The following is a 144,179-nucleotide window of genomic DNA, read 5'->3' on the forward strand; positions in this document are numbered from 1 at the left end:
ACTGGAAGTGACTGGGACTCGCTGGACAAGGAGATGGGGACTAGGAACTAGGGAGGAAAACTGGGGTGGGGACACTGAGATGCAATGGAGTGAGGGGAAGACTAAGATTGGACAAGGAACCAAGTAGGGAGGAGATGGGTACTGTCTGAGCAAGGAGACAGAGTCGAAGCTGGGGTGAGAAGACAGACATGGAGGGGGTTTTCAGAGGCAACCTTAATTCTGTCATTTCCTAAATCTTGAGTGACTGACTTTCAAAACTTAACATTCTCTTAAAATAGGACCCCACTGTCAGCTATTACAGGATCACAGAATTCTATGATAGCAAAAAGGACAACAGCTATAGGCTATCACAAAAGTGAAATCAGATAAAGCCACATGAGCTAAACAGTACGATGGACACTACTGTACAATAGCCAGTCAAGACATGTAAATAGGTATTTTCTCTGTTGTTTACAATTTACAATCTGATTTATTGTCATTTGTAATTTGATATAGTGTGTAGGGAGTTCTCTTGTTATTTTCTCCCTTCCTATGATCCTGAACTATCCCTACTTGGTGGTAGAAAACAATTGGTACCCTTATTTAAAAAATTGAATGTATGTTTCCTAAATAATGTACAAGTTTACTTTAAAATTTCCATTTCAAAGGATCAGCTAATTAAAGTGTAAGCCATAAAGGCTCCTAAACCTCCAATCTAGTTTTATTAAAAGATGGGGAGGAAAGGGGGGAGCAAAACTTACAAATTAGAAGATCCATTTAATAAGAGAAGCAGGTTCACTTCAGATGAAAGTTTTAATTCTTTCCAGTTTTTATTATCTTTGTCCCTGAGATACAGATAAAAATATGACAAAAATGTAATAGGTTTAACATCAAACTCACAAAATTCAAATTATGGTCACTTATGTGAATTCAGGACTTTGATGATGGATTCAGAAAAAAAATATTGCTAGAAAAAAAGTATCTATTTAAACTCCTTTGAATCAGTGATGGACAAACCTAAAGGGGGGCAGAATTTGGGTTAGGTTTCTCTGTATTATCCAAAGCTTCTCCGTTATTGGCAAACCTTTGAAGGCATTATGACTCTGTGTCACTAGACAATTCCCTGCTACCTACCTGGCCTGTGTCTGCTGGAAAAGGGTATCAGTTCAGGAGTCTGCTATCTCCTTCCAAGAGAGGGAATCAAGGGGAATAGGGTGGGCCTTTCCTTCACTCTGGTTGCGTTGCTACAACAGGCAGCTTAGTCCCCCCCCTGTCTCCCCCCCTCGCCCACATACAATGTACTCAAGTCTCCTCTCATGGGGGAAAACTACAGTGCCATTCTATTGCAGTGGGACCAAGTGACATCAATTCTACTGTGTTATCAGCTGCTCTTTTAAGATATGAAGCAACAAGAAGCTTATTACACAATATGCATTATAGTGTTGTAAAATCTCCTTCCCCCAAAGACACACTTAGTGTTACAGCCATTAATGCTGAGGGAATTGAGGGAGGTAGTGAGAAACTCATCAATTCATTGCCTATCACCGAGGAGCTCGAATTCTGGAGAATGGTAGCAGATTCCAGGGAGTCACTGACAAAAAGATAATGCAGTTTGTATGAACAAGTTGCAGTGGGAAGGTATAAAGTAACAAAGGTGTTTGTTTGAGAGGGGGAGGCTGTGACACTGGCAAACCAGGTGCCAGGTCATGTCAAGGCCCAGGGCCTCACTGAATACTGACAAATGCATAGCTGGACACCAGTCTGACTTACCTGTGGGTTAGTATAGTTAAAATAAATATTAGTGTTATAAGAATGAGTTTAGACTTTATGGAATGCTTGTAGGATGCTGCATGTATTTATCCTTATATCATCTGTATCCCATTGTTTAAAGTTATATTCAAGGTTTGCATCCTAAAACTCTGTAATTGTGTAACTCACCAAATAGGAAAAGTAACATTAATTAAGGTAAAGTTCTCATCCTGCTCACAAGATGACCCATTGAAGGAAAATGAGGCATTGTGTATCATCAAAGGACAAAGACCATGTTGATTATATTCCTCACTCCCTCCAGGAAGTTGAGGCCTGCACATGAACTCAGAGCATCAACTTGGATTCTGGTGATAAAAATCCCTGACAAGGAGAAACAGGGATCTTCATGCTCTCTAGACTCTGGGGGGCAAAGATGCCTATACATAAGCAGGAGATCCCCTTGCTGCTCGGCAGAGGTCAGCCCAAAATATAAAGCTGCTTATTACAGAATCTTATGTTACCTTTTTAAACCTAAGACTAACTCATTTGTGTGTTGGATGTTCCCTGTTTTAACCTTGAAAATAACCAATTGACCTATGGAATCCTGTCAAGGCTACGCCAATTGTCACAATGTCTGGAGTGGATCATAACCATGAGTTCCAACCACAGGACAGATGATCAAAAAAACAGTAAAGAAACCACAACTCATATGTTCTATAATTGGATTTAACCAAACCCGGAAACAAGTATGAATTCCTAAAGCACTATTGCAGTTTTACCATGGCATCACAGACAGCCCCTTTGGCATTCCAGACTAAGGAATCCTGAATGCTGGAGAATGGTGAGTCACTGCCAGAAAGATAATGCAGCAGGTTTAAACAGGTTGAAGTGGTAAAAAGAACAATGACGTTTGTCTGGAACAGGGGAGGCGATGGCCTCAAACCTCAAAAGAGGGTCATGTTTAATCTGGATTACGGGAAGGGAAGAAGGGCTTTAAAAAACATATTAAAGTCACTACTGATATGAGATTCTGCCTCCCATTACTTCCCGTGCAACCCCAGAGACTCTACTCACCTCCACAGGGTTACCTGAGGTGAAGGCAGAATTTGGCCCAGAATGTACAGAAATAGTTACATATAGGGTCATATTGTGACTTAGCCTAAATGTGCCTGCATAGAAAAATAAGAGCACACAAATCACAGATTGCTGCTTTTAGGAGTGGGATGTATGAAGAGAACAGTTTCCTAACCAGTCCTGCTTATAGCCTTGGTTCCTATTAAATGATTTCAGTTTTACCCTAATGTTAAGAAGTAATATACATTTCACACTATATTACACCCTCAATCACAAACCACATTATTCTTAAGAACTAGTGACATATTGTAGATTAAAAATGGGGCTGCCCAAACTTTTACACAAACTCAAACTAAACATTCAGATAAAAATAATAGAAAGGAAAAGTTCAGTTCTATTCACCTTTGCCCTTTCTGGTTCAAGTCAGTGTTGGAACAGAAGTGCCAAAATATAGTGAGAAGGATTTTTCTTGCAAAATTCCAAAATGTGCAGATTCAAAAGGTTCTGAACTCCAGGTAAGGTTTGGATGAGCATCCAAATGGATATTTGATGTTTGACCATCACTAGTTATTAAATTATAAAATATTATTATAAGAGTTGGGCAACATTTTTCACGTCTTTTGTATGTGAAAAAACTGCAGATTGGGTAACACAAACATTTGGGAAATTTGGGAAATAATTCTGCAAATTTGACAATCAAAAAATAAATGTAAAAGGAATTCAAGAAAAAAATCAAAATGTTTCATTTTAACATTTTCAAAACCAAACATTTCAATTTTTTGTTTTGAAACTATGTTTTGTTTCAAAATATCCTTTGATTGTATTTAAAAATGTTCAAAATAAAAAAAAGTTTCAGGTTGAATGTAATATTTTGATCCACCTGCAATGATTTTTTTGAACTGTTCAATTCCCTGCATTTTTTTTTGAAAGTTTTGTTTGACCTGAAACTATTTCTTTTAATATTTTTTTTAATTGGTAGTGAACCAAAATTATTTGTTGTTCATCTGATTCCAATTATTATGAACACTGTTGTATAAATAACTGTTGGGCTATGACGAACCAAGACATTTCAACATTGACTCCAGCTCTGTCTTCTGCTTTCATAATATGATAAGTAATTTTATTTGAGTGAAAACAGCTATTGAGCATAACTGGCAATGATGCAACTTGCAGAAAGTGAGTTTTGTTGAATGTGTCACAGAGTTCTTCTAATAAGGGGTATGAGTACACTTTAACAAAGTTTCCAATCCCAGTTCACAATGGTGTTTACATAAGACTTGTCAACCTCACTGGTCAAGGCTTTAAAAAGTATACATAATGAAATTCAGGCTTTTAAAATTTGACTAATTAACACAGGAAGAGAAACTATTCTATCCCAAAGCCCATATATCAGGGGTGGCAAACCTGTGGCTCCAGAGCCACGTGCAGCTCTTCAGAATTTAATATGTGGCTCCTTGTATAGGCACCGACCCCGGGGCTGGAGCTACAGGCACCAACTTTCCAATGGACCAGGGGGTGCTCACTGCTCAACCCCTGCCTCTGCCACAGGCCCTGCCCCCACTCCAGCAATTTCTGCCCAGGTCTCATGTCATGGTCCATTCCATAAGGGGCGCCTACCAACTCCCCCACAGATACTAGAAGCTTTCTATGTATTTTCTTAATTTGCCCTGGCCCCATCTCAGGTTTAATCTTGTAGACTGGCAGATCTCCCAGGTTTTCCAGGTATGGTATTGCCTTCCATCTGTCAGCAATCTTGTGTTTGCCAGGAACACCCAAATGTTGCACCAAGAAATAGGTGTGTTCCTGTAAATACAATTTTCTCCTGAAGTCTCTCCCCCTCCCCGCTAGCTGTCAGGGGAGAGTTCATTCAGACCCTGCTTACATAACTTTAGTGAGCAAATGAATCTAGGAGAGGAGAACCACAGATTTCTTCTGTTTTGAAGATACCTTTCCCCCCTTCCTTTCTTTCTTAACTTTATCTCTACCCAAATGTGTAACTGTATGCATGATACTGATAAAGTGAAGACCTACCCTCATGGTAGTTAAGTAGAATAGTCAACTTTTAAAGTTGATAGTCACTTTAGTCATCTTCCTTAATATCATTCCAACCAAAGTGTTTATAGAGCAAAAAAAGGAAAATTTCTCTCCTCAATGTCTCAAAATTGAGAGCTCAGATCTCCTAGCCTCTGCTTCCTTAGGGTATGTCTACACTACGGAATAAGGTCGAATTTATAGAAGTCGTTTTTTTAGAAATCGGTTTTATATATTCGAGTGTGTGTGTCCCCACAGAAAATGCTCTAAGTGCATTAAGTGCATTAACTCGGCGGAGTGCTTCCACAGTACCGAGGCTAGAGTCGACTTCCGGAGCATTGCACTGTGGATAGCTATCCCACAGTTCCCGCAGTCTCCGCTGCCCATTGGAATTCTGGGTTGAGATCCCAATGCCTGATGGGGCTAAAACATTGTTGCGGGTGGTTCTGGGTACATATCGTCAGGCCCCCCTTCCCTTCCTCCCTCCGTGAAAGCAAGGGCAGACGATCGTTTCGCGCCTTTTTTTCCTGAGTTACCTGTGCAGACGCCATACCACGGCAAGCATGGAGCCCGCTCAGGTAACCGTCACCCTATGTCTCCTGGGTGCTGGCAGACGCTGTACGGCATTGCTACACAGTAGCAGCAACCCCTTGCCTTGTGGCAGCAGATGGTACAATACGACTGGTAGCCGTCCTCGTCATGTCCGAGGTGCTCCTGGCCATGTCGGCTGGGAGCGCCTGGGCAGACATGGGTGCAGGGACTAAATTTGGAGTGACTTGACCAGGTCATTCTCTTTAGTCCTGCAGTCAGTCCTATTGAACCATCTTATGGTGAGCAGGCAGGCGATACGGATTGCTAGCAGTCGTACTGTACCATCTTCTGCCGGGCAGGCAAGAGATAAGGATGGCTAGCAGTCGTACTGTACCATCTTCTGCCGAGCAGCCATGAGATGTGGATGGCTTGCAGTCCTTCTGCACCATCTGCTGCCAGCCAAAGATGTAAAAGATAGATGGAGTGGATCAAAACAAGAAATAGACCAGATTTGTTTTGTATTCATTTGCTTCCTCCCCTCCCCCGTCTAGGGGATTCATTCCTCTAGGTCACACTGCAGTCACTCACAGAGAAGGTGCAGCGACGTAAATCTAGCCATGTATCAATCAGAGGCCAGGCTAACCTCCTTGTTCCAATAAGAACAATAACTTAGGTGCACCATTTCTTATTGGAACCCTCCGTGAAGTCCTGCCTGAAATACTCCTTGATGTAAAGCCACCCCCTTTGTTGATTTTAGCTCCCTGAAGCCAACCCTGTAAGCCGTGTCGTCAGTCGCCCCTCCCTCCGTCAGAGCAACGGCAGACAATCATTTCGCGCCTTTTTTCTGTGCGGATGCCATACCAAGGCAAACATGGAGGCCGCTCAGCTCACTTTGGCAATTAGGAGCACATTAAACACCACACGCATTATCCAGCAGTATATGCAGCACCAGAACCTGGCAAAGCGATACCGGGCGAGGAGGCGACGTCAGGGCGGTCACGTGAGTGATCAGGACATGTACACAGATTTCTGTGAAAGCATAGGCCCTGCCAATGCATGCATCATGGTGCTAATGGGGCAGGTTCATGCTGTGGAACGCTGATTCTGGACTCGGGAAACAAGCACAGACTGGTGGGACCGCATAGTGTTGCAGGTCTGGGACTATTCCCTGTGGCTGCGAAACTTTCGCATGCGTAAGGGCACTTTTATGGAACTTTGTGACTTGCTTTCCCCTGCCCTGAGGCGCATGAATACCAAGATGAGAGCAGCCCTCACAGTTGACAAGTGAGTGGCGATAGCCCTGTGGAAGCTTGCAACGCCAGACAGCTACCGGTCAGTTGGGAATCAATTTGGAGTGGGCAAATCTACTGTTGGGGCTGCTGTGATGCAAGTAGCCCACTCAATCAAAGATCTGCTGATATCAAGGGTAATGACCCTGGGTAATGTGCAGGTCATAGTGGATGGCTTTGCAGCAATGGGATTCGCTAACTGTGGTGGGGCCATAGACGGAACCCATATCCCTATTTTGGCACCGGAGCACCAAGCCACCGAGTACATAAACCACAAGGGGTACTTTTCAATAGTGCTGCAAGCTCTGGTGGATCACAAGGGACGTTTCACCAACATCAACGTGGGATGGCCGGGAAAGGTACATGACGCTTGCATCTTCAGGAACTCTGGTCTGTTTCAAAAGCTGCAGGAAGGGACTTTATTCCCAGACCAGAAAATAACTGTTGGGGATGTTGAAATGCCTATATGTATCCTTGGGGACCCAGCCTACCCCTTAATGCCATGGCTCATGAAGCTGTACACAGGCAGCCTGGACAGTAGTCAGGAGCTGTTCAACTACAGGCTGAGCAAGTGCAGAATGGTGGTAGAATGTGCATTTGGACGTTTAAAGGTGCGCTGGTGCAGTTTACTGACTCGCTTAGACCTCAGCGAAACCAATATTCCCACTGTTATTACTGCTTGCTGTGTGCTCCACAATATCTGTGAGAGTAAGGGGGAGACATTTATGGCGGGGTGGGAGGTTGAGGCAAATCGCGTGGCTGCTGGTTACGCGCAGCCAGACACCAGGGTGGTTAGAAGAGCACAGGAGGGTGCGGTACACATCAGAGAAGCTTTGAAAACCAGTTTCATGACTGGCCAGGCTACGGTGTGAAAGTTCTGTTTGTTTCTCCTTGATGAAACCCCCCGCCCCTTGGTTCACTCTACTTCCCTGTAAGCTAACCACTCTCCTCTCCTCCCTTCAATCCCCGCTTGCAGAGGCAATAAAGTCATTGTAGCTTCACATTCATGCATTCTTTATTCATTCATCACACAAATAGGGGGATGACTACCAAGGTAGCCCAGGAGGCGTGGTGGAGGAGGGAAGGAAAATGCCACACAGCACTTTAAAAGTTTACAACTTTATAATTTATTGAATGACAGCCTTCTTTTTTTTGGGCAATCCTCCGGAGGCCCCCCCACCGTGTTCTTGGGCATCTGGGTGTGGAGGCTATGGAACTTGGGGAAGAGGGCGGTTGGTTACACAGGGGCTGTAGTGGCAGTCTGTGCTCCAGCTGCCTTTGCTGCAGCTCAACCATACACTGGAGCATACTGGTTTGGTCCTCCAGCAGCCTCAGCATTGAATCCTGCCTCCTCTCATCATGCTGCCGCCACATTTGAGCTTCAGCCCTGTCTTCAGCCCGCCACTTACTCTCTTCAGCCCGCCACCTCTCCTCCCGGTCATTTTGTGCTTTCCTGCACTCTGACATTATTTGCCTCCACACATTCGTCTGTGCTCTGTCAGTGTGGGAGGACAGTATGAGCTCGGAGAACATTTCATCGTGAGTGCATTTTTTTTTCTTTCTAAGCTTCACTAGCCTCTGGGAAGGAGAAGATCCTGTGATCATTGAAACACATGCAGCTGGTGGAGAAAAAAAAAGGGACAGCGGTATTTAAAAAGACACATTTTATAAAACAGTGGCTACACTCTTTCAGGGTAAACCTTGCTGCTAATATTACATACATAGCACATGTGCTTTCATTACAAGATCGCATTTTGCCTCCTCCCACTGCATGGCTACCCCCTCAACCTTCCCCGCTCCCTGTGGCTAACAGCGGGGAACATTTCTGTTTAGCCACAGGCAAACAGCCCAGCAGGAACGGGCTCCTCTGAGTGTCCCCGGAAGAAAAGCACTCTATTTCAACCAGGTGACCATGAATTATATCTTACTCTCCTGAGGATAACACAGAGAGATAAAGAACGGATGTTGTTTGAATGCCAGCAAACATACACTGCAATGCTTTGTTGTACAATGATTCCCGAGTATGTGTTACTGGCCTGGAGTGGTAAAGTGTCCTACCATGAAGGACGCAATAAGGCTGCCCTCCCCAGAAACCTTTTGCAAAGGCTTTGGGAGTACATCCAGGAGAACCGCGAATGCCAGGGCAAAGTAATCCTTTCACATGCTTGCTTTTAAACCATGTATAGTATTTTAAAAGGTACACTCACCGGAGGTCCCTTCTCCGCCTGCTGGGTGCAGGAGGCAGCCTTGGGTGGGCTCAGGGGTATCTGGCTCCAGGTCCAGGGTGAGAAACAGTTCCTGGCTGTCGGGAAAAGCGGTTTCTCTGCTTGCTTGCTGTGAGCTATCTACAACCTCCTCCTCATCATCATCTTCTTCATCCCCAAAACCTGCTTCTGTATTGCCTCCATCTCCATTGAAGGAGTCAAACAACACGGCTGGGGTAGTGGTGGCTGAACCCCCTAAAATGGCATGCAGCTCATCATAGAAGTGGCATGTTTGGGGCTCTGACCCGGAGCGGCCGTTCGCCTCTCTGGTTTTCTGGTAGGCTTGCCTCAGCTCCTTCAGTTTCACGCGGCACTGCTTCGGGTCCCTCTTATGGCCTCTGTCCTTCATGCCCTGGGAGATTTTGACAAAGGTTTTGGCATTTTAAAAGCTGGAACGGAGTTCTGATTGCACGGATTCCTCTCCCCAAACAGTGATCAGATCCCGTACCTCCCGTTCAGTCCATGCTGGAGCTCTTTTGCGATTCTGGGACTCCATCATGGTCACCTCTGCTGATGAGCTCTGCATGGTCACCTGCAGCTTGCCATGCTGGCCAAACAGGAAATGAGATTCAAAAGTTCGCAGTTCTTTTCCTGTCTACCTGGCCTGTGCATCTGAGTTGAGAGTGCTATCCAGAGCAGTCACAATGGAGCACTCTGGGATAGCTCCCAGAGGCCAATACCGTCGAATTGTGTCCACAGTACCCCAAATTCGAGCCGGCAAGGCTGATTTAAGCGCTAATCCACTTGTCAGGGGTGGAGTAAGGAAATTGATTTTAAGAGCCCTTTAAGTCGAAATAAAGGGCATCATCGTGTGGACGGGTGCAGGTTTACATCGATTTAATGCTGCTAAATTCGACCTAAAGTCCTAGTGTAGGCCAGGGCCTAGAGAACAAAATTCCTAAAATGAACATAAAAATGGCCCCGTAGTCTGCTGTTAAGTTTGAAGGGTGTGTGTTAAAATACAGCAGAACTCCAGATGATATTAACAGGAGTTCCATGCAGACTCAGCAGGGCCACTACTGTAGTCATTTAAATCATGTTAGATAAATTGAAACAGGAAGACTAAATATGTCTTTGGAATGAACTGATCTCATAATTTTTCATTTAATTGAACTATTTAGGAATCTTTAGCTAATTTTCTTATATACAGTATACATATATTTCAATATACGGCTGTGTTTTGCTTTTTTTTTTTTGGTTAAAAACAAGATGAAAGAAACGATGCATTTTTATTATGTAGATCATTATCTTGTGTAGCAGTGCAATTAGCTGTCTGCTGATCCAATAACATTGTTTAACCTCCAGCAATGAAGACACACACTGCATTAGAACTTTGAGATCCTGATGGAATATGTATTTTCTATCTAGAGTTATTACCTCTGAACAGCAACTGGCAAACCAATAATCTTTTTCACCAGCATTGAAAATAAATTCAGCCAAGGACGATAACTGGCCAACCATGAAATTGTGCACTTAAGCGAACTTCACACTGAAAACAGAAATGCCAGATGAAATTTATATAGGCCTGCTAGTCTTACATCTGCTGAGTCTTATTCTCCAGAATCTTCTTTACCAAAATCCATTTGTAATGAAAGCAACTGTCTATCTATTTGCTGTATCTATGTCAGTTTTCAGCTGTATATTGATCACATTTTTGTTCCCTAAAGTTTAAACAGCACAAATTATTCCCTTCATTCCAAACTTTTAAAAGAAAGTGGCAGCTTACAAACTTTATGTCTGAATGTCAGGAAAAGAACTGGTATCTTAAGGAAGCTACTGTACGTTTTTGATATTATTATAATGTGGGCTATAATGTGAAAAAGCATGATTTTAAAGGCTGGGAAATTGGAGAAGATGCATTTTATGAAAAACAACAAAAAGTATGTGAGTTAAAAGTGTGTTTTGAATTAAAGCATGTATATGACTTGTTGGGCAGGAAGACAAAGTGATCTCTGGAAAAATATGACTTTTCTGTTTGCTTTTAAAAGACAGAATTTCATAATGTTGAATTTGTTCTTGTATGTTTGTTGTGTTCATTTTGTTATTTGCTTAAAAATAGAGGGAAGTCCTTAATAAACATGTTTTCCCATTGAATATTGATTTTAAGCCTACTTAATTATTTTTAATAAGGTCAAAAAGAGTTTTTTATGACTCAATTTTTTTCTTGAGCTTTCTCTATAGTTTTGAGAATACCCATTACACTGAGACAGAATCTGGACTGCTGCAGCTCATACTACATACAAGGTTGAGAAAATATTTTTCAGTAAATATAAAATACATACAGCAGAGAAATCATGGTCTCTCAGAAGTCCTATTGCCATAGATAGTCTAGAAGTGCCCATCTGAAGTTCTAATTTTCTCCACAACCAGCATTTTCCACACAAATCAAGTAGTTGCACATATAACTACCCAAATTCCATTAATACATTTCAGAGTAGCAGCCATGTTAGGCTGTATCCGCAAAAAGAAAAGGAGTACTTGTGGCACCTTAGAGACTAACCAATTTATTTGAGCATAAGCTTTCGTGAGCTACAGATCACTTCAAATTTGAGGTTTTGGGCATGCCCAAATATGAATCCCGAATACAGTGAGTACAAATTTAGCCTCAAATTCTGTAACTGATAGCATATGGTGAAACTACTGTGACTGCATGGAGCCCTATGGAACTCAAGAGGGCTCTCTGCGGGGAAAGTAATCCACCCACACATTATCAACTTCAGGATCAGGATTATATGAGGTGGGTTAATACCATTCTGAAATTATGATCCACTGTGCCAGATCTTCGGGTGGTATGAATAGGTGTAGCTTCATTAATTTCAGTGGAGCTGCGCTGTTTTATACCACCTGAGCATCTGGCCCAATTATTATGTTTAATGTGTTTTATAAAATTAATTTTCAGTCCTGGCAAGCATGGCACAGCTTCCACTGGCTCACACAAGGGTGTCAGCTGGAATCTCAGCCCCAGCCCACATCCCCTCGCCATAAAACTGACTGTGACTCCTTCTGTGGCGGTGACGGATGTGAAGAAAAACCCCTAGCCTTACACCCACTTCCTCCCTAGAGCACCTAGTAAGGGCCTGCTATGGACCAGAGAGTCCATCCACTGGGTGAAATATAACACTGCCCTTACTCAGTGACAGAAAATCACACCCTTTGGCATGTAACAGTGCTTAGTTGCACTGAGTGCCCCAGAAGCAGATCAGGGACTGCATTGTACCTCAAGAGAGTGATCATTTGTACGCTCATTCCCCCTTGCTCCAAGCAGGAAGTAAGTTGCACCATCGTATACCTGGCATACAGTAATTATTCCCCACGCAGGCTCAGCTCTACTGGCCACTGAGTGGAGTCGGGGAAATAGAGTCCAAGTTTACCCCCTCCCTGCCCCTGCATAACTGCATGAAAGGGGGAGTAGAAGCCGATAGAGGCTATTGTACACCCTGCACTGCAATCTATAGCCTGAACAAGGGAGTAAGGAGTAGCTTAAATGCAGTTTATATCCCCGTGCTGGCAGGCAGAGTGTCATGGTGACCTCATCTCAAGTTAGTAACTACGCAACAATCTATTGTAGTCTGATCATGGTTTTCAATAAACAAATCCAGATAGTGGTTTTCGGTGACAACTTGTAACCACATTATAACCTGTGCACAATGGGGCAAAATTAAACTAGCTGAAACCATTTTTAAGTGGTATCCTAGCCTGGGCTTGTTAGCAATGTAGACAGGAGCTTGTTGGCAGATACAGAGCTAGTACATGAAGAAAGACCAAATAAAGGAGTGTTGTTCTGCTTGCATCATCCATTTCTGCAAATCATGGTGCTGAATTTTATATGGCCTCATTCAGAACATCTATAATAGAAAACCAATTTTCTATGACATCTTACACTAATCCAAGGTTGACTAGGAAAGGGATATATTAGCATCTTATCTGGACCAAGGCCATCAGTTGTTTTAAAAGGTTATTTTTAAGATCCTCCCCTCACACCCATGTAAATCAGGTATTGAAGTCAGTGAAGTGACAACAGTGTAAAACAGGCATATGTGAGAAAAGCATCCAACCCCTAAAAGCCATTAGTGCTACTATTATTACTCACCAATAACATTTTCTTTCTAAAAATGTGAATGACACTTAATTCTTAGCACATTAACAAACACTGTCACCTCCCTAGAAATATCAGCGGATAAACTGTTCATTTCCAATGCTGAGGTGCTGACAGACAGTGCAGCATAATGCTGCTCTAGTTGTGGGAGTTAGTCACCTCGTGTTTTGAAGTGATACAGAAGGAGCTGCCAAATTCCCAGGGGAATGATAATTCATAGGGCAGTTGCCTGTCACTTGGCATGTGTTTGCTTCATCAAAATGTTGCCAGTGAAATTGTTAGAGCCGGATGCAACTACAAAAAGCAAACAATTCACATTTTTGAATGAAAAAAACAATCTTTGGAGATTTAAGTAGGTTATTATGTGCATAAAGTTTTCTATGCCATACCCAGTTACATTTCTGTGACTCTGGATTTCTTTTAAATAGCTGAAATTCCCACAAAAACACAATTAAGTTCAAATAAAGATTATTAAGGTAATAAATCTAATTCTTACTCAAAATATATATCTCTAAAGCATTACCACTTAAAAAAAACCTAGCATCTGTACTAAAATACTGGAAATAACCAGGTACAGTAATTTACATGAATATTCTATTACCATTAGATTTCATACGTTTGGTTAATGGTATTACTGATCTATGAAAATACACCTTGCACATTCCAATATCAATGTTAATTCTTATCTCTAACACATACTCATACACTCTTTCAACACATACATCACTTCTTATAGGCAATGCTGGTAGCTCTGAAAACCAGTGGAATGAGGAGAAGGAGGTGGGGGCTGCTGCTGACCCATGGTATGTCTATTATTCCACACTAGGAAATTTGTTTTTTTTTAGTTTGCTTTTTTTTAAAAGGTAGTAAGTCACAGGAGTTGTGAAACAAAACAAAAACCCTATGTTAAAAGAACATTCAGATTGCAAGTCAGGCACTCAAAAGTTAGGAAGTACTGGAATTAAGGTTGACTGTCCAACTGTAATTCACCTCCCTTTTGTGCATGCATTATGATACAACAGTTAATGACACGATCACAGGCTATTTTTCTGTGGAATACCTGCCTCATATAGTGCTTGGGGATGAATCAGGGCTGAGTAATAAAGGAGACTGTTCTCTATTGGATTCCTTATTTATTTGTTGCAGAAGCTGAAAAGTGTGTAGTGAATGACGAACGGCACTGCAGGAAGAGAAAGGAAGTTCTCACCGTTAAGGCAGTTGAATGCTGCCCTGGAGAACAGGATTCTATCCCTGCCTCTGCCACAGAGTTTCTGTGTGATCTAGGCAAGTCACTTAATCCACATTTTCACAGATGGTCATCAATTCTGTGTTCCTCATTTTCTGAGTAGCTGACTTAAGATCCTGGGGTCTGACATGCAGAAGTGCTAAGCACTCACAGCTGCAGCTGAAGTCAATGTCAGCTGTGCTTTGAATATATACAGCCTGATATATTATGTTATGTACGCTGAAAAACTTGGGTCCTAGGTTTCTCAAAGTGGGCATCCAGAATTAGCGGATGTTTTGACCTTGAGCTCTTTATCCCCATTTTACAGATGGGGAACTGGGGCACAAAAATACTCCCTCATCTCACATGAGTGTTCATCAATATTTAAAATTCATTAATACTTATGAAACAATCAGATATTACAGTGATGAGCACCATTGAACTGTCCATGAGAAAATTAATAATTCTGACTTTAAAGCCGGGTTTGAATAATAGCAGTAAATAAGGCTTGAGGCCACACATTGAACAATGAAGAGAACACAAAATATTGTTTCGTTAATAAGTGCCATCCATCCTGTGCACTGAATGACACAGGGATCCAGTGGAAAAAAATAGTATGTGAGCATGAAATTAAATACTATCATAATTCAAATTTACAAAAGGGGTGAATTAAGGTTTGACAGGTTTAAGTTTGTTTCACCTTAACTTTTTATTTTCTTGGTGTTCAAGGTTTCAATATAGTTGCACTCCACATTCTGGCAGAGTACAAGGCGCTGCTGGTTAACCTTAACTCTGCATTAATGAAGGCAGTGAATTTCCCTTTTCTTTTGAGGAAGTGGTAGTAGTGGGGGTGGGAGCATGACAGCATGGTGGTTGCCAGGGGGCACAAAGGACACAGGTGCCAGCTTTGCTCTTCTCTTGGGCCTGCCATGACCCCAGTAGGATTGCAAGGACCACAGGGAGAAAGGAAGGTGGTAACCAACAGGATGGGGGACAGTGGCTGACAAGGGGAGTGGAATGGATTCCCACGCTATGTACTCCTCTTTCAGGGCTAGTATAGGGGGAAGGAGCACTGCACAAAACTTCTGTATTATAAGAGAACTGCAGTGATGGGAAGTGGCCTATTCCTTCCTCTCTGTGATATTCTCAGTAGAGCCAGTCAGAACATTTGTCAAAATAAAACTCTGAAACTGTGTCAGGACTTGGGAACAGAAACAAACTTAGAAGCCTCAAAAGTTGTTTCAACATGGGACTGTCACCCTCCAGTTAGATCTAGCTCTCAGATGAATCAGAACTAGGGTTGCCAGGTGTCTGTTTTTTGAGTGGAATGCCCAGTTGAAAAGGGACACTGGAGGCTCTGATCAGCATAGCTGACCGAGATGTTTAAAGTCTGGTTATCAGTGCAGTGGGGCTAAGACAGGCTCCCTACCTGCTATGGCTCTGTGTGGCTTCCAGAAGCAGCGGCATGTCCCCCATCTGGCTCCTACATGTAGGGGCAGCCAGGTCCTCTGGACACTGCCCCTGCCCCAAACTGTGGAGGCAGCAGCTGTGGACGGGGCACAGGGCAGAGCCACCTGGCTGCGCCTCCATGTAGGAGCTGGAGTGGGGTCATGCCGCTGCTTCCAGGAGCTGCTTGAGGTAAGCACCAGCTGGAGCCTGCACCCCAACCCTCTCCCGCACCTCAACCCCCTGCCGCTGCCCTGATCCCCCTCCCACCATCCAAACCTCTTGGTCCCAGCCTCGAGCACCCTACTGCACTCCAAATCCCCCAGCCCCATCCCAAAGTCTGCACCCCCAGCCAGATCCCTCACCCCACCCCGCTGCACCCCAACCCCCTGCCACAGCCCATAGCCCCCTCCCACACCCTGAACCCCTCCTTTCTGGCTACATCCTGGAATCTGCATCCCCAGCCCAGAGCCTGTACCCCCTCTCAGACCCCAATCCCCTGCCTCAGCTCAGAGCATGCTCCCATAATCTGAACCCCTCAGCTCCATCCCCCCGGTGGAGCACCCCAAACCCCTCATCTCTGACCCCACCCCAGATCCTGCCCCCCGCCCCCAGCTGGACCTCTCATCCCCTCCTGCATCCCAACCTGCTGCCTCAGCCTCCTGAACCCTGAACCCCTCATTTCTGACCCCACCCTGTAACCTGCACCCCCAGACAGAGTTCTCACCCCCTCCTGTGTCCCAAACCCCTGAGCTAGCCTGGTGAAAATGAACAAGTGAGTGAGGGTGGGGAGAGCAAGTGACAGAGGAAGGGATGATGGAATGAGCAGGGGTGGGGCTTTGGAGGAGGGTGGGGCAAGGGCAGGGCTTTAGAGGAGGGGCAAAGCATGGGTGTTTGGTTTTATGTGAGTAGAAAAAGCTGCCAAGGAAAGGACTCAAAAATCACAGTGCAGGGATGCTGCTCAGGTACAATGACCATACCATTCCACCTTGAGCCAACCACTTACCCTAGTGTCAGGCTGCTTGCAAACATGCTTGCTCCCAAAACTCTTGCTGCACATGCACAAATGACTCAACAGCTTTGCTCGAGCTACACTGGAGATCTAACTTTTACCCTGAACAACATTTGAAATGCCACTTCATCAAAGAGGCAGGGGGTGCCAGACACGAACAGAGATCAAGCAATGAACCTGATCTATCCTGATCCTGCAGAGCTGAATGGGAGGAGAGACTGAAATTAAGATGCCATTATTCTCATTGGCCATCCGTACTGGTGCAATCAGAAATGGGTGTCACAATGCTGATGGCCTTGCCTTTCCAGTAGGTCTTCAGGACCAATATCAGCAGCAAGTGTCATACTGAAGCAGAAGTGGAAGAGCAAATAGCGTGCTTCCCCAGTTTTGCCCAGGATTCACTAGAGATAGGTCTGGTCCAAAGAATTTAGATCCAAACCTAGATTTTGACGCACTTCTTGCAAAGATGGGGATGTTGGTATCCAAACTTTGTTTGTGCCCATCATGTTATACCTCTAATATAGTGATATGATGCAGCAAGGAAGTTGGAACCCTCCACAAGGTGCACAATCTCCCCTTTAGGGAGAGTAAGTCCAATGGTAAATAATGGGTTACTGATTATGTCTGTCCATTCTCTGGCTTGCCCATGGTCACTGCTTCTCTGTGTGTCTCTAAAAGAAGAAGGGGAGCCTGAAAAGTTTCCCTGTGTTTATACTGAGAGTCGTGTCATTATTACCAGTAATTGGTTCCAAGTTGTGAAATTCAGATGCAGATTCCAATCCCCACAAAGTCTGAGTGGGTTTGGTACCAGGATTTTGATTTGATCCATTATATAGTGTGACAAAGCTCTGTCCTTGCCTCCGTGGGTCCCGCATTTCCTGGCAGATTTCACTAGCCTCAGAGGCTCACTGTGACCCTTCATGTAACCCTTCTCTCTCTAGAGACAAGGGTCACAGTCTACTGAGCCATTTTCATCATAAGCCAGTGAGGGAGGTGAGAAGAAGTTATCCTTCCTTGCACAGTCTCTCTTGTCTCCCAGTCTCAGTGATTAATCAGGGGGGAAAGGGGAGGGAGCCCAGGCCCACCCTCTACTCCAGGCTCCAGCCCAGTGACCCTAATAGTATCAGCTATGGTAGCTGACCTTTTAGAAACATGACATGTACAATTCCCTGGGCTACTTCCCCCACAGCAGCCCTCAATTCCTCAAGCTCCACTTCACCCTTACCTCAGGGCCTCCTTCCTTGTGCCTGATATGGTGTGTACTACTCAGTCTCTCCAACAGCACAACTTCCTCCCACAGCTCCTGACATGCACACCCACCTGACTAACTTGGAGGCTTTTAACTAGTTTCAGCCAGCCCCTGATTGACTTCAGGTGTCCTAATCAACCTTGCTTTCTCCCTGCCTTCTGGAAAGTTCTTAATTGGCCCCAGGTGTCTTAATTGACCTGGAGCAACTGCCATTTCACTTATCCTGGTACCAGGGATTTGTTTAGCCTGGAGCTAATATATCTATCTCCCACTACTTTTCTATAGCCATCTGGCCTTGCCCCGTCACAATAGATAGTAGAGACCTCTGAAGTTCAAAGCAAATTCCCAGTTCAGATTCCAAATCTCCCCAAGGTTGGGGGTCTGTAGATTTGGAACCTGGTTTCAGACTACATTTAGCCAATATGGATCTAAAGAGGCTGAAATGAGGTAGCCAGAGAGAAAATAAGAGACCAGGTTGCTATATGTATGAAATGTAGCAAAGACAAGACCGAGGATTTGAACAGCTATGATTAATATTGATAACTACCTAACAGGAAGAAAGAAGGGGAATTATTCACAGCCTTGAAGGGTGATAGAACAGGCAGCACAAGCGTGCATGAAGAGGGAAACATTTAGCTGAGAAATAAGGCAAAATTTATGCACAGTAAGAACAATTGTTTAGTAACAGACTAGCAAGGAGGGTACCATTATTGTAGAGATTGAAAATCAATGACCACAAAAGTTCCTTTCCCATTTGTCTGTCTGTACATCTTCATTCTGCCAAGCCATTTTGCTTCATTGATATTCTCTTCACGATCCATTGGTGCCCTCTTAACACTTGATTTGGAAAAAAAAATTCTATGAAATTAATTCAATATAATGAGACCAGAGCATCTAGATTCAAAAGGGAAGACATGGAAGCTGGATGGGTGAATAGATCCAAAGAGAGTACAGGGGAAAGAGATTAGTTAAGATGTAGAATCTTCATTGCTCAGCTATAATTCCAGGCAGTTGTCACAGCAGGGGTGGCATCACAGGAGATGGCCCCAGCTTTCTGTTACTATCTTCCATGCCTCTGTCACCGAGAGTCAGGTTGGAGGAGGGTGATGCTCATACATAGCCAACACTATGGCCATGTCTAAAATACAGACTTATAAGGGTATAAATATGTTGCTCAGGTGTGTGAAAAATCCACACCTTGGGCAACCTAATCCCCATGTAGACTGCACTATGGCAATGGGATAGCTTCTCCCACCGACATAGGTATTCCGCCTCTCAGCAAGATGGATTAACTATGCTGAGGAGAAGCTCTTCCATCAGTGTAGTAGCATCTTCACTAAAGCGCCACAGCTGGGCAGCTGCACTGGTGCACCTGCACCGCTGCAGCACCGTATGTGAAGACAAGCTCTAGGACAAGAAGAGGTGCATCCGAGAGGAGCAAGGGGATGAGCAGGGGCAGGGCGTAAGTGAAATCATGATTCCACCCTGTTCCTCACTTGTTGCCAAGCGAAGCTGACTGGACATGGGTCACAGAGTATGTTACAGTTTAGGTGACCATAATTTACACAGACCCCCAAGGTTACCGAAATGGCACTGGTATAGCTGCGCTGTACATGAAGGCAATCCCTTAGACTCAGTTCAATACAGTGGCAGTAAGTTGGATTCTCTTTCCTCTCACCTAGACACCAGTTCATCATGGTGAGACATTCTCCCTCCTCCTCTTCCAAGAAAACTCCATTTGTGGCATGTTATGACCTATCACTGCTTAAATTAACTTCTGAAACACCATTCAAAAACTTATGAAATGAAATGGTATGAGTGAAAGTGCCACTAGTAAGCTAACGATCCCGAACTATAGGCTTTATTAAAACCAAGTACAAGTGATAACCATGTTGGAAAGACTTTGCTTCTTGATATAGAATCATAGAAGATTAGGGTTGGAAGAGACCTCAAGAGGTCATCTAGTCCAACCTGATGCTGAAAGCAGGACCCATCCCCAACTAAATCATCCCAGCCAGGGCTTTGTCAAGCTGGGCCTTAGAAACGTCTAAGGAAGGATATTCCACCACCTTCCTAGGTAACCCATGCCAGTGCTTCACCACCCTCATAGTGAAATAGTGTTTCCTAATATCCAACCTAGACCTCCCCCACTGCAACTTGAGACCATTGCTCCTTGTTCTGTCATCTGCCACCTCTGAGAACAGCCAAGCTCCATCCTCTTTGGAGCCCCCCTTCAGGTAGTTGAAGGCTGCTATCAAATCCCCCCTCGCTCTTGTCTTCTGCAGATTAAACAAGCCCAGTTTCCTCAGCCTCTCCTCGTAAGTCATGTGCTCCAGCCCCCTGATCATTTTTGTTGCCCTCTGCTAGACTCTCTCCAATTTGTCCACATCCTTTCTGTAGTGGGAGGCCCAAAAATGGACACAATACTCCAGATGTGGCCTCACCAGGGCCGAATAGAGGGGAATAATCACTTCCCTTGATCTGCTGACAATGCTCCTACTAAAGCATCCCAATATGCTGTTAGCCTTCTTGGCAACAAGGGCACACTGCTGACTCATATCCAGCTTCTCATCCACTGTAATCCCCAGAACTTTTCTGCAGAGCTGCTACTTAGCCAGTATATACAAAGATTATTGTCAGACAACAGAATATATACATGTGTGATCCACTGGTTCCACTTTGGGGAGCAGAGGGGCAAAGAGATCTGAGTGGCTGGCAGTCTGTAACTCAGTCTATGGATAAGCAAGTCTTTTATTCTTGGAGGTCATAAATTCACCTCAAAATGCAACAAACTGTAAATACCCCACACAAAGATTTTATATTTTAGCTGACCCTCACGGGGACACGCAGAGGAAGGATTATCGAGCCTCTCTTTCCTAACTTCCCCAGTAAAGCCTGCATAAGAACTTGCCATAATTGCAGCCCAGGGGGAGCAGTCCAGAGGGAGCATTGGAGGCATTCTGTCTCAGAGGTAGATGCACCTCAGAGCTCACTAGATATGCTAGGGGTGGGAGGTGAAATCTGCAATATTCCTTTAAATTTTGATTAAAATTTAAATTTTCTGTTTCAAATGGATATAGTAGGAACAGAAAGAATCCTAATTATAGTATTCATCCATTACTAGATGGAAATGGTAGAATTATCAATGGTAATGCAGAAAAGGAAGAAGAGTACAATACTTTTTTTCTCTATTTTGGAAAAATAAATGATGTATTCATATCATATGTTAACATTCTTTCTATGGCAAAATTGTGTCAGGCGGATATGAAAGAGCAGCTATTACAGTTAGACATTTTAAGTTAGCAATTCCAGTTAACTTGCATCCCAGAGCATTAAAGGAGCTGGCTGAGGAGCTCACTGAATAGTTAATGTTGATTTTCAGTGTTTCATGGAACACTGAGGATGTTCCAGAAGACTGGAAGAAAGCTAATGCTGTGCCATCAGGATGACTCAGGTAATTAGAGGCTTGTTTGACATAAAGCACTGGTAAGATAATGGTGGGCTGGTATGGGACTTCACTAATAAAACATTAAAGGATGGTAATATAATTAATGCCAATCAACATGGTTTTATGGAAAATAGATCCTGCCAAACTAATTTGGCATTCTTTTTTTTATGAGCTTACATGTTTGTTAAATAAAGGTAATAGTGTTTATGTGATATACTTAGACTTCTGTAAGCATTTGACTTAGTACCACAGGGAACTTTGATTAAAAAACTAGAAAGATTAAAAAAAAACAATCACATGGCCCACATTAAATGGATTGAAAGCTGGCTAGCTTACACGTCTCAAAAATGTAATTATAAATGGAGCGTCATCATCATTAAATGGGTGTGTTTCTGTTGAGGTCCCTCTGGGATCAGCTATTTGTCTTATGCTATTTAATATTTTTATCAATGACTTGGAAGAAAAAAAATCATCACTGATAATATTTGCAAATGATACAAAAATTAGGGAGTGGTAAATAATAAAGAGGACAGGTCACTGTTACAAAGTGCTCTGGATATCTTGGTAAACTGAGCATAATTAAACTATATGTTTTAATACAACTAAACATGAATGTGTACACATAGGGGAAAAAATACATGCCATTCTTAGATGATGAGAGACTCTATCCTGGGAAGGAGAGACTCTGGAAAAGATTTCGGATCCATGGTGGATAGTCAGCTGAACATGAGCTCCCAGTGCAACTCTGTGACCAAAAGGGCTGCTGTCATCACTGGATGCATAAACAGGGAAACAGGCTATTTTACCTCTGTATTTGGCACCGGTGTGGCTGCTTCTGGAATAGTATGTCGAGTTCTGGTGTCTACAGTTCAAGAAGGATATTGATAAATTGTAGAGGGTCCAGAGAAGAGCCAAAAAGCCACAAGAATGATTAAAGGATTAGACACATACCGTATAGAGTCCAGGAGCTCAATCTATTTAGCTAAACAAAGGGAAGGTTGGGATTGAATTGATTACAGTCTATAAGTACTTACACGTGGAACAAATATTTAACAATGAGCTCTTCAATCTAACAGAGAAAGCTAGACCAATAGCGAGAAGCTGAAGCTAGACAAATTCAGACTGGAAATAAAGTGTAAATGTTTAACAGTGAATAATTAACCATTATAACAATTTCTCCATCACTAGCAATGTTTAAATCAAGATTGGATGTTTTTTTCTAAAATATATACTATAGGAATTATTTGGGGAACGTTCTATGGCCTGTGTAATATAGGAGGGGAGACTACATGATGACAATGGTCCTTTGGTACTTAGAATCTATGGATTCTGAAATTATTGTTTTTAAATTTCGAATCAAATGTATCTTTAGCTTTGCTGCAACAGAAAATTGAAAACAAATTGGAAAATATAAACATCTTCAGAGAAAACTTCCATATTATTCAAAAACTATTTTTGGTCAACTCCCAGAAAAAAACCTAAGATGAAAAAAAAGACCAATTCTTCTACCACTATGTTTTTGCATTTGAATGTAGGAGGAAAATAAGCACCCATATTATTCAAGCCAGATGCTGCTCATTTGTATTTTGCCTAGGTTTGATAACTTTATTGTAAGATAGTTGACTTTTAGAGCCACAGTTGATTTTTCTTATCAATGAGATTGTGACACAATGAATAGAACAGATCTTCCCATTGTTTGACATACATGATACTGAAACTATTGGTTCACTAGAGGTCTGATCCAGAGTTCATTTAAATCAAGAGAGAAAGTCCTATTAACTTCAATATTCTTTGGATCAGGTCCTAAAAATAGGGACTTTTCTATGTTTCCTTTGGGACTTATGGCATGATGATATGAATAGTCCTCAAACTGAGCAGCATGGAGGATTTCAAGCTTTTCCATTGTAAAGACTGTACTCCCTATGTATTTTTGCCAGTGGCTTACTTTTATGCAAGACTTTCTCTTCGCTTTTATAAATAGTACCCTCATTGCCTGAATAGTTGTGTAACAAGCATGTGCTTTCTTCACTGTTGTGAATAAATAGAGCATACCAATCCTATGTAACTTTCATGAGGCACCCTATTTCCTCTGGAAAAACTAACTGAAATAACTCTGAAAATTGTATTCAAAAACAAAGATTTAAGCAATTCATTTCAGTTGATTGGGCTGAGCTGCTTGTAACCCCACTGAGGTATTTTACTATTTTGGCATTATTAGAGATTGGCAGAATCTCCAAAAATTGGAAAGAAACACATTGTGTGATATCTAGGAGGGGATACTTTTTAATTCTATAATTGGGTAAGCATTTCTGAGAAAAGACAATAGTCATCATTGTCTTGGATACCCTTCTGGAACGATCAAACTTTTTGACTAAGGGAAGTTAAAGCAGAGAGAGGCTGGCTGGTGTGATTCAAGGGCGGGAAGAACAGTGATATAACACATTGGAGTTCTCCAAAGTGAAGTGTCTGAAAAGGTTGGGAAGCCAGAAGTTGCATAAGCTGAGCTTTCTAGGTCAAAATTAAGTCAGATAAAGTACAGTTGGATTTGGTACAATTGAAAAATAGATACTTATGTAAGTATTCTTATTGCTTCTTAATATAAATTAAACTGGCACCTAATAAGAACATGGCATTCAGATCCTGGGTGTTATTACATGTGATAGAGGAGACTCATATTCAGTTAATATAGTCCTACATATATTGCCTGGTATGTGATAATGAAATAAGATCTTCTTTGATGAGTAGTTTAGTTTTGATTTATTGTTTCTTTTTCTCCATGAAAATAGGACATTAATTTTAATTCAGTTCTGGTGCATGAAGGGTGGATTTTTAATTCTGTACAGAACCTTTTTTACTAAAAGAATGCAGCAGGTGTGTCATATACTCCTTGTACACAGTAGGTTGCAGGGCTGCAACGAGCAGGTCAACCTTCTTTACCAGAGATGAACTGGCTACAGAGTCTCTCTCCCAAAAATATACAGCAGATGTGTTCACTATAAAATCATGTAATGCACTGCCAGGAGTGGCTGTTGTGAGCTTAAATATGGTATGTTACACACTGTGCCACCAAGTGGCTGATGGTATAATACAGTTTAAAGCTCCATTACAACCTGTTCCACTACTTGGACTTTTATGACCCAAAGGGGGAGTAGGAGGAGTGAGTTTGTATCATTCAAAGAAAAGGGGAAAACCCCTTAGTTCTGTATTGTATGCTGTCTGTACTGTGTGCTGTCTACCGAGTGTAACTCTACTGAAATCAGTGGAGTTACATCAGGGCTTAATTTGTCCCACTGTTAATAAATGGTGCCATCATAAAGAGGCAGCATGATCTAGTGGATTAGGCTCTGTACTTGGAGTCAGAAGACCTAGCTCTGCCACTGACCTGCCAGGTGACCTTGGGCAAGTCATTGTCACTCTGTGCCTCTGTTTCCCTTCCCAGCCTTTGTCTTGTATATTTACAGTACACACTCTTGGGAGCAGGGACTCTTTTTTTTCTATATTCAGGTGCAGCTTGGAGAAAAAGGGGCCATTGATTTCATTTGGGGGCTTTAAGCACTACCATACAACAAATAACCAATAATAATAATTCTCTTCAGCTGTAACGTATTCAAAGCTGTTGCCATTCAAAGCATGTTTTGGAGACACTCCAGGTCTTTCTATGCATTGCAGATGAAGCTTCTAGACCTAGTTACCTGAGCAGAGATGGTAACATTTGAAACACTGATTTAAACAAATACATGTGTAAGCCCCAGTGAGGGGAGATTTGGAGAGCTAGAACTCTGTGCTCCCTATATGAAAGGAGGGGAAAATTCAGCTATGGACAGGTTCATTAACATAGATTATAATGTTGCTTACCTACAATTCTACCTACTGAGTGTTGTTGCTTTGGCTGGAATTTGTTTTGAATGTGTATATATATTATATGATATTAGATTATCATCATCACTGTACTCATGAAAAGGGATTAGAAGGCTGCAGGTTGTGCCCTTCAGTGCATAGGTCACTCTGAATTTAGGGTTAATGAACTTTGGCTTGGAAACAAAATCCAAATTTAACAGGATGAGGAAGAAAGAGCTTTGTCTTAGTAATATGAGGAACTTTGTTTTCACCTAGTGAATTCTGTGAGACTTGACAAGTTGTGGCAACATTGCAGAGCTGACGTTGCAGTGAGGCCCGATCAGAACAGCAGCAAAGCAGAGCTGGCTTCACACTCTACATGTACCCTACACATTGCCACTAATGTAGAGAAGGCCTAAGAATTCTAGGTTCAGCTGTCATTTGTCACATGGAGTAGTATCTCATTCTATAAGCAATACTATTTATTCAAATGGTACCTCCTGGGAAGGTTGAGGTTCACCTCAACCTGAGTAAGGTGGCAGAATCTGGTCCCTACAGAGCACCACAAATATAAGACACATGGATAAAGCCTATCTCTGTGCTAACAAAGTGCTGGACTGTGGAGTCTTTCTTCACTCTGGGGAGCATTTATTTATGCTATAGATTTTACCATTGAAGTCAACAGGACTACCTGTGTGAGACACTGCTCTCCAATGGGAGCAAAGGGTTCACACTATGATTCTAAATATAGGGATAAAATCAATCTGGGCTTCTGTACATATGCATGTAAGGCAAGCTCTTTAGAGATCGCATGAGGCTGTTCATTTTTGTCTTGTAGAACACACCACCCTTCCTCTCCCCTTCCTCCCTCTCCCCCGTTAAGGAGTCAGAATGCTTATGCACTCAGACCTATAGAACGAAATAACATTAGAGCAACTGTGTGACCATGGTTCCACAACTGGGTCAGTGTCTAATGAGGGAAAGGTGGGTTGATGGTCTATACTATTGCTATCGCTTTCTGCTTAGTATATTTTCTCAGACTTCAAACAACTATTTCAAATAAAGAAACAGTTACATACTGACAGGTTTCAGAGTAGCAGCCGTGTTAGTCTGTATCCGCAAAAAGAAAAGGAGTACTTGTGGCACCTTAGAGACTAACACATTTATTTGAGCATAAGCTTTCGTGAGCTACAGCTCACTTCATCGTACTGTAACTGTGGTTCTTCGAGATGTGATGCAGATATATTTCAAGTAGGTGTGCATCCTGGATTGGGAAACTTTTGCCCAACAGTACCTGTAGAGGGGCAGCGCTCATGCCTCGTGCCTGTAGCCCCTCCCTAGCTGCCCTGACACCCCACCTCCCTCAGTTCCTTTGCACTGAATGTCAAGAGGAAGACTCCAGTGCAAGGGGGATGGAGGGTGAGTCATAGAATACATGTCTGCATCACATCTCGAAGAACCACAGTTACCATACATGACCATTTCTTCTTCAGGTAGATGCAGATATGTATTCCAAGTAGGTGACTAGCAAGCGGTATCTCCATCCAGAGGTGGGTAGATGCAGATATGTATTCCAAGTAGGTGACTAGCAAGCGGTATCTCCATCCAGAGGTGGGACTTGGAGTTTACCTGAGTAAGGATTGCAAGACTGCTCTTCTGCCATTAGCATCCACTCTGGAAGAAGCAGTGATCATGTAATGGTCCGTAAATATATGCAAGGATGAGCATGTGGCTGCCCTACAACAGTCCAATATGGAAGTGTCATTGAGGAACAGCATCAGTTTGGCTGTGCACTCATTGAATGTGCTCATATCTGCTGAACAGGCATAGCCAACACTATCTTTTATGCAGTCTTGATACATGACGTTATCCGTCTAGAGATGGTTTGCGTAGAGACTGCTTGTCCCTTCATGCAGTCCACATATGATATGAACAGGCGAGGTAAAGCACAAAACTCTTCAGTCCTGTTCAGATAAAAGTCTAGACGACATCTTATGTCTAAAGGCATTCTTCCTCCAGGGAGAAATGTATCTTAGGAAAAAAATACATGCAAATACTCCACCTGGTTCAAGTGAAACTGAAAGACTACCTTGGATACAAATTGTGTGTGTGACCAGACCATAACCTTGTCCTTGGAGAACTGTGCATAAGGAAGCCCAGCCATCAGGGCCTGCAACTCTCACACCCTCTTGACAGAGGTAATGGCTATCAAGAATACAGTTTTCTGAGACTGGAGGGACAGCTGATAGGAAGCAAGGGGCTTGAATAGAAGACTATTCTGTCTTCAGGTCCCACTTGGGGTTCTTGGACTTGAGGATGAAGGTGGAGAAGTCCTTCCAGAAATCTCATCAGCATGGAGAAAACCAATTTCCCTTGTATAGGTGGATGAAATGCCAATATTGCTGCCAAGTGCACTCTCAGAAAACTGGTGCTAAACCCAATTCCTGAAAGTGTAGCAGCTACTCCAAAATTTCCTGGACGGAAATCTCTACTGGATGGGTCCCAAAGGCCAAGGACCACACAGAAAACCTCCTCTCCTTTGCCAAATAGGCTGTTCTACTGTTAAGTAGGACCCATCGGACAGCCTCTGAGCAACACTCTTCCTCCTCATTCAGCCATGAAGCAGCCATGCCATAAGGTGCAGAGAGCAGATCGCTGAACGTAGGGTGTGGTGCAGCTGTGGGCCAGTGTGAGGAGGTCAGGAAGGAGATGAAGTGGCATGGCAATCTGGACTGAGAGCAAGATGGTTCAAGAATCAGCATTGCCTTGGCCACGCTGAGGAGAGAATGCAGGAAAGCACCAGAGAAGGAGCCTAGGCTGAGCTCCTTCAGAAAGCAGAATAGGCAACACTTCCTGTTTTCCCTCATCACAAAAAGATTGATTGCGCAGATACCCCAATTGTGAAAACCATCCGAAGAGACCATTTTTTGTTCGGGGAGAAAAACCTGCTAAAATGATTTTTGTGGCAGTTCTAGACCCCCTGGTAGGTAGACACCTAACAGAGTGATGTCCTCTATAATGCTGAACTGCCATGGGTTGATCACCTACAGGCACAAATGCCTTATCCCACAATCAATTAGATTTTGTCACTGCTGCTTCCATTTGCTGAACTCCTGCTTTATTTATTGTAGGTAATTCATGAGGTCTGTGAGGTGTTGGGCACAGATGCCTGGGGACCAGAGTATGGATAAGAGATTATTGGAATGAAAAAAGCCATCAGTGCTCTGGTATTATCTCCCCAATTAAAGTAAGTGTTTTCAATATTTCATGCTAATTGTGTTAAGTTCTGAGTGATGCAAATATGTTATTGTGCATGATTTATCTGTATTTATTATGTTTGCATGGTCAACTGTTACCTGGAGTACTCACAAAAATATATTGTGCATTAAATCAAATTATATTGGTGAATGAATGTTCATGCCAACTAATGAATTGACTGGAAAAAACAAGATTATGGAGCCTGTTCTCCACTGCCTTGCATCTTGTCTAGTTAATTGCACCCGTGTAAAGTGAGTTCAAAATAGTTGTAAGGTCTTTCTGCCAGTGAGTAGAAAAATTCTGATTTGGTAGCATTTCACACTCACTTTGCACAGGTGCAATTAATTAGACAAGGTGCAAGGTAGTGGGGAACCAGGCCACAGGATCTTCCTAAAATTTGATTTGTTGAGCCTGATTCTGCTTTAAGTTATAATGATTTCATATTGGCTTGAATGAAGTAACTCATAATTCAGTCTGATGTGAAGGCAGAAACAGAAGGCAGTCTGATGTGAAGGACCAGCGTATTTTTTTTAAATGGTAAATTAAACAAAAAAAGTTTTGTTGTTTTTGAAAGTCAGGATGAGCAAACTGAAAAAAAAAAACCAAGCTAAATGTTACAGAGAATATTAAAAATCATATGAATTGTGAATGTGTGCAAAGCAAATATGAAAACCTTTAGACCAGCTGTTAGTTAACATTTGAAAACCAAATGAAGTGAGTTTGGAAAATAATGCACCAGATGGAGGGAATATATACACCCAGGGAATAACAGTGTTTCTTTATCTGTCATTCTAACTTAGTTTTGGACATGTGCTTATCAACATATAAATGCAAGTCTGAAGAAAACTGTTTCATAGAGATGCAACACCTTTCAGCGAAGTACTACTGTTCATTTCCTAGCCATTTTTCTCTCCTATTGTAGGAAATAAAATAAATGAATAGAAGAACAGTATGAACATCTTTATGTCAGTCCTGAAGTGTCTGCTTTTGATTGTCTATTGTAAGCTGGAGTGCTAATAAATGCAAGTAGAAGCTAAAATACATGTATAGTGGTGCTGTTTAAACTAATCATTTCTTGTGTGGGGGATGTCTTGGATGAGCAGACCTAACTATGAACTAAGTAGAAATTGATTTAGTTGGCAAGTATTTTGGCTTTCAGGAAGCTTTGGTGGCACACTGAGATACAAAATGCATATGCTGAAAATGATGCTGTCAAACAGCATATTCAACTGAACAGGAGTATAACAGTTGTGCCAGTATGAAAGTTGTTACTACCAACTGATTGGAAAATTATAGGTAATATTTCAAAATTGTTATTTTTCATCTTAATTTTCCCCCAATACTATGCAATGCCCAAAGCACTGAAAGAGATGCTACTCGATACACAGAGAAAGAAAATGTATGAAAATTAAGGGCACCCACAATCATCATTTTCTGTAAATCAGCCTCTCTCTTATGGCGTCACTGGAACTATGCCCTTTGACAGCAGCTGAGAATCTTGGCCCACCTATTTTTATGTCACACTGCTTTCAGGGCCAGATTTTCTGACGCAAAGATTTGTGTGCACCTAACAAATGCCAAATGTGTATACTCAGATAAGGTATTGTCAGATGCACAAATACCAGATTTGCACATACACATCTTGACATTGTGTACATTAGGTAGGTGCACACAAACATATGACACTTATCCTTGACTAGGTTGCCTGTGGTGCTGTTAATGTGCTCTCAGAGCCATTTGAGTGTGCTAAAAACGGAGGAAGACTACAGTGCATCTATATTACACAAACGACAAATAGTAAGAAAGTTACATACTGTATTTTTTCCTCTTTTGCTATTTGTTAAATTAAGAATATGTGCCTTTGTTTTTGGCATAGATTTTAATGTTACAGGGAAATGAAACGAGCACCCAATGTATAGAGATAAAGTAGTATGATGTTTTCCCTTGTTTGTATTAGGACTCTAATGATTTTGTGTAATCACTGCAGCAAGTGCTGAAAGAGGCAGGAAATGAATAAAATCTGCCAAGTGCACAGTGAGAATAAAGTCATTGCTGTGAATGTGAGTGTGCTGCACTGTGCTATTTAAGGCATGCTACGCACACAATGTTCAGTTCAGATAAAGCCACGGGGGGCGGGGGCGCGGGGGAGCGGGGGAGGGAGGCCTACCAACTCCAGATGTCTTATTAAGAAAGAAAGAAAGAAAGAAAGAAAGAAAGAAAGAAAGAAAGAAAGAAACTGACATTTTTAAAATGTTAGTATTTTATTTTTAAATTTTTTCATTTATTTTTTTTTCCCCTGCAGGCACCATTTCCTCTCTCCCCTCTTCATTCAAACAACCAGATGGCTGGAGCCTTGTGGACGTAGAGTTACTTCCACTTTTAATCTCTTGCTCTCGCAGTTTGAACCAGATTTGGTAGAAAACTTTACATTTCCACTTTTAAAAATATCAATTGCTCATGTGTAATAAAAATGATGATGTTACTAAAACAAAAGGGAGTTGGGAGACAACCTAAAGTTAATACATTTACCTCATCCCTGAAAGGCTGAATCCAAGTCCTGGATTAAAGTGAATTTGCTGGCCTCAGGTCACTATGTGTCAATTTCAGAGGTACCATGGGGATTGACACGATGCAGCACTGTAAGAATTGGCAAAAACAATGAGGAATCCTTGTGGCACCTTAGAGACTAACAAATTTATTTGGTCATAAGCTTTCATGGGCTAGAACCCACTTCATTTTGAGACTGAGTCTTATCCTATCCAAACTAGGGTAAAATCAAATCAGCTCAAGTCAATGGCACTACAATGGTATAAGATTGGTGTAAAGAGAGATCAGAATCTGGCCTTCTGTGCAACAAAGTACAAAAGACTTGTCACCTGGTGGCAGTTGAATCCTGACCCTATCAAATAGAGCTGACTGTAGTTTGTAACCAAGTGACTTTCTCAGGCCTTACGCTCGGTAGGAAAAAAAAGGTGTGTTCTTAACTCATGTAAGCTGAAGTATAGTAACTAATATGAGATAAAATCCTCGTGAAGACAAAGCAGTTGTAGTTTTCACGTGAGTCAGCAGGTAGAGGTAAACACTATGGCGGAGCCAAGAGTTTACTTTGACCTGTAACTCATGTGAAAACTACAAATTATTTTGTCTTCATTAGGATTTTACCAGGCTAGTTACTACGGGCAGCTCTACACTTAAAAAGCTGTGCCACTGTAGTGCTTTAGTGAAGACCTATGCTGACATGAGAGCTTCTGCTGTCAGCAGAGTTAATCCACCACCACGAGAGGTGGTAGCTATGTTGATGGGAGAAGAACTATAAAATTCAATCCACCCTGGATTCTCTTTTTCTGAAGGCCCAATATCTAAAAGCTTCTTTTATGACTTTTTCTGGTCAAAGAGTGGAACTTTTGGAAATCCGTTCCCAATGCAAGACAAAACTAACTTCATGGGCATTCATGGGCTTCATTCCCAGATAACTCACATTGAGGAGAGTTAACAAAAAGGGTTGCTCTAGGATAACTGTGACTGTGTCAACCAAAGAACACCATTCCTCAGGGAAAGATGCACTCAAAGAGGAACAATATATTAGCATCCACAAATACGTATCTCTGTTGAAACCCCTCAATCCTCCTTCTACAGCAGACAACTTATGTCACACTCAGTCTGTTTCTCCAATTGTTATCTTAAGAACTATAGGAATAACATCAACACTTGAAAATGCTTTTGGATTTTCTCTTGACTTTCTGAGGAGCTAAATAAGCCTCCGGGAGCCATCAGTGCTTTAAGGATATTTATGGAAGTGAAGGAAAATGAAATACTCCCCAGTATTTTCTTTTCTTTTGTCAGAACAGAATTAACCTGTCTGTGCACAGCTAGCTGGTGCATTTAGTATGCACAATAATCATGGGTAACAAAGCAATCAATGATTCAGGTAGAAATGCTGAACATAACCAGTCTTATGTTCTTGGTTTGATTTCTTTTAAAAATATGGTTGGTTAAAAACATAGAAAAAATAAAGAAAGACAGCACTGAATTATAATCAATTATTAAATAATGATACTTTGCATTTACATAGTGTCTTTATTCTGAAATTCTCATAGTGCTTTAAAAAATCTCTGATTCAGTTTGTACACACAGGAAATCGGAGATACAGGGCAAGTTAAGTGACTTAACCAAGCTCACAGAGCAAGTCAAAGGCACTGGGAATAGGAATCTGGTTTCCAGACTCAATCCCTAGCTCTAACCACTGTTTTATTGATTTATATGGCCCTCATTAGCATAGCCTTGGAGCACCTTAGGAACATTAATTTGCCCACTGTTACTTTGTGAGGCATTGAACCATTATCTTCTTTACAGATGGACAACTGAGGCAGAGAGCGATCAGGTGACTTGCCCAATCTCACACAGGAAGTCTGTGGCAGAACTGACAACTGAACCTAGACTCCTCAGTCCTAGTCCAATCATATCACCATATTTTCTCTCTAGACCACACTGTCTCTCATGCTGCCTGCTCTGCTTAGGATAAACTAGAGGGTCCCTTATGGAGAATGCTTTACTGGCAACTCTCTCTTTTATATTGAGGGACTCTGGTTCAAGGACTTCTGCTGATCCCAGATGCAGGAATGGCACCTGGGAGGGGTGTCAGTTAAATAGATTACAAGCCTCTTAAAGCTTTATAGATAAAAAAGGTTCCATGTTATTTAAACTTCTTTTGGAAACCTATACATTATCAGGAGGGCACGGGATCTGAAGAGGCTGCCTGAATTACTAAAGCTGCTCCTAAGAAAAGGTGTTCTAAGATTACCAGAAGTATCCCAAGCAGATAGATATTGAACTGTACTGCTCCAGAGAATCTGAGGGATGTTTCAGGGGCTGGGTACAGGCTGCCTATTGTAAATCCTAAAAACACCCATGTAATTCCAAAGCCTAAACCAAGGCCTCCTATTGTGCACAAACTGCACTGATAAATCAATCCCTGATGATTTGCAAATAGATTGGGAACTCCCATAGATGTAAGCCTCCCCCTCACGATCCCTTCCCCACCAATAATTCTTGTATTAAAACCCATAAGCTTACTGAAGACCTTAGAATGTCAGGAAAAAAATACAAACTTTCAAATAAAATCTGGTATCTTGTAATTAAAAATAAATAAATCTATAAATGCAATCCCTTTGACAAGCAATGAAATAGCACTTTTCAGTTTTACCTTCCCAGGATTACAGTCCATGATTCCTCCCCCCCGCCCCGAAATGCCAGCAACATATACATTAAGGAAAGTTTCCCAACTCTCTAACATTTACAGTACATTTGTCATTTTACTTTAAGCAACAGATGTTTGAGGAATCACCTAATGATCTCGCCACATGTATTTAACAATTCACACTGTTAACACAGCATCATAGCCTTGATAATTCAAACAAACTGGCCTAGTAATGATCATTTCAGTAAATTTGTTGAAGACTAGCTAAATGACATATGAAATAGACAATGAACTATTTGACACTATTATCTAGAGTAATTTTTCATAGCTTTTCATGATTAAAGATTACATTGCCACCACTGCCAAAAATATTTAAGATATTCTTATGCTAGATCCTAAACCTGAGACTAATTTTAATACAAAAATTTACCTTCAAAATTCTCCGTCTCAAGCAAGACAATTTAGAGAGACATGCATTATACAAATCAGCAGAACCTTGCCTTTCAAGAATTCATAAGTTAGTTTCTCTACTACAACCCTTAATGAACACTGATTTATAATCACATTTAGTTACACAATCTAGTTATGAAGCTGACTCTTGGTCTTCAGCACAGCTTTTCCAGCCTCCTCTGCTCATTTTCAATACTAATGACAAGCAATTAACATGTGGTGCCCACTGGCAAGAGGCTCAAAAAGCCTAAACAGGACAATTATGACTGCATAAGAGTAATCATACACTGATGGGAACAAGACATTCTTTTAGCAATTGTTCTATTCCCTTGTAATAAGCAATTGTTTTAACACAATCAAATTGGTTTGATAGTCTCTTGCACTAGTAACGGGTAAATTAGCACATGCGTGAGGTGGGCTGAACATGTGATGAGAATGGGAGAAGAACAACTAACAAAGAAAGCATGGGAGGAAGAGGACAGCAAGAAAGATGTGAAAGACTGAGGATACGATGTAAAGAATGCGAAGAGAAGTTCGAAGACAAAGGGACTGGAACTCCAAGACCTAAGAACCTGTGCCATGGACTGGAAGGAACAGCAAAGAATCATGGGCACCTCTGACCCTGTCCAAATGGGAAAAGAAGTCAACAGGTGAAGTGGAGTCTGCAGTCCAAGTTAAAAAACTTAACACCTTCTGTTGTGATAAACGTTATAACTCTCAAAATCAAAATCTGCCAATCACGCCTTTGAATTTAATCACAATGACTTCAAAAGGACCATAATGAAAACAAGAAAAATAAGCAGTAATTAAGTTAGCAAGGTGAAATTTCCTACCGGGACAAATTCAAAATTGAATAATGTGGTGCAAATTAGACACCCCCCCTCTCTTCCTTGCACTCTGTTGTTATTATTCTGACTGCTCCTAAAGGTACCAACCAAGACTGGTGCTCCATTGTACTAAGCATCAACACCCACAGAACAGAAGACTGACCTTACCCAGAAGGCTCCCTTAGAAGTTTTGATTTCAACCCTGCTGTTGTATAAAATAATTTAAGGGCTAGATCCTGTAAGTCGCTCTGCCCATGTGATGCTCCCTGCTGAAATCTCTGGCTCTGTATGGGTGCAGAGGTTCATTATGGTAGATCCATTTGCATTAGCTAGTCATAGGCTTATGTAATGTATGCACCAAGGAGCTGTGCAGCAGAACGTTCCTTTAACATGTTTTGTGGCAACAACCTTGCCTGTGATCAGCAGTGTTTTTAAATGGAAAGTTAGGTGAGAGGTACCCTTCCACTAAAGTTACTTTAGCAATGAACTTGAGTTAAAAACTTATTGTAGAAGCCCAATAGGAAGAAATCTTAGCTTAAATTAATTTAACCTGAAAGCTAAGCAGAGCGACATACTCAGGCCCACAGCCAGACAAGGTAAGTCAGGGAGGCTTTTGGGCAGTGTAGGATGTAAAATTAATTAAATCAGAAAGACGAGCTCCAGAGATCCACTACCCTGAAAAACTGAAATGCCAGATACTAGTGGAAGAACAGACACAAAATGTAACATATTATATTGACTAGCTTTTAGCTATGAAAATGTCATAGGTGTTGGGATTGTGACAAATACGATTCCTATTCTTTTCTTCCTTTTTAACCCCTTTTGCTCCCTGTCATCTGTCCTTTTTCCTTTTCTCTTTTCCTTGTTCCTTTCCTATCCTCCTCTTTGCCTCCCTCCATCCTACCACTTCTATCCCCTTTTCCTCTTCTTCCTTCTCCTCTATTATATTTTCCTCTTTCTGCTGTTTCACTAACTTTTTTCACTAGTTGCCTTCTCCTGGTTCTCCTCACCTCTCTTGTACTAGGATTTATGTCTGCATGGCTTAAGCATACATTATCCATTAGAGTGCTGTGGTACATACAAACATTGTGGGATAGAAAACACACCTGCAAACCTAACCTAGATTTGTACAGATTAATTACTTCTAGTATCTAGATTTCTACCCTTTGCAACGTGGTATGCCCCATATAACTACCACACTGAAACGCGTAACAGGTTTGGCAATTGAAAAGAACACTTTAGTTCACACCACAGGAAGATCTAATTGTAAGCCTCCTTGGGGCATGGACTATCTGTTTTGTGTTTGTACAGCTCCACAACTGTGGCTCCAAGATGCTACCGTAAAACAAATGAACAAAACAACAATTTTTAATTTAACTCTTTCGTGGTTTGAAACCAGGCTGCTTTAGAAGCTACCATCCCACCAGTTGAAACCATTAGTATTAATTATTTATTAATTATTATTTCTATTATCAGTGTGCCTAGCAGCTCTAGTCATGGGGAAGGACCCCATTGTGTTAGGGGCTGTACAAAAGGACGATCCCTGACCAAAAGACCTCTGGAAGACTCCTAGTACCAGTCCTAAATCTGAACTTGTGTAGGAAGCTGACAGCAGAATGTTTTCAATGATGGCGTCTCAACACAGAGATGTTTCCATCTTTGTTTTGGCAAAGATTACATTTCTTGATCTTCAAGACATGCTGCAAAGTTGGCTTATTTACTCAAACTTTCTCCGAGTTTGTCTTCAACCCATTCATAGCACTTTTTGGAGGTTGAAGACTTGTTTTTAAGTTAATTTATTTCAGTCATTTGTATTATGATTTCAGTGTAGTAGGTGTGATTATTATTTTACAAATAATCAATAACTGTCAACAATGAGAAGAATCTTTATTATATGCTGCAGACCAAAAGTCTCTCCCCACTTTATAGATGGGTAAAATATATACCACCATTTTGGTGCTGTTCTTATGAGCTTACAACTTGGAGAAATATTTTGGACATGTACTTTATTTTTTAGATGGGACAGTTACTTAATACTGTACCGTGTAGCAGGAAAGGTTCATAAAAAGCAGAATAAGGAACCTGCTGTCTAAAACCTGACTGCTTTTACCAAGTATGGCTCCACACTTTGAGACCATAAAATAGAGAACATGTAGTTCAAAAAACTACAAATCATTTATCAAGGATATGATGCATAAAGGGTATAGCTTGTAGTGTAATAAAAATTGAGCATTGGAAAGGCACAAGATAAGTCAATGTGATTAAGCCAAGACGTAAAGAGCATGAGAATGAACAAGATCATTAGCGACATAAAGAATTTAGTAAATAGGATGATTGGACAGATTTTCTGAAGAAGCTGAAGCCAGCAAAATCGAATAATTAGATATTATTATTACAAATGAGTGTTAAAACAGTAAGAATCTTAACTAACAATAATTACTTCAAGTATACATTGAATATAGATTGTGAAACAAAAGATTGCTTCTCTTTTGAAATTGAAGAACTCTTGAAGTACATTTCTTATACTCAGATCATTTGGAGTGCATGTCTAACTCAAATATTTATGGATTTATAATTTAGGCAAAGACTGACTTTTCTATAAGATGATCTTCCAACAGTACAAGTTGTTTAATTTTCAGAGGCTATGGTACTCCAAGGTGATGCAGCTAAACCACTGTAGCAAAGCCAAAGTTCAGCATGCTATGTGCGCCAGCTGGTATCCAGAAACATAAGACACAGGGATTTCAATGTTAGCATAAATCGGAGAACCATGTTATCAGCAGAATGGTCAGAATCTGGACTCAATTTGCAAGGTGCTCAGAAGCTCAGCTAAACCCTATTGTACACTTTTCAGGTGTTAACAGTGATACAAAGCATTACAGGTACCTGGAGTGGCAAATGGTGTGGCAGAGTTCCCACTCTCCTTCAATAAGAACACTGCTATACCAACAGTCATTTCCTCTGTACCATCCAAGGGGTTTCCTAGCTCTGGGTATTACCAGTAATCTTTGCCAACAAGGTCTTCAGTGAAATATGAACAGTCAACATGTTTCCATGCTCCTGCTGCCCTATTGAAGATGAGTACATCCTCTGCACAGCTCATTCATGATTTGGGTGAAAGGGTTCAAGCTGAAGAGTTTGCTGCAAGGGAATCTTCTACCCAGTGTGCCTTAAAGGCCAGGCATGGGGGAAGGTCAGTGCAATCACAAGGACATATAAAAAGGAGGGAGTCTTAGGGCTTGTAGGAGGAGGAGTGTAACTGTTGATGGCAGGAGGTCTGCAAATAGGTTCTGGAACCTCAACACAACACAAGCTCTAACCCAGGCTAAATTTGAGTGAGTGCAGTTCAATGCAAAATGTCTCACTCAACTCTGCTGTAGTAATATTGGCGAATGACCTGTGCTTGGAATGACCATTTACACATCTGCCAGGGGGCTACCTTATACTTTCTGCTTTACATCTTTATCGTATCCCAGCAGCAAATAGCTTCACACTGAGGCCATTATGTGACACACCTTTGGCTCTTCTGTGTGTAAGAACCTCCAGCAATCTGGCTTATTGCTGAAGAGGTATTAGGCCTATTACCCAGTGAGAACTGAATGCTCCTTATATAAAATGAGCAGGAAGTTCAAGGTTCTTGTAATCCAGCACCAGTATTAGCCAAGACTCTGCCAACAAATATTTAAACATCACCCTCAGCTTTTCTTTTTTAGCCTCCTTCCTGATAAGAATGAAGAAGGGTCATTTCCTTTCTTATTTAGAAGTTAATCATTTATCCATGATAAAAGATTCCCCAGGAGCAAACACATACTACTAACCTGGTGATAAAGGGCTCATGCTACATCCAATTCCTGATAGGCCTGGTGCCCTGATTGTGGCCTCTGTAGTTTATGTTATTTTTCCCTTATCTTTTGAATGGGACAAACTGTGCAAATAAGACTTCTAGGAGCAAAGGTTGCAGAATCAATCCTAAAGGGAATTTTAATTGCATGAATACCCACAATAAATTAGTAAGAGAAAGGCATAGTCTCCCCTTCTGCTTCTCTTTCAAGTTTCAGAGGGTTATCCAAGTCAGTCTCTGAGATCATTCTTCAATAGATAACTTTAAAGTGGAGATGTAACAAAATCTTAGGCAGCCTGGGGATGTCCATCTCAAACTGGAACTTGGATATGAGAAAAATATTTGCTTCCTTCTATTAGCAGCATAATTTCCCCCTCTCTCTTTAATACTATAATGGTATCAATATCCACAAAGATATAATGACAGGTAAAGAGTTGTCACTTTGGATGGGCTAGCACCAGCAGGAGAGTGAATTTGTGTGGGGGGGTGGAGGGTGAGAAAACCTGGATTTGTGCTGGAAATGGCCCACCTGCTGATCACTTTAGATAAGCTATTACCAGCAGGACAGTGGGGTGGGAGGAGGTATTGTTTCATATTCTCTGTGTGTATATAAAGTCTGCTGTAGTTTCCACGGTACACATCTGATGAAGTGAGCTGTGGCTCACGAAAGCTCATGCTCAAATAAATTGGTTAGTCTCTAAGGTGCCACAAGTACTCCTTTTCTTTTCACAAAGATATAGTTAGTGATGTCCTAGTCCAGTTATAAAGAAGAATAATGGGAAAACTAACAGAGTGTTATGCCTCTTCATGTGATGTAAACTGACACAAAGCATGTGAGAAATAGTGTAGGGTTGAAGATAAAGAGCATGAGGGTAGGGGGAAGAGAGAGATCATGGCCCAGATTCACCCCTGCATACAGATCTACAGGCTGCTCTGATGTCACTAGGGGATTAGCCGGGCATGCAGTCAGCCTATGACTGGAGGAGCACAAAGGGTCTTTAAAGCAATCCACGCACCATTCACTCCTATGTGTGCTTTGGCTTCACTTCAAGATCCAAGCTCATCTCTCTCCTAGCCACAGTCATTCATATTCTAGGCAGAAATAAATCAAAACAGTAGTTTATTATACTAATTATTAAAAGGTGGAAAGTCATGCTACAGGCAGGGATAAAAAATAGAATGCAGGAGTGTTTCCATTAAAGGTGATTTGGTTTGGGGGCTATTGCTATTCTGGCTCTGAGTGTCTTCTCACATGTGTGGCTGTCACTATTCTGAGTATGATCATTTGAAATATATTGATAGACAAATTGAGCCTGATTTGTATTTATGCGAAGACCCTTTTACTCTACAGAGCAATGTAAAGTGGGTGTAAATATAACTTACTCTGACTTTAAGGTCCTTTATATTGCCAAAGTGGTGTAAAGCGACTTTATTGTAGGTGATATCATGCCCATTGCACCTCTTGATTCATATTAGTAACAAAGTTACACATTTCAGCTTTGTGGCAATACTGTAGTTGGAACATATGACTCCTAAAGCAAAAGTAAAGGAGGGCCAGAAAAATCCTTTGAGGAGAAAATAGTCTGAGGGAGCTAAAAATATTTTGTAAGTGAAAGCAGGATGGAACTAAAAAGAAGAGACAGAAACATCCCTAGGGACCAAGGGCTTGTAAAGACCTATGGTATCTCAGCATGACCTATGGTTCATATTATAAATGTGGGATCTATTGATTCTGAGTGTAAATATCCATTCATACATGGGTAGATTGCCTTCAACGGATGCAGACAAGGTCATCATATGTATTATGTGGAATATGCTGTTTATATTTATATGGACTTTAAGTTTGGGCTGCAGTCCAGCAACCCCAGATTGTGGCATAGCCATATAGCTGAAGTATATATGTTGATTCTGCCCCTGAGATCTGTGCATGAAGTACAGACCCACATTCACATCTCAACACGTCCTTACCCAAGTAGGGCTCAGATAACTTCATGGCACCAACCCCTACACCCTGGACCTGGTTGAAGGCTGTTGGTGTGGGTAAGTAGTTTAAATTGGGGTGGGTGAGGCTGGCTGAGGAGGATGTTCATTGGATTGCTTACAGCCAGAACTTGCCTAGTTAATGCACACCCAACCTGTAATAACTTTCCTGTGGATCCTCCCTACCAACCTCTGGGGAAAAGCAGGACTAAGGAACTCCCTGCCTGCAGTTCAGCACTGAAGCCATACTACCAGGATAATGGGGAGGCTGCTGGGTGTCACCTTTTCTGCGGAAAAGGACCTAGGGGTGACAGTGGACGAGAAGCTGGATATGAGTCAGCAGTGTGCCCTTGTTGCCAAGAAGGCCAATGGCATTTTGGGATGTATAAGTAGGGGCATAGCGAGCAGATCGAGGGACGTGATCGTTCCCCTCTATTCGACATTGGTGAGGCCTCATCTGGAGTACTGTGTCCAGTTTTGGGCCCCACACTTCAAGAAGGATGTGGATAAATTGGAGAGAGTCCAGCGAAGGGCAACAAAAATGATTAGGGGTCTGGAACACATGAGTTATGAGGAGAGGCTGAGGGAGCTGGGATTGTTTAGCCTGCAGAAGAGAAGAATGAGGGGCGATTTGATAGCTGCTTTCAACTACCTGAAAGGAGGTTCCAAAGAGGATGGCTCTAGACTGTTCTCAATGGTATCAGATGACAGAACGAGGAGTAATGGTCTCAAGCTGCAGTGGGGGAGGTTTAGATTGGATATTAGGAAAAACTTTTTCACTAAGAGGGTGGTGAAACACTGGAATGCGTTACCTAGGGAGGTGGTAGAATCTCCTTCCTTAGAGGTTTTTAAGGTCAGGCTTGACAAAGCCCTGGCTGGGATGATTTAACTGGGAATTGGTCCTGCTTCGAGCAGGGGGTTGGACTAGATGACCTTCTGGGGTCCCTTCCAACCCTTATATTCTATGATTCTATGATTCTATGATTCTATAACACCACTGCAGAACCTCAAATGGTAGCCTCCAGTAGATCCCCTGGAATATGCCAGATTCCAGGCACCAAACACCACCCCCTTCTATAAGAATCTTCACTAGGAGATTACTGCGGAGTTTCTCTCTTACGTCCCTCTCGAGCTTTAAGCATGGAAGGTTAAAGGTTAAATCTGGATGATTTTGTATACCTTTCTCCTTCTGTTATATAAGTGAGAATTTTTTAAAGCTCATTACAAAATTCATCTGGGACTCTGAATCTGAGGTACATCAAGTTTTAGTGCTGAGATTTTTTTTCCCCCTGAACCAAATTATAAACCACAAAAAACAAGTCTTATAATGAAAATGTTAAATGACCTTCTACTAAAGCAGCATCATTGGATTCTGCTATAATTTAATTGTCATTGTGAATTAGAAATGGGTTTAATTTGGTTTTCCTAATTACACTGTATTCTGACCATTTTATAGCTCACTATGTACAGAATAGCCAAGTTCAAGATACATTTTAAAATGGTACCATTCTAGTAGAATCATCTTTTCGCTTAACACATTTCTTGATTCATTCTGTCATTGTGCGAGAAGCTGTCAAGATTTGCACCTTGCTAGATAAAACCTTTAACGCTCCTTAAAAGAGGTCAGAATTTTTGAGTCAAGAGGGAGGGATGTACATTCTACTTCTACAGAAGATATGAGTGAAATAAATTTAGAGAGAGTGAAATGGGTCACAGATTTTTTCCATCCATGCACTCACTAGAAGAGGAGATTAGTAAAATACTTTACATGTGAGATTTTGCCAACACATGAGATGCAGTAACAACAATTAGATTACATTAAACAATTAAAGACTTAGAATGCTATTTGTCTTATGGGAATTTTCATTAGATTTTTTTTTTAATTCATTGAATTCTTTCAATAGAGACACTTTCTTTTTTTCAGGACACACACGGGACTTTAAGTCTTCAGATTTGTGTCTTGTTGGGAATTAAATGGATCTCACTTAGATTCTGTGCCTTTAATTCAAAACAGCTTTTTTAAAAAAATTGCAAGATAAACTGCAACAATATAAAATGACAACAATTGTCAGAATTTCAATTGTCACCAATTCTACAATGCTCTTCACTGCACTCTGCGGGAGTTGGCATGGGTCTTGCGGTCCATCTGCATCATTCCAAATGCACAATCAGGCTTTACATTTTGAACCCATTTTAGATGATTCACAATCACATTATCCTGCCAGAAGATTTATAACTGGCATTTTAATTCATCAATGTTTCTACTTCCACATGAAAAAAAAATCTATACACTCTACGGAGACTCTTTTCAAGATGCTAAGTAATGATTTTGATTTAGTCTTCATATACTTATGGATCAATTTACTTTTTCCCCTAGTTCTGTGCCTCATTCCTTTGATAGATCATTGAAAGAGTATATATGGATTTTGAACCATCCTTGATTCTTTAGAAAAGAAAGAAATGTAGTTGATACCGCTTGCCATATCTGCCAGTTTGATTAAACAACGTTCTCCCTGACACTGAAATGAAGGTCAGCATCTGTAGGCTATTTCCCTTCCCGAGATTTCCCAAAACATCTTTTAGGCTTCCTGTGAGCTCTTTATTAGGAAAGTTATTATTTCACTATTTACTAGGGGGGGAATCCCAACATGAATAATTTCCAAAATCATTTAGGAATGAATTAGAGTCCTGGAGCAGAACAGGGGATCTAGACAAAAGAATGCAGGATGCCATTAGCATTGTATCCTCCAGTTTGGTTCCTTAACTCTTCAAGACTGCTCTTAACTCAGACAAGGGTGGGTGAGGCAATATCTTTTGTTGGACCAATTTATATTGGCGAGAGGGAAGTTTTCAAGCTTACATAGAGCTCTTCTTCAGATCCAAAAAAGAGATATTATGTCAGCCATCTGGTCTCTCTAATATCCTGGGACCAACACAGCTATAACACTCTTAAATCTGGCATTCAGTGTTCAGACAGGTGTGCAGATACTGCATCAGTGAAGAGTAGAGTGAGCAGGCTACCGGTGAGACCAGCAAAGTCTAATGTTCCTTTGAGGACACTTCTGCTTTTCACAGATGAAGGGACTGATCTTGCAAGGTACAGAGCACTGTCAATTTCCACAGGGAGTACTAGATCCAAGGTCAAATGCTGGGTAGTGGAAGGTTAATAGTATGGTATTGGGAACTATGCCTTTAAGGGCTAAGCTTCCCAGTGTGTCTAGCAGGGTCACTATGAAGCTCTTGTTATGCACAATCAGTTAGAACTGGGCACACAGTAAAACAGATCTCTTGCATGCATCTTAAAAACTGAGTCATCACTGCAGCCAGGGCCTTAAAAACCCTCTAAGTGAAGTTTTCTGCTCAAGACATAATTCCCTTTCTTAAAAATACACATACTGTGTTCATCCAAGTAAAACAATCTTCTGGATTAGGTAACCTTACTGGAAATACAGTTCTCTGGATATTAAAACTACAGTGTGCCATCAGGCTTCTGGGACTTTTGATTATAGATTTGAAAAGCTTTCTGCTGGAGAGGAATTAATCAGTTCTCAGAAACTAATTAGGTTTGATCGATTGATTCAGAAACATATGGCATAATGTCACATATTACAAGAAATGCCCAATCCTTAAAAACCTTGGAAGCTAATAAAACATGAAGATGGGGATGGGAAATACAAAACAAGACAAGGAGTGGAAAGGACAGGGAGTAGAAAAACTGAAAATAAAACTTGAGGGATTGCCAACAGATGGGAATTCATGACAACAGAGTGGCATCCGTGTCATAGAATCAGAGAAGATTAGGGTTGGAAGAGAACTCAGGAGGCAATCTAGTCCAACCCCCTGCTCAAAGCAGGACCAACCCCAACTAAATCATCCCAGCCAGGGCTTTGTCAAGCTGGGCTTTAAAAACCTCTAAGGATGGAGATCCACCACCTCTCTAGTTAACCCATTCCAGTGCTTCACCACCCTCCTAGTGAAATAGTGTTTCCTAATATCCAACCTAAACCTCCCCCACTGCAACTTGAGACCATTTCTCCTTGTTTGGTCATCTGCCACTATTGAGAACAGCCTAACTCCATCGTCTTTGGAATCCACCTTCAGGTAGTTGAAGGCTGTTATCAAATCCCCCCTCACTCTGCTCCTCTGCAGATTAAATAAGCCCAGTTCCCTTGTCCTCTCCTCATATGTCACATACCCCTTCCCCCTAATCATATTTGTTCCCCTCCGCTGGACTCTCTCCAATTTGTCCACATCCTTTCTTTAGTGGGGGGCCCAAAACTGGACGCAATACTCCAGATGTGCCTCACCAGAGCTTAATAGAGAGGAATAATCACTTCCCTCAATCTTCTGGCAATGAAGACTGAGGTGAGGCTGACCAGTCTGTAGTTCCCCAGATTCTCCTTCTTCCCTTTTTTAAATATTGGCACTACATTTGCCTTTTCCCAATCATCTGGGACCTTGCCTGATCACCACGAGTTTTCAAAGATAATGGCCAATGGCTCTGCAATCACATCAGCCAACTCCCCCAGCACCACCGGATGCATTGCATCCAGCCCCATAGACTTGTGCATGTCCAACTTTTCTAAATAGTCCTTAACTTGTTCTTTCACCACTGTTGCTTCTTACCTCTGCCAAATCAATGGGCCATTTGATCACCCCTTTCCCCACTTCATACAAATGCACTTAGGCCATAAAGACTTGCTTTGCCTTTCAATTCATTTGGTTTTGCAGAACTCTCTATGATTTTGCTGACTTAACTGCAGTTATTTCAGCCTATCTTTGCTATAGGGCTCTCTTGTACCATTTAGGAAGAGTCCTTGTTGAGGACCCTGCACAACCACACATCCAGGAAGGTCAGAGAGATGAATGCCTTCAGGATCTCCCATTGACAACAGCCATCATGTCACTCTTAAGAGGGTGGGATATGTGCTCTCTGCTGTGGCTGCACGGGCCATGACTCCGTCTCCTCTTTTTTTGTGGCCAGTACTATTAACAGTACTTGTGGTGTGCATGCCTTGCATTGAGTTGTGCCCAAATTGCTGTGATTGTATTGAGTCCCTAATATTTGCATTCCAGGCACTGGGAGGGGCTCCTTGCGCCTCGCTGCTTCTGCACCTATACAAGATCCAGGAACAATCAGTTGCAAAGATATGAGGGCTTACCCTCATACATGTATTTTATATTACCGCATATACTATTCAGTTTTGTGCCTTTAAGCATATTAGCAATCACTGCTACTTTGCTGGTTGCTATGGGAAACAAGACTGAGTATTTGTTTTCCTTGGACCAGACTCTCAAGTCCACTTTGAGTCATGTAAGTGATCTGCAAAGGAGAATTCCCATTGTGCAGGGAGAGTCTCTGAGGGTGCAGGCAGTATACTCGCCATGTAGGCCAGATGTTTCCCAAAACAAAGAGTTAGAAGGGAGTACATATAGGTGAGTTTGGCTGTATGTCAAGTCCAGGGCAGGAGCTGGAGAGTGCATGGTGGAGCTGAACTCAGCTACGCCTCATCCTCCACTGGTTCTTCCTGGATAATATTTGGAACTCAGAATTTAGCTATTAAAATATGAGTGGAAAATCATATATAGCACAGTACTTGATCTTAAGGCTTAAAATTTGTTTTTTTCTAAACCAAATATATTCAAATGTATCAAAGTCACTTGTCCTTATTTAGTGATAAAATCATGGCTAGTTTGACAAACAAGCCTTTGAGAGCAAGATCTAAGCAGCCACAGCAGAAAAAAAATGTCTTCCCTTGAGAAAACGAAACACTGCTGTATCATTCACAGAGAAATCAAAAAACAGCTAAAAGGAATTTTACCAAATTTTCTATAAAAAATATTTTCTAAAAATCAAGAAATTTCAATACAAGCATGTTTCTGCTCTAGAAAGTCATATATACTAGATAAGATGATGACAAAGAAAAGTAAGAAAGGGGGCCTCAAGGTTAAGATACTGGACTGGGACTCAGAAGATCGGGGTTCAATATGTGACTCTACCACTGACTCCCTGTCTGACCTCAGACAAGTGATTTAATCTGCACCTTAGTCCCCCAATTCTGAAAGGGGGATAATACATTTCTACTTAGGGTCCTGGGGATAAATTAATATGAGTTTCTAGGTACTACAGCAATGGTCACCATATGAAAACCTTGCTATGCTTACTTTGTGAGCTAACTATAATGTTGCAAATGGAAAGCTATAAGATAGCCCATTAGGTTGCCCTTACTGTCAGCTATTTGTTAGCTAATCATCCATTTTACATTTATTCTCATGTACCACAGTTTCCCCTTTTTTCTGGTTCTATAGGATCTCTTGTTGATCTCACACTTGATCCTGAGTTGTTCCTATCAGATCAACCTTGTCATTATAAAGAACAATTTGAATACCTGTCTTTGATTATACCCATAATTTTCCCCCACAAGTTTTTGCACATGCAAAATTTTGGATGTATTGCTAGACCTATGACAATTTGCACATGCAAATGTACCTTACATGCCCAAGAACTAACATAGGAATAAAACTTTACTGAATAAATCTGCATTTGCCATTTCAGAGTCTGGTTTGAGTTAGTTTTCAAAATACAGTCCTAAATGGGGCTATAAAAGTCCTAAAAGATTGCAGTGCACATTAAACTAGTTGTATTAGTGGACATAACTTATGACATATGTCAGGGTTCCTTCCCCACTCTGAAATATAGGGTACAGATGAAATCTAGGGGTTACAGTGGACGGGAAGCTAGATATGAGTCAACAGTGTGCCGTTGTTGCCAAGAAGGCCAATGGCATTTTGGGATGTATAAGTAGGGGCATTGCCAGCAGATCGAAGGACGTGATCATTCCCCTCTATTTGACATTGGTGAGGCCTCATCTGGAGTACCGTGTCCAGTTTTGGGCCCCACACTACAAGGATGTGGAAAAATTGGAAAACGTCCAGCGGAGGGCAACAAAAATTATTAGGGGACTGGAACACATGACTTATGAGGAGAGGCTGAGGGAACTGGGATAGTTTAGTCGGCAAAAGAGAAGAATGAGGGGGGATTTGATAGCTGCTTTCAACTGCCTGAAAGGGGGTTGCAAAGAGGACGGATCTAGACTGTTCTCAGTGGTAGCAGATGACAGAACGAGGAGTAATGGTCTCAAGTTGCAGTGGGGAAGGTTTAGATTGGATATTAGGAAAAACTTTTTCACTAGGAGGGTGGTGAAACACTGGAATGCGTTACCTAGGGAGGTGGTGGAATCTCCTTCCTTAGAAGTTTTTAAGGTCAGGCTTCACAAAGCCCTGGCTGGGATGATTTAGTTGGGGATTGGTCCTGCTTTGAGCAGGGGGTTGGACTAGATGACCTCCTGAGGTCCCTTCCAACCCTGATATTCTATGACCCGCATGAAAGACCCCCTAAGCTTATCTCTACCATCTTAGGTTAAAAACTTCCCAAGGCACAAATTCTTTCTTGTCCTTGGAATGGTATCGCTGCCACCACCAAGTGAGTGAGACAAAGATTTAGGGAAAAGGACCACTTGGAATTCCTGTTTCCCCAAAATATCCCCCCAAGCCCCTTCACCCCCTTTCCTGAGAAGGCTTGAGAGTAAACAAGGTGAGCACAGACCAGCCCCTTGGGTTTTTAGGACACTAAAAACCAACCAGATTCTTAAAAGCAGACGGTTATTATAAAGAAAAAGTAAAAGAAGCACTTTTGTAAAATCAGGGTGGAAGGTAATTTCCCTGCCCTGGTTCCTCGCTGTCCCGGAGGGAACACAAGGAAGCACAAAACAAAAACCTTCCCCCACAGATTTGAAAGTATTTTCTCCCCTTATTGGTTTTTTTGGTCAGGTGCCAAACAGGTTATCTGAGCTTCTTAGCCCTTTACAGGTAAAGGAGGGATTTTATGTTACCCTTAGCTGTATGTTTATGACAACATATTTATTATCTGCACTGTCTCATTAATACATCATGGCAGTAGTGAGTTAGAGTTTCATGGTGTCTTATGTTGGTTTTTAGTTTGTTAAAGGGGTGCAATTGTTCTTTTCAATTCAAGGGCCACCTCTGTCACAACAAATAGTATTATGTTTAGTATGTTAAATTGTAGCTTACTCCATTTTGCACTCTTTGTGGAGACATTGGCAGTTTCCATTAGATAAACATGGTAAAGCATTAGGAAAGACAGCTGTGGAGGGGAAATAGCAGAAATCTCTGTACATTCATTAGAAGGGTCAATATATTTACCTGACCCAGTTAGCTCTGTTCTTCTGTTATCCACATGATTCAATCCTTTCGATACGGTTTATAATGTATTGTTTAAAGTTAAAGGCCTTTTTTATTGCTTTTCAGAGATTTAGTGACTGTTCTAACTTCTTATTTAAAAGGCATCTCAAAAAAGTTTATTTGGGAAGAACACGACTCCAAACATGTTATCCAACTATAAATATTATGGAAGTAGGATTTATCTTGTCCCAATTTCTGTTTTTCCCCAGAATATTTACAGGTATAAAAATAATCCCTGTATTTCTGTATTTTATGAGTTAATCTAATGGAATTTTGTTAGATTATAATAAGGAAAGGAAGATAAATGCCTTTTCTAGTCACAGTCATGAAACAATAGTAAAGAATCACAGAAGGTCTGCTTTCTTCTAACCCTTAAGAAGGAATTTTACTATACTAAGGTAAAATATTATCTCACTCGGTCACTGATTCAAACCAAGCACTAGGTTGGTAGTGTCCAAAATTTATTCCTTACTGTTGGCAGTTCAGTGACTTTTGTGAAAGGACACAATTCCATTTCCTAGATGCAGGTGTACACATTTAAAAAATCCACTGTCATCAACATTAATAGATTTTCTTAGCAGAGAAGCCAAGGTTCAGATTAGTGGAATGCAGAGTCATACCAACAACAATGTCAGTAGACATAACAAGGCAATCAGATTTATTATTATCTTGAACAAGATCCACTGGAAGTGAATATGAAATGAGTCTTTGCATACTCTGGTCTGACTCCTTTGAGTCAGCTGTTGAAAAGGCCAAATTCTGCTTCTACTGTTAAGAGTGGGAATTTAAAGTGATGCTAATCAACTTTTGAGAGAATATACTTATACTGCTGGAATTTAAAATAACCAAGGAGAATTTCCCTTGGCAATTTTTTTTCAACACATCTACCTACAAATCCATAATACAAATCTGCTAAAATGTCAAAGGAAGAGTTCTTAAAGACTGAACATTGTTATCTTCAGACATTATATGAATATTTTCTCCATGGCTCAGTAACATGCAAGATCATAATAGATCTTTCTTAAATACACTGATTTATGCACTACAGCATATAACACCTACTGCCCTCAGAGGAACTGTATATCATTGAGCTCATTGCACGAGAACACTGGCCCTGCTCATCAGATATCCTTATAAAATTGCTGGTGCAAAATACTTATACAGAGAAATTAATTAAATTGTTTATGCTGGCAAAAAAGTCTAAACGATTGCATGATTACCTGGAAAAAAAATCTTTGGCTCAATACTGACAGATTTCAATAAAAGTTCAGGGCATTTCCAAAAGGGCAATCTCAACTACACAGGGTCAAATTTAAGAACACGATTCAGCATGTTCTTAACTTTGAACTATGTGGGATTGTTCATGTTTAAGGTTAATCACTTAAATGCTTTGCTGGCTCAGTGCCTAAACAATTTCACTTTTTAAAGCATGGGATTATAAAATAAAATAAAATAAAATAAAATAAAATAAAGATCAGTAACTTTTGGGGGGATGGGGGGAGGAAAGGGTTGAACACTTTTGTAACCCAAAAGACTAGACAAGCTAATAAAAAAAGAATTAAAATTCCTCTGAGATGAGTCTGACCTTGTAAGTCAAGTTTCAACTAAAAGTTTTATGACCAAATTATAAACCACCGAATCCAAGATTTATAATGGAAATGTTGAGTGACTCCACACTAAAGCAGCAGCAGATGATCCTGCTATAAAATTGTCTTAGTGATTTAGAAATAGGGCTTAATTTGGTTTTCTCAACATCTAGAGTACATCAGAGTACAGGATCCAGCTTTTTGTTTTCTACCACTTTAGTGGAATGTTTGGAATGAGACTTTCACAACCTGTAGCTTTCCCACACTGGGAGCAGACTTGGAAAGCAAGTATGAGAATCACAATTCTTCACCTAGCACAGTATGTGGGGGCAAAATTTGCTACTGGCCAATACTATCAACTTTGTTCCACTTCTATGCTATTTCTGCTAAAATGGCTGGTATGTTGGGGATGGGTGGAGCCAAGACTACATCTGTTCCCCAACACAGCTTGCACAATGGGGGAGATAAATAGTCTCTACAAATCCTGCTCTGCCACCATGCACTGAATATAAATACAGGGAAGTTGCACAGTGGACTAAGAGTGGACCTTAGAATCCCTTATACCCATGTGTACCCACCTATCAAACAATCTTACCCTTCATTCATATTTTTCTTGACTCTTTGTATATCTGTAAGTACTATTTCTTGGTATAAAATACAAAACTGGATGATTCAGACTTATGAGTTGTATAGACTTTGCCAACATTTTGGAAAGTGTCCCGTTAATAGAAAATGACAGCTGCATATTATTGACTAGATGAAGGTTTTTGTGCCTTTATTTTTCATTTTATTTTACCAATATCTATGCAGATGAAATGTAAAATATTCAGTGGGAGGCAGACTTTTTCTGCCTCCTTTCCAGTTGCTGATCAAGAAGTTAGAATGAATTATTGCTGGCAGCTTATTCAGAATTTTGAATAATTTAAATATCCCTCTATTCCAGTCCCTAACATCTACATAAATTGGTAATGCAATATTTTAACAAAAAGCAGTGTTAGCAAATAAAATACAGGTTTAAAAAAATCTGACCCAAACAGTAAAATGTAAAGTGAAATGAGAAATGAGTCAATAGTCATTTCAGTAATGAGTTTATAATTAATCTAGTATTTACTTTGTAGTTTTCATGCAACTTGTCAAAAATGTTCCCAACAAAACAGGCTTCATCAGAAAATGACAATTAATTGAATCTCAAATTGCTTCACAGAAATGTGTGTGGTTTGATGAACTTCTGACAAGCCACAGGGAGGGTTCTGATGGAACCCTGCCTGATTTCCTACCAGCAAACCTGGCAGGCTACTAGGTAGCCTGGGCTTCCCAGGTATGTGACAGCCCACCCTGCAGACTACCTCAGGATCAGAGGCCCAGGGACTTCCAAATTCTCAGACAGGGAGCCAGGATGGGGGCTCTCAGGGCTTCTTGGATCTCTGTTCCCTGGAGACACGTCCAGCTTCCCCTGACTACAGGGAACTCCCTGGTCTACTCCTGGGGAGTTGAGGATAGCTCAGGGAGTTCTAGGGAGCCAACTGCTCTAGGTCCATTTGGCAAAACAATGAATTCAAATGGTTTGATTTTTCCAAGACTAAAAATTTTGGAATTTCTTTTTCACGGGAAATGTTGAAATTTAATGTTTTCATCCCAAATCAAAACAAAAGTGCTGGAATTTCTGAGTTTCAACAACTTCACTTGTGTCTCATTGTTAACTTGAAAACACATTTTTATGCTGCAAAAAAGTCATAGTCTGATACCCTTTTAATTTTGATGGAGTTTTCACTTAATGAGTAGCTTTCCATTGACTTCAGTGGGACTACTTGTGGACCAGTGTTGACCAGCAAGGTGTTACTCAACAAGAACAAGGATATCAAAATCTGGCAACAAAAAAATCTTGTGAACAAAGATAAAATGCTCAGCGTCCCATAAGACTGGATGGTTCAGAGGATACTGGTGATGGGATGCACACTGCTTTTTATCTCTGTTCCGTATCTGAATCTGGCTAGTGTAAGGAGAGGTTTACTCTGCCTAGGTATCCATCAGTTTGGAAGCTCCTCAAATGTCTTGAGGCCCACCTTTTGTTGTTACCTCCTCTAGGAAGCCAGGCCTCACCTCTACAGACAGACTCAGATATAAGGTGAACTCTTGTGAGAGGGACGGCACCTTTCATGAGCTTTACATTAATGTAAAATTTAAGAAATTGAGAACTGTGTCATCCAACCAGCAAAACAAGCAGGTGCTTGGGGCAGCACATTTCTAGGGGCGGCATTCTGGTGCCGACCATGCCGCCTCTAGAAATGAGCCCCCGCCGCCCCAGCTCGCCTCCGCTCCACCTCTGCCTGCTCCCGTGAGAGTGCCACCGCTGCTCTGCTCTGCTTCTCCCCCGTCCGTCTGTCCCAGCCTCCCAGGCTTGCCGTGCCAAACTGCTGTTTGGCGCAGCAGGCCTGGGAGGGAGGGAGGAGAAGCCAAGCGACAGCGCAGTCGGGGGAGGCGGTGGTGATGTAGCGGAGGTGAGCTGGGGTGGGGAGCAGTTCCTCTACCCCCCAGTTACTTCCTGCGCTCCCCCCCGCACCCTCACTCACCTCTGCTCCGCCTGCTCCCCTGAACATGCTGGCTCTCCCTCCCCTGAGAGGGAGCGGGGAGAAGCAGAGCGGCGGCATGCTCAGGGGAGCAGGCGGAGCGGAGGTGAGCTAGGGCATGGGATTGTGGGGAGAAGCAGTAGGAAGCAATGGTGGGGGGGAAATGCAGCACGCCCTGGGGAGAAAGCGGGCTGGGAATTTGGGGAAAGGGTTGGGAAGGGACGGGGAGGCATGAAAAAGAGGTGGGGGTGGCCAAAAATTTTTTTGCTTGTGGTGGCAAAAATCCTAGAGCCAGCCCTCGTTGGAGAAGGGGCTCGGTGCTAGAGGAGGGTGCATGTAGCAGCACCGTTTGGGGGGGCACAGGGCTATGGTAGGGCTGTGGGGTCCCGCGTCCTGTCTCGGGGCAGAGGCCGCACTGTGCAGCCATCTGGGCAGCCGCTCCGGGGCCCCGCGCGCAGAGGCCGATCCAATGCCGCCTCGCTCAGCAGCCGCGGCCGAGCTCCATGCTGCTTCCTGCCTGGCGCAGGAAGTGCGACTGGCTGCACTGGGCAGGGCGATCAGGCACCATGTGACTGGGCGCCACGTAGGGCTGGGGAGCCAGGCCCCTGGCAGCAGCAGCCTCCTTTGCCCCAGGAGCTGGGCAGGGCCAGCTGTTGCCATGGCTGGGGGCTGCCTTGGGCAGGCTCTCCCCCCCGCCCTGAGTCTCTCCCGCTCCTGCGCTGTCGGGCTGTCCGGCCTTCACCAATTGGGGGTGCTCACATCCTGCGGTGGGGAGGCGGGCAGACGGCAGCCTTTCCCTGCAGGGAGCCGCTGCCCCACATGCCGGGAGCGACCCCACTGATGCAAGGGCTGCAGGACTCCTGCGCCACCAGCAGGCACCTGGGATGGAGAACAGGCCGGGGCAGGGGGATGGGAGGGGGCAGAACAGAGCCTGGGGGGCAGGATGGAGCCTGGGGGAGCGCAAGGGGGCAGGACAGAGGCACATCCCTTAAATCATAACTTTTTATAGGGAACCAGTTGTTAAGATTTTGGCAGCTCATCACTGGTATTATCCAATTATAGAGTAAACCACCAGTTTTGGGGATTGTCTGCCCTATTCCTTACAGTTCGCTCTGAGTAAGCACACTCAGTGTGGCCCCATGAGACACCCAATCACAATATCATAAAGTTCTTCTCTGTGTGATATGCAGGCCAGAACACTAAAATGCTTTTCACACTGTAGCTTCTACAGCTTTCTGGAGTCTTCACTGTACTGTTCTCAGCACACAGCTGTGTTCACAATGAATATCAGATATTGGCAATACTATTAGCAGCTATAAAACTCTTTATCCCTTTAGTACTAATTATGTCCTTTTGGATCAGAGATGTCTAATTGTCAGTGATCCATGAACTATATATTTAGACTTGGAAGGATTAGATATTATCAGTAAGTAAAGATAAATATCAATTTAATCATACACACACAAGCCAACAAAAATATTTCCATAGATAATAAAAATTTACAGATAGGCAAAATAAGAAAAATGCTGCTTGAGAGTTTGATTTATGGATATTTTTACTTTGTATATTTTGACATGTGACATTGACTATTTGTGTTTTAACAGTTATAAAGCTTTATCTTTTTGAATCTCAGCATTCTACTGTCAATAAATACTCATAGTCTGCCTCCTCTCCCTATAATTTACCACAACTGTGAAAATTTAAATCAATAAAAATAATTTTTAAAATGTTTTAAATCCCATAATTCTGGGTAACTGAAAATTTAAAATCAATGGAACAAAGATTAAAATAAACATCAATATTATCCACCAAAATTCTAAAAAAATAGGCTAAGTAAAATTTGATTTGGAAGTATGTTCCATATACTGATTTGAATCACGAACACACACCCCAGCATGGCATTAAGGGGCACTATTTCCAAAAGTGTTTTTTGTTTGTTTGTTTATTTGTTTGTTTTTAATAAGACTACAACCAAGGGTTGTTATGGTTATGAAGGGCCCACTTTTCAGAGCTGCTAAGCACTTGCAGATCCAGTGTAATTTTAGTTGGGGATACTCAACTTAAAACAAGCAGGTCCTAAATCTCTTATGAAAATTTTAATTAAAATTAGCACAGGTTAATTTCCCAAATTACATTTTGGGGAATATTCTGCTTACTTGCTCCACAAGTAATCTTTTGCATCAGTCTAGCAGTTTAAGGGTTCTGAGCCAGCATCATTACTAAGATCTGTGCCCTGACAAAGACCAGCAAATTAGAGATCCTTACTCAGTAACACTCAGAGAGACTTGGACTTTGATATCAAATCAGCAAGTCAGAGAGGCAGCACTAGAGATCAAATATCTGCCTTAAAATCAGCCTTGTGAGCTGGATGGATCCCAGACAAACCAGCTAAATTGTGACATGTCAGAATTTCAGGAGAACTGCACCTGTATTCCCCTTCTGTGGTCCACCAAGGTTTCCAGCTCCCAGACTTGTGTTTCTCTCCCTCCTGACCAGGATTTCCCGCCAGACTGCACAGTTCCCTGCTTTACAACTGCAATAGCCCTAGCAAGCCAGACTACCTAAAACAGGCCAGTGTCTGCACTTTGCTTTCTCTCCAAATTCTATGAACAGCTGTAATTGCCCACCATTGCTAGTTACTGCACAATTCTTTCTAACCAAGCACATTTCTTAAGGTGAAAACAAAAAAAAAATATTAAAAACAATAAAATAACGTGCATGCATGCTCAAAAGCTTATCAGAGGTCACCCGCAACTCCAACCTCAGTCTCTGGTAGGTGCCAGTCCTTCAAAACCCACAACTGGGTTTTCCCTAGGGTTACAAGTTCATAATTGTCTCAGATTCAGAACCAGAGACAGTTCATCTGTTTCTTAGTACAGCTTGAATCTTTGCTCTCCAGTCTCTGGGAACAGGTAAACAGCAGACAAAGATCCTCTCCTCTGGGCATAGCTTCAAAAGGAAGGGCCTGAGGTGGCAGATTTGCACTAACTTCCCCGTAGGTATTTGCCAGGAAATATACTTAACACTTCTTTCCCCAAAAATCCACTCTTGTCTGGCACATTTTCAATACAGTCCTTTGAATTCCCAGCCCTCAAATCACGTCTCCCTCTTAGAGAGATTACTTACCATCCACACCCATAATAATTCATACACTTTACATTTAATACAAAATATGCTTTCCCCCCCAAGAACATTGCAGGAAATTGCCATTCTGCTCCATAAGTAATTTAGAAACCTGTCACAGAAGCCTGGACCACAAGAAATCCAAATCGGAAATGCTGAATAAGTGATATCAAAGGCCTGTGCCTTAAACCACTAAGCCAGAGGACTCATAGTGTTGTGCTTTGACTTCACATGAGACAGTTGGGAGGCCAGTGAGCTCACAGAGCCCTCTTCCCTCAGACCAGCAAGTTGGAGATGCTCAGTTAGTACAGAAAACTGTTCCTTCACATCAGATCAGTCTAGCTTTCCTAGGACAGCTAGCTAGAATTCCCAAGTAGAGTTAATAAGAAAATTACAACTTCAAATATTGAATTTTTTCAACCAACTCCAGTCTCAAGCCAATTCACTTGAGTTTTCACATCAGCCCATCAGGTTTGATGTCAGAAGTTCTGCACCTCTCCTAGGCCAATTCTTTGACAACAGCTTAAAAAAAAAAAAAAAAAAAAAGATAACTGTCTGGCTTCTCAGAGGCCTGTGTATTGTTTTCAGCCCAGGAAGTTGGAAGTCCTGATTAAGATACTTCATGAAAACGTGTTCTTTGATATCACCTCAGGAAGGCAAAGGTGCGAGCAAGTAACCCAAGGTAAAATCAGCCCAGCAAGCTACGGATGCCAAGCCAGTGACCCACAGTGGATTGTTACTTAGTATCAAGTCCAGTAAACTAGAAGTTATTTTTTATTATTACTGTAGCATTTAGGGAAATGCTGTGCCAGTAACCTCAGGGGCTTGTCACTTATCACTTCTCACCTTTGCAAACAAGGTGAAGGCACTGATTCACTGAATTCAGAGGGGATGATACCTGGTACCTGCTAGCCAGCTCTTGATGCCATAGCTGAGTTCAGAGGCCTGTAGCTTGTCATCAGCCCAGAAATCTTGAGGGGCTGAGCAGGTCTTAAGAAGGAGGGGAACACAGTTCCACTTCTGTTAAAAACAGGTACACTTTGAATAAATCTGGGAAACCAGGAACAGCGTTATGTCTAGTAAGAACATAAGTTTGTAGTCTGCTGCAAGCAGATTCCCTCCAGAGACTAGGTAGCAATAGGTTTTGACACCTCTTCTAATTGCTTCTCCTTGCTGAGCTTCACCTCAATCTTGTCTATGGAGGAAAATAAGGAGAACATTAAAGAAAACATAAATCTTGCAAGGAAAAGAACAGATGATCTTTGAGGTGTAACTAATTAGAAAACAAGGAGTTATTGTGGAAGATGCCAGAATTCCATATAGACTAAGGTCCCTACACTGTGTGTGTGTGTGTGTGTGTTTCAAGTCTGGAATGTGTTCTTCACAAATGATTTCACCAACTAAAACGAAGGGAATGCATGTCTTGGAACGAGTGTTTTGTCCCTATTCATAAAGGAGAGGGAGAATGTTTTTGATTCAGTTTGTTTACCTTTCCAGTAAGCACATGAATGTAAAGTTTTTACAAATTCTATTTTTGCCAAATTATCTGTTTCGTAAAAATAACGTCTGTACTGGCTATTAATTGAATCCAATTATAAAGTGAGATTTTGGCAACTGAGTATTATGTATGACAGTTCTTTTACACCATCTGTGTATATCTGTGGATATATTGCTTCTTTGTATGGGATTCCGAAGACATTTAAAGAAATGTTTTATTTGATACCAATGTAGCATAGCCAAAATGGTAGCAATCACAATACATTTGAAGGCTCCAGAACTGAATTGTTTTCAAGGGAGTTCTTCCCCTGCAGGGACCACTGAACAATGCCAATTTCCTGTTGAGACATTTCCTTCCTGAAGGCGGGGTGAATATTAAGGATACATGGGTGTAGTTAAGATGGCATAAGAGTTTCCATTCTAATTGCCCACTTTGTGTACATTTCCAAAATGTTCTTAACAGGTTGAAATTTGTCATGTCTAATCTTTCCTACATCTGATTTTTTTTCTAATGTTTTAACAAAACTAGTTCCATCACTTTGCAGTAAAATGAGGGGAAAAAAACTTTTCCCATTATGAAAAAAACTTTTCCCTTTAAGAAGAAATTCAAGAGCTAAAACATTGAGGGTTTGAAAGCTAAAATTTAGCATAAAAATAGTCCTCCAATATTGCTGAGTGTTCTGGTGAAAACTAGTTTCCATTTGACCCATTAATGACCATGTGAAAAAAAAATCACAAGCTGGAAATGTACTTTACTTTTGTACATACATTTCTCACCAATTTTATATCTCAGCTGGTATAAATTGATGTAGCTCTATTGAAGTCAATTGACACTAGCCAAGGACCTGACCCTGGACTTGTAAACTGGGCAACTGAACAAAGCTTCTATGTGCAAGAAAGCATTGCTGACACAGAATTTATGTTCACTGCAGAGTTACTTTAAGCATTACCCCTAACTTAAACCCAACTGACATACAAATGACTTGCCCTGCACCTTTAAGTGTGTGCGAGGGTGGTGGGAGGTTGGCTGGCTGGCCAAGTTAAAGGAACAATGCTTTATGCCTGGTGGAGTGGTAGGAAGATGAAAACTGCTGCAAAAAAAGGGTCAGCGTTGTCGCTGACTCATCCCCTGGGAATGCAGGGCTTAAAAAGGGCATCTCAGCACCTAAAGCCTTCCTTTTTTCCCGGACCAAGGCTGAAGCCTTGGTAAGGTCCCGGCAACAGATTTGCTTGCGGGACCTGGATGGAAAAAGAGAAGGAGCTGGAAAAAGTAATTATTTTATTTCGTAAACATGGGGTTACCTGCACTGTACACTGTTTTCTACTGGGTAGTCCCAGACATCTAATAATAAACTTGCGGCTCCATTAAACCCATGTCAATATGTCTCCTGTCCTTCTTTCGGCATAGCCAGAGAAAGTCCCTAACTTGAGTATGGTGGCACTTTTAACTTGAGTTGCCTGGCCCATCAGGTGATATAGGCTAAGTTTTAGATAGCAAAACTCAGCAACTGCTAATAATCACTCTGTACAGCTCAAATATTTTTCAGTGAGACTGCTCTCATTGAAATGGAGTGAACTTGAAATAACTGTAAAGTGAAGACATAGCCTTAGCTACACAGTGAAAAACTCGGCAATATATGAAAGGAATGAGTTGGGCTTTCTGCAGTGCTCAGAAGGTGCATGGGATAGGTCATTCTGGTAATGTATACCCCAATTAGTTTCACATAATAGGAAATTCAACATTCTCTGGACTAGTTCACTCACTAAGGGTACATCTACATTTTGAGCTGGAGAAGATATACCCATGCTAGCACTCCAAAAATCAGCCAGGGTGGCAAGAGGGGCTAGCTGCCCTGAATACAATCTCATCTGTGATGCTAGGCATGTATTTAAATGGCTAACCTTTCAGCCTTTCACAGCACTGCAGCTATATTGTACTTTTAGCACACTATCTTGATCAGACCTAGTACAGTTATGTCTTAATCTGAAACGTACATCTCCAGCTCCTAGTGCAGATGTACCCTAACTGTGAATAAATTCTGTAGACCAGGCATAATTGGGATACGTTTATTGGTACACTTGAGCTGCTTTCCATCATTCCAGTGACACAAAACAATTTCTGCATAAGGTTTTCTCACGTCCTTTATTTTTTTGGAATGGACTGAAGTCAGTGGGAAGTACTGGCAGTGCAAGGAAGGCAAGAGTAAACCCACAGTAAAGGGGAAAAAATTATGCTACTAGGTGTGAATTACAAGTCTTTCTGTCTCCTCATTTGTGAAGTGTGACATCATGATCTATGACTGAAGCCATTTGACTTCTGAAGGTAGTGTGTCAACCGCTATCTGTGAAAATATGCTGATTTCACCCAGAGGGGATTTGATTGTCCCTCAAATACAATATCCCTCTGTTGACTAATCAGCGTTTTCCATACCAATCTTAAATCTTTGGAAAAGGTTCACAGTCTCCTTAAAATTCCAAATTACCTTTAGTTTAAGTTGCTTTGGGAGTTTGTCTATTTGTGAAAAATCTATTTATAACTTCAGCTTGCTTTCAGACTGTACCATTAATTGTTTTTATGCTTGAGAGCCGTGTTGATTGAACTTTCTTCTATTTTCTAAAAACAGTGAAAGTTTCTCATTAATTGTTTTTTCTACACTCCTACTCTCATTTTCTCTTATTGTCAACTTCCATGTTTGACTCAGACTGTTGAAAACTGAATCTTCTCCATATTTAAATGATTTTTTTTCTGCAAATCAGAGACTCAGTAGATTGCTGTGACACTTCCCTGGCCTTTCAGTGGGAGTTTGATGGCACAATGAATGCGGGATCAAAACCTTATGGCTGTACATTTTTAGAAGCTATGTGAAAATTTTATAATGAAATCCAAAATTGGAGAAACTTGCTTAGTTTCAGATTCCATTAGAAACTGCAAAATGAGTTTAGGTTCATCAAGGTTCAGGACTCTTCCAGAAAACCTGGATGGAGCTTCAAGTGGACCTAGCTGATTTCCAGTTCCTATAATGTGTCTAATTTGGAGCTTGTGCTCTGAAAGGAATGCAAGTACAATCAATATGTACTGCAGTACTCAGACAATATGGAAAATGAACAGTTTCATAAAACTTTTATTACATGCTTTGTAATAAGTAATGCTTTCTCTTTTGCAGAGAAAATGGATATATTGATTGTTTTTTTTTCCTGTTGTGTTATGGAGAGGTAGTAGCTTCCTTCAGTTATAAGCCCAATTTATAATGGAAAGAAGTTGTCATGTTATTGTGAAGTAATACTAATCTTCACAGTGTAAGACTGATTTTGTATTTGTTTCTAAAATTTTCAAAAGGCCATTTTCAAGTCAAACTTTGCCTGTACTGTCTGTGGTCACAAGATTTTTTTTTTATATACCCTCAAATTTGAAGTGATTTAGACAAGCCATTTTAGATATAAGGATCTTAGACAAACTAGGTGTTAGAGTATTTTCAAATACTCTAACTTTATTGTTCCATGGGATTGGGTAGGCTGTTGAGACAATCCAAGTTGATAGCTCCAGATTGCCTTGTGATGGCTTCTCAGTGAGCGTCATTCAATTCTTTGTCAAATACATCACAATAACCTTGCTTTGGTTAAGGGTAGAGCTGAGTTTAGCACATAATACAAAATAGAACTCTTAATACAAAATGAAGATCACCATACAAAATGTAGTTCACAATTTGACCCAGACATATTCTTCTTTTATTAAGTGAACAAATCATACTTGCTGAGCCTCCAAGTTTCCTCATGCTCAATTATTCTCCCCTTATTTGTCCATCTTCCATGTCCTACCACAAATGTCACCTATATTTCATTATAGTTAGAGATTTCAATCAGCTGTTAACTATTCTGTCCTACGCTCTTTATTACTTCTGTAAAGCATCATTAAACAATGTGGCTTTGATTCAGTAATCTCTTATGGCTGCAGTGCATGGACAAGCATGGTTGGAGCTGTTCCAAAACATTCACATAGGACACTTACTGTATCTCTATGCAAATATTTGGAAAACATATGTTCCCAAGAGTCTCTTCTTTTACTAGCTTTCTTGTTGCACTATTTTTAGTACCACCAAGTGTGTCTACCTGGGGACACACCCATCCATCCACACTTGAACAAACATCTAAAAGAGCTGGGCATTGCTTATTTTGCTTGGACAACAGCCCTTGAGAGAGTATCACAATTCCCTTTGGCCTGCAGCACCCCTTGCTATTTGCCTTTTGGAAGAAAAGAAAAGAAGAGGAAGACATTTATTTGAAGTCAAACTTCCTCCTTTATTCCTTCAAAAAATGCTTACATTTTCTTAAATCAATAAATTTATCTGGTTGCACTACGGGTGCTTATTTTGCATTCAGCTATTTTGATAGTTTGATATACTTGCATCATTTTGATATTTATGTAAAGTTACATGTCATTGTAGTAGCTATCTTATGATTAACATTATTAGAGTGCAGAGTATGACTGTACTCTGTAAATATAAATTGGAAAGATTTTACTTCCAATGTTTTTTATTCTCCCCAAAGTATATAGAAAAATTGCCAAGGGAAATTTGTAACAGATAAATAATCATAATTCATGACATAACAAAAGCCCATGCAAACATAGATATAGTGTAATTTTTTTTCAGATAAGTTTTTCCTGCTGTTCAAATTAAAAAAGAAAGAAAAAGCTTTCCGCATTCAATTCTCTGACATTTAAGATGAGATATTTTAGAAGTTGAGAAAGACAAAAATTTCTAAATTACTAGGTTTTCACAAGCTATTAGTCAATCCCTAGTAGAACACATGCTATTTCATTAAAATAGCATATATAATCTATCAGAAGCCTACATTTAAAAAAAAAAAAGACTAGTGACTTTGGGTATCCAACTTTATATTTTAAAAGGGTTTCAGTTTCAGCAGGTGGGTGCTCAGCACTTTCTACAAATCCTTAGGGATGTGAAATTTAACACCCAAAACAGGAGGCATCCTAAAATTAGTCCTTTTTGAAAATCTAGGTCTGCATTTACTACCAGTGTTCCAAGCAAAATCCTTGGCACTGAATTCCAGTATTAGTCACCAAATTATCCATAGGTAGCATTGAGGGGAAAAGGGTGAAATCCTGGCCATGCTGGAGTCACTGGAAATTTTGCCATTGACTCAGAATACACACATGGTCATAGAAAGGTGGGAACACCACCTCAGACAGGATAAGAAGAAACCTAACCCCCATCTATATATCAAAACGATCAGTTCTTGTATTGTATGTTTTTATATTTTTGTGTGCACATACACAAATATAAAAACAAGCATACAATATAATAATTGACCTTTAGAAAAGTTTGATACTTATCACTATTCTTTTATTCTTATATGGCTGTGGCTTCTGGAGCCAGAAACAGACGTGCTGCAATGCTATAAAATTGTCATGAAAACGATATCATGGGTTGCCCTTCTGAAATATATGGTATATGGTGTAAATCTGGTTAAAAAAAAAAACCCTCAAGATTTTCAGGCCAGTTTTGTAGACCAAAGATATTTGGATAAGGTTTGATTACACACGTAAACTTTTGGGAGCTTCAATCAACCAAGCCAAACCAAAATTTGCCCATCACAAGGAAATTCCTGACTGAATGATTCATGTGACAATACAATAGGAGTTCTCCACTTCTACCAAAACAACCTGAGGTTTCCAACTGTGACTTAAATATACTACCCATATTTATAATACCGATAGTCACTCTACAGAGTACAATCATTATGTAACCCCTTCCTAGGGCTGCACTAATCCCCAAGAGTGGAGTACTTATTCCTCCTTCTGCAGGGAATCTGTGACCTGTCTTAGGACAAATGGGCCCTGGGTTCTTGACAGATGGTGCCTCTGCCTTGGTGGTTGGGTACTTCAATTAATAGATTACCCCTATAAATTCTTGGATATTACAATTTATAAGTAAAAGAAATCCAGGACCAATGATAAAGATAAATATTTCATTCCTGTAAAGGCTCAGAGGAAATTGAAAGAACGAAACTGGAAAAGGAAAGGAAATCAAGGATATCAAATAAATGAGTAACCAACAAATCCAGCAGTAGTAAACACTAATTACCCACAAACTAAGTCAAAACAATTAAAGTACCCCTAAAATCTCACCACAGGACTTCTGTAGTTGTTGGGGTAAGAACTTGTGCTCAGCGAGAAAGGCTGGGATGCAAATAACTAACCCTTCTAGATGGAGTAGATCCCTGGCCATACCCTGGCTCCTGGTGCAGGGAGCCCAGTGCAACAGAGTCTTGGAGCACCAGCTTAGCCATCTAAATCCCGTGGCTGACACACATATATGTGTCTCTCTTCCCCTGCAGCGAGCAACGCCATGACAGCTTCCCTTTTGGCTACTCTAACCTGACTTCCTGCAAGCCAGCTGTCTCCCACAGACTGTCCTTGGCAGGGCTCAGAGTACATGTGATAGGGGTTCCTATTATGTGCAAGCTCTCTGAGGCCCAGAGAGCTTCTGGTCTGGCCATTACAGGCTGTTTCCCAAACACAGAGGCAGGCAGCCTCAGTTTCAGTTCTACACTCTCTGGTTCTGTGTGCTATCTGTGGTCGTGGCCTCTCAGACTAGCATATTATATTGGGCTATTTATAGTTATGATTTTGGAGACCACTTGTCAAGGTTCCTTCCCCACTCTGAACTCTAGGGTACAGATGTGGGGACCTGCATGAAAACCTCCTAAGCTTACTTTTACCAGCTTAGGTTAAAAGTTCCCCAAGGTACAAACTATTATACCCTTTGCCCTTGGACTTCCACTGCCACCACCAAACATTTATCTGGGTTTATTTTTATTAGGAAAGCGTCGTTTGGAAACGTCTCCCCCCAAAAAAATCCACCCAACCCTTGCACCCCACTTCCTGGGGAAGGTTTGGTAAAAATCCTCACCAATTTGCATAGGTGAACACAGACCCAAACCCTTGGATCTTAAGAACAATGAAAAAGCATTCAGTTTTCTTACAAGAAGACTTTTAATAGAAGTAAAAAAGAATCCCCTCTGTAAAATCAGGATGGTAAATACCTTACAGGGGAATTAGTTTCAAAACATAGAGAATCCCTCTAGGCAAAACGTTAAGTCACAAAAAAGACACACAGACAGGAATATTCATTCTATTCAGCACAGCTATTTTCTCAGCCATTTAAAGAAATCATAATCTAACACATACCTAGCTAGATTACTTACTAAATTCTAAGACTCCATTCCTGTTCTGTCCCTGGCAAAAGCATCACACAGACAGACCCAGACCCTTTGTTTTTCTCCCTCCTCCCAGCTTTTGAAAGTATCTTGTCTCCTCATTGGTCATTTTGATCAGGTGCCAGCGAGGTTACCTTTAGCTTCTTAACCCTTTACAGGTGAAAGGATTTTTCCTCTGGCCAGGAGGGATTTTAAAGGTGATTACCCTTCCCTTTATATTTATGACACTACTATAGTCATTCTGCATATGAAAAATGTGTTTTGTGCTGAAGACAATGAGCCAAACTCCACTGTTATTTACATCAGTGCATCTCCACTGAACTCAATGGAGTTATTCCAGATTTTCATCAGAGTAACTGAGGTCATAGCCTAGCTACAGAAGTCTTGATTCCCACTCTGTGGCACTAACAATGTATATATATTGCTGCCTTTACACATTCTCCCCACACCTCTCCCTTCCAACAGCTATCTTGAAGGAAGATTCCATCAGATGGTAATTTTTGATTGGATATTCAAAATGCTAAGTGGTCTAAATCTGTGTTTATTGATGTCAATTTTAGTTTTACCATTGTCATTAATGGCAGCAGTGTTAGGCTAAACAGAGTGCTTTTAAAAGCCCCACTCCACTTTTTTTTTTAAGAGGATATAATTTTACAGCCTTGCTATTGATTCTCATTCATTTAATCTCCTCTTGAACTCTCTGGGCAGGATCCAAAGCTCAAGTTTTCAGATCTGAGCCTTTAACAATAGGCAGTAGCAACATATTCACCTGGCTATGATGTATCCCTGCTGGAGGATAGAATGAACCTCTATCTTGAACCATCCGTTGCAAGTGTTCCTTCAGCCAAAATCATTATGGGAAGGTTTAAGCTTCTTAAATTCCTCAAAATTGCATCTTCCAACTTCATTTGTGGTCAGCCTTAAGCTCTACTTCCTTTAACTTCAGCTCTATAATCTTTCTGTAAAAGCGTACCTTCTTCGGCACAGTGCACTGATGCCACCATTTCAGTCAGTTTGTTCTCAACCGGTGCAGGACTGCAACATGCTAGGATTGTTAAAGTATCTCCTTATTTGTGACAGAACCAAACTAATGCATGTTAAGAATATGACATAACCCTTGATCTTAAGAACCATTTAATTTCTGCTCCTCAGCTGCTTTTATTACTGTCCACATTCCTGCTCTGTGTAAGAGTTCACCACTACACTACCACATGGAACACTCATCTTAATTGCCTCAAACATCTCACCAATCTTTGAAGGTGCTAGAATACCAATGAGATGGAACCAATCTGACATGCAACTTCTTCTGATATAGAAATTCCTGCTGTCAACCATCTGCCCGGATAGAGATAGAACTATTCTTTCATTTAATGTCATTGCCATCTATGTGCAGCAGAGACAGACATAGTTTTGGTTTTATCGCCATTGATCTTAAGCCCCTTACAGTACATCTACACAGCAATTAAATACCCGCAGTTGGCCCAGGTCAGTGGACTTGAGCTCACAGGACTTGGGCTGAGTGGACATAAAATTGCTATGTCGGTGTTCATGCTCGGGATGGAGCCTAAGCTCTGGGATCCCATGAGAGGTGGGGGTCCCAGAGACCAGGCTCTGCCCAGAGCCCAAATATCTATTCAGCAATTTTTAGGCCACAGGCACTGGGCTTTAATCAGGTGACATGGACCAGCTGTGGGTCTTTTATTCCAGTATCAACATACCCAGAGTCTGCAGTTTTTCCACAGCTCTTTCAGAATTAGCTGTAGTTGGTCAGTAATCTCATGAAATAAGGCAGTATCATCATACTTGAGATCCTTTAAAGATGTATTTAAATGTCACACCTCCTACTTTGGCTTAGATTCATAGATATTTAGGTCAGAAGGGACCATAATGATCATCTAGTCTGATCTCCTGCACCATGCAGGCAACAGAATTTCACCCACCACTCCTGCAAAAAATCTCTCACCTATGTCTGAGCTATTGAAGTCCTCAAATCAAGGTTTAAAGACTTCAAGGAGCAGAGAATCCTCCAGCAAGTGACCTCTGCCCCATACTACAGAGGAAGGCGAAAAACCTCCAGGGCCTCTTCCAATCTGCCCTGGAGGAAACAATCAGCTTTGTTATCAGATAGTAAATTAGAACACAAAAGAACATAGGTGAGAGAACACATCCCTGGCATTCTCCTGATTCTACTGAAAGCCAGTGTAACAGTAGGCCCTAAATCTATATTTAGACTCCTTAACAGTAGGACAGTTTTTCAACCTCCACAGCTCCTGGATGATTTTAAAGCTGTGAAGTCCTGAGAACCTCTTTAAAAAAAAATCAATCCAGATGTAGATTTAAGTCTTCTAGACCCCAACTGCTACAATGGAGTCCAGCTGAGTTATTCAGAAGTATATATTTTGTTCCAGCTAATTAATTTTTGGGCCAACCTACGGTCCCTTAATCACCCCAAACTCCAACTGTCATCAATCCAAATTTTATGCAAGTATGAACTGCAGGAATTGGACTCTTATCTTCATTCTACATTAAATGCCTGAAACTCAGCTACCTTTCATTTCAGTCCTTATTGCCCATGCTACATCTTCAGTGAACTGTAAAGAAATAAAGTGTTGCCTTTTGCACTATTATATGCTGCAACAAGATTAAAGGTTTTCAGGGAAGGACAACCATTAAGTCATAGGAACCTTGAATTAAAGTGATAGCCTCAACCAAGTTTGAAAAAGATGAAATGTGTTTTTCATGCTACAGTTTCACACACACATAGCCATTCATATATATCTCAGGATTTGCTCATGATTACCATTGTGAACATGTTTCCACTCTACCAGTATCCTCAGTTCTCTGAAACCCACACTCCCTGGGCCAAAGTAGTGACTTAAATGGCATACTATACACATAGGGGGCAGATCCTGAGCTGGTGTAAAACTGATGCAGTTCCACTGAAGTTAATGTAACTGATTTACATCAACTGAAGCTCTGCCCACCAAGGGTATAAGTGGGTCAAAAATTGTTAGTGGTGAGTGTAAAGTAGCATAGCAATTTGACATTCATGCAGTGAATTTGGAAAATAAGTGCAACCTTACATATTAAGAGACAGATGTCAAAGTATGCTCCAGCTGCTTTGCACCTGTTTGGAAACATGGAGAAGTCATAGGGTATGTCTACACTACGAAATTAGGTCGAATTTACAGAAGTTGCTTTTTTAGAAATTGGTTTTATATATTCGAGTGTGTGTGTCCCCATAGAAAATGCTCTAAGTGCATTAACTCGGCGGAGTGCTTCCACAGTACCGAGGCTAGAGTCGACTTCCGGAGCATTGCACTGTGGGTGGCTATCCCACAGTTCCCGCAGTCTCCGTTGCCCATTGCAATTCTGGGTTGAGATTCCAATGCCTGATGGGGCTAAAACATTGTCGCGGGTGGTTCTGGGTACATATCGTCAGGCCCCCGTTCCCTCCCTCCCTCCGTGAAAGCAAGGGCAGACAATCGTTTTGCGCCTTTTTTCCTGAGTTACCTGTGCAGACGCCATACCACGGCAAGCATGGAGCCCGCTCAGGTAACCGTCACCCTATGTCTCCTGGGTGCTGGCAGACGCGGTACTGCATTGCTACACAGTAGCAGCAACCCCTTGCCTTGTGGCAGCAGACGGTACAGTACGACTGGTAGCCGTCATCGTCATGTCCGAGGTGCTCCTGGCCACGTCGGCCAGGAGCACCTGGGCAGACATGGGCGCAGGGACTACATTTGGAGTGACTTGACCAGGTCATTCTCTTTAGTCCTGCAGTCAGTCCTATTGAACCATCTTATGGTGAGCAGGCAGGTGATACGGATTGCTAGCAGTCCTATTGCATCATCTTCTGCCGGGCAGCCGTGAGATGTGGATGGCATGCAGTCCTTCTGCACCGTCTGCTGCCAGACAAAGATGTAAAAGATAGATGGAGTGGATCAAAACAAGAAATAGACCAGATTTGCTTTGTACTCATTTGCTGTGGCGGAGTGGCTGGTTGGCCGGTGGCACCCCCACCGCGTTCTTGGGCGTCTGGGTGTGGAGGCTATGGAACATGGGGAGGAGGGCGGTTGGTTACACAGGGGCTGTAGTGGCAGTCTGTGCTCCAGCTGCCTTTGCTGCAGCTCAACCATACACTGGAGCATACTGGTTTGGTCCTCCAGCAGCCTTAGCATTGAATCCTGCCTCCTCTCATCACGCTGCCGCCACATTTGAGCTTCAGCCCTGTCTTCAGCCCGCCACCTCTCCTCCCGGTCATTTTGTGCTTTCCTGCACTCTGACATTATTTGCCTCCACACATTCGTCTGTGCTCTGTCAGTGTGGGAGGACAGTATGAGCTCAGAGAACATTTCATCATGAGTGCATTTTTTTTTCTTTCTAATTTTCCCTAGCCTCTGGAAAGGAGAAGATCCTGTGATCATTGAAACACATGCAGCTGGTGGAGAAAAAAAAGGGACAGCGGTATTTAAAAAGACACATTTTATAAAACAGTGGCTACACTCTTTCAGGGTAAACCTTGCTGTTAACATTACATACACAGCACATGTGCTTTCGTTACAAGGTCGCATTTTGCCTCCCCCCACCACGTGGCTACCCCCTCAACCCTCCCCCCTCCCCATGGCTAACAGCGGGGAACATTTCTGTTCAGCCACAGGCAAACAGCCCAGCAGGAACGGGCTCCTCTGAGTGTCCCCTGAAGAAAAGCACCCTATTTCAATCAGGTGACCATGAATGATATCTCACTCTCCTGAGGATAACACAGAGAGATAAAGAACGGATGTTGTTTGAATGCCAGCAAACATACACTGTAATGCTTTGTTGTACAATGATTCCTGAGTATGTGTTACTGGCCTGGAGTGGTAAAGTGTCCTACCATGAAGAACGCAATAAGGCTGCCCTCCCCAGAAACCTTTTGCAAAGGCTTTGGGAGTACATCCAGGAGAGCCGCGAATGCCAGGGCAAAGTAATCCTTTCACATGCTTGCTTTTAAACCATGTATAGTATTTTAAAAGGTACACTCAACGGAGGTCCCTTCTCCGCCTGCCGGGTCCAGGAGGCAGCCTTGAGTGGGTTTGGGGGGTACTGGCTCCAGGTCTAGGGTGAGAAAAAGTTCCTGGCTGTCGGGAAAAGTAGTTTCTCCGCTTGCTTGCTGTGAGCTATCTACAACCTCATCATCATCATCATCATCATCTTCTTCATCCCCAAAACCTGCTTCCGTGTTGCCTCCATCTCCGTTGAAGGAGTCAAACAACATGGCTAGGGTAATGGTGGCTGAACCCCCTAAAATGGCATGCAGCTCATCATAGAAACGGCATGTTTGGGGCTCTGATCCGGAGCGGCCATTCGCCTCTCTGGTTTTCTGGTAGGCTTGCCTCAGCTCCTTAAGTTTCACGCGGCACTGGTTTGGGTCCCTGTTATGGCCTCTGTCCTTCATGCCCTGGGAGATTTTGACAAAGGTTTTGGCATTTCGAAAACTGGAACGGAGTTCTGTTAGCACGGATTCCTCTCCCCATACAGCAATCAGATCCTGTACCTCCCGTTCAGTCCATGCTGGAGCTCTTTTGCGATTCTGGGACTCCATCATGGTCACCTCTGCTGATGAGCTCTGCATGGTCACCTGCAGCTTGCCACGCTGGCCAAACAGGAAATGAGATTCAAAAGTTTGCGGTTCTTTTCCTGTCTACCTGGCCTGTGCATCTGAGTTGAGAGTGCTGTCCAGAGCGGTCACAATGGAGCACTCTGGGATAGCTCCCGGAGGCCAATACCATCGAATTGTGTCCACAGTACCCGAAATTCGACCCGGCAAGGCCGATTTAAGCGCTAATCCACTTGTCAGGGGTGGAGTAAGGAAATTGATTTTAAGAGCCCTTTAAATCGAAATAAAGGGCTTCATCGTGTGGACGGGTGCAGGTTTACATTGATTTAACGCTGCTAAATTTGACCTAAAGTCCTAGTGTAGACCAGGGCTTAGATCCAGCTTAACTGGCCAGTTAAGCAAGGTTTACAGCTTCTGTGCGCAACCAGATTTCTGCAAAGTAACTGAAGTGTACAAATTAAACTTGCCTGCAGAAAGGAGAAGGGGGTATAACAGGAAAACGTCAACGTGTGTGTTGAGTTTCTCTAACCTTTCTACTGCTGCTATATCCATCTTCTACCCTGCAGTTTGCAAGATGCTTAGCATTCAGTGGATGTTACTGTATCTTACCACTTGCATACATTTCCTGGTTTATTTTCATCTAGATTTAACTTACTCCACTATTTAAGTCAAAGAGCTTTTTTTCCTGAGAATTGCTCCTGCTTACTTCGCATATGAATTTGGTTCATCACAATGAAAATGAATTGCATTCTAGGAGCAGTGTTGAGAACTGCTAGGTAATCAGGCTTTATGAAATTCACAATTGAGGGATTACAGTTGAAATAAATCTTATTTTTATTTATAAATAACTTGTTTATAGTAAGATCATTAAATATTAATTTTAATTGCCTTGTGCTGTACAGTTCTGAATTTGCACAACATATATAATTTTGCCATCTGAGAGATTTGCAATTAAGATAGGCTGTGAACTAGGTTCCTCTTCAATAAAAAAATAATTATGCTGATGCTTATGGTTTTTCCTGTTAACTTTTAATGCTGTATGGGATAACATGAATGTACACAGTCAGAACCTAACCATTCATGTGTGTCATATTTGGATTAGTGGATGCTGACAGAGTGGGGATGCTCATAAATACTCTCAATGGGAAACTTTCCTAGTTAATGCAACGTTCATGGTTTGCATACATTTTATATTTGAATATAATAAAACTTTAGACTATAAACACATATTAAAAAAGCCTTTTTTACAATCCCTTCTGCCACTCACTGTGTGTCAGCTGGAACCTTTCCCAGATGAAAATGACCAATGCCATTAACTGCTGAAGATTCTGATATTATAGATGTATAAATGAAGTTCAGTCACGCTTTTGGTTGCAAAAAACAAAACAAACAAACAGAAAAACACAATAGAGTTTAACCAGCAGAGTATTTGGCAGGGTTGTCTCAATGGTAGCTCAAATCAAGGACAAGAAAGTGGTAAGCCAATATGCTTGAGGAGAAGGAAGAAAGTTATTATGCATAATGACAAGATTACATGTCCAGCAATTTCACAAGTGCAATTCAGGAGGCCTATTGAAAATTTGTCCCAGATTGTCAGACTTCCTATGGTGAAAGAAATATTAATTTAATACTTTTCCCTCTAGTCTTTTCAGCAGCCTCATACTTCTCCTGCAACTTGCCACTTTCCTCTTTTTCCTACTTTTATTTATCAAATGGTATCTTAGAACTAAGAAAAACAATACTCTTTTCCACTGATCCATTTCCATCTCACTTTGTGTTGGCTTGTCTTTTGAATCCAGCTCCTCATCTCACTGCAAAAGTTAAAGAAGTCCGTTTGCAGCAGTACATACTATATTAGGAAGCTTTTAAAATAGACAATGTTTTCCCTTTAAAAATGTTTTCTTTTGATCCTGCTGCCTTACTAGTTATCACATCCTGCCTAATCTCCCTTTCTTTAGGGAAGTCCTTGAAAAAGTCCTTCTGACCTTCACCTTCAAAGGTCTAATTCCCCTGTATTATACCTACTTACCCTAGTGTAACTCCTGGTCTTTAGTGGAGTTACTCTTGATTTACACCAAAGTGAAAGCAGAATCAAGTCCCATTTTCATAAGGACAATATTTTTTTCAAAGTGAAATGGTTCTAGGCTAAAAGCATAAGAAACTTCATTATCTAGTCCACAGAACAATGTGCCAGGGCAGTGCTAGCTTCCTCACATTGCCCTTCCAATGACCCACGAGGACCAACTGTGGTGGTCAAAAGAGTAGTTCAGTCCAAGCCTTAGCATCTGCTGAAACTGCTTACAAAAGTGCTAGTTTTAATGGAGAAGAAAGAAGGCAGAGATTCTTGACTGCAGACACCAATTAACTTCATATGTGCCACTGAAAGGCTGTCAGATCATACTGTAATTATCTTCAAGCATTTCAAGTTCATTTCCTCCTCAGGCTGCTGCATGGAAACCATTTTCCTGTGTGTGAGTAGCAATGTTTGTACTTGTTCTTTTGGACATTTCGGCTGCATTTGACAGTACTGATCCCATCATCATTTGCAAAAATTATACCGAAACTTGATTGCTATTACTGAAACTGCATTCTCTTATCTTAATTTCATTATCATCTCTGGAATTTTTTTTCTTTCTACTCCTGGGGAGGTTTTCTGTCTGTCATTTGGCTCTCAATCATGGTGAGTCACAAAGACTTCAGTGTTTTGCCTTATTATATCTTCTCCTCCATTGGTTCACTTGGAGTAGATAGCATTTGTACACAGGTGATAACCAATTTGAGCAGCCTTTTTTGAAAATTCTCATGTCTATTTGATCTGTTCTAGAAGGTATTAATAACTGTATTTTTTCTCGAGTGATATTTCAGTATCAAAACTCTGGTGAGGAGAATATAAAAATAACGGGCCACATCTTCAGATGATGTACATCAGCACTGAATTAACTGAATTATGCTAATTTGGGTCAGCTCATGACCTGGCTCAGCAAATTGTTAACAAACCATATCAGGTATACTTTGTTCTCAGTGCACATTGCCACTACATCGGTGTATGTGGTATGAAATATATAATAGTTATAATCTCATTTTTCTGTTGATCCTGAATTTACTATGCCTTCGATTTTGATATATTCTCTTTGGATATATAAATTGTTGCTTGAGAAGCCCAAGAATTAAAGAATTACAGGTCAAGAATAAAGTCCCTGGCAAAGTTGGGTGGCGCAATTTCCACAGTACCCACCTGTCAGTATATTGTTGCTAATTTACATATTTTGTACTCATGAAAGTCTACAGTCAGTCTAGCAAAAAGAGGATATACCAAAGGGCTGGGAAGCAGAGGTGCAGGGTGACTACCAGAGGAGTGAGTGGCTAGAGAAAGAAATTCCTGTCAGGAAGCTGCTGAAGAGTTGCCCAAGGACAACACCCCAGAAACAGTCCAAAAGGCTGAAGTGCCTGCAGAGGACCAGGGGAAGGTAGGAAGGAGCACAGGGCACTGTCAGAGTCAGTGAACCTCTGATTCTGCATGCCTACCTTGAGGAGGAACCCAGTGGAGTGGGTGGGTGTGGGTTCCCCTATCAACACCCTGATGGACTGAAAACAGAAATGTTTTTCAGATGTCTCAGGACCAGCAATAGACTGACAGCCCAGTTGAGCTGTGTGAGCTGGGGCCACACCCTGCATAGCTAGGAGAGCCACAGTTCCACTGACACCATCTTACAAGATAGCATATAGCATGTAAGAATTGTACTATCCTTGTAAATAGGTTGTGAGCCCTCTACTGGGCCTTCCTGTCTTTTTTCTGCAGAAGCTATTAGTACCTAACAGATCAGCAGTGTGTATATGTAGATAAGGGTTGTCTGCATGTATAGAGTTATTTGGAGCTCAGCTGTGTCCATGTGGTTTCCTCATATTCTTAATGTGGAAAGAGCAAAGACAACAGTACCCAATGACTATGGATATTTACAACCTTGAGAATTCCTCATTTCTTACTCATGACATTCTCCTATTTATTTCATACATTGGGCAGCTACATATGTACAGAAGGACCACATTATATTCAACAGATCTATTGAGCTTCAGGAAAGGAAATTGTAGCCTGATCTAGAGATTATGAATTATATTGATATCTAGGAATTTTTAAGTAATCAATTTAAGGGCTGATAGGTTCTTGTCCCAAGATCAGGCCCAGTGTTATACAAATTATCATATAGGTGGGAACCCCAATGTGCACAGTTGCAACACTCACACTATGAGAACTCTTCAATAATTGCAAATAGTTTATTAATAAGTTTAGCACAGTCCCAAACACTCCAACACAGTAAGGCAGATAGCGATACTACAGAACATACATCTGAACATCCTTAGGCTCTCACCATCCCTTGCGGAACAACTTGAAATGACAGCTCTCATCTTCCTCATCACCATCACTTCCCCCCTCCTCACCAATGACCATCATGCTGGCATCTCCACGGGGCTACATCTCTCTCTCCTACTGCCCATAGGCTGGGATACCACTTTTATAATATGTTATGCTGATACCACCATGTCTGACGCATATTCAGTAGGGTTTTCTCCCGTCTCTCTCATATGTCCTTACCTTACTAATGTTGGAGTGTCCTTCTTCTACAGGTTAGCATATCAATGATCTCAACTTATCATACACATCAATTAGTCACCTTGACAAGATTGTGGTCAGAAATTCCCCTTAAATACTATTTTCATCAGTGACTGGGGGAGAAGGAATAAGAACTGTCTTCCTTGAGATGAGACAATATACATTTTAAAAGACTGGTATTTGCAAAATATTGAAAGGTTCAGGGACAGTTACAGAAAAAAATGTATTCCTTAACTGTAGACCGGGGGAGAAGGAGAGCAAAAGGGGCAAGGACATTAAAGTGCTGCCGTGGAACCCTTTAAACAGCGTTTTTTGCCACAGTAGTGCTTTAATATTGCTGCCCCTTTTGCTCCCCCCACCCAGTTGGCTGCTGAGTACAGGCCAGTACTGCTGGCCACTTTTTACTGGTACAACCCCTAGTTGTAGTTGAAATAATTCCAAGAAAATGAAGCAAGTGTTGACTTCAGTGGATCTGTACCAGTATACTCAATTGAGTTTAACTTGGAATTAAGACAGCAAGATATTTCCAAAGGAATTGCAGGTAAGCTGGCCCCTTGCACATGCTGAACAGATCCATTAAGGATGAAAAGCTCATCAACATTTAGAATAGCTCAGTCTCCTGGCATCAAAGAGACTTGTACCACATCAGCAAAACTAAGGGCCTGGCACTACCTGATATCACTATGCAAGATATTATTCAACTAAAATAAAATGGCATAGCTGTTATTGCATTTTAAAACACCATATGACCTGAACAAGAATTCACTGGAAAGGCTTAGTTATTTCTTTGCTGTATTGGAAAGAGCATATTTCAGTGAGGGCAGGCAACAAGTATTCAGTTTTTTAATTCTTATTTTTCTGGTTCAGATTTGGAATCAGTGAACAGTTTCATCAGGGTCCTGTCTAAGCATTAAAGGGTCTTTACCGTAAAATTACAGGGCTCTGCATGGACATGGCCACATGGTCCTTTACACCATTCAAAGAAAGGGTAATCTTAGGTTCTAATTCATACAGGATATTTGCACTTACAAACCCAGACAGAGTCACAATAAGTGTGGACTGAAAAGAGGGTAACTTTAACCTCCTTCATATTCATGGTGTTTTTGTTTTTGTCTTTAAATCTACACCCTAATGATATGGTATTTGGAACCTCCTTTCCTGTATGTACTCTTTATACAAAATTATCCTAATGGGTCTGATTGCAAGCCATTGAAATCAATGGGAGTCTTTCAGCTGATTTTGGTTAGGAAGATCCATATTCTCAAAATAAGATGCTTTCTGGCATGAATCACTCAACTCCCATCCTTTTTCTTGTATTTTGATTTGTCTGGATCTGACATTTTACATCTCTAGCTTCAACTGTAAAAGAGTTTGTTTTTCAGGGGCTTATCAGACTAATCACATCTGGGCAGAATTTGTGTCCATGTTTGGGTTCAGTTGCTCTTACAACCCCAAGTCTTGAACTCCCAGGGAAGTTAGAGGGATTTATGTATACCCATATCTGAGGACAGTCTAGGAGTAGTTTGCACCTTTCATACAGTAACCACTATCGAGGCCGTCCGGACTACTTTTTGTAGGACAGTTCTATGTGTGGAAGGAAATGCAGACACATTTATAAGAGATGGACAAATAATCATTCAAGGCTGACATTGGTGAACAGAGGAGGGGGAACTGACATGGCAGATGAGCAGATGAAGTAGAGAGCGATATAGCTGGGAAAGGTCTTACAAATGGCTACAAAGTTTGAATATGACATGGTAGAAGTGGTGAGGGATTCAAAGTAAGTAGTGATAAGGTCAAAGAAACAGAGAGGGGAAATCATGACAGCTGTGTTTTGTAACTCTAATGGCCCTCCCCAGGTAGAAGCAGCAAGTGACCTTACGTTGGTACCACTGTTGCCCAACCTTACCCTGGACCACAACTCCCCTTACTCAGATCCTCAGGATGCTTCATTTTCTGTAGGAGATGGTGAGCAACCTGATTATTCTTCATCAGCTATCTATATGTCACAATGCAGTGCCTGGCTCAGGCAGCCAACCAAGAAGGCACCTATTGCAAAAAGGTGAAAATAATCCAGCAACACACCACAAAGATGGGATTTAAAGTAGACCAAAATAGAGGGGAAGGATGCCAGTTCTGGGGGCTCTGCCAAAGGGTATTGGCTTCATATGATGAAGTGACTCACACCAGTGTAATAGGACATGACAAAGGAGAAAAATGAGAGAAAGAAATAAGATGTATCTGAAAGGAGACAAAATTCCCATGAATTTTGCATGGGAACACATTCCCATGAAAAAAGATGAGTATACTTACACAGAAGATGAACTGTGTGGGAGGAACTTCCCTTGTGTTCCCACCCTCCAATAAAATAAACAACACTAAAACCTCCCCACCTCTGATTCCAATTGCTTAAGTGTTTGCTTTCTCTGTGGGGTGTATTTGTAGTACAGAAATGAGGAGTGTAAAACATTTGTTTGCAATGTTGTAGTCATGTTGGTCTCAGGATCGTTGACATTTGTCTGTCATTTTCACTACAAAATCCTTGGCATGCTAGACATTTTTAAAATATGGAATAATCTGTAATATTCAGAACTGTCTTCCTTGAGATGAGACAATATACATTTTAAAAGACTGGTATTTTCAAAATATTGAAAAGTTCAGGGACAGTTACAGAAAAAAAAATTATTCCTTAACTATAGAGGCTACATGATGTTGTTTTAACTCAGATAGTTTTCAAGATAGTTTTCAAGGGTAGTGTTAATGAGACTACAATATTTTTGTTCTAATGCATAAAACACATTGATTCTGTGCGTCATTGTTCAGTTTATATTATTCTTCACAACTTACAACAAGATATACTATTTACTTGGGGAGTGAAGAGCTTGATTCTGATTTCAGTTTTATGCTGGTATAATAGCATTGCTTCTGATTTCCATGAGGATAAGTGACGAGAATGTAAAGTAAGAATTTAGCCTGAGAGTAAACTGACAAGAATAATGTTCTGCTAAAGTTTTCCATTCATGTCAAGCATTTTCCCAAGCAACAGAAGACTTACAGAAAGAATTCTTTGACCAGCAAGTGAGGCCAATTTGCTGATAGCATTTGTGTTAACAGAAGAACTTGATCTCAAGATTTCCCAGCCTCCGGGGCAGAACTTTTAATCACAGAAATGTACCCCTAAAATGTATTTAAAAACTTATCCCAAAGTATTTTTTTTTTAAATTGAGGTCATGGAAATTACATCAAGTCCTTTAAAAGAAGGCTTTAAAAAATGTTGCAAGACAAAAATCAGAGCTTATTAATAGGACAATTCACATATTAAGTACGAACTGAGAAGATGACAAAACTACAGAAGGGAAGATTTAAGTTGTCTTTCACCTTATAATCTTATTTCCTTACCTACTTAAGCCTCAGAGTGAAGTTTCAAAGAAAGTTCCCAGCCTGTCAGAAGGCAGAGTTTCCCCAAAACAAGGCAAAAAGTCTTATTTTTTCTGGAAGATACAACTGCGGAATCATGCTAAAGCCCTGATTCTCCAGCTTGCAGTAGTTTTACAGTGGTATAACTCCATTAATTCCAATTGAATTTCTTCTGATTTATGCCTGAGTAGTAGGGGTAAACCAGTTACCGTTTTGTCTGGTTCAATATATAGGCCACTCTTTGCAGCCTTTTGGCTATGGTCTGCTCTCACAGTCTAATTAGGGATTGGATTCATTTTATGCATTCTGGTACAAATCATTAGTAACTCCGTTGATGTCAATGGAACTATTTTATGCTGATAAAAATGGTGTGAGGAGAATCAGACCTTCAGGTGTTCCCTTTAGTAGAAGGGCCACCCAGTACATCTGCTACTCAGTTTGATAGATGGATAATCAAAAATCTTCCTTTCATCTTCCCATGTTACCATGTCTGTGAACAAGCTCCCTATATTTGAGATATATGAAGACATCTAAACTCAGCTCACAACGGGTTCAACAATTTTCCATCAAACTCTTTGCACAAGCCTTGAAGTTCAGAAAGGTTTGGATTCAGATGAATCTGGTTTCCCCATTCCCAAATCTCACTAGAAACTCATAAGCAAAGTTCAAGGCCTCAATGATGAAAGCATGAAATTGGATAACTTTATCCCTTGATAACTTCATCCTTAACTATAACCTTTGAAGTCAAATGCACTACTCACATGTAGTGATGTTTTCAGGATCAGCAGCTAAGTCGGTATAATTTTGTATCATTTATACTGTTTCACACAAGCTTGCTGCGCTCACTGATTCAGCAAAATGGATGCTGGACTTGCAAGAGGCTTCTTCCCTTCCAATATAGCCAAGAAGTAAAGTGAGCAGTGTGAAAGTGTATGAGAAGGTCTGGGAGCAGGTCTGAGAAAAAGGTTTGTTGGATGTGCAGATCACTCGTTGTCCACAGACCATAGTTTGAGAACCACCGTTTTAAGCTATGACTGACAGTAAACTACTAAAATATTTACTGTATTTGTACTGTGGTAGCACTGAAATAGAAGCTCATTGTGCTGCACACTGTACAAACAATGGAAAACAGTTTTTGTTCCTACCTTTACATTCTAATTATAAGACAAAAGACAATAGACAGAGGAAGCACAAGGTAACAGATTTATGTTAAATGAGATATGCTGTGACCCATGAATACATTTCTCCTTTTTCCCAGCAATGCACCCCCAGTCAATCCCACAGTATTCTTGTCAGCAAGTTAAAGTACGGGCTGGATGAATACACTATAAGGTGGGTAGAAAGTTGGCTAGATTGTCGGGCTCAACAGGTAGTGATCAATGGCTCCATGTCTAGTTGGCAGCCGGTGTCAAGTGGAGTGCCCCAGGGGTCGGTCCTGGGGCCGGTTTTGTTCAATATCTATAAATGATCTGGAGGATGGTGTGGATTGCACTCTCAGCAAATTTACGGATGATACTAAACTGGGAGGAGTGGTAGATACGCTGGAGGGCAGGGATAGGATACAGAGGGACCTAGACAAATTGGAGGATTGGGCCAAAAGAAATCTGATGAGGTTCAATAAGGATAAGTGCAGGGTCCTGCACTTAGGACAGAAGAACCCAATGCACAGCTACAGACTAGGGACCGAATGGCTAGGCAGCAGTTCTGCAGAAAAGGACCTAGGGGTGACAGTGGATGAGAAGCTGGATATGAGTCAGCAGTGTGCCCTGTTGCCAAGAAGGCCAATGGCATTTTGGGATGTATAAGTAGGGGCATAGCGAGCAGATCGAGGGACGTGATCGTTCCCCTCTATTCGACATTGGTGAGGCCTCATCTGGAGTACTGTGTCCAGTTTTGGGCCCTACACTACAAGAAGGATGTGGATAAATTGGAGAGAGTCCAGCGGAGGGCAACAAAAATTATTAGGGGTCTGGAACACATGACTTATGAGGAGAGGCTGAGGGAACTGGGATTGTTTAGTCTTCAGAAGAGAAGAATGAGAGGGGATTTGATAGCTGCTTTCAACTACCTGAGAGGTAGTTCCAGAGAGGATGGTTCTAGACTATTCTCAGTGGTAGAAGAGGACAGGACAAGGAGTAATGGTCTCAAGTTGCAGTGGGGGAGGTTTAGGTTGGATATTAGGAAAAACTTCTTCACTAGGAGGGTGGTGAAACACTGGAATGCGTTACCTAGGGAGGTGGTAGAATCTCCTTCCTTAGTAGTTTTTAAGGTCAGGCTTGAGAAAGCCCTGGCTGGGATGATTTAATTGGGGATTGGTCCTGCTTTGAGCAGGGGGTTGGACTAGATGACCTCCTGAGGTCCCTTCCAACCCTGATATTCTATGATTCTATGAATCTGTGCATCATTTCTCCCCCTCTACCTCATAGAGCTTAACTTTGGCAAACCCTGTGAAGTGTTATCTACATTCTGTTTCCAATTATGAAAGGACCAATCCTGCAGACCCAATGGGAGTTTTGATTGCAATGGTCTCTGTGGCTTTTTTGTCACTTTATAGGGAAGATGCAATACCAAAAATGTATCATATTTTATTGTTGTACTCCATGTACAGCACTCAAATGACTAAATTCGCCCACAGATTCCAATTGAAGTTAAATAGCCTTCACAAAATTGTGAGAACAATTGAAGTAGGTGAAGGAGGTATAATCAACATAGTCATTACATAAATTTCCAAATTTAGGTCACATTACAATTCAAGATAGATCAAAGATAGATCATCAAAAACGAAACAAAGCTTAACATTTTAGGTTCAGACAAGATTGCTCAATTTACAACCAAACTGTTGCATTGTGCATTAATTCACACCTCAGCACATCCAGCACAGACAGGAAAAGGAATAGCTCATGAAAGGCAGCTGTATTCTCACTTTTGCTAGAATGGAAAGTGACAAATCTTGCAAAAACCTCAGGAGATTCCAAGCCTGAAGTTTTGCTCATTCTGAAGTTTCCAATAATTTGGATAAAAAATCTGGATAAGGAATTGAACTTTTGAGTCAACCTCAAAATCTTCTGGAGCTCATTAATCTCAACACCAATCTGCAGTACCTGTTCCATTTTTAGGCCTTCCTTGAACAAAGACTGTCATAACTGGGCCTGGGTTAATGTATAAGCTTTGTACTTTGCAATAAAATTGGTAAGCCTACCAAACACTGTCAATATGAATGTACCTTTACATTGAACATATTTTATTTTTATATTAAATATTATAGGTTATCTTCTGTAGTGGCTGGGACCCTTTCCTAAGGAGACTGGGACTGGCTGTATAAAGACTTGGAGGAAGACCACAGGGATGGAGAGAAGGACTGGGAGGCAGGGTGGGGAAGAGAAGGGAAAGACTGGAGAAGAAGCTGGAATGAGTGAATGGACATTTGCTGGGCAAGAAGTCAGGGCAGAAGGGGGAAACAATGTGGGGAAGGGAAGAGATGGACTGTGTGCCTGGAGAAAGAGATTATGTCTAGCTGGATAAGGAGATTGGCACTAGAATGATAAACTTGTGCACTGGAGACTGGGACTTTGTAGGTAAGTAGAATGGAATTAGGAGATGAAACCAGGGGGAAAAGACAGGTTGAAGGGTATAGCGTAGGAGTTAAAATTTAGAGGGAAATGGGCAGAAGATTCTGTGCCTACTTAAGAACACTAATCGGAATGGAACCCCAAATTCTTGAGTCTCACCATTCCTCTGAAACCTACTGCAAGGTGTGTATCTCAAACCCGTGAATGCTGGTCTACATAAACCCATTTGTTTTCAGGAAGGTGCCACAGGATGGAATTCGCTTTTGGATTTTTGGGTTGCTTTTTTAAGGATGCAGGTAATTAACCCCTCCCCCCCCCAAAAAAAAAAAAGTGTTAGAAGACCATTACGAAGGTTGTAAAGTGAAGCACTCAAAAGTTAGGAAATGCCAGAATAAAATTTGCCTGTGCAATCTTAATTTGGCCCCCAAACACAAGAGGCCAAATTATAGATGCACAATCTTAATCCTTACATTTCCTAATTTTTGAGTGGTTGGTTTTGCAATCTTCCTAATGTTCTTTTTACAAAGTTTGTGTGTGTGTGTGTAATATAATGTTGGCCAATTTCTCATAGCATTACTTATTATAGTTTAGAAGACATGTTCATATAGTACAGAAATAGTACATATATAAATAGTAATACAAATTAAATTAAGTTAATATATAGTAATACAAGTAATAAATAGTAATACAAATTAAGTTGTTTCAAGGACACCTTGGTCCCCAATATAATCCATGTTGAAAAAATCCCACTCTATTTTCCAGTACACTATTATAATTCTTTTTCAGAATGGGAGATGTACACAGAGGAAATGTTTAATCTGTCCTGGGCAGATGGGTCATCTTCATGGGAAATTCGTTTTATAACAACAATTTCATATCTGTGATACTTAAGAATGATCTTTCAGGATCACAGTATGAAACAGAAATCTTCTTGGGAAATGATATTACATTTCTCTTCAAGATTTAGGTCATTTATATTTTGAAGAATTGTGTTTCTGTCAGAATACAAAGGTGGCCTTAGTGAATTGAAAAGGGCACAATAATAAAACTATCTGAACTGGGGAAAGTCTGCAATAGGAAATAATTTCAGAAGGACACAATAGAACAAATTGAAGGTTAGAAGAGGAAGCATTATAGTAACTTTTAACGAAACACACACACACACACGGCACAATCTGGTGGGAAGAGGGGAGAAATCAGACCTGGAATGTAAGATACTACTTGTGTGAATACCCTTCCTGTGACCTTTGAACATTTTCAAACCAATCTACTTTTTCGGCCACTCCATATCAAAGAAAAGGCAATGAGCCATGCTCGGAGTATATATATTATTTTGGAATTCAGTATGAAATAGCTGATGGCAGCTCACAGGGATTCCAGGTACCCCAATGTATCCAGGTTTTTTTGATGGATTTATTTATTTATTTAGGTTCCATTGGGCTAATGGTAAATTTCATACAAAAGTAATGATCTGGAAGAATGTGAAAGAGGGTTTGACTACTCTATAAATGTATACCATTTTAAGGGTCACATTTATATGTATACTGTGTGTACCTGGGATCCTAGTTAGCCTGCCATTTTTCTCTGAAAAAAATCAAACTCCCTTTCAGTTAAGAGTTATGAAAAAAACATTGTGCTTGTTGCTCTATTTCCCTTTCCTATCAGCATCTGAATTTTATAACACTTTGGTGATGAAGTTGAAAAATATGCATAAGTGATGAAGTTAGATGGAATAAGAATATTTTGCACATGATCAGAGATCACGTTATATTTGCCCCAATTTAGAATTCAGAGAAGGCTACAGCTGCAAATATTATACAGATCAGTAAGATCTCAACCAAGTTATTCCATTATATGCGGTCCATCTTATGGTTTGTCTGAAGGTAAAAACATCTCTATGCCTGTGTTGCTATTGTTGAACACTGTTCATCCAGTTCTATTCAACAGAAAACTTGTTTGTTTGGTGAATAAGAGGCAGGTTAGGCAAAATGATCTAATGGATAAGGCACTGCTCTGGGGGCTCAGAAGACCTGGGATTGATTTTTTGCTTGGCCACAATCTTCCTCTGTGGTCTTGAGCAAGTTACTTATTCTACCCCGTGCCTCTGCTCCCAATCTATGTTAAAAAAAAAGTTTTTCACAGGGATGTTGTAAAACATCAAATCCATTATAAACTGTGAGGTAGTCAGATACTATGGTGATGAGGGTCACAAACCAGATGGACAGGAAAAATAAAACAATTATTCCTCCAAAGGGGGGTGGAATATGCTTTCTGCCATCATAATGGACAACACATTAAGCATTCATAAAAGAAATTTGGTTGCATATGAAGTTGTAGAAGCATCAGCATTTCAGTACAACAGGACCAATTCTCTTCTTAATGTATGCATATAATTTCCATTAATGGAAGCATTCCTAGACACATATCTAATTCCAGTAAAAGGTAGATAGCCATGTCAATCTCTGACAGCACATTTCCTGTTTACTTAGAGAGGTATGAGTTAGGTTCTTAGAACAGTGCAAATATACATCAAACAAAATACCTTTCCTTTTTCAGTCTATTTGCTTTCATAATTTTAGAGTATGGTTTGTTATCTGGGCCAGATCATCAATTGGTGTAATCCATGTAGACAACGGAGCCATGTCAGTTTACATCACCTGAGGATCTGGTACTTTGGTGTTTCATAGATGATTGAAGAGCAGCAGCATGTTAAATCTGAGAGAATTCTCACAATTTGTAATGAAGTATTATAGCTACCACAGGCTGAAAATAATTACCCCTTAGTATACATTCCCAGAAGACGGCATCAAAACCCACAAAGTAATTGAAAGGCCTCCTTTGGAAAAAAAAAAAAAAGAGTTTTGCTTTAACAAGGTGAATTGCATTCATCCACCTCCATTTCCCACTCTACCCCTCAAAGGGAGTCTAAGATTGTTCTAAAAATAAATACCTGAAAAAATATGACTATACTTGCAATGAGGGCCTATCCAAAGTCCATTGAACTCCATGGGGATTTTGGATCACGCTCCTTGTGTTTGGGAGAAATGGCTTCAGTGGTGAGGTCAAAGAGTTCAGTATTAGAGCTGGTTGGGAATTTTCCACTGAAACTTTTGCCAAAACTAAAACTTTGTGCAAGAACATACCAGACGTGAAATAACTTTGGTTAGGAAAGATTTCTCTGGTCCAGGATGGAACTTATGCAGTGAGAGAGGGGACCATTAACCCAACAATAGCCAAAAGTCTAATGTTAGGATACCCACTAAGATGTGGGGGACCCAAGATCAATTGCCTGCTTTCTATGATTCACATCATGCCTCCCATGCTATGCCAACTCTGCCCCCCAAATACACCTCTGCTTTATTAAGACTTGAGCATGGGTCTCCCAAATCCCAGCAGAGTGCCCTATGAACTAGTCTATTGACTATTTTGGGGTGGGTTGGTCTCTCATGTTTTCATATAAAACTTAACCAAGGTCTTTTGTTCTCCTGATTTGGATGGGCAAGAATGTTTGAATTTTTGAAACAATTCTTCCATCCTGCAAAAATTTTCCCCACCTAGTTCTATTCAGTATTTCCCATTGTAGTTATCTGAAGACACAGAAAAAGTTTTTCTGATATGGAATGCAGACAGACAATCACAAGAACGAATAGACATTTGATCTGGAAATAAATCTTTTGATTTTTGTCATCATCCCATTTAATTTAACATACCTGAGGCCACTCTATTCCAGAACTGTACCAATGAAAAAATGCCATTTATAGACAAAAATCCTCCTGAAACTACACAATAAAAATGTCTTGAGAATTATTTTCATAACTCCATGTGAAAGCTATTGCATATTTTGCACAAAGCTCTTTTCAAAAAATAAAGTTAAGGTATAATGTGATACTTACCAGGAAATATCAAGGATGGATTCCTCCCAGGAAGTAGTAATTTTTTTTAAAAAAAGGATTATTGTTAACACTAGACAGGCTTACTTCATTTCCAGTATGTCATCCCAATAGATTTGGTCTTAGAGTATGTCCACTCTACAACTGGAGGTGATTGCAACACACGTTGGCGTACCTGAACTATCTGTTATCCAGCTAGCACAGCTAAAAATAGCAGTGATGCTATGGCAGCAGCACTTCAGTGTGTGCTAGCAATGTGAGTACGTACCCTGCATGTCTGGTGTGCTTATAAAGCCTGTGTTGAAGCCCATGTCACCACAGTTTCACAGCTATTTTCAGCTGTACTAGGTAAGATTAAAGCTAGTGCAGATATGTCAGATATGCCCAAGCTGCAATCACATCTCTGATTTCACTGAAGACAACCCTCATGCAGAGTTCATAACCTGTTACCAAAAAGCTTTTCCTAGATGCTGAAGATACAGGATATACCTAGACACCTATTTATATAGGCTTTGGACTTGTGTCTCAAAGTTGAATAGAAAAAAGAATTTGCCACTTGAACCTAAGATACTTGTAAAGAGACTTAAGCAACTTCAACTTCAAAAAAGAAATCTGTGATAATGTAGCCATGAATAAATTGGTCCCTTTATATTACAGATATATTACAGTCACGAAACATTGAAAACCATCTACATCATAGGCTTCAATTCCCACTGTCTTTCACAGATGAAAGGATGCCAACAACATTTATAAATACTTTATAAACCATTCATGAGTAAATTTTTGTTTTACAAAATGGTTAATAAAATGACTACGTAACAGGCTGCTTAAAACCATTTATAAATACCTTCTGCTGATGTGCTTATATCCACTTATAACTAGAGTTGTCCAAAACTCAGGATTTCTGGTTTGAAAGATTTTTTTTTTAAAGTTTCTAGAGAACTGGAAATTCGGTTGGGGGCGGGGAAGGAGAGTTAGTTTTGGAAGCATTGACCCATTGTGTTCCTGAAACAAAATAAACTCTCCAGGGTCCTGGCAACTAGTGACTGAAATTAACATTCTTGCTACTCAGATACCAGCGGTGATACTGACAAGAATGTCAATTTCAGCCAGTAGCTGCCTGGGCTCTCTGGTTCCCTGTAGCCATGCCTTGGGAGTCAGGGAGCACAGTGAGCCAGCTGTCCCCAGAATCCAGAAGACCTGAAAATTAATTGAACTTAACTCATTTTCATGAAACATTTTTGGTTTGAAAAATTAGCCTTTTCTGACTAAACTGTTTCATTGGAAAAATTCTGACCAGCTCTATAGTAACACATTTTACTTATGTTAACATCTATTAGCCCTTTATAATTATAAGTGATCAAGAATTTTAAAGTACATGTATGTTGCTTGTTCTGTAACCAAGAAATATATTAATTCACACTGGTAGTGAAAACATCCCCTATAGTAAATAGGTGAAGGATGTATAGGTACTTATCTCCATTAAAAAGCCATATACAAGCCAGAGGGAATGCTGAAAACTTATTTAAATTTGGTTTACAAAAGCTTTGAGTTAAATCTTGATCTTTAATTTCACCCAGAGTCTGTTCCTTGTATGTCCACTTTATATATTCATCAGATCACATCCAAACTTTAATTGTTAAAATTTTTAATCTGAATATATTAATTTGTTGTGATTTTGAGTTATCTATTAGTCTTATAGTAATTAATACTGTCCACATTTTATGAGTATATTGAATTTGAATCAACAAAAGAAGATTTTTGTAAATTCAAAATACAAGTATATATAAACCTGGGAAACTCATAAGAGATAATTATAACAGCAGATAGGAAAGAATAATTATGTGGGAAGAAAGACCCATTGCAATATACTGTACTATCCTGTTAGTCCTCCCAGGTGTAAATAATCATGCCTTCACACATAAGTCAGGTAAACTGAGAATGAATAGAAATGACATCAAAACATGTTTCTTTTGAAAATCCTATATGATGACACTGAAATCTGCCACATCTTTAGATACAGTGAAGGAGAGAGACATAGCAAATCTATCATCAATCCTGATCACATCAAAGGGCGGTTAACTATCTATTCTTTCTGTATTCTGTGTAAACCTATAGTAATCTCTGACTGATAATCTTTTATTAAATAATCCCAATTGAGTCTGTTATTCAATTATCTTGAGTTGTCTTCAAGAACTATTACTTTTCACAGTCTGGACAGGTCACGCAAGGGAAAATTATGGCAATACTTTGAAAATACATCTACAGTTTCAGGTCTTGAAAATTAAACTGTGTGCTACTGTTGATAGTGAATGTATTTGCAAGAATAACTACTTTCTGCAATGCATATGGAGTTAGCCACACAATCTCCATTAACTTTAATGGTTGAGGCCCCTAAGTCCACACAGTCATTTGCAGATGTTCTCTTATACATACATAAAATATTAGTACATTAGACTGACCACCAGCAATAAATTGCAACATGCAGTACAATATTGGAAGTCAATAAGAAAAGATTAGCCACTTTGTTCAAAGAATAGTCTAGACTCACACACTGTATAACAAAAGCAGCAGCTAACTGCTCACCTAGTTCGTGTACTCTTGTACGTACACACTGTGGCAAATTGCCTGCACTACCTTGATGGGTCTCACATTCTCTCTTCGTGGGGAGGGTTCAGGGCACCGTTTCTCACCCCTGAACTGGGGTATTAACTGCCCCACTAGTGTCCTAGAGGAGGGGAGTGGAGAGGGAGGGACCCGGGCCCACCCTCTACTCTGGGTCCCAGCCCAGGGGCCTAGGGATAGTGGTAAACCGCTTGAACTAGCAGTTCCCTCCTCTGGGCTACTTCCCTCTCCTGCCCTTCAGCTTGTGGGGCTTCCTGCCCTCCCTCTGCACAAACCAGGTGTCCCTTTACCTTGGGTCTTGGTCTTCCTAGCCCACCACAGCACTTCTCCAAACTCTCCTCTGCTTCCCTCGAAACTGCTCTCTGCTCCAACACCAATCCACTCTGTTTCAACTCCTCCAAACTGCTCTTTGCTCCAACGCTAATCCACTCTCCTTCAACCCCTTCCCTTGTCTGATTGAAGCGGGGGGGTGGGAGGGGGTTTATCAGGTGATTGGCTTCAGGTGCTTTAATTAATATATAGCAAACTTTCTTCCCTCTACAGGGAATAAGGCTCCCTTCTAACACTCTCCTGCTGCCCTCTGGCCATGCTGTATCACATATTCCCCCCGCTCCCGCTCAACACCATGAGGTTGGGCTACTTGGGACGAGAGGCAGTGCTGTCGTGATAGGCCATCATGGGCCTTGTTGGCTTCCGGCCCTATGCTGTACCCGGAAATGGAAGGGCTGCAGGAATAGGAACCACCTAGTCACTCTTGCGTTCTTCTCTTTGTTTCTGTGCATCCACTGGAGTGGGGCGTGGTCTGTCACAAGGGTAAACTGCCGCCCCAGTAGGTAGTAGTGGAGAGTCTACATAGCCCATTTTACCGCCAGACATTCCTTTTCAATGACGGCATACTTTTGTTCCCTGGGGAGGAGTTTCTGGCTGAGGTACAAGATTGGGTGTTCTTCCTCCCCTACCATCTACGAAAGGACGGCTCCTAGCCCTACCTCCGAGGCATCTGTTTGTAGGATGAATTCCTTCTCAAAGTCTAGGGCTATGAGTACTGGGTGGCAGCAAAGGGCTGTCCTAAATCTGCAAATGCTCCTTCTGCCACATCAGTCCACTTCACTATCTCAGGGCCTTGAGCCTTTACCAAATCCGTCAATGGCCCTGCTCTTCTGGCGAAATGAGGGATGAATCTCTGATAGTATCCTACTATCCCTAGAAATGCTCTGACCTGCTTTCTGCTGACTGGTCGAGACCAACCTTGTATTGCCTCCACTTTGTTCCACTGGGGTTTCACCAAGCCTCTCCCTACTACAAACCTGAGGTATCTGGCCTCAGCTAGTCCTATCCTGTGAGAGGGTTGGCAGTGAGGCCAGCCTTCCGCAGGGCATCTAGCACTGCTTCTACTTTTCCGAGGTGCATTTCCCAGTCAGGGTTATGGATGACTATGTTGTCTAGACAGGCGGTGGCATACTTGGCATGGGGTCTCAGCAATTTGTCTATAAGTCGTTGGAATGTTGTGGGGGCCCCCTAGAGTCCAAAAGGGAGGACAGTGTATTGGAAGAGGCCATTCGGTGTAGAGAAGGCAGTCTTTTCCTTGGCATTCTCAGCCAGGGGAATTTGCTAATATCTTTTGGTCAGGTTTAGAGTGGTCAGGTATCGGGCCTCGCCTAACTGATCATCTAGCTCGTCAATGCGCGGTATCAGAAAGGCATCGGATTGGGATACTTCATTCAACTTCCAGAAGTTGTTGCAAAACCTCAGGGTGCCATCAAGCTTGGGGATTAGGACAATAGGGCTGGACCACTGGCTGTGGGATTCTTCAATAACCCCGAGTTCCAGCATCTTCTTCACTTCTGTCCTAATTTCTTCCCTTTTAGCTTCCGGTATTCGGTACGGTCTTATCGTCACCCTTACTTCTGGACTGGTGACAATATGATGTTGGACCAGTGTTGTATGGCCCGGCTGTGTACAGAACATGTCCTGGTTCCGTTGGATCATATCAATGACCTCTGCTTGTTGTTCTGGAGTTAACTCAAAAAATATTTTCACCTGCCCCTGTGGGTCATCTGTCTGGGGTGGAGCTCCCCGAATGTCCAGGCACGTCTCTAGGTCACGCCAGGGCTTCAGTAAGTTGATGTGTTAGATTTGCTCTGGCCTTTGACGGTCTGGTTGTCTGACCTTACAGTCCACCTCCCCAATGATTTCCACTATCTCATATGGTCCATGCCAGCTGGCTAGCAGTTTGCTTTCTGCTGTCAGTACTAGCACCATTACCTGTTCCCCCGGCTGAAATCTCGGTACTTTCGCCTGACAGTTGTAATATGTCCACTGGGCCTCTTGTGCTTTTTCCAGATTTCTCATACTATAGGGGTTACTCAAGTTATTCACTCTCTCATCTGTGTCACATGTTCAATGACATTCTTTCCTGGGTTGGGTTGTTTTTCCTAATCTTGCTTGGCAATATTTAATATTCCGCATGGGTGGTGTTGGTATAGTAGTTCAAAGGGAGAGAAACCAGTGGATGCCTGGGGGACTTCCCATATAGCAAACATTAGATACGGTAGAAGGGTATCCCAGTCTTTTCCATCCTGTGCTACCACCTTCCAGATCATACTTTTAAGGGTACGGTTAAACCGCTCGACCAGTCTATCTATTTGAGGATGGTAGACTGAGGTCCATATGGCCTGGATGTGGAGTAGATTACATAAGTCTTTCATTAGTTTTGACATGAACCGGGTTTCTTGGTCTGTCAGGATCTCCTTAGGGATGCCCACTCTGGCAAAAACGTGGAGTAGTTCTTTTGCTATTGCCTTGGACGTGGGGTTTCTTAAAGGAATAGCTTCTGGATACCGTGTGGTGTAGTCAAGGATGAGTAATACGTTTCGGTGGCTCCGTGCCAATCTTTCCAGTGGGCCCACTATGTCCATTGCTAACCTCTCGAAAGGAACTTCAATAATAGTCAAAGGTACTAATGGGCCTGCAAGTGAGGTCGGGGGCTATGCAACTGGTATTCAGGGCAGGGGGCACAATAGCGCTGGACCGCTGCACGTATTCCTGGCCAATAAAACCTTCTTAGGACTCTATCCAGTGTCTTGTCTACTCCTAGATGTCCCCCAAATAGATGACTGTGAGCTAACTCTAGTACTGCCCTTGTGTGTTTCTGTGGGACTAAGAGTTGCTCTACTTCTTCCCGTCGTATTTGCACTATCCTGTACAACAGATCTCGTTTGAGCACATAATATGCCCTTGGGCCTTTCCTTCCGTGGGTACGCCATTTACTTCCACTACCTCCTCCCTCACATTTGCATATAGCGGGTCATTGGCTTGGGTCCTGCCTGGAATTCTCACGTGTGGTACCAATCTGACCTAATTCCAGGGGGTCTGTTTCCACTCCACCCCCTGGGTTGCCCTTACTTGGGCTAGGAACCACCTCCGAGTCCTCACTGGCCTGAATTATCTCCTGGCCACCTGAATGGGTTCACCTACCAACAAGGGAGGTTTTCTGGTTCTCTGTTAGAATCCTGGTCCCTAACCTTTTATCTGGCCTCCTTTCCCACCTAGACTTTCGGGGTTTTCTGGGGGATGAGAATAACTCTGGGGCAAATTCAGCAAACATTGGGGTGAGGCTATCTGTAGGTGCCTCCGTCTCAGGCCGGGGGTTGCTACCCTCCCCGGCTCTATTGGGGGGGAGTAAGCTCTCAAATCCAGGGAAGTCCCTACCAATTAAGACAGGGTAGGGGAGCCTGGGGACCACCCCTGCAGTCACCCTGGTAGTATTCCCCTGAATCTAATCCATACCGGGATTGTGGGGTAGAAATTTACGGTGCCATGAATGTACGTTACCCCTGTGTTTTTGGCCCTGATTAGTTGGTCTTGCCCCACCAACTTCCCTGAGACCAGTGTGACAGCACTCCTGGAATCTACTAATGCTATGGTTTCGATTCCATTCATTTTTACTGATCTTGTATACCCATGCGAGGTTATTGCAACCCCTACCAGGCCGATTAGGACACATTGCTCCCCGTGATCCCCCAAATTACATCGCATAGGCTTTTCCCTGTTGGGGCATTGGGTGCTATATACCACAATTCCCGACACTCATAACACCGCCCCCTTATTCCGGTTGCCGCCCTCTGCCTGGGGCTATTTGGCCAGCCCCCACAGCCTTCTCTTCCCAAATCCCCAGGGCCCTTCTTGGCCTTGGGCCATTCCTCTCTGTCTTTCCTACCAGTTATGGTTCTCCTGGAGTTCTTGACAGTGCGGGGCCTTGGGTTTGGGACTGGCTTCCTGGTTTGCCATGTCTCACCCCCTGGTGTCTGGAACAGTTCACAGGCTGCCAGCTGTCTTTCCACAAGGGAGACCAACTCATCATAGGTGGAGGGATCATTCTGGCCAACCCAAGCCTGGAGGTAGCCCCCTCATATACCGGTCCAGTACCAGGAGCTCCATCATCTTCTCAGAGCTGAGGGCCTCAGAGTGCAGCCATTTCCGGGTCAGGTGGATCAAGTCAAACAATTGTGATCTGGGTGTCTTACCCTCCATATACTGCCACTCATAGAACCTCTGGGCTTGCAACACCTTCGTTACTCCGGATCTGGTCAGGATCTCTGCCTTCGGCTGGGGGTAATCATAGTCGACCTTCTGGGCCTCCCCACACAGAAATGGGACGAGGATACCAGACCACTGATCTTGGGGACAGGCCTCCCTCAGGGCTGCTCTTTCAAAAGCCAGGTGGTATGCCTATACATCATCCTCCCGAGTCATTTTCTGTAGGCAGTGGCTGGCCCGTATGGTCCGGGTCCCAAGGCAGTTGCGGTTCAGATCCATAAGGGCCTTCATCAGATCTTGCAACAGGGCTTGGTCCTGGGCAGCCTGACTCATCAACAGACTATTAGACTCCTGTTGCATCCAAGTGGCCTCCTGTTGGGCAGTTGCTTGGACCCGGTAGCCTCCTGCTCGGCTGCAGTGGCTTGTATTAGGGCCTTGAGCACATTGTCCATCTTAGGGATGGGAGGGTTTTGGCTAACACTGGTTTAAGTCCCCAGCGCGTAGATCCCACTCTAACACCACATATGGCACATTGCCAGCACTACTTTGATGGGTCTCATGCTTTCTCTTCTTGGGGAGGGTTCAGGGCACCGTTTCTCACCCCTGAACTGGGGTATTAACTGCCCCACTAGTGTCCGAGAGGAGGGGAGTGGAGAGGGAGGGATCCGGGCCCGCCCTGTACTCTGGGTCCCAGTCCAGGGGCCCTAGGGATAGTGGTAAACCACTTGAACTAGCGGTTCCTTCCCCTGGACTACTTCCCTCTCCTGCTCTTCAGCTTGTGGGGCTTCCTGCCCTCCCTCTGCACAAACCAGGTGTCCCTTTACCTTGGGTCTTGGTCTTCTTAGCCCACCACAGCACTTCTCCAAACTCTCCACTGCTTCCCTCCAAATTGCTCTCTGCTCCAACATCAATCCACTCTGCTTCAACTCCTTCCCTAGTCTGATTGAAGCAGGGGGGTTTTATCAGGTGACTGGCTTCAGGTGCTCTAATTGGCTTCAGGTGCTTAAATGAATCTATAGCAAACTTTCTTCCCTCTACAGGGAAGAAGGCTCCCTTCTGACACTCTCCTGCTGCCCTCCGGCCTGGGCTTTTCTTGCTTTTTGCCCCTGCTTTAGTTCCCCCCACCGACTGGGCCAGATGATTTTTCTTCGTTTTGTTTTTTTTTGCTGTTTTTTTTTATTTGCTGCCATTTGAGTGCTGATTGGCTGCCAGCTTGCCTGCCAGCCCCCACACGCCTGCCCTCGGACACTGCTATTGCTTCAGCTGCAACCCCCAGAGGAGGGGGGAGGACTGCCGACCCGCTCCCCGGAGTAGGGGAGTGGATGCCCCCAGACCCAACCGGTTTGCTGTTTGTTTGTGGACCCGTAATTAATCGTCTTCTTATCTTCGCTTGGCATTTTTGGAATGCTCCACAAAGACCAGGAGAGAAGACAGCTGACAGAGACATCGCCCGGGGAAGCTACAAATCATCGTGGAGGGAGCCGTAAGACTGAGTAACTTTTGAACTATACTCTCGTGTGGGGGGAGTTTGACTGTATCTTACCTGCGTTTGTAGGGGCACAGGGGGTGTGGCACGAAGCTGCCCCCTGATCCATCGGTGCCCCCCCCAACACTACTACAACCATCCCGGCCCCCCCGCCGTCCGTCCCTACTGGCAACCTGCCGTCTGCCTCTAGCCTCAACTGCTTGCTTTGAATTCCATCATCCGGACGAGACACAACAGCCGACCAAACAAGACTCTTTGGATAAACGCGCGTGGGTCCACGTTCCCTCCCCCACCCCTGGACTGCCCACCCCACAGTTTGCCCCTATTACCTGACCCCAACTCCTGTTTCCATCCCCTGTCCAGTCCGACCCATTTGCCCCCCCCACCTGCAGCCCAACAGGGAGAAGTGGTTAATCTGCTTCCCCCTCCCCCCTCCTCCTTCTGGTGTCTCCCCGTCTCTCCCTGCTCACGATGGCGGGGAATGAGAGGGGTGAGGCCCCTCTAACAACCTCAGTTGCCCCTCCCCCACCTACCCCCCTGCCTAACCCCCAAGCCCCCCCCCCCCCACCACTGCTGCCAAAACACCTGCCACTGTCACCGCTGGGGCATCGGCAGCCGGAGGCACCGGGGAGACTATTACTGCTGCTACGCCCACCGCCCCCCCCCCCAGATTCTAGGAAAGCCCCCCCGGTTAGCCGGAATGGTCAGGGTGCGAAGAAGGGGAAGGGCCCCGCCACAACCACCAAGCCCTCCATGGCAGAGGCTGCCCCCACCGCTGTGGCCTCGTCATCGACCATGGCGTCCCTCCCCGCTGTTCCCTCCACCAGCTCTGCGAGCGTCCCTCCCCCGGCCCCCAGGGCGTATGCGCGGGCAGTGGCAGGCCCCCCCGCCTGCCGCCTCATCACCTCGCCCACCCACCACCTCCGCTACCTTCAATAGCAGCCGAGGCCCCTTTCCCACCATGACCAGGAAGCATGGCGTCTGTTGCCTCCTGGTGCCCGCCTCGCCCCACGTGGAGACATAAGTGCAGGCGTTGGCGAGGGTGGTAGGACCCACAGCCATTGTGGCGGCCTCTAAAATGTACGGGATGGTCGTCCTTTTCTTAGCATCGGATGTTGCTGCCCAGGAGGCGGTGGAGAAGGGCCTGGGTGGTATTTGTCCCCCTGGAGCCGCTAGAAGACCTGGGCATCCACCTAGTCTTGACCTCCGTCCCTCCTTTTCTACCCAATGCTGCCCTGTTACCCGCTTTCTCCACCCTGGGGAAACCCATTTCCTTCATCAGCCCTCTCCCGTTGGGCTGCAAGGACCTCACCCTCCGTCACGTCCTTTCGTTCCGCCGGCAAGTGCAGCTTCTACCACTGCTGCCGGCGCGTGACGGAGAGGCGCTTGAGGGGTCCTTCCTAGTCCCCTACCAAGGAGCCCGCTATTGGGTCTACTATTCCACAGGAAAGACCCAGTGCTACCTCTGCCGATCAGCGGGGCATGTCCGAAGAGACTGCCCCTTGGCCTGGCAGGGAGGGGCACCCGAGAACCCCGAGACCCGGCGTTGCTGATGCCCCTGGCCACCCGACATCTGAAACCACCTCTCCTCCTGCTCGATCCACCACTGCTCCTGCCCGGGCCCAAGAGACACCTCCCCTACAATGCCCAGACGAGCGAGGGAGTCCCGCCCTTGCAGTTAACAATCCAGCAGAGCCTATGGAGGAGGGTGCAGCAAAGATATTACCGGGCATAGGAGAGGGCCCACCCCAAGGAGAACCGCCCCCCCCCCATGTTGCCTCACCGTTACCCCCCCGAGCCTCTGAACCATCGCCTCTGTCCTCCGACACGACCCCTGCTAACCAGCCCCCAGACGATGCTATGGAGGGCTGGACCCTAGTCCAGGGGAAGCGAGGCAAGTGGAAGGCTCGAGCTCCGCTGCATCCATCCGATGCGGAGGCCCCCTGGAAGACCAGGAAGGGAGGCACTGACACTGAGCCTTCCGCTATGCCCACGAGAGATATCCATCCGCCGGTGTCAGGAGGGGAAGACAAAATAGCACTGGAAGGTAGAATCTCCCCTCCACGGGAGACCCTCCCCTCCGAGACCCCTGAGGAAGCCCCTTCTGCCCGAATATCACCCGAACCCCCTGCGAACCCTGAAGCAACTGTCGTAGCGGGCACCAGAGGGGAGTCCCCCGGGGTGGCAGAAGACGACCTTTCCTCCATGTATGAGGAGATCGAGGCCCTAGGTTTGACCCCGGTCACCCAGGGAGAGAATGACCTACTGCCGGCTGGCCTCGATCTGGGCAACCTTACCCCAGTCCCCCTTTCCCCATTCTCTCTCCCCCTAACTGCCTTCCCGGGCGAGCACCCTGCAGAAGGTGGTCCACCACCTGAAGCCGTGGCTGCCAAATCCACCACAGAGCCTGTGCCTAGCATCACTGGGAGCCCCCTCCCCACCCCCTTAACCTTCGAATCCATTCGGAAGGCACCACCTCTTAGCTGCTTGCCTCCCGAAGCCCAGAACCTCGCCTCTGCCCCCGCCCCCACGCCCACCCCTGTCCCTGCCCAATCCACCTCCTGCTGCAATGCTATTGCCGCCCCTGGGGTTATTTCTTTCCCGTTTTTTGCGGATCCCCCCAAAGGAGCAGTCTTTGCATTTTCCTGCCGCGACCCATTAGGAGCTGCAATTTTCCCTCCGCCATCCTCTTCTACCCCAAGGCTTGAGAGGGACCAAATAACTTTAGCCTGTCAGACGCCCCGTCGGTGGTCTGCACCCTGCCTGCCCACCTCAGCGGACCACGAGGCTGCACCAAGAGCACCACCAGGGAATAACCCGGAAATCGCAACCCCACCCCCCCATGAGCTGCGAAAAGCGTTGCGACAGTTTTTAGAAGACATCCATGGCTCCCGCAACAGGGTACAGCTAGCTTTCCAGCTATGGGGGGACTTTGATCAAATCCTCCAGGCCACAAGGGCCCTTATAAAGGAGGGTAAAGGGAAAGGAAGGCACGGTGCCGCAGCCTACGGGCGGGCCCGCAGCTTCCGTGATGATTTGCTCACTTACGGGATGTGTCACGGATTGTTGCACAACCCGCCGGGGGCTGTAAACACCGCTGCCAACAAAGAACCCCCACCCCCTCCAGCCCCCCGCATGACGGCCCTCATTATTGCAACTTTGAACACCAGGGGCTGTAGAATGGCTCTCCGCAGGTCCCAGGTGCTCTCTTACCTTCGGGAAGGAGGGGTACTCTGTCGTTTTCCTGCAGGAGACCCATACGGATCTGACCGCCGAGGACAGCTGGCGGCTGGAGTGGGAGGACGGGGTCTACTTCAGCCACTTCACGATTCGACAAGCTAGAGTGGCGACCCTGTTCTCCCCCAACCTACGGCCCGAGGTGCTAGGGGTCACTGAGGCCGTGCCGGGCCACCTGCTGCATCTCCAAGTCCGTATGGAGGGGCTCGTTGTCAACCTCGTTAACATCTATGCCCCGACAACAAGCCCGAAGCGGCCGCAATTCTATCAGTGGGTGTCCGACTTCCTCGGCACCCTAGATTCTCACGAGTGCTTAGTCCTGGAAGGGGACTTTAACACCACCCTCGAGGAACAGGACCGCTCAGGGGCCGAGCTGAGCCGACCGCTGTGAACATTCTCCAAGAAATAGTCGAACATCACTCCCTAGTAGACGTCTGGCATGACCACCACCCAGATGACACTTCCACGTTCACCTCTATCCAGGTGGAGGCCCATCGGTCACACCACTCTCGGTTGGACCGTATTTATTTATCCCGTTTCCATCTTTCACAGGCCCACTCCTCCAACATTCGGCCGGCCCCATTTTCCGACCATCATCTAGCCACCATAACAGCATCCCTCCGTGCAGAGAGGCCCGGGCCGGCCTATTGGAACTTTAACAACAGCCTGTTGGAGGATGAGGGCTTCGTGACGTCCTTCCGGGAGTTTTGGCTGGCCTGGCGAGAGCAGCAGCGTGCCTTTCCCTCGGTGCGGCAATGGTGGGATCTAGGGAAGGTGCGCGCTAAGCTCTTCTGTCGTGACTACACCCGGGGCACCAGCCGACGGAGAAATGCAGCGATAGAGCAGTTGGAACGGGAGGTCTTAGAGATGGAGAGGCATCTGGCCGCCAGCCCCGAAGACCCGTTCCTCTGCGGAGAGTGCCGGGAAAAGCGGGAGGAGCTCCGGGCCCTCGAGGACCATCAGGCCCGAGGCGCCTTTGTTCGATCCCACATCCGCCTCCTTCGGGAGATGGATCACGGCTCCCGTTTCTTCTACGCCCTGGAGAAAATGAGGGGGGCCAAGAAACACGTCACCTGCCTTCTAGCAGAAGATGGCGCCCCCCTCACGGATCCGGTGGAGATGTGTGGGAGGGCCCGTGAATTCTACACAAGCCTTTTCTCCTCGGATCCGACCGATCCTGGCACTTGCAGGGTGCTCTGGGAGGAACTCATCACAGTCAGCGTGGGCGACCGAGACCGACTAGAGCTGCCTCTCACCCTGGCCGAGTTCTCGGAAGCCCTCCGTCGCATGCCCACCAATAAATCTCCGGGCATGGACGGGCTGACCGTGGAGTTCTACCATGCATTCTGGGACATCCTTGGCCCAGACCTAGGCACTGTCTGGGCCGAGTCTTTGCAGGCGGGGTCCTCCCTCTTTCGTGCAGGTGAGTGGTGCTCGCCTTGTTGCCGAAGAAGGGGACCTCCACGATTTATGAAACTGGAGTTCCTTCTCACTCCTTAGCACGGACTACAAAATTGTAGCGAAAGCAATCTCGCCGCGGCTAGGGTCCGTGATGGCGGACATGATCCACCCAGACCAGACCTATACTGTCCCGGGCCTCAGCATTTTTGACAACCTATTTCTAGTCCAAGACCTTTTGGAACTCGGGCATAGAGACAGTCTGTTGTTCACCCTCCTGTCTCTTAATCAGGAGAAAGCGTTCGATAGAGTGGACCATGGGTACCTCCTGGGCACTCTTCAGAAATTTGTGAGTTTGTGAGTTTTCTCTGGGTGCTGTACGCTTCCGCGGAGTGTCTGGTTAGGCTCAACTGGACCCTGACCGAATCGGTCAGCTTCGGGTGAGGAGTATGGCAAGGGTGCCCCCTCTCGGGCCAGCTGTATGCTCTGGCAATCGAGCCCGGAGGTTGACAGAGTTGGTGCTACGGGAGCCGGAGCTGCGGCTGGTCCTGTCGGCGTACGCCGATGATGTGCTCCTCGTGGTCCAGGACCTGGGCGACTTGGTGCGGGTGGAGGCTTGCCAGGCCATCTATTCGGCAGCCTCCTCCACCCGAGTCAACTGGGTCAAGAGCTCTGGCTTGGCGGTGGGAGACTGGCGGCGGGTGAGCTCCCTCTCACCCGTGCTTCAGACCATTCAGTGGAGCGCAGGTCCAGTGCTCTACGTAGGCATTTACCTTTCTGCCATGCACCCTTCTCCGCCGGAGAACTGGCAAAATTTAGAATGCTGGGTGATAGAGCGGCTCTGGAAAGGGATGAGGCTACTCCGATGTCTCTCCCTCCGAGGGAGAGAACTGGTGCTTAACCAACTAGTCCTGTCCACGCTCTTGTACTGGCTCAACACCCTGGTTCCAGCCCCGGGTTTCCTGACCAACCTCCGGACATCGATTCTAGAGTTCTTTTGGTCAGGAATGCACTGGGCCCCTGTTGGGGCTCTTCATCTACCCCTGAAGGAAGGAGGGCAGGGCTGAAGTGTCTGCACACTCAGGTCCGTGTTTTCCGCCTCCAGGCCCTGCAGAGGCTCCTTTATAGTGCAGGTAGTTCGACGTGGAGCATACTGGCGCACGCCTTCCTGCGCCGCTTCCAAGGGTTCCGATACGACCGGCAACTCTTTTATCTCTGTCCAAGAGGTTTTCTGTGAGACCTCTGTGGACTGCAGGTCTTCTACCAGGACCTCCTCCAGACCTGGAAACTGTTTTCAACGACCAGGTCCATGGCGGCCGCCGTGGGAGCAGATATCCTCGCGGAGCCCCTGCTACACAACCCCCAGCTCCGTGTGCAGGTGGCGGAGTCCCGCTTGGTGCGCCAGAGTTTGGTTCTGCCGAAAGTCACGAGAGTCGGAGACCTCCTGGACTACGACCAAGGAGACTGGCTGGATCCCCTGACGCTTGCTCGGCGCATGGGGCTCTCCAGACCTCATACCCCCCGGCGCGTAATTCAGGAGGTGAAGGCCGCGTTGACGCCCGCTGCTCGGGCTTATCTCAACCAAGCCCTGCGCGAGGGCGCACCGCCCACCCTCTACCCCAGGCCCGCCGGACCTTTCAATTGGGACCCTACCCCGTAGATCCCAACAAACTGCTCACCCTTTCACTGCGAGCTGGCCGCATGAACTGCAGCCGGTCAGCTTCCAAATCGCACCACGGAAATATCTATACACACTCACACTTCACACCTTTCACGCCCACACCCTGGTGTCCCGCCCCGATACAAAGTGGCGGGACCTCCTGCCACCTTTAGAGGGTGAGCAACCCCGGTGGGCCAGCTTGTATTCCACCTTGGTTCCAGGCCCGTCGGGGACATTAGTTGGTGGCTTCTTCACGGAGCTGTGAGCACGGGTATGTTTTTGACGCGGTTCACCCCCATCCCAGATACTTGCCCTTTTTGCAATGTGAGGGAAACCCTGGCGCACGTATATTTAGAGTGTGCCAGGCTGCAGCCCCTTTTCCGGCTCCTCACGAATATTTTATTATGCTTTTGGCTACACTTTTCCCCTCACCTTTTTATCTACACACTCCCCATCCATGGCCCCACAAAATCGTGAGATCTCCTGGTTCACCTCCTCCTAGACCTAGCTAAAACAGCCATTTATAAAACCAGAGAGGGGAGGTTGGCTAATGAAGCATCCTGCGATTGTAGGGCCGTTTTCCGATCCTCAGTACAGTCACGTATCCGGGCGGAGTTCCTCTGGGCGGCGTCCACCGACCCCCTTGACGCCTTCGAGAAGCAGTGGCACTGTCAGAGGTTCTTTGCTCGGTGACCCCGTCCGGTTCCCTCCGTCTGACCCTTTGATTGAGGGGAAGCGCGAGAGACCCCAGCCCCAGCCGTTGCCGCTGTGGATACCATCATCACTGTTACCTAGGAGGGGTCCTATCACACGTGGGTGTACGTCCCCCTCCACCCCTAAACTGTCACCCCACAGCCGTGGCCATCTTGTCGGGCACTCTCAGGAGAGGGATAATCGGTGACACTGGGCGTGGCACTAGGTAATTCGAGGGGGTGGAAGACCATGAGTGTCGAAGAAGCCCCCCGCTCTAGGCCACCAGGTAACTCAGGAGGGTGGAAGACCATGAGTGTCGAGGAAGCCCCCCCGCTCTGGGCCCAGGCTAGCCTGAACACTCCTCCCTCCTGAAGGCTGCTGTGTTATACCTTGTGTTTGCTTTTGTTTTGTTGCATAGTTTTGCTTTATTCTTTTTGGTGATTCTTTGTAAGTGTTACACAAATAAAATTCTTTTCTGCTTCAAAAAAAAAAACCCAAAACAAAACACTCTCCTGCTGACCTCTGGCCATGCTGTATCACAACACACACACACACACACCCCTCTACCTTTTTGGGTCTCATATGAAAGATGTTGCTTGGGCCTGACAGTTTTACCCCTTGAATCAACTGCATGGACTAAGGGTTACATGTGTATTTACATTTACACAGTTCTGGATGAAAAGCAAATGAAAGTTGAATGGAAAAGAAGCTAAGCAACACAGATGTGGCCTACTAATATTTTACATATAGCTGAAAGAGTACATGTGAACACAGTACAGGAGAACCAGAGATTCAGATGGCAAGTACCAAACATGGGGAGGAAACTAAATTTGACCCTGAGGCAGATTTCAGTAGTTGTGAAACTGGTTCTGAAGCAAACTTAAATATTGCTCCCTGTGCCCAAGAAGGATGTGCTCTTCTGCCAGCTATTTGGTAGTTGGAAGAATATCCTTCATAATTGAAATAGGCCCTCCACCGTGTATGGAAATCTGGAGGAAACCCAAAAAAGTTGTTGGTTGCCTGTTTAAAAATGAAGGGCAAAAATATGGAGGAAGAAGGCTACTGGAATGCAGTACACTTAGGCATTATAACATGAAACTGAATCCTTCAGCCTTGACTCCAGCATTTCCCAGATGGTGGGGTACACACTTGGAAAGACATTCAGACCTCACAATTATTCCTCAGTCTCAGAATGATTTTTTAAACTAACACCAAGAAGCTCAGGTCCACTAGGGCCATTTTTGTGCCTTGTAAAGTGGCCAGAAATAGCTGGTAGGCAAATTCTCCACTGGTGGAAAGGTGGAAGAAGAGTGTCTGCAATTTGTATGCCTGCTACCCTCACATGTAGCATATAAAGAGAGGGGAAATGTAGCGGTGTTCTGCATAATGATATAGTGGAGTTCCACTAGATTTGGATCTTCCACTTCAAACAGTCAGTTATGTCAATAGCTGAAGTTAGAGTGGTCCCTTGACGTTCTAATTTTTGCTGGAACAGATTTTTAATCAGTCAGGGAGCTGCAATCTGCTCCTGGAGGCTACCATTCCATACTTAAGGTCCATGCATAAGCTTTCAGATTCAGGAACCAAGATGACATGTGCCATACCAAGGGTGAGAAGATAGGGAAGCAAACATATACTTACAAATTTTAAATATGAAATACATATAAATAGATAAAGTGCCAAGTTATCACCTACTGTCACTCAATCATTATAAAGGGCATTCTTCAGATTTAAGATCTTTTCCTTTCAAAAAACTTTTGGAGCAGGTGGAATTTTAGACCGTACAACAAATATTTCCAGACACTGAAAATAAAAGAAACGACATTTTATGAACAGAACCATAACATTTTCATTCAAAACATACTGCCAGTACAGATGACAATGAAACCAGTGAATTTTATGCAGCGCATGAAATTTTAGGATTGTTTGCAACATCAAATACCATTGCTTTCAGTGGAAATAATGGGCAGTGGTTACAGTGAAATTCACTAAATTGAACCAAGAGCATCATAATCTCTTACCACGGCTTTGGACAGTGACAGCAACAAACTGTGTGCCATGTAAGTTTAAGGAAAGACAGTGTTACATGTCCCAAGAATACCAACAGCAGCAACACAAAACCCCCAAATCATCTTAAATTGCAGACGATAATCTGTTTTTTTTTATTATTATTATTTTGTTCTTTATTGTTGGAGGGCAGAGAGGTTTATTGACCACTGGTCCCTGAGGATGTGGTTGTCTAACCATGTGACTTCTTCCTGACATCTTAACAAATTCTACAACCTCTAAGTCATTGACATTATGTTGCTTCTGGCACTTTCTGATTTACTGGGCAAGTCTACAGCAGCTGCAGCACATCTGGTGAAAACGCATTATGCTAATGGCAGAGCACTCTCCCATCAGCCTAATTACTCCACCTCCACAAGTGGTGGAAGTTATGCTGGTGGGGGAGTGTCTCCTGCCGACATAGTGCCGGTGTGGACAGTGCATAGGTCAACGTATTTTATGTTGCTGGGGGGGTGTCTTTTTCATACCACTGAGCAACGTAAGTTACATCGAATTGAGCGGAAGGGCAGACCAGCCACCGCATGTAGTTTCCAGACACTTGATCATTGACTTAAATGAATCTATGCCATTTTACACAGCCTGAATATCTATTTCTAATTTACTATTAATTTATTTACTACTTTCCATTTCCATGACCCAGATCTTCAGCTGGTTTAAATCTGTAGCACTGATCCACTGACTTCAATAGAACTGATTTACAACAGCTAAGGATCTGGTTCCATATTTGCTTCAAAAATGCCTGCCTAAGTCCATCCCTCCCACCCCCCGCGAAGCTAAATTTTCTGTCCAGGAACGTATTCTGGTATTCTTGGAGCTCTGATAGATGCATTTAATCATTCAAAACATCCAATGGAAATGGGATTCTGTAGGTGGAGGGCAAAAAGAGAGCAGTCACTTTTAATTATTCCTATTCCCGCTTCAACATTAATTTGATGCAGCAATAGAATGAGATCCTCCTGAGGCTGTACTAGTGCAAGTTAACTTAAGTAAAGCATTCTTTGGTCTTCTGAGCTTCTTATTTTTAAAAACAGGAATGGCATTTGGGAGCTTTTGCTTGTTGTGTTTCCCATAGTTTCACAGCACTTAACAGTGTCTAAATGCAAATAGAAAGGGATTGCAGCTTTGTTAAGCTTTATGAAAATTTTGCAGACTGAAGGTTTTGTCTAAAATGGCATATGTAGCAGAAATAAGTTGTCCTGAAAACACAGCAGTAATTCTTCCAAATGCATTGATATTCCCATCATAAACTAAGCAAATGTTTTCCATGTTCTATTGGCAGATCTCTTTGCTTTGACATCATATGCTCCAAGACAGTTAAAGTTAGCTTATTCTAGTATGTTCCCTGTTTATTTCATTATTACTGAAATCCAGTTCATACTCATGAAACTGAAAGTGACACAAACTTGAATTTTGTACAATGTAATTGTTAACATTTGAGGTTTTCCCTTCTGTTCAAAAGATTAAGATGACAAACATTTCTAGAGAATCAGACTTTTTTGTCCAATGTACATTTATGTTTATTGTAGCAATGGAATAATTTACTTTGTTCTTATACCCCAATCTCCTTCCCTCAGTTCAACTGACTTTTCAACTCAAACAATCTCAATCCAGATTACACAAGAGCCTTTTCTTTTTCAGCTCATGCCATCTGATCTCTTTTTGTACCACTTTGTTTCAGCAATCCCATCTGAAAGCCTGTTATTGTAACCTTTACCCATGAGGGAACTCCTTACTTAGTAATCCTAACAGAACTGTTACTGAAAGCAAAGCTTGGTTCATGTGAATAAAGGTTTCAGGAATGAGATATTTTCTTCCTTATTTGTGTTTTTAGGTAAAATAGACAGAAATATATTTTCAAAACTGTGCTTAATTTGTGGTCCCATTACAGAATCTCTACTTATATAAGTGGTCCCATTAGATTTAACTAGACAACTCACATGAATAAAAAAAATTGCAGAATAAGGCCCTATCTAAAGAATTTTGGGAATGCAATGTATCTGAAAGAGGATATGGAAAATTAAGTTGCACTGTGTGAGGAAGTAATTATGCTAGAGAGACTATTTTAGTTTAATCCTTTTCTTTCATTTAATACCACAGTAAAGAAAAGCTTCTAAACAAAAAGCAGGCAATATTAGTTTACACAAATGTCATCAAGCCTCAGGTAAAACAAAATTTGAAGCTCTTGCTGATGCTGTACAACAATCAATGCATTGGCAATGAAAATTGAAATTAGATATTTCATAGCATGCAAGAAATATGAAAATGAAAAAGGCCTAACCCTGTTTACTGGACATCATATAATGTACTATTGAATTTATCTAATAGTTTGCTATGATAGTGTAAGTTTGATAATAGGCTGTATCCTGCCAATGTTTGCCATAAAAACAGCCCTTTGGACATCATCTTTTGCATTCTTACATAAAGCAAGTTGAAGGAATTTGCCATTCTTGGGGGAAACAGAGCATATATATTGAACCAAATTCTCTACTGTTGTAAATTGGTGCACCTCATTAACTTCAGTGGAGTTGTATTTATTTATGTGAGCAGGGAACTTGATTGAGAATGGTAAGGAAAAGAGAATTCTACAAGAAAGAAAATGCTGAGAACAAATCACTGGCATCTAACACTGCACTTTGATGTTCTGCTCTGAAAAGGTACTATAAAAATGTCCTCTTTTCCCTCAGGAAAACTGATCTCTGTGTTTTCACAGTTGTACTCATGACTTTAATGGCTATAACATTTATCTACTTCTTACTCTTGTTAGCATCACAAGCCAGAAGGAACCCAGCTTGACTTTCAGATCCCAGACTGCATTGTCAAGTTGGCAACTATAAAAAAGCCTCTTATTTGTAAACTGGCAGATGTGATAGAGAAGCCACTGACAAAAAATAATATATGGGAATCTGGCAAAGCCATTTGTACAGTTGCTTCACAGAGCAGAACTTCACCTCAGCATCTCTCAGTCTGTACTCTCTAAAATTATAAAGTAACTGCCAGAGCAACAAGAACTTGACGAATGCTCAAAGATGATATAAGGATCCTGATTGGGGAAATTAATTGCTAATATGGGTATGTCATAAATATAAAGGGAAGGGTAAACACCTTTAAAATCCCTCCTGGCCAGAGGAACAACCCTTTCACCCGTAAAGGGTTAAGAAGCTAGAATAACCTTGCTGGCACCTGACCAAAATGACCAATGAGGAGACAAGATACTTTCAAAGCTGGAGGGGGGAAGAAACAAAGGTTCTCTCTGTCTGTGTGATGCTTTTGCCAGGAACAAAAAAGGAATGGAGCCTTAGAACTTAGTGAGTAATCTAGCTAGATATGCGTTAGATTCTGTTTTGTTTAAATGGCTGATAAAATAAGTTGTGCTGAATGGAATATATATTCCTGTTTTTGTGTCTTTTTGTAACTTAAGGTTTTGCCTAGAGGGATTCTCTATGTTTTGAACCTGATTACCCTGTAAGGTATTTACCATCCTGATTTTACAGAGGTGATTCTTTTACTTTTTCTTCAATTAAAATTCTTCTTTTAAGAACCTGATTGCTTTTTCATTGTTCTTAAGATCCAAGGGTTTGGGTCTGTGTTCACCTATGCAAATTGGTGAGGATTTTTATCAAGCCTTCCCCAGGAAAGGGGGTGTAGGGCTTGGGAGGATTTCTGGGGGAAAGACGTTTCCAAGCGGGCTTTTTCCCTGTTATATATTTGTTAGACGCTTGGTGGTGGCAGCAATAAAGTCCAAGGGCAAAAGGTAAAATAGTTGGTACCTTGGGGAAGTTTTAACCTAAGCTGGTAAAAATAAGCTTAGGGGGGTTTTCATTCAGGTCCCCACATCTGTACCCTAGAGTTCAGAATGGGAGGAACCTTGACAGGGTAAAACACCCACAGATATTGGGCTGAGTGGAATTTCATGCAAAAAGTAAGTGATTATGTGCCTGCAATGATGGAAGCAGGATTCATTGCTAAATAGGCCAACCTTAATCACTGGAACTCAGGATACGATATTGGATATATAGATATATACTGTTTAATGAGAAATATGATAGATGGAGTAGAGATATCAGGCCAAATTCATTGTTACAGTATATCTTATTTAGTCATCTATATGTGTGCAATGTGAGGACCAAGTAGGTGTAACAGGGTACAACTCTGATTTGACAGCCTTTTATGCCCATTTTGCACATGTAAAAGTGATTATACAAGATGGCAGTGAGTCAGGCCCTTTGTCCATCAGTGTTAAGGGCCTGATTCCAAAAACATCTTCCCTTGTAATTAAACTAACCTCTCTTGCATCATGACTGAAAACTGAACACTGACTTTCACAGACCTACCTGGTTGCTGGAGAGAAAACAAATAAAGGTGTTTGTCACATTCAGGAATTTTTTGAAACATTTTTTTCATCTGAAAATGCCAGACTTTTCACAGAAGGGTATTAGTTTCAACAATACTTCCACCAGGAAGATTTCTCAGTTCCAGGATGCAATTTTTAGTCTAAACAAGAAAAAGTCCCACAATGGAAGAGCCAATAGCCTTGTGGATAGGGCACCAACTTGGGATATAGAAGACCCATGGTCAAGTCTCTACTCTACCTAATACAGACAATCAACATGAGCCTGGGTCTTTCCACAGCCGAGATGAATGCCCTATGCACCAGAGTATTGGCTATGCTGCAGTTGATATGCCAAACAAATTAAAAAGATGTCTTTCATTCTATATCAGAATGAAGGCGAATTTTGAAACCTCAAAATGTTTCTTGAAGTAGAATGGTGGTTTTATAGCCAACCTTACTTGTGATTATCTAATTTTAAAGTAAAATAACTGGGACAGAGACCTCACACAATGAGATACGCAAGTTTGTGAAGAAGACTGGATATCCCGTAAATAAGGCCTGGTAAATAGAAAGTCCGGAGAAATGGGCTCTCAGGCCAACTCTGCAACTGAAACTCCATGTGTCCTTAGCAAGTCACGTAACCTCTCTGGCCTAGTCTACACTTGAAAGATTATTTGTTCCTGAAAGCAGATTCCTAGCAAAGGATTAATCGGCACATGATTTCATTAAAAGCTTAGAGACCATGACATACTGTGCAAAGCCTAGTTCAAAAAAATATGGTTAAAACCCATGTAGAACAATCATTACATTACTATTGAGAAGTAACACTACCCTTTTTACTGTGTGATTGTACCTAGCATTTTACTGCAATAATTCATTCTGTGGTTGTTTTTTAAAAACGTGTAAGCTATATATGTTGAGTACACTTAAGCTAGTAAAAGGCAAGCTAATAAAAACAACCAGTTCTACTGGCATTCCCCTTTTACACATACAAGTATATAAAGTGTGACCACTATAAAATATATATAGTAGAGGAGCTTCTGAGAACTAAAAGCTTGAAATGAAAGATGTAAAAACATGGATCTGGTGGACATATTTGACCTGATCTTTTTCCTCAGAGTACAACTGCTACCTCACATGCTTTAGTTCAGATGGCATTAAGATGCATTTTTTTACTGAACTTCTGGGGAACAATGATAATAGACTGAATGATTATGTTAATCATACAATCAGTATTCCCTATGGATATTCTACTGTATAAATTCCAGGCTCTTTTTCCTGTTGAAAAGGCTTCACAGTGAATATGAATAAGAATCAACTACCTACTGTTTTAAATGCTGCTTAAATTGTGCATTTTAACTCTCCCAATTAATCTGCCTTGAACTTTCTTTAAAAAAGTATTCTTATTTAAAAATTAGTCATTATGATAAAACAGATTTTGTGCTTTATTTGGCACACACTACCTTTGTAAACTACCTCTAATGCTTTAAGGGAGCAATATATGTGATGATAATGACAGTACACTGCTGGTCTACAAGTAGTTATAATACTTGAATCCCTTCACTGAGACACCACAGGAGTGAAAAAAATTTTTTTGTTTCAATACTGCTTGGCTGTCACACAGTGTATGATTTTTTTTTCCAGGTTATTCAGAATTCTGAAAACAAGTTCTACAGGCAAAATATAAATGATGCAGAGCATACTGTTATGGAATTCTGGTTCCTCAAGAGCTGGGTTTTGAATGTGTAGGAGTAGACAGGATAAGAAAATGGAAAGTGAAAGAGCCCTGGGGTGTGATGCTATCTGTAGTTAGTTCCCAAAGCCTGGGTGCCACTGGAGAGATATGACCTTGAGGAGTCATGGAGACTGACATATTGGCATTCAGCCTAGACCGGGTCTGTTTTGTCTAATATCTTGAACAGCTACCAGAATGTTAGTCAAAACACTCCAGGTCTACGCTGAGTGCTAAGATGTGTTTAATATTGCATTGGTTATCTTGACCCCTCAACATCTTATTCTAACAAAGTGTTATTTTCCACCGAATACCAGAACCTGGAGTTGGATACAAGCAGCACCACAACCCCAGGCTTAAGTTACAACCAGTGGTGAGCTGGAACCAGTTTGCAGCAGTTCGCTAGAACTGGTTGTTAAATTTAGAAGCCCTTTTAGAACTGGTTGCTCCGTGAGGGACAACCGTTTCTAAAAGGGCTTCTAAATTTAACCGTCCAAAAGTGGCGCACCCACCGGCAGCTCCCCACCCCACCCCCATCCCCAGCTCACCTCCACTCCACCTCATCCCCCGAACGTGCCACCCTGCTCTGCTTCTCCACCCCCCAGGCTTCCCGCGAATCAGCTGTTTGGCAGGGAGCTGGGGCAGGCTGAGAAGCAGGCCGCGGCTTCCCGTTCAGGCCCAAGGAGGCAGAGGTGAGCTGGGGCAGGGGGACGCGAGGAGGGCCGCCCACTCCGCAGCAGGTAACCCGGGGCGGAGGGGGCTCAGGAGAACCGCTCCCCGCCCCAGCTCACCTCCGCCACCCTCGGCCTGAGCGGGAAGCCACCGCCTGCTTCTCAGCCCTCCCAGGCTTCCCGCCAAACAGCTAATTCGCGGGAAGCTGGGGGAGGGGGTGGAGAAGTAGAGCGGGGCGGTGCATTCAGGGGAGGAGGCAGAGCGGAGGTGAGGTGAGCTGGGGCCAGGCGCAGGGTGGGGAGCTGCCGGTGGGTGCTCTGCACCCACCAAATTTTTCCCGTGGGTGCTCCAGCCCCGGAGCACCCAGGGAGTCGGCGCCTAAGGTACCACTTTTGATGTGATCAGTGGGGGGAGCAGCCACTCCCCCTGCTCCCCCCCTAGCTACGCTCCCCCATCCCTAGGAGCTAGAGGGACCTGCCAGATGCTTCCTGGGAGCTGCCCCAGGTAAGCCCCTCTGGGACTCCCCATGTCACCCCCCCCGGCAGGTGCCTCTGGCTCTTAGGGGTAGGGTGGGCACCCACTACGGTGGCCCACGAGATCCTCCTGCCTGATTCTGGGGGCAGGCAGGCGGCAGGGGAGGGGGGTAGATGGGGCAGGGGTCCTGGGGAGTGGGGGTGGGCAACGACCCCCTCGTGGGGTGAGGAGGGAACCCGTTGTTAAGATTTTGGCAGCTCAGCACTGGTTACAACCCCTAGAACTCTGGCAGAACAACATTCCCAATTCCCCCAAAAGCTTACACAAATTCTCCCAAAAGCTTACAGTTAGACTAACCACGAGTTAGAACAGATTACTTTTCTGCAAGTTTAATAACTGCCTCAAGTTTAACCTGTGATCAGTTTAGCGTCAGTGATCTAGGTCAGTTTAGCGTCAGCGTAGATTCTGACCAACTAAAAGAACTCAACTAATACTACCACTGCTGTTCAACAATACACTGGTAATCACCTGAGTTTTCCCAGCAAACACTGCTTCTGGGAACTACATTGAGAGATCAGGACCAAGAGGGCACTGGAACGGATTTAGAACAGTATTAATGTGGATATGGGCCAAAACTTTGCTTTCAGCCTTCATAGTAAATTTAAATTTAAACTGAATCTAACATAATTTTGTAGTCTGTTTGCTGCCACTAGACAAGTAGGATTGTCATAATGTATTCCTTACATTCTAATGCAATCTGACCACATACGATTATGTGCACTAGGGGATTGTTTCTTCTCCTTCTGAAGGCAAAAGTAAAGATTGCACTGACATCAAAGGAAGGAGGAAAAGCAGCAGCCTATGGAATTCAAGGGAATTTATTGAGCTAGTGAACAATGCAGTTTTGTAACAGTGATAAACAGCCATGTCCACAATGGTTTTTTGTTTGTTTTTGTATTTTTTCTAAAGAGGTTAATTCATATTTTCTGATAACTACCATGAGAGAGATTTTTAGCATGCTTTTTTCCTGGGTTAATGCTGTTTTCACTGGTAAGGGCTGCAGGCTGAGTGCCTCAATGAAAATTTTGTCTGACCAAGCAATATGTAAGAAAGGCTTAATAGGGACTTTAGCATGGAAGGGACTAGTTTTTATAAAGAGATTATTTATACACAAAGTATTTGAGTGGGAGAGGGAGAGTTCAGACATTTTAATTTCCTAATATTCTTTAGTAATATTTAAAAAGAATGGTGATGTGTTTACATTTAAACATAAATCAGAAAAAAAAATGTGATTCCAAACTAATTTGCTGTAAAACATACCAGTTCAAGTAGTCTCACATAGTATTCTAATTATCTAATGAAGTCTGAAATGAACCTGGCTTGCTTGCCAACTCATTTTGTGGCTCAGAAGATAATCTTTTTTTTTTTTTTCAGTTTTTATTCTTAGGTTGATCTGATCTGAATAAATTGCTCTTGGATTAACCAAGATTAATTAAAATATTGCTGTATTGGTATTCAGTAATCTCTCTAATTAGCATTTTTAAGCCCTTACATTTGGAATTAAACATGCATGAAGTCAAAGCTCTCTGTAGCTCTAATTAGAATCATTATTATTTATTCAATTAAATACATTTTGTGCTAATGATGAGAAGATATTGTTCTGGGGTTGTTTATCAAAGGAGAAGTTTCACAGAAGACAGATTATAGCAATGTATATGAAATACCAATTTACAAGATTCTTACTAAATAGTTTTTTTTAAAGTAATTTTAATCTACTTTTTTCTCTTCCAATAATGATTTAGAACCAAATTCTAGTCTCAACAATACTAATACAACCCCAATTATACTTTCAATGGGGTTGCACAAATATAAATGAAGGCAAAATTTGGCCTATAGTGGCAATCCAGTGGTTGTACCTTGATACTTCTATATGTACTTAACTAGTAGCTGAAAGCCCAGATTGTTGCATGGGTGTGACTGTTGGGCCAAATAATCCACCAGCTGTGATGTCTCCCTCATACAGATAGTTACATGCAAATTAGCTGTCGAGGAAGCATGGTGATTGGTTGAGTTACTTTTGATAACACAATGGTCTAGGATGGCTAGATATATAGATATATGCCTTACCATCTCTGTACATGGTATCGGAGTAATTTATGTCAAAATGGCAGAGAATAAAAATTGAATTATAACAGACTACAAAACCCAGTGATGATTGAACCTGGTGATCTTCTAAATAAAAAAAAGAGCTCTCAGCCATCCTTGTAGCTGTTTCCATCATTTCTACACTTCTACAGACATTCTAGGCTTCAGAGTGAGAATCCTGGATTCTTATTACATAAATGACACTTGTCATATCCACAGTGGAATAAAGCCTGCACGCCCGGGCATATAGATCCCAAATCCATGGGAATAGGTGCTGTTCTGTTGTGCAGATTGTAGGCAGAAATTGGGGAGAGCATACGGTAACTCCCTGAATTCCAATTTACAGATGGTTATTGGGTGGGAAAAGAAAGGAGAGGGAAATTCAATTCAGGGCTAAATGTATCTACTTGCACTCTCTCCTACAGAGAGGTGGGGGATGCAACAGGCCCTGCATAGATCTGCCCTAGTTTAGGTCTTAGATCTCATCTCTGTTATAGAGAGGCAGGAGAAAAGGAACACATTACAGTGATGCCAGTCTTGCTGTCTCATTTCCTTCCATCTTCCCATGTATTAGTTTCCATGCTGCTTGTATGCATGGGAGGTCCTTCCACTCTCAGTGTGCCAGGCTCCCATCTTCCCCTCATTCAAAGGTTTTCGAAAGATACTTTTTCTACTTTTCATGGAAGTAATGTACTACTCAACATGGAGCAGTGTGGTAGAATAAGGCCCTAAACCTCACAGGAGCCCAAACCTGCAAATGCTTACTATCAGGCATAGTGCTCACTACAACAAGTGATGCCATAGAATTGCTCATGGCAGCCAGGGGCAGTAGTGCCTGCAAGCAGTGCATGTGGCAGTGTGTATTTGCAAGATTTGGGTCATTTGTTATAAAAAAAAAAAGATAAAGATGGCTGCTTAAAGATTTAGTAATAAGCAGATAGATCATAGAACAGTTTCCAATCTGACACCAGTGTCAGGGAGGAGTAATGTGACTGAAGTAAATGAAGTTAAATGAAATAAAAAGGATCAGGACCTACATTTCTAAAAATTGGAAATTCCTTTCAGTAACTAGGTTTGCTAATTGGAAAAAAAAAAAAGCAGGCCTAGATAGAATCTCAGCTAAAAAGTAAATGGGACATTTGGGTACAATAGCGTCTTTTGCTCTATTTCTATTTTAAACGTTTCACTTACTCTACATTTAAATATTCAGAAGTATAACCAAGCATTATCATTATGTAGGTCATTAAACTAATGGTGACATTCATTAATGAGACACTTATTAGGTAATATGATGTCATTAGGACATCCTGCCATGAGTTAAAATAAAGTAACATGGTGTGTATGGGCAGGGGGGAGGGCAATTTTAAGCAAGGCACTTTCAAACTGCCTGTCATGAGACTATAATTTAAGGGCCTAGCTCCACTACCATTGAAGTCAATGACATTAATGGTAAAATTTTCAGTGTGACTAGGAACTGACCCAAGGTGTGTAACCACCCATACTAGAAGTATGAGGATTAGTGTATCATTTCACAATGAAACAACCTCAAGACATAGTTTCATATTGAAAGCTGCTGACATTTCTACAAATTAAAAACAAACAACAACATTTGTAATAGTGAGGAATCAACAGGGGACACACCCATCTAAAACTCCAATATTCATTGTGTAGATGGGTGAAATACTGGCTGCACTGAATTCATTGGAAAAACTCCCATTGACTTTAATTGGGAAAAGATTTTACCTGGCGCCTTGTTCTGGAAGGCAAGCGACCAGCAAAAGGCAAAAAACACAAAACCAATAAATTAAGAAAGGAAAGGACTAAAGACTCAAGCACAGCATTTCTCAGGATCATCCATTTCTCTCTTTAGCTATTACTGAAGTCCACAAAAGGAACTGAATGGCCAGAGCCAGTATGCACACTCTGAACAGTCAGAGCCATGAGCAGAAATGTGCTGTCAATATTTTAACAAGAGGGTCCCACAAGAATTGCTCCCTTAACCACAAGAAAAAAAAAACACCCTGCTGTTACCAGATTTGTCCGTTACTTTGGGGTACACTCATTTATTAGGGTTACTCTTCTGGGGGGCGCGGTTCTGTAATTATATCAGTGTACTGCTTGCGTCACTTGTGTTTTCATATGGAGCTCTATTTCTCCCTTCTGCAAATCCCCTCCCAATGGAGCTATCCTGCAGGACCTAGGTTCCCCAGGGTGGGGCTCCTCTAGCCCCAGAATCACATGAACACACACACAAATAAAGCAAGTCTGAGGGGACTGGGTCAATCAGTACTCTCAAGCTGACCCCTTATAGGTCCGTGGACTCAATGGGCTGGGCCAAGAGCACTTCCAAGCTGTCACCCTTTATGGCATAGGTACAGCACTGAAATAGAGTAAGCTTGAGCAGACTGGGTCAAGGAGCACTTCCAAGCTGCCACCCTCGTATGTCACAGGTTCAGCACGCCCCTATCCCCACTTTTATGTTACAATTGTTCTGTTAGTAACCGACTTGATGAGCAAACCCCACAGTATTTTGGAACACTACAGGGATCTTTAGTTCAGGTAAGAGGAGCGTTGCTGCAGAGTAAATGGGGAAGTCAAAAACACAACAGAGTAAAGTTCACAGAGAGAGAGAGAGAGAGAGGGAGACAATCAGCTTAACCATAAAAGTTATTTATTGAATAGTGATAACTACACAAGGATAGCCTAAACAAACATAACAGTTACATTATTAAAGATTACAAAGGTCAGATATAGAAAACTATACCTGATCAAACAAGTCAGGGTTAAAAAGTTATACCTGAGATGGAAAAGAAAACACAGAGAAAGAAAGCATGAGAGAGAAAGAGAGAGAGAGAGCTGGGGTCTCACCACTCCACGAAGCTTGGAATGGTCGGGGTTCCCAGGTGATGGCGGTAGCTCAGGGTCCTGAGTGCTGGAGACAGGCAGAGCACCCAGCATGATCAGTCAGGAGAAGATGAAATCCCAGTGGAACTGATACTGAGTTTGGATCCAGGCATCAGAGCACTTACTTGAGCATGGCTAGGGTAGGAGTTTTTGTAGGGAAAGAACAATGGTTCAAGGGAGAACACTAGATTTGTTTATGGGTAAACTGATGACTCAAGGGTTTTCATTAGGCTAGACAATATAAACTGATCATTCCTGGCTATGGGTGGTGTTCCTTTGAGGGAGCTCACAATGCAATTAAGCAGCTTCAGTATTTTGGATATCAATCAAGGATTCATTATTGGAACTGGTCTGATAACTGCTGAGCTGGGTGTGTGCAGGTGTGGGTTCATTAACATCTGGAGCAGAGATCCCCCATCGTGCAGTCCTTCCCTGTTTTTCTGGTCCCAGAGTACAGTGCGGTTCTTCCCTTGGAATCTCTGTTCTTCATTCTCTATGCCAATGGAGATGCCTCCCTGTTCCATCTTTGATGCAGATGAGGCTAGGGGAGTTGCCTTAATCCTGTCATCCCTGTCAGGAGGTGTGTTTCCCACCACCTTTTCATTGTTTTCATTGTTTCAAGTCTTTCTTCTGTTTGGTTTTGGTTCTAACAGAGGCTGTGGGGTGGGTTTCTTTCATGAGTCAGACAGGCTGGATACTGCACCCTGCTTCCCCAAGAACACAGAGCTGACCGGTGTCACTGCACCTTAGGTATACATAAACTTGCATCGAAGAGCCGGGAAGAATAGACCAACTTGTTTTCTATCCCATTTAAACAAGTACTCAAAAAAAAAACAAAAAACAACCAAAAATACAGCAACACTGGGGAAATAAAACCAGATTCTCATCAGGATCCAGAACAACTCCTCTGAGGCATTGCGGCAGCTCAGGGGGACACGGATTAATGTTGAACCAAGCTGAAACAAAACATTTTGAAAGTATGGAACTGATTAACATTTTGTTTGATTGAAAGGTTAAAACAAAATGTTTCAATATTTCCAAATCCAAGTTTATTGGAACTTCGTGTTCCATGAAAAACTTTGATATTTTGACTTTGCCATGATTTTGTATAAAAAATTTAAAATGTCTTTTCAATTTTCTTCTGGACAGATTTCAATTTTCAGCCATCTCTAGTGTTTTGCATCTGAAACGTGTACTAAGTTTATTGATACCATGATATAATTTGACATGTATTCTCTGGAGAGGAATGGAGGGGTGCCAAAGACCCTATAGTGGAGTTCAGAATATTTGTTTTGATAATGCCTAGTATGTGCTGCAATCTGGTGGTAGAATCAAAAATTTGCCTTTAGGAATATTTGTATTAACCACAAAGTAAAAGCCATGTTTAGGACGAACCAGATGTAGCAGTCGCTGGAAGGAGTAAGAGGGTGATAATGTAATTTATGTTACTTATTTCTTTTCGTTGAAAGATGGACCACAAATCCTGATGTCTAGACAATTCATTCTAAAAAATAAGCAATTCTTTATGATGCATTTAAGAACTACAGTGAGTCCCGATCTCTCATAAGTGAGTCAACTGCATAGTTAAATATAAGAAACCCCTGACTCAAAGACCTCAATAAGCCCCCCACCTTCAGTGTGAACACTGGTATTGCACATAAGAATTATATGCATGGGGCCAGTATCTCCAAATAAGATATATATTTCAAGAAAGCAAGCAGCGTCTCTTTTAGAGCCCTGCATACAATAGTGCTAGAGCTATTCAAAACCATATTTAAAAGCATCTTTGTGGTAGCAAGCTGCTAATCTCTTTTTCCCCCCGACTACTACTGAGTGGGATCAAGTAAATTATAAAGAGACTTACAAAGGTACAAATTAGACTGCTCCGCAACATTGCCTGCTATCATGTGCTTTTCTGAACTGGTTTATCGCACACTTCAAGCTGTATACGGTGGCCAAGAGATAGGAGGTGGCATCCTGCTAGCAAGTGAACTTAAGTGTTACATTTAAACAGGAATGGGTGAAACCAGTGAAAAAACTGAAAATATGAGAGACTTTTTCCGTCAATTTGTTCAGCAATATGTTGTGCTCTTGATTTTATTTTATTTTTTTAAAAGCACAAATTTCAGAGACTGATTTAAAAAACAAAACAAAAAACTAAGCTATTAAAATAGTTTCATTACAAAATTTCAAACTTCATTCCAAATTGTTTGAAACTGGCCCATTTCTTTCTTAAATATCAAATTGTTCATGTACCAAAAGCCTATTTTCATTAAAAAAAAAAGTAAATAAAAATGCATTACTTCATAAAAGAGGAAATTGTCAATTTTTCATAAAAAGCCTTTTTAAATTAAAAGCTTTTCTTTCCAAAAATTGACCATTTCTAGCATTGATGCATGGCTGTGGCAGTGACTGTCTTCTTGTCCCATGTATGTATAGCACCTAGTGCAATGGGGTCCTGGTTCATGATCAGGGCTTTTAGGCATTACAGTACTACAAATAAATAATACGTAGGCCCCTTCCCATGCTCTGTATAGAGAGGAGGAGAGAAAAAAGGAAGACAGAGCTTGTAATGGGATGGTTGACAGTTAATTTCCATGTTCCCTCTGAGCTACAATCTTGTAATTTGTTACATGAATTCCTTATAGTCTACTAAGTAGTAAACAGAGGGCAAAAGGAGGCCTGTCACCTTTCCATCAGCAGTTACTAAAAAGATATCAATTATTCAAGTGGGCTTGTTAGTTTAATTCCTACTCCATGTGGCAGCATTAGCTGGTGTACTAAAAGGAGCCTGGGTTTGTAGGTTAAGATGGTACTGACATGATTTATGACATTTTCTATTTAGCAGCTACTGGATCTGATGCAGTCACTTACGGTTATAGGTATCAAAGCAGTGCCTCCAGTTCTTGTGACGATGTATACATGCTTGGTTTCTCCCTGCCTCTGAAAACGGTATAGGGTGTAAATAAACAGTCCTCTATGGGGTTAGAAACTAGTCAGGATACAAATAGCAAAAATTCCTAGTGCAGGGTATTATGGAGAGAACTTTTGGGGGAAAGGGACAAAAAAGGCTAATATTTTATAAAGGAAACCTTCAATTAAGCAATTTCAATATTCCATATCCCCAGCTGGCTGGCAAATGCCATCAGTGCATAAGTGTCAAACATTTGCAGATATCCACAAAAAAATGGAAACAGTAGACCACGTGCTTGCCAAAGCAGAGATCCTGTGCCGAAGTTTAGATCATTTGATCCCTACACAAAGCAAAGAACAGCACCCAAAGCATTCTACCTACCAGAAAATTCTCCTGGGGTACTCACAAATGCAGCCATTTTCCAGACTGGATCAACAATGGGCTTTAGGTGAGGCCCCCAAGGATTTTTAGACAAAGTACCTCACATGCCGTCAAAATTTGTTAGATTACTGTATGACTCCAAGGCAAAGAATGGATGGTTCTTGGCATAGACCAGGGATTGGCAACCTTTGGCATGTGGCCCGCCAGGTTTGTTTACCTGCCGCGTCCACAGGTTCAGCTGATCACAGCTCCCATTAGCCGTGGTTCACTGTTCCAGGCTGATGGGGACTGTGGGAAGCGTCCCTCGGCCTGCGCCGCTTCCTGCAGCCCAGATTGGCCTGGAATGGCGAACCACAGCCAGTGGGAGCTGCGATCGGCCAAACCTGCGTACTTGGCAGGTAAACAAACCAGCCCGTCCTGCTAAGGGGCTTATCCTGGTGGGCTTCATGACAAAGGTTGCTGATCCCTGGCATAGACCAACAACAAGTACCATAGAATAATCTACTAGTGAACTCCATTTCTATAGTGAGTGTAAAGAAAAGTGGATTTCCTCAACATTGGTGACTTAAAATGGCAAAAATCAATCTACTTTTCATGTAGAATCTAAAACATTTCATGAGGAAATAGATATAAACTATGTTTTTTATTTTTGAGAAAAATCCTTTTAACAGACAAATAAACTATTCTTAAATGGAATACTGTTGGAATCTAATACTGAATAGCTGCTTAGAGGATCATTCTTGTATGCAAATATGTTAATTCAATTTGTATAAATTTCAGATACATTTTTATCTACTTCTATATCTCTTTTCTAATCAGCAACAGTGGGTCACTTCCTTTCATTATAGAAGGGATTGCAATATGAAAAATTATATTTGAAATGATGCCAGGAAAGAGTATATATTTTTTATTATCAAACCCTCAGCATATTACAAAATAAACATGAATGGATTTAAAGTGTAGTCCCAAAACACAAGTTGCTTTGAGTCTGCTTTGCTTTCAGGAATCCTATGCCTATTTCAATTTAATTAATTGGAATTATGCATCCTATTATGAAAGCACTTTACTTTGAAGTGGGATTTTTGAATGTCCTGCACTAAAAAAACCTCCCAAATGATCTGACAAGTTAGTAAAAGCATGAAGCCTCTGGAGATTAACCAGCATGATTCTAAAAGACAAAATAGCATAGGCAAAGAGGTCTCCAGAAATTCAACTTAACTGATGTAGTTGATGTCTATTCTTGTGAAAATAGCTTGAAAGTGTTGTAATATTTGTTGGTGTTGCATAAGCAGAATTTTTAGTTTTATTATCTAAATTGTAGTCCATTATCTGCAGACTCAGATGGGAAAAATTAGGAAATACCAGTACAGACGACATCAGTTTGAAGTAGTTAAGGATCTCAACCTAGAAGTTTACTTATGGTAAAACCACCTACAACCATACATTTGAAGGTAAAACATGAGATATCAGCGTAGAGCTATGTGAGTAATGAGGAAAGTCAAAGTAATAGGAAATGTTTGGTAATCTATTTGTGAAATAATTTATTCAATATTTTCAAATGTAAAAACATACCAAATTATTACATTTGTTCAGGATTCTCCTAGTGCTTCCACATTTTTTTGTCTGGATTTGAAATGCAATATGGCAGCTGCAGAGAAGAATTGATACTGTATTTCATTACGAACAAATGTCTAACTTTCAGCAGTGCAAGGAGGATTAATTAATATGGCTTAATTAGTTTGTACAGCATTTCAAAGCTGTAAAGTACAATATAAATGCTAAGTATTTATAATAATAATCGCTCATGTTATCATGCAAGAAATGGGAAAATGAAGATGTAGATTAAGTAAAAGGAATATCTATCCCTTCCAAACAATCAGGTTTAAAGGTACAAGTTTGCCATTATGCTATATCACATATTATACTCAGCAGTGTTACAAGTTAAATTACTGAACTTCAGTTTCTTTTTAAGCCATACAATATCGGCCTGATCCAAAGCCTACTCAAGTAAATAGACTCCCACATTGACTTTTATCAGCTTTGGCTAAGACTATAGGTTTTTGTAGTTATACTTTATTATGAACTTCCCTTAAATCTGGATATTTGGAGGGTCAGTTGTCTGACTTTATTGGATCTGTATTGTCATCTTCACTCCACTTGCAAAATGAAACAAGTGCTGTTCCTTTGGGCAAACTAGCAAAAACTGATTTCTCGAGTTGGCTTACAATCCAAAAATGTAAGGGATATTTTCCTCCAAAATTTGGGGGATTTCTTGTTAAAAACCATTTTTTCAATAGAAAAAGTGTCCAAAAACCAAAATGTGAAAGTATTTCAACCCTTGAACTTGTTTCCTTAACTAAATTACATTTGAAAATTATTTTCTCCAAACAATTCACTTGTTTTTTTCCTTCTTTCCCAGTTATGTTTGCTGGGCCCTAAATTCCAAAGTCAAGCATGGTCCCCTGAAGTTCTCCCAGCTCTTCATAATTCCTTTCCTTGCCACTCTGAACAGACATTAGGTAAAAGAGACCACATCAGTTATTTGCACAACACACATGTGTAAACTGGTTTGAGTGAATATGTCTATCTGTATGTAAATAATTCAAATAGTGTTTTTGCGAATGTGTAGTTTAAATGACAGAACAATCTCTACCAGAATTTTTACTTTTGTAAACCAATGTCCGTTGCAGAAAATATGTATTAATTTGAAGTTTTATTGGAATGGGAATTGAAGGGACTCAGCACTACTACATAGGATCAGGTTGTGAAACGAGTAAAAGATAGGATGTTTACTATCAGCGAGAAAGTTTAAGATGGGGAGGTACTTCGCTTATCCTTCTGAGTTGGTTGGCTATTGAATGCAAATTTATCTATAATTTAGAGTAACAGAGCTTTGAATTGAGAATTAGAGGGAGCAGTCTAGAATCTGAGCATCTCTAATGTCAGACAATTTATTTCAGAATCTAGGCACTTCTATTTGCTTCATAGCTGTAAAACACAGTTTTGAACCTGATCCAAAGCTCATTGACATAAATTGAAATCCTTCCATTAATTGACTTTGGATCAGACCAGACATCTTTCTAAGTTCAAATCAGTGAGTCCATGACATTTACATCTCCAAGAAATGTTCAAACTCCCAAAGTCGTTTTTGGGCCATGTCATAATGTAATATATGACTTTTGTAAAGTAAATAAGCATACACAAACAAGATCTTTCTTATCTGTTTTATTAATAGGCAAATATACACTTTTATTCTTTGAATTTGGTCACGCTAGTTTTTAATAAAAGGTACTATCCATTTGCATAAATGGAGGCCCTGGTACGATTTTTTGTCCTAGCTGGTGAAATGTCTTCTGTACCCTTGTTGGGGAATTGAGGTTTCTAATCAGGACTCTGTCTTCCAGTTCAGCCAGCACTCCCCATTCCTTTATCCAGGGACCTTTCTACTACACTAGAAAATGACTTACAAACTGTTCTGTTTGAAGTATATTATAACCTTGTGAATCATCTCTCTTATCTCTGCAGTTCAAAACTTGTTTATCAATGGACACAAGGCTCTGCAGCAAGGCCAGCCAGGGAGAGCCATATACATATCTTGGTATGTTCATAGATATTATATTTTATGCAGTATGAGAGTTTTGATATCAATGTGTGTGTAAGCTGCCCCTTGATGCTGCTGCATTTCTGCACAATGGGAACCACATGCATACAAGGTCCTGGCCCTTGCAGATCCAACCACAGAATGGAGGCTTTGCTCTAACATTCATTTAATTATGGAAAAATATACAGCAGTCACCATTAAAAAGACAACAGTTGCTCACAATTGCCTGATAGTGCTTTCCAACATGCAGCATCCCAGTATGTCCCTTTACTAAGAAAAAATGGTATCAGGTACCACAGAGTGATCAATTTTGACTCTAATGATAACTTAAGCAGACCTTATGCCAAGGTTCCTTCCCCACTCTGAACTCTAGGGTATGGATGTGGGGACCTGCATGAAAGACCCCCTAAGCTTATTTCTACCAGTTTAGGTTGAAAATTCTCCAGAGGCACAAATCTCTATTTATCCTTGGACTGAGGTATGCTGCCACCACCAAGTGATTTAGACAAAGAATCAGGGAAAGAACCACTTGGAGTTCCTATTCCCACAAAATCTCACCAAGCCTACACCCTGTTTCCTCGGGAGGCTTGAAAAATAAACAAGGTGAGCACAAACCAGACCCTTGGGTTTGTAGGACACTAAAAACCCAATCAGATTCTTAAAAATTAGAAATTTATAATAAAGGGAAATAAAGTAAAAGAAGCATCTCTGTAAAATCAGGATGGAAGGTAATTTTACAGGACAATCAGATTCAAAACACAGAGGATTTCCCTCTAGGCCAAAACTTTAAAGTTACAAAAAGAAAATCAGGAATAAATACACCTTTCTTTCAGCACAGAGAAAATCACAAGCCAAAACAAAAATAAGCTAATGCATTCCCTTGCTAGTACTTACTGATTCTAATGAGTTGGATTGCTTGCTTCCTTGATCAGTGTCCTTTTGTGCAGGTGCCAGCCAGGCTACCTAAGCTTCTTAACCCTTTACAAGTAAAAGGATTGTGTGCCTCTGGCCAGGAGGGATTTTATAGTACTGTATACAGGAAGGTCGTTACCCTTCCCTTTATATTTATGACACCTTAACTATTTCTAATATTGTCTAAATGTTTGACCAAATATAAATTTGAATATGAATATATTTAACAGTATTATGCTTTCTGAATCATATTTAGATTCTTTTTAAGGAGAATCTCATTCCTTCTAATGAAAAATAGCAGCAATGCTGAAGAGCTTGTTTTTTTAAAAAACAAAACCCACCTCAGGGCAAGTTTGAAAAATGTCATTTGGAAGACGTCTTGTAACCCTCTCATACTGAGTTCTCTCATGGTTTGTAGGATTGTTATTGCTATATGTTAGGGGGATTATTCCTTCACCCACTTACTTCCCTGGTACTTCTCGCGTGAACAGAGAACAACAATACCCGAAGTCCAAAGGTGCAAACAATTCAATGTTTATTGGGGTGAACTTCCAGCAAGCATGATTCCAGTTTCCTTCCTTAGTGTCCCCCTTCCCAGCTCTGACACCACAGTGTGGGGGACTGTGCCCCTGTGGGGCACTTACACCTGTGCCTCTGTTCCCATTCCTGCCCTTAGCCAAACATGATTCCAATTTCCCCACCCCCATTACCTGTTCCCATTCCCCCCACACACACATACACCCTGATTGACTGCAGACTATATAGTAAAACTTGAGTTCTGCTTAGCTTTACCTTAACCAATCATTTTCCTGAAATTTAACTAACCAATCCTAACATATTGTAACATGATTATGTAACCAATTATATCCCACCACCTTAGTTTACACCCAGCAAAATTAATTATACAGCAGACAGGAACAATCACGGAACCAGATAGAGATTATAGACAAACAATAGCAAAGTGGGAACTATAATGAAAAAACAATACAGAAGTGAGGATTTCACATCCCAGCTATTAATAAGTGAGTTCTTGCCAGACAGGATACTATCAAACTAAGTTTCCTTTTACATTTTCTAGGCACTTCCCTTTCTCTGGAGGCGATAGGCATCATCAGGACAGGATTGTATTCCTAACAGCCTAATAGCACCTTATTTCAATGTGACTAGTTTGGAATGTGAGGTGGTGACCAGTCGCTTCCCAGCTTATGGCTGCCTCTGTTGCTTAGCCAAAGGCCTTAGCGTAAGCACAGGGCCTCAGACTCTCACAGTAAGAGAAGGACCTAACACTGGCAGACAGTGATTTTGATTCTCTCTTTTATACCTCTAACCAGCCAAGTGATAAGAATACACCTAAATTCTTAGAGTATAGGCCTTTACAGACAGGATATCTATATCTTAACACTCCATCCCTTTTTTTCCTCTTTTTCTTTTGGGATCCTCCTGCCCAGGTATCCCTGGAAAAGCATAGGACATACGGCCACACATTTCCTGATAGGGCCAGGCATCAAGGTGGAAGGTGTCAATATTCCATTTGTCCCACTGCCCCTTGTGTTGTATAGTGCCCTGCACCTTCTCTCGTACGGGCATACCACACCTATTCCAATTAGCGTTCCAGACTTCCCATTAGAGTGGACCAGAGAAGGTTGGGTCCAGGTTGTCTAGTACACTGTAGGGTTTGGAGGGCTTATTACATTCCTAATAGGTTATCTCCCTATGCAACGTAACACAAGTACAGTTAACAATACAAAATCCACAGCAACACCAAGTCCTGACCACTGCAGTATGGTCCAACATCTGAGACACCCCCAAAACACTGCCTCTCCTCCTTTGACGGGGTCACGATCTTGTGTCCAGTTGCTGGCAGTTGCAACAAGCTGCTCCTGCAAGTTTTGCATACTTTTGTCCATATCATAAGTCCACTGAATATTCACAGAGAAATAGGATATTGTCCAAACCAGCTTGACCACTTGGTATGGAATCAGGCAGTATACCCTGGTTTGATTATTCACAGCAATAAGATTCACGGATCCATTTGTGCACCAAAGTTCAGATAGCAGCACGTAGATGGGTGTAGTTTGGTTATGGGCTGGTGTAATTGTGCCCCCAGTAATATGTACATTCCCAGCAAAACACCTTATACACAGTACACCCAACTGTCCACCCCTTGCATAGGCCATTGATCCTGCTCCTCCATAGTCGTAGGAGAGGGGCACATCCAAACAACTTCTGTTGATTTACACTATTTTACACACCCCTCCATTGATTGCCAGTAAGCTCCTTCCCTTCTCATTATTTCCATAGGACTTGTGGGGACCACCTTAGTTGCCATTCCATTTCCAGGTACCATGGTAGCTATTACACAGATGCTGGCCTCCTAGTTGAGCATTTTGTATTCCCATACACATCTCCCCCCCCAGGGTCAGCCTTTTGAAGCCATCCCCCACCCATGTCATGAGGTTTTCTGTTCATTAAAACACAACAATACCAGCAACAAGACAAACACCACAAAACATAGAATCATAGAATACCAGGGTTGGGAGGGACCTCAGGAGGTCATCTAGTCCAACCCCCTGCTCAAAGCAGGACCAACCCCCAATTTTTGCCCCAGATCCCAAATGGCCCCCTCAAGGATTGAACTCACAACCCTGGGTTTAGCAGGCCAATGCTCAAACCACTGAGCTATCCCTCCCCCCATGGACACAGAGATCCATGGTGTTCTGAATTATTCTCCCGCTGGTGCCAGCTTGCTTGTAGAGTGTCTGAAAAACAAAAGAAACAATTTCTACCCCCCGGTGGGGAAAGATTATTGCTTAATAATACCACTTTCTTTTACAAATTTCCTTGCTAATTGCAGGAAAAACAGAAGAATTACCTCCAGGCTGTCCTTATTTTGTTCTATAGTCAGGCTAGTGAATTACCTCATTCACTGGTCATTTACAAAATTCATGAGGTGGTGTACCTCAGTTTCCCCTCTTGTACAACAGACCATGTTTGCAATAGTTTCTCTGCTGTACCAAGCTTTAAGTTTATTCTCAGGTAATAGCTGAGACAGCTTCAGATTTTAGCATTGTACACACACACCTGTTAGGGTTAATCTGTTCCCCTTGTTTTCAGGTTTGACTTGTTTATCACCTCCCTTTCCTGGAGGGCCATAATCTGAGTCTTCTAGTAGCTTGTTTGCTGACCAGATGTATTCATTAATTGTAGCTCCTTTGTGCCCATCAGCTAGGTAATTTGAATTTACACAGAGGCTTACTAGCTTGCTTTTGGATCCAAAGCTATTAGCAGCTCAGAGACTGTCTTAAAAGGGAAACACTTTACTTCCACCAGAGTTCTGATTACTTTCCACTTTCATCTCCTGCTCCAAAACACAGAGCTCTGAAAAAGAAAGGACAACCTATTGTGGCTCCCTTTGGAGCCCTATTAGGATTTTAATTAAGTACCATGTTTTATTTGCATTTCTTTTACCCCTTCTCCAATATACACTGCACACGTCCTGGGAATATGCACATTCCTTCCATATAGTTTAACCTCCATAACATTATATTAGCCATATTAATTTTATACAAGATGTAACTGCCTCCCCCATGCCCACAGAGTTTTCATGCACACCCACCAAAGCAACAATCTGATCCCCCAGAGCACTGCACACCCCAAGGCTCAGTATTCCCATCATTCCTCCCCTTTTCCTTTTCTTTTTCCTGTGCACACACACAAAACTCTTTTTTGCCTAACATCCCTTGCACTGTGATTACTCTGTCATAAATATAAAGGGAAGGGTAAACCCCTTTGAAATCCCTCCTGGCCAGGGGAAAGCTCCTCTCACCTGTAAAGGGTTAAGAAGCTAAAGGTAACCTCGCTGGTACCTGACAAAAATGACCAATGAGGAGACAAGATACTTTCAAAAGCTGGGAGGAGGGAGAGAAACAAAGGGTCTGTGTGTCTGTCTATATTCTGTCTTTGTCGGAGATAGACCAGGAATGGAGTCTTAGAACTTTTAGTAAGTAATCTAGCTAGGTATGTGTTAGATTATGATTTCTTTAAATGGCTGAGAAAAGAACTGTGCTGAATAGAATAACTATTTCAGTCTGTGTATCTTTTTTGTAGCTTAAGGTTTTGCCTAGAGGGGTTCTCTATGTTTTTGAATCTAATTACCCTGTAAGGTATCTACCATCCTGATTTTACAGGGGGGGGATTTCTTTATTTCTATTTACTACTATTTTTATTAAAAGTCTTCTTGTAAGAAAACTGAATGCTTTTTCATTGTTCTCAGATCCAAGGGTTTGGGTCTGTGGTCACCTATGCAAATTGGTGAGGCTTTTTACCAAACCTTGTCCAGGAAGTGGGGTGCAAGGTTTTGGGAAGTATTTTGGGGGGAAAGACGTGTCCAAACAGCTCTTCCCCAGTAACCAATATTAGTTTGGTGGTGGTAGCGGCCAATCCAAGGACAACGGGTGGAATATTTTGTACCTTGGGGAAGTTTTGACCTAAGCTGGTAAAGATAAGCTTAGGAGGTTTTTCATGCAGGTCCCCACATCTGTACCCTAGAGTTCAGAGTGGGGGAGGAACCTTGACACTCTTTTTACAAAACTGTACCCCGATTACACTTCCATCTTGTACAACTAGACACAACCAGGGGCAGCCAAGTTAAGTTCCGACAGAAACCCATTACATCCTCTATAACACTAATGGAGAGATATGCACAGCTGTTTGCTCCCCAAGGTATTAATCCTTACTCTGGATTAATTAATAAGTAAAAAGTGATTAATATAAAAAGTAGGATTTAAGTTGTTCCCAGTAATAACAGAACAAAGTAAGTTACCAAGCAAAATAAAATAAAACATGCAAGTCTAAGCCTAATACAGTAAGAAACTAAATGCAGGTAGATCTCACCCTCAGAGATGTTCCAATAAGCTTCTTTTACAGACTAGACTTCCTCCTAGTCTGGGTACAGCAATCACTCACACCCCTGTAGTTACTGTCCTTTGTTCTAGTTTCTTTCAGGCATCTCTTTTTGGGGGGTGGGGGTGGGGAGAGCCTCTCTCTTGAGCCAGCTGAAGACAAAATGGAGGGGTTTCCAGGGGCTTATATAGTCTCTCTCTTATGGGTGGAAACTCCTCTCTCCCCCTGTGTAGAATCACAGCTACAAGATGGAGTTTGTGTGTCACTTGTCCATGAATGACTCAGTTCTCTACAGGCCAAGCCATTACGCACATGTTAGCCTGAACGTTCCCAGGAAAGCTCAGATATGGATTGGCTTCTATCAAGGTCCATTGTTAGCCAAGTACTCACAATTACTTGAATAACCCTGTTACCTGGGGTTCTTTCAACCCAAAGCTCTTGGTAACTTTTACTCTGTGCAAGGTGGTGTCAGGAAATAAATCAGAGGAGACACAGCCGTCCGACCAATAGATGGCTGGCACATTCACTTAAAGCTAAACTTTACTTAGTCTCAAGCACTTATACACACATCCACAACAGGTTAGTAAAACTCCCCCAACCCTTGATAATTACCAAAGCTGAGTGTGGCTCTTGAGTGGCACAGCGGCAGGCTTCTGGTGGCCAAATCTTCTGTCTGCCGGTGTGGACTACAAGATGTATCCAGAGGGAGAGTCCAAAAAGAGTCCAACTACTGTTGTATCAACCAGGCAAGATACTAACAAGCTTCAACAGGACTTTATTTTCAAACTGGAAACCTCTTTGCCAAGCTGCTGCTACACCCTCTGTAGCTTTCTCCCAGCCTCTCAACTCCTCCCCTCCTTCCTGTTTCCTGTCTTTTCAGACTCCCAACAGCCAGTGCTCCCATTCTAATAATTACAAGCAACATCTAAACACCACACTACCTCAAACTTTCCCCCCTTATTTATACATTAGACATGTCCCTTAAAGAAAACTTGTTACAAGCAGTTTCAGTGGTCCAGCAAAAGGTTCCTTCTGATTATCAATTAACCAGGTGTGGGTTTTTCAAGAATTTGCAGCCTTAAGGCCCCCACTAGACATTCCTGGGGCACATCCTGCTCTTCTAACATGCATGTATCAGCCACTTCAACACAATTCTTATCAGGAAGGATGTGGGGTCAAGCTGCCCTCTCTGTGGCGCCCAAAGACCCCCTCCCATCCTGCCTTGGTTAAGCTAAGCCTGCTGACTTGGCCAATTTACAGCCTGCTGACTTGGCTGCTTTTAGCAATAAGCCCTAGTCATTTCAGGTTTTTTACTGGTTTGCCAAAGTCTCGCTGTACAACCCTTTCACACTATGTTGACCAAATCTGCCTTAGGTCCTTTCTGCAGCAAACACTTTAAATACAAGCACAGAGCCAACACTCATAACTTCAGATATAAAAATGATACATGCATACAGATAGGATGAATACATGCAGTAGAACATAACTTTTGCTAAGATATGTTACATGGAATATCTAGCATAGAACATATTCCAGTTATTTCTATAAAGCATTATGGGGTGCAATGTCACATCCATCTCCAGTACTTATATGGCCCTCACTCCAGTAACACCGAAGCACCCCACACTCTTATGTGAGGATAAATAGAACAGCCCCGTGAGGTAGAGCAGTGCTATTATCCAAGTTTTACAGATGGGGACTGAGGCACAGAGGATGTGTCTACACTACAAAGAAACAGCTATGGCACTGAGTCTCAGAGCTTAGGTCAAATTGACTTGGCTTCAGGGGGGTTGTTGGGTTGCAGAACTAAAAACAACAATGGAGATGCTCCCACTTGGCTGGAGCCTGGGCTTTGAAGCCAAGTAATCAGCAGGGTCTCAGATCCCAGGAACATCTTCACTGCTATTTTTAGCCTCTCAATCAACTGACCTGGGCTCAGACCTGGCAACTCGGGTTTTTCTTTGCAGTGTAGACATACCCAGAGACGCTAAGGCTACACAGGAAGTCTAGGGGAGCAGAGAATTGTACCTGGGTCTATGTTCCAGGCTACTGCTCTAACCACTGTACTACCCTTCATCTTTAATCTGACTGCAATAGCACAACAGCAGTAATAACCACCTATTAGTCTCCACAGACGTGCCCTAGAAATGAAAGTAAGAGTGTATGCAAGTCAGATCAGGTTTTATATTGAATGTATGAGAAACAGGCCCCAGTCAAACAAACAGAAATGTAATTTCACTCACAAGAGTAGTCCTATTCACATCAGTAAAACTGCTCTTTTGGAAAAAATTGCACAGATGTAAGTGTTTGCAGGGTCAGAGCCACAGACAACGAAGTTAGCTATGAAATGTTCATCGCTCAACCAAATGCTGCATGAAAGTTATCTACTTTAGTCTCCATGTAAAAAAGTCAAAATGTCTAGTTGTTGAAAAGGTCATTGAAGTTTACAAAGATGGGCTGATTTATAGTTATCCCTTCTTCTCCCGAACCCCTCTACTTCCCTAGTTAAATTATGCAACATACAATCAGATAATTAGATAGATGCTTCTAAAGCAAAAACTACCCTATTTCACATAGTTTTAATACACAAGTAGTTTCAAAAGATGCTGTTTAACCTCATTTATTCACCTGGAGGGGGGAAAAAAAGAGCAGAAGTTCTTGTGAAGCCACACACATCCAGGTCAGCTACTTTGCTTTGCTTGTTGCTGCATTCTTCTATATATTCATTTCCGGTGGCAAGTAATATCATAACAGAAACAAAGAAGACTTCTCAATTTTCAAGCATACTGAGCAAGTTCAACTCCAGCTTAAAGGAAAGTCAAAGGAAAATTCTCTAAGGTGTTGGCCTACTCTTTCCTTTTAACTGGCTCAGGACACCTGGTGACCAATTACTAATTAAAGCTAGTCAGCCTATTTACACATTTTCATCTGCTCCACTTATAAATCCAAGCAGCTTCAGGCTTGTTCTTTTAGTATCCTCATTCACTACCCACTCAGAGTGGTACGGCAGCCCTCCCACCAAGATATTTATTTTTTGCTTGAAAACTTTTAAGGGTGTGTTCTCTCCAATTTTACATTATTCCTATAAATGCTACATTTCTCACTTATACCCACACAGTTCCTGGTTGAATATTATACTTCTTTCTTTGGTGCATCTGGTTATTAGTATTGGGTAATATGTTACAAAACAAAAGATAAATACATACTGATCATAGGATTGTCTCTAAACATAACATTTTCTAGGAGATGTGAACTTTCATTTCATGCAAAACAGCTTGGCACGATCATATAATTAGCAACATGTAAGGAGTAGTAAGTACCTGAAATTATTGTTTTCTATTGTACAAAGAAAAGGTTAAGAAAAAAACCTGTGTTCATGCCAAAGTAAAAACAAACAGTCATGATATGAGATTTTAAAAAAAGTTCTTTAAGAGGCTTGTCATCTGTAGGGCAAAACTGGTAAATCAAGGAAGCTTGATATTGAGTAGATGCAAATAGATGTGGATTCCTTGTGGTTATTAGTCCTTCTGAAGGAGCAATGAAGCAAAAAGCAATTAAAACAAGACAACTTTCTATCAGTGGCATGCACATAATAAAAGCAATAAACAAGGAGGGGAAATTAACCAATGCAGATTAATGCAATAGTATATTTATTGCACGGTTTAAGGATTTACAGAGCTTTATTCCATTTCTTAATTCCAAAAGTACTGAACTGTCATTATTTTGTGTTTTTGAATTAGTGCCAGGAAAAACAAAAAACACAACTGCTTATTAATTAATAAAACAAAAACGAAATGAACAGAGTTGGTTATCATGAAATTTCACCTAACAGAGCCCAAAATGTGATTATGTTAAATACACCATGCCAAATAATTCATGTTAAATATACCATTCCTTGAGTACTGGTGCTGAATACACTGAAGAGACTGCATAGAACAAAACAGAATTCAGCACATTTGGGTCTTATTTTCTTTTTGCATCTGTGGTGAAGATTTTCAAGACTGACTAATGATTTTGGGTGCCCAATTTATAAACTTTAAAGGGGCCCAATTCTCAGGAAATGCTTAACACCAGCCTCTGAAAATTACGTCACCTTAAGAAATCTCAGATTGGGCATCAAAGACCCGGTAACTTCTGAAAGTCTAGGCCCAACCTAACGTGCGGTGACACTCAATGTTTTAACTGTTTATGAAATTGATCATTTCTAAAAATCTTGGAATTTAACAGTGTGTTCTATATTTTAATCTATATGAAAGTTAATCTAAAATTGGCTAGTTATACTTGCATGGTAATGAAACATTCTTTAAGAGAGCTTATATATTACAATAGGTAAAGAAAAACACTACCACAGAAAAACAAGATCAATATTTGTCATTCAAAGTCTGATCTGAACACTCTAGGATTTGGGAAGATTTGAAATCTGGATCTCAACTTTGCAGTTTGGGCCCATCTCTATTTTAATTTATACAAAATGATATAGCAGAACTAGTTAAAAATATGCTTAAAATCATTATTATTCATTTGTATTATAGTATCATACAGAGGCCACAACCAAGTGCAGAATCCATTTTTCTAGATGTTGCAAAGACTATTCTTAGAGTTGCTGTCCTGAAGAGCTTATGTTCTAAATAAACAAGACAAAGGATGGGAGAAAGTACACATTATCCCCATTTTATAGCTCAGAAATTGAGGCATGGAGATTAAGTGAAAAGGACAGTCAGAGCTGGGACATGAACTCAGTTTCCCTAAATTCCAGGTCTGCACATTAACCACATATAGTTTCCGCTACAGATGCCTATGGCTTTTATTAAGCTAGTAGTTACATAATTTGGAACCACATATCCAAAATTGCTTTGAAAATGTTCTGAAAACCAGGAAACACTTTAGGAAGAGAACTGTCATCCCTAGAGTACATTCTATTCTGTTCCAGCCCACACTGCAACCACATGAATTGCTGCATTGGCACAATGCAGTTCAACTAAAAATAGGTATGGAAACCAAGGGGGTAGAGGAGATGAAAGAACTAGTTTTTAAAAGAGGCTTATTTTGTTTCTTTGTTTAAAGTAACAGAATATCAATGTTATTCTATTGGGCCAGTTATTTAAAACATGAGCCAAGGGCATGAACAAGTTCACAGTTTGGAGTAAGCTGGTGATATGTAACATTAGATATGACATAACTTCACCTAAGAGACAGAATTGCTTACATTCATAATTGTAGTTGCATGGCCAGATATGATCCTGTGACTTCAGCACACTCAGTGGGAGGGTGGGAAAGCTATGGTTCTATGCAGCAGCATGAACCATTATTATGTACTGTGGTTCAGTGCTTATGTAACAACTGGGAGGAGATGTAGAATACTGCACCACACCATTTGTACTCTTCTACATCGTGAAAGATTTCCCACCGCTTAATTTGTGACCTAAATTAAAATGCATTTAAACATTTTGAGGCTTGATTTCAGATCATTTGGGCTTCACTGATTTTTAATAATTAGTACTGCTGAAAGCTGCCCGCCAGTATTAAAGTGTTACATTGGAAAGAAATTCTTCTTGCTTTCAGAAATTGTGCACAGCTATTCAGAACAGTCCCTCAGTGCTGAATGTGCCATGCAGTTTGCAGGGGTCCTTCAGCAGCTAGAGGGCAAAGGGTCAAGTTAGTATGCTTGTGTCTGACAGGACTCAGTAGCTGAGATAAGTCAGAATGCCTGTCTGGTGGAAGCTGTGAATAGGGCACTTGTGGAAGGGAGCTGTGGGATTGCTGTGCAACTGGGGGAAATTACAGAAGGTGGTGTGGCACAATGGGCCAATTTAAATGAGTATACTCTTCCACAGTAAATATAGTTACTGCAAGGGAATGTGCTCAGCTGACAAGTGGCCCTTATGATGCCTCACCTAGCCTCTTCTTTCCAGCTGCCTAAGCTCTCTTGTATCCCTTCCGATGCGGTAAGGATTGTTCTAAGGTAGTGGATTCAAATCCAGTTCCCCCTTGAGGCCGTGGAGTTGCCTCACTGGCTAGAGCAGAAGCAGGTTTTGGCACTTCACAGATTATGCAAGTTTTCAGACTTCAGTAGAATTGCACCAATAGAGAATGTCACACTCTCTCACTTCCCTATTTGTTTTAAAACAGCAGCTCCAGGATCCAAATCTGTCATCTTATGTAGAAGGTGTACTCAGCCTATTTATTCCTTAGTAGCATCAGTTGGTAACAATACTTCTGAATACAGTGGGTTCAGAGAAGAGACAGCATCAGTACTCAAGCAATTTTCATCAAGCCACATCAATATACAAGGCAGAAAAACTAAGATATTTTCATTTTAAATGTGCACAGGAAATGGTGTTTGTTTCTTTCCAATGTTGGCTGTAATCATTCCAATTACACAACCAAATCTTTTCCCATAAATAGAATTGTGCTTCAGATATTTTTTTTCCATTTAGGAAGATTCTCCATATACTTTCAGGAAAGAAAATTACTATGGAGTTTATTAGTTTTTTTCATACTAGAGCCAGGCACCTTGAATTAACACAACCATGCCTATATCCAGCCCCAGGGACAGTGCTAGCTGTTAACCATATACTCATCATGTGTTTCTGAAATGTGAATTGGCACCTCCCTCCCAACTGCCAGAAGTTACAGACTGCATTTGTGTGGTGAGGAAGCAGTTTGACCACCCTCATGGGGTACTGCAAGCTAACAGCTCAAGTACTTCCCTCCCAATGTGTCCCTAAAAGTTTAGAATTATTTAGATCCCCAAAGTAGAAAAACCTTTAAGTACGTAATTAAGTCCATCTCTTTTTCCCAAAGCTCTGGTTAGTTATAGCCATGTGCTTAGATCCTTAAGCCTGTGCCTAAATGCTTTGCTGAAGAAAGATGAATTGCTGAATCTGAGTCCTAGCAAGGAAAGAACTCTTAAGAGAAAGTAATTCCACAGTAACAAGGAAGCACAGTCATTTCATAAACACCTACTTACTGGAAGTATTGGGGAGAATATATTTTAGTTTTTTAAGGAAACAGATCAAGCACATCATTAGTGTAATCACAAGGAGATATGTCCTTTGTTTTAATATTGACCACCTCTTCTCAAAAATACACAGGAATTAGACTCAAAAGCTGAACCATATCTTTGGATCCCAGATGACCTCCTCTGTAGAGGACTCTGCTGAGGTGTTTGAGGGATCAGGAAGTAGCTCCCTCATGAAAAATTGAGCAGCAGCAAGGCAAGAAACAGTCTTGTCTCCTCTGTTGCTTGATTTGCAGAAAGCTGGCAAGAGGCCTCACAATCCCTTGTACAGAGTACAATGGAAAACCTACTATATTTAGAGGGATTAAATCTAGGTCAGAGTTCAGGATCAGATATACTAGTGTGATGGGGGTGGGGAGGAGGTGTCTAAAAGTGCTCACCTAAACAATTTAAAAGCAGTCTTCCATTTGTGGGAATCTGGAACTCTTAAGGACTCCCACAACAAAGACAAGTTTTCTAGTGTGCTTATGTGAGAGATATGAAAGGGTAGCCCATTTTTCCCTTTAGGGTAGGAAAAGCCAGTATTGCAATGGAACAAATTCTAAATTCACGGCAGTTTGTAAGATATGCCTTAAATCATTCATAAATCTGAACTCAGATAATCTCACTAGCCATTTCTAATAAGGTTCAAACCCTCACTGCAGCATTCTTTCATATACTCCAGTGCTTTCATTTTCTACAAGTTTCTTTGTTGCCTACTTTTCCTCAGAACATGTAGGAATTGTCATAGCACTAGAGTTTCAACATGGTTAGATAGAAAATGGCACCATCAATGTTTTTTTCCTTAGGAAAATACCAGCACCTTATTGCTATCTCCTTTCTCTTACTGCTAACAGGAATCAGTAATGGAAATAGTTAAATTTAAACATTTCTTGTTTCTTTCCTGCTACACTCCCTAATTTCCATCACTGTTCTAACTCTGACAAATCTAAATTAATTATGTGAATTGCCATCCCTCAAGCTCCCGTATATATCTTTGATGCAACAGTCTTTTCTTCTAAAATCGAATGGCACCTTTCTGCATAGAAAGAGCGGAAAGTCCTGCAACGATGTTCATAGTCAAGCCTGCGGCATTGAACTTAAGAAGAACAGGAGCACCCCCACTCCCTTGTTCACAGGTATGGTATATTATTTGTCATTTCGTACATAAATCTACTGCATCCTCAGCTACTACTCTAGCAGAGAAAAGCCATCAAATTTCATGTTCAGTTTTCTACAAGCTCAACCTTGTCAAGTGAATAAAGTAAATGAATAAATATACATTTTACCTTTAGTTCCCGTGACCATACACTAACCTCTCTCCACACACAGCCATGCCTCAATTTCTCTCTTTCTTCACCTCAGCTTCGTCTCACCAAACTTTAAAATGCCAACTTTTCTGAGGTAATCAGTCCTTCAACCCCCAAAAGGCCTTGGGGGCATGTCATTAGACCCCGGAAGTAGGTACTGTTCAGCCAATAGCCACATTACAAACAAGATTCTACCCACACAAAAGATTTTTTGTTGCTTACACTCTTCCTTTCATAGCCTCCCGTTCAATGAGGTCCCCCTGTCTGCTCCTCCCTCCTTGACTGGCAGATTGCATACAGCCCTTAGGGTGGTGTCAGAGCTCTTTCTGCCTTGGTGAAGCTTCATTAACCCCTTCTTCCCCCTGCTGGGGATGAGGTACATACAGGGAGTCACAGTTCTAGTTTTTCCACAGTAAAAGATTTACACTAGATCAGCTTTACTGTAGTCATTCAAGTCACCACATTTCACTGAGAGAGTACTGAATTTGTCCTCAGATATAGCTAAGATTATCTACAAACATTGGTGCTGGAAACAGGGGTGCTCCTGCAGCCTCTGTCTGGAAGTGGTTTCCATCATATACAGGGTTTACAGTTTGGTTCAATGGCTCAGCATCCCCATTGTATAAATTGTTCCAGCACCCCTGTCTATAAATGATAAGAGGAGGAGCCAAAAAGTCTTAAAGCAACATTCCCTATTTTGGGGCTGAGGCCAGATCAAACTCTGTCACGCTTTAGTTTACAACTTTAGCTTACATATGGCTTGAAAATACTACTCTCCATCCTTTGATTTATCTGTCAGTAATTCAGGAATGTGTCCAGGGGTTTTCTGGTAACTTCCAGCTGACTTCCTTCAGGGAAATAATAAGAAGTGAAGTATGTGGTACCTTGAAAATGACTGTATGAACTACAGAAAACATTGATGGCCTTCAGGGCACAAAGCCCAGCACATCAGGATCTATTTTCCCCTTTCCATTATTTTTCAAATCTGTACACTATTTCTTTAGAAAATGAAAAATAACAAAAAATCAGTTCTAAAATCTTACAACTGCATAGGACCAGAGTAGAACAGGAGGAAAACTGATTCCAAACCATCACTATGCTCCCTAGCTCTGGGCCAGCTGCAAGCCTAAATATTCCCCAACGTTAAAGCAGCCTCTGCAGTATAAAGCAGGCGGAGTCAGGGTGGAGCATGTGGCCCTCAATGGTGCATGTAAGTTAAGGCTTGAGGCTTTTCAAAATTAAACTGGTCAGGATTGTTATGATAGACAATGAGAAGAAATGGTTTGTCCTATATAGAACAAGAAAGTAGATGCAGAAACTGAGGTCTTTTTCTGGGTTAAATGTTGTGAGGTATAACAATAAAAGACATTTAATAAACAAAGGCTCCAATCCAGAAAGTAGTTATGCATGTACTTAACTTTACTACTATAAGTAATAGCCATGACCCTCTTGTGGTAGTAAAGTTAAGCATGTACATAAGTGTTTACATGAATGGGGCTAAAAACAAAGAAAAATCTGTCTTCTTCACTTAAAGAGACAGGTCAGGTGGATGAGCTTTAACATATGCAGAGAGGAAAGTTTATATATTATTCCACTGCCGAAACAGGAAAAGTGAAGAACATATTCTATGGTCATTTTATTCCACCTACTGCGCTTTTAGTATTTCAAAGAGTGTTTATATCTTCAAAACAGGTTAATTTTAAATGGGTCTCAGTGGTATCTTTCTCATTTTAAAAGCACTCTAAAATCAACAGGGGGTATACAGTTTATTATTTTGTGATGTTTCATATTTATATTTTAATTTAAGTTGTTTATTGTAAAAGGCATCTTATCGGGTAGTGTCATTTTAGCAACGTACACCTTTCTAAGAACTACTGGCTGCTTCTTTCTTTACAGTACTTTTCAGGGTCAAGAAATTGGTCATAAATGTTCATGGACAAAATAAAGCAGATATTCACTTAGGTGATTAAATCAAAATGTATATTAAAAAATAGATTTTAAAGGTACAAGAGGCAGCAGCATATTCTGCAAAACTGGGTCAGGTTATTTGCTAAGTAGAGATTCCACTTGGTTCACCATGGCAGTTGTGGTGATGAGATGTCATAGAGCCTGATACAGCTCCCTGATTATCTCTGCCCAGTGCTAGCACAGGTTAGAGGTTACTGGGAGCTGCTAAAATATGTGCCAGCTGGCAATGTCCCCAGTGAATGATCCATCAGCTGAGGATAGCTGAGAAGTAATGTACTTTGACCACATGCCACTTCCAACACTCCCTTCTGTTTCTTGTATCAGAAGGCATGAGGAGACTGGCATCGCAGTCAGCTATACTGGTTCTACACACACAGATTTCCCCCATAACAAGGCTTCCCACAAGGGTCATAGGGTCATATTCCAAACCCTTTACTCTACCACACTAGTGCAAAGAGGACAGGACTTGGCAGTGAATCTGCCCATTCTACCCAGTTAGGAAGAATTAGTATACAAACATATATGATAGGTTTAGAAAAAAAAAATCATGGCTGAAATCTTGGCCCTACTTACACCAATGGGCATTTCACCATTTATGTCAATAGAGCTAAGATTTCACCCCATCATTTATGTTCTCTTATCCCTTTCATATGCATATCAAGTGTTTTACCCAAACTTTTTGTTACCTCTGAGGTTGGTTCTTCCACAATATTATTCCATAACCTAGCTGTTTATGTGTGTGTATATCGGTATATGCACATATCCTAAATGTTCTCATTCATCATTTAAGCTAATCTTTCTCCCCTATATTGCATTGTTATCTATTTATAATCAGCCCCTGGTTCTTACATCATGTCTCCTCTCTTTTGTCCATAGGATATACTAGCATTCTTAATAGGTATTGCTCGGTATTGTATGTGTGTAGGAAAGGGATGGGTAGCAAGAAAATGACAATGTGTTCTCCCTTACATTAGTAGGCTTAAATATTTCCATCCCTGTCTTTCTGGAATTTTCTAGGTGGCTTTATTTCCTGACTACCATACAGACTCCACAAACAGTTTCAGCTTGCTGGTTATCAGAAGAATGGTCCAAATTCCAATCACCCATAAGGACGAACTGAGAAGTCATTAGATAATGTTTCTGCAAATCTTGAATCTTTTCCACCTCTGGCACTTTGTCAAAACTGACATGAGAGCTTGAATGATCCTGCTTCAGAGTGGTAGCTGTGTTAGTCTGTATCAGCAAAAAGAACGAGGAGTACTTGTGGCACCTTAGAAACTAACACATTTATTTGGGCATAAGCTTTCAGGGGCTAAAACCCACTCCATCAGATGCATGCCATGGAAAATACAGTAGGAAGATATATATATACAGAGAACATGAAAAAATGGGGGTTGCCATACCAACTCTGTCAAGGTTCCTCCCCCACTCTGAACTCTAGGGTACAGATATGGGGACCTGCATGAAAAAAACCTCCCAAGCTTATCTTTACCAGCTTAGGTCAAAACTTCCCCAAGGTACAAAATATTCCCCCCGTTGTCCTTGGACTGGCCGCTACCACCACCAAACTAATACTGGTTACTGGGGAAGAGCTGTTTGGACGCGTCTTTCCCCCCAAAATACTTCCCAAAACCCTGCACCCCACTTCCTGGTCAAGGTTTGGTAAAAAGCCTGACCAATTTGCCTAGGTGACTACAGACCCAGACCCTTGGATCTTAAGAACAATGAACAATCCTCCCAACACTTGCACCCCCCCTTTCCTGGGAAATGTTGGATAAAAAGCCTCACCAATTTGCATAGGTGACCACAGACCCAAACCCTTGGATCTGAGAACAATGAAAAAGCATTCAGTTTTTTACAAGAAGACTTTTAATAAAAAATAGAAGTAAATAGAAATAGAGAAATCCCCCCTGTAAAATCAGGATGGTAGATATCTTACAGGGTAATTAGATTCAAAAACATAGAGAACCCCTCTAGGCAAAACCTTAAGTTACAAAAAAGATACACAGACAGAAATAGTTATTCTATTCAGCACAATGCTTTTCTCAGCCATTTAAAGAATTCATAATCTAACACATACCTAGCTAGATTACTTACTAAAAGTTCTAAGACTCCATTCCTGGTCTGTCCCTGGCAAGAGCAGCATACAGACAGACACAGACCCTTTGTTTCTCTCCCTCTTCCCAGCTTTTGAAAGTATCTTGTCTCCTCATTGGTCATTTTGGTCAGGTGCCAGCGAGGTTACCTTTAGCTTCTTAACCCTTTACAGGTGAGAGGAGCTTTCCCCTGGCCAGGAGGGATTTCAAAGGGGTTTACCCTTCCCTTTATATTTATGACAAACTCTAACAGGACTAATCAATAAAGGTGGGCTATTATCAGCAGGAGAAAAAAAAAACTTTTGTAGTGATAATCAGGATGGCCTATTTCAAATAGTTGACAAGAAGGTGTGAGTAACAGTAGGGGAAAAATAGCATGGGAAATAGTTTTTAGTTTGTGTAATGACGCATCCACTCCCAGTCTTTATTCAAGCCTAATTTAATGGTGTCCAGTTTGCAAATTAATTCCAGTTCTGCAGTTTCTCTTTTGAGTCTGTTTTTGAAGTTTTTTTGTTGAAGAATTGCAACTTTTAGGTCTGTAATTGAGTGTCCAAGGAAGTTGAAGTGTTCTCTGACTGGTTTTTGAATGCTATAATTCTTGACATCTGATTTGTGTCCATTTATTCTTTTGCGTAGAGACTGTCTGGTTTGGCCAATGTACATGGCAGAGGGGCATTGCTGGCACATGATAGCATATATCACATTGCTAGATGTGCAGGTGAATAAGCCCCTGATGGTGTGGCTGATGTGATTAGGTCCTATGCTACCAGCACTCCTAGCTATCTTCAAGACACCACTGACTTCCTGAGGAAACTACAATCCATTGGTGATCTTTCAGAAAACACCATTCAGAAAACACCTTTTCAGAAAACACCACTATGGATGTAGAAGCCCTCTACACCAACATTCCACACAAAGATGGACTACAAGTTGTCAGGAACAGTATCCCTGATAATGTCATGGCAAACCTGGTGGCTGAACTTTGTGACTTTGTTCTCACCCACAACTATTTCACATTTGGGGACAATGTATACCTTCAAGTCAGCAGCACTGCTATGGGTACACGCATGGCCCCACAGTATGCCAACATTTTTATGGCTGACTTAGAACAATGCTTCCTCAGCTCTCACCCCCTAATGCCCCTATTCTACTTGCGCTACATTGATGATGTTCTGTGTGTATATAAATCTCCTCATTGTATTTTCCACTGAATGCATCTGATGAAGTGAGCTGTAGCTCATGAAAGTTTATGCTCAAATAAATTGGTTAGTCTCTAAGGTGCCACAAGTACGCCTTTTCTTTTTGCGAATACAGACTAACACGGCTGCTACTCTGAAACCATACATTGATGACATCTTTATCATCTGGACCCAGAGAAAAGAAGGACTTGAGGAATTCCACCATTATTAAAGACTGGGAGTGGATGAGTCATTACACAAACTAAAAACTATTTCCCATGCTAATTTTTCCCCTACTGTTACTCACACCTTCTTGTCAACTGTTTGAAATGGGCCATCCTGATAATCACTACAAACGTTTTTTTCTCCTGCTGATAATAGCCCACCTTAATTGATTAGTCTCGTTAGAGTTGGTATGGCAACCCCCAATTTTTCATGTTCTCTATATATATATCTTCTTACTGTTTTTTTCCAAGGCATGCATCTAACGAAGTGGGTTTTATCCCACAAAAGCTTATGCCCAAACAAATTTGTTAGTCTCTAAAGTGCCACAAGTGCTCCTCGGGTTTTTTTTTTTTTTTTTTGAATGACCGTGGTATATTGATTGCAGCAGAGCCTTATAACATTGATTGTAAGAAGCTGAAAAACCTCACATAAAGGAATAACATGTTCCACACTCTCATGGGCCCAAGTTTTCAAAAAATGACTAATAAGTCTGTGTGATTCAATTTTTAGGTGCCCAATCTGAGACATTTTAAAAGCATCTGATTTTCAGAAGGCAGAGATTCAGAAGTTTCTGATAATCAGACTCTCTTTAAGCTGTCTCAAATTGGGCACCCAAAAATAGAAGCACCTGAATCATTAGTCACATCTGAAAGTTTAGATCTTAAGATGCATGCTGGGAGATCTAATATTCAGGGGATAGCCATTGGCATTCACAAGTAGGTGTGTCACAGTCTTAGTCACAGATGTCTGACTTTGGCCAGATCCCCACAATTTGATCCACTACCACAGATACCTGTGCCCATAGACAATGGGGCTCCACGTAAGTATAGGTTATTATTATGATTTATTATTATTTGTATTACCATAGCACTTAGCAGCTCCAGTCATGGACCAGGACCCCACTTGTTGGGCTTTGTGTAGGTGCTGTACAAACACAAAACTAAAAGACCCCCAAACCCAACAAAAAAATCCCTGCCTCCAAGAGCTTATAGTCTAAGTATAAGACAAGAGACAACAGATGGATATTGATAGACAGATGGAGGAGTACAAGTAAACAATGAGACAGTATTGGTCAGCATAAGAGACAGTGTATTAGCACACCAGAGGCCTAACCATTGTCAAGATTTTGTAGGCCTCATGTCAAAGAAGAGTTTTAAGGAGAGATCCGATGGAAGGTAATGTTCTCTGTATATTTATGGGGAGCTCCTCCCAAGTGTGAAGGCCAGCATAGGAGAAAGCATGAAGGTGCTTGTTTGAAAATTTAAAAAGTAGCTGATGGAGGCTGTCATCATGGGTTGATTGGAGGTTGGAGTCAACATTTTGATAGTGAATGAGGTGATAGCTCATGACAGTCTTCGAAATTGTATACAAGCAGCTTATATTTGATATGATAGAGAAAGGGGATCCAATGTAAGGTTTCATTTTCCATTCTCTATCACTGCCTCCCCTCTGCCAGAACCTTTCCCCACTGCTAGAGCATTTCATTGTGGCAGGGAAAGGTTCTGGTAGTGGTGAGGCAGTGGGACATGATACTGCTAAAAATAGGAGTATACATATGGGAGGCCCTGCCTGGGCATTTAGAGAGC

The 144,179-nt window shown here is 42.1% G+C and overlaps 1 protein-coding gene across 2 annotated transcripts; it reads right to left on the bottom strand.

The window, feature by feature from the left end:
- Window positions 1-7,756: 7,756 nt before the first annotated feature.
- LOC125630954 (uncharacterized) lies at window positions 7,757-87,051 on the bottom strand. Of its 2 annotated transcripts, XM_048837162.2 has the most exons (4): window positions 86,992-87,051; window positions 31,018-31,125; window positions 8,861-9,269; window positions 7,757-8,272 (listed from the first exon to the last, which is right to left on the bottom strand). In XM_048837162.2, the coding sequence occupies exons 3-4, from the start codon at window positions 9,264-9,266 to the stop codon at window positions 7,758-7,760; spliced, it is 921 nt and encodes a 306-aa protein (XP_048693119.2). In that variant the 5' UTR covers window positions 9,267-9,269; window positions 31,018-31,125; window positions 86,992-87,051; the 3' UTR covers window position 7,757. The 2 variants fall into 2 exon arrangements, with proteins under 2 accessions (XP_048693119.2, XP_048693120.2); XM_048837163.2 differs by lacking the exon at window positions 31,018-31,125.
- Window positions 87,052-144,179: the final 57,128 nt, after the last annotated feature.

Source organism: Caretta caretta, chromosome 2, assembly GCF_965140235.1.
Source record: "Caretta caretta isolate rCarCar2 chromosome 2, rCarCar1.hap1, whole genome shotgun sequence".
Lineage (NCBI taxonomy): Eukaryota > Metazoa > Chordata > Testudines > Cheloniidae > Caretta > Caretta caretta.

Coding starts and splice junctions, on each gene's coding strand:
- LOC125630954 (XM_048837163.2), bottom strand. CDS start 9,266: ATGAAGGACAGAGGCCATAAGAGGGACCCGAAGCAGTGCCGCGTGAAA. Junction 8,273..8,860: donor AGGCGGAGAAGGGACCTCCG/GTGAGTGTACCT, acceptor TTTCTCCACCAG/CTGCATGTGTTTCAATGATC.